We start from the raw sequence: 144,179 nt of genomic DNA, 5'->3' as shown, positions 1-144,179 counted from the left end.
CAAAGGAACAGTTGTTTTGAAGCTGTTTATCCTGTTTGCCGGACTTGCCTTACTCTTTTCCTGATTACAGGCATTGCAATTCAAATACTTATTACATGGCTTCAGTTTAATTCCCTCTACTAACTCAACTGTTTTACGTAGTGAGTTAAAGTTTACATGCCCTAATCGCCTATGCAATAAATGTATACATTCATCATGTGGCTTCTTGTTCTCACATATTGAGTTAGCTTTAACTGTACTAACCTGGTTACTTGTGAGAACGAATAAACCATTTTTCAAATTAGCAGTTACACAGGTTCCATTCCTCTCAATAGTGCATTGCTCCCCTCTGAATGTTACCACAAACCCAACCTTAACCAATTCCCTTACAGATAACAGGTTGAATCTTAGTTTAGGTATATATAACATAGGTAACTGTTCATCAATGCATGGACAATAGGAATTACCTTCACCAGAGGCCTTCATCTTCCAACCGTTGGCTAGTGAAACATATTGGTTGCTGTTTTTCATAGTAACAAACCTCTTTTTCTCTTTAGTAATGCATTGTGAAGCCCCACTATCAACAACCCACAATTCATTGTTTCTGGATGTTGATTCATCAGAAACAGCCAAACCAATGCCCTTCTTAGCTTTTCCACTGCTATTTACATTCTGTTTTCTACCCTTTCTACAGAATTTGGCTATATGCCCTCTAGCCCCACAAGAATAACATTTCTTGACGTTGTAAGCAGTGGTGAATGGCTGCTTCTCTCGTGGCTGTGTCTCTCTCAGCTGGTCTCTGTCACGCCTCCTTCTGGACTCTTCCAGCAGTCTCCCAGTAATGTTAGTCAATGTCAGTTCCTCTCTGGTCAGGACTTCCAAAGAAGAAACATACTCATCATAACTCTCATCCAAAGATGACAGAATAATGTAGACCTGATGCAACTCTGAAAAAATCAGCTCCTTTTCATGAAGCTCTTGAAAAACTGCCTTCATATAATTTAAATGGGTCAGCATATCTCCATTCTTCTGCAGACGAGCCCTAAACAGCTTACGTGTAAGGTGTATATGTGCACCCACACTGTCACGAACATAAAGCCTTCGCAAAACATCCCAACACCTAGCAGCAGACTCCTCACCACGAATATGGACAAGCTGCTGGTCATTCAGTGTTAGTCCAATAACGCAAAGAGCTTTCTCATTGCTTCGTTTAAAGTTGTCTAACTTCTTTGCATCCTCTTCATCATCTGGATCCCATGCAGTAGTATCTGGTGGGTTATTTACAACAGTCCATAGTCCTTCCTTGCGCAAAAGCAAGCAGCATTTCGTGGACCAGGAAACATAGTTTGTCCCATCCAACCGGGTTATCCAGGAGATGCCTGACAACAGTTCTTGTGCCATTTTACACCAAAAAGCTAACACAAACTCAGCTAGGAATATTGTGTGTACTAACTCTCAGTACAGGCCTGGGCCCATAACCAGTGTTAAGGAATTTTATTTGTGCAGAGGTCTCCTTGTGCTATCAAAGAGTTGCACAGACAAGGAATGGTACTGAGTAGAAAAAGTCACACAAGAATACACTGAGTTATAAAAACAAAAAGTAGTTTACTTTTGAGGTGGTGTAAGAACAAAAATGCACAGTCAAAAAATAAACAGTCCAGGTCATAAACAATAGCAACAGTCCAAGTAGCAATCCACAATACAAAGTCTTCTTACCGGTCCAGAGGTCAATACACAGTTTAGGTTACAACAGTAGTAAACCAACAGCAGAGCAAAAACAGTAACAGTAGAGATCAGTGAATTCAGAGAGAGAGAGAAGCTACGTTCCTAGCTTCCTCTTATGGCCATGAGAACACTTACACACCCATTGGCCAATTAACATCTTAAAGACATAGCATTATGGTTAATATATTTTCAACCCAACATTGTAGGCTAACACCATATGCCTAACACAGAGTTTCTATTTTTTTTAATAAGCCTTCACTACTACTATTACTTCTTTCGAATCTGCATGAATATATTACCAAAAGGAGTTAATGCTCTCGCTAACTAGATGCATTTTGTTTTTAATCCGGAGCAAAGTAATTTCAGTTTGGAATTTGGAGAAGAGATGTGTGCATCTGTGAACTAGAAAGCTGCACCATTGTTGCCTCAGATACCCAGGGTGTGCATGGATGACAGGCAATTAATATGTGTCACGAAAATTGAGTCATGCATAAAAAACAAAAGAATGATACTTAATGTGGAAACTGGTAATCAGGTCACAAAACCACATCCACTTCTTTGAGAGATACCACATGATTTTCCCATTTGCCCACTGGATGCAAAACAGACATGAAGGACTAATGGCCTTTGGGACAATAAATCTGATGAGTAGCTCACTGTAGAAGAAACTTACTACAATTAGTTCTTGACTTACAACAGTTCATATAGTGACCCTTCAAAGTTACAACGGCACTGAAAATAAAAACGACTTACCAGTTTTCATGCTTACAACCATTGCAGCATCCGAGGGTCACGTGATCAAAATTCAGACACTCATCATATTCATCACAGTTCCAGTGTCCCAGGGTCATGTGATCACCTTTTGCGACCTTCTGACAAGCAAAGTCAATGGGGAAACCAGATTCACTTAACAACAGTGTTTCTAACTTCACAACTGCAGTGATTCACTTAACAGCTGTGGCAAGAAAGGGCATAAAATGGGGCAAAATTCATTTAATAGCTGTCTTGCTTAGCAACAGAGCTTTTGGGCTCAATAATAGTTGTAAGTAGAGGACTACCTGTACAATTTTTTTTTACAAAACGTAGCTTCTCACTGATAACCAGAAGACCTGAAGAACCACCCATACAAATGGCAGGTCTTCCTCCACCAAGTCCAATTGCTATCCAGCTTTTCCCAACTTGGATTCTTCCTTCCAGATTTCTAGGACTCATCATCCAAGCTCATTTCTTATACTCTTATATTCTTCAACTAATTATAAACTTTTGTGCTCAGTTTCTAGTGATATATGTGGTTATTTGGAACTGATTATTGGTCCTGTAGAATTTCTATGTTTAATGGCAGAGTCATATATATGTGTGTGTGTGTGTGTGTGTATACACACACATACACACACACACAGGGCTTTTTTCTCATAGAACGCTGAGAACGGCTCCCTCTGAAGGCCTATTGCAGGGCTAGGCAATCTTGGCCCTTTTTATGACTCGTAGACTTCAACTCCCAGAAATCCTGAGCCAGCCATGCTGAGGGGAAAGGGAGAGGTTTCCAAGCTGAGCCATGCTGGCTCAGGAATTCTGGGAGTTGAAGTCCTTGAGTCATAAAAGAGCCTGCACTAGAGGAGTACATTAAAATTATTTACAGGGTTACGTCTTTAGGAACTAAACTTTTAGAATCTAAAACAGCTAATTCAAAAAAGCCAGCAGGAAAGAAACTCACATTTTTCATCTGCTTCTGTCTTTTGGAAGGTAAAATTAGATAACAAAATAATCTATTTCCTATGTTAACATCTCTGCAATAAAATCAATAAAGGTAACAGGAAAGAAATGAGAAACATTTTTCTCAATGTAATATGTCTAATTTAGCTGATGCTAGAAAAAAATAGTATCTTTTGTACATACTCTTAAAAACTGTTTTGAATCTAACCATCTATTATAACTAAACCACTTTAAATTAAACAATTCTTAAGAATGAAATATTCTTAATTTGGACTTTACTTTTACTATTTATGTTTTGAAAAATAGATTATTTAGAATCTAGTTATGTTGCACTTCAGTCTTTAAATAATTAACCTAGTATATACATAACAATATATGATGTTTTCCATGTTGAGCTTAACATCAATAACAACATTTATTATAAAGGCTAAAATATTTTGTTGGTATTATCTGTACATTAAAATTTTGTTTAGTCACAATCTTTCATTTTTCAAATTCTGGGAAAGCAGTGGTCATGTATCCTAGCAAAAGATATTACATATGTCATAAGCATAGTCAGTAGCATATGCCTTTTTAAAAATATCAAACATGCAAAGAAAGAAAAAATAAGTCCAAAATATCTGTATTACATCCAGAAATGCCAACTTTGCAACCAATATTTCTCATCCATAACTATGGCACCCTAAGGATACCTGCATACATGCAAACGCTTCTCTGGGATCAGTAATGCAGCAGGGATTGCTTTTTCCTTCCAGTAACAGATTGCTGGGAAATACCAAACATGGCCTTAAGAATTCCAATGTTTGTTACAAATTTTTCTGGATGTGGTTGGAAAGAGGCCTAGAAATGCCAGCACAAATACATCACACTTGCTGAACATGCACACGCAACTAATTACAATCTTCAATTATATGTGATATATCCAGGGCCTTTTTTTCCCATAGAACATTCAGAACGGCATTCCAGCACCTTTTTTTGCACCAAAAAAAAAAAAAAAAGCTGAAGGAAACCATTCCGGAGAGCCAAATTCTCCTCAGGCAGCCAGGTTGCAGAGCACCAGAATGCATCACAGCAATTGACCTTCAGATGGCTCAAATCAAAGGAAATGTGATCCGTACAGGCTAATTAAAAAGTGGGAAGGGCCGAGTGTGAACAAGTTGCTTAGCAACCTGCTTAAACATTCTCTGTAACTTTCAGCTCCCGGTGCCTTGCCTTTTTTAAGCTGGGAAGTTGAAAAAAAGGCTAAAAAGAAGGCAATAGGAAAATGTATAGATATAACCAGCAGACGTTTAGGGAACCTTTATTTTTCATACACTTTTTGAATTTTGTTTTAATGCCATGGTGATACAATCAAATGTAGTCAGTCGTTTTTTTTAATCCCAAAGCATCTGTTCATTAAATACAGTATAACAAAGTTTTGGATGATGGAATTATTTTTTATCTAAGGATAACTAATGATAACAGCTCTTAAATCTGTTATTTTATTTTATTTTTGCACAAAAAATGTATAATTTGCATTTGCATTCATTTACAAATAGAATATGTTGTTAAAATGTATTGGTGTTGAAATAATTAGTTCACACATATACCTAAAACCAGTTTACTGCATTTGGCAATTCTACTCTAGATAGTTGAATGCTCCAAAATAAATTCTAGACCAGACCTGTACATGCAGCCTACCAAGCACCCTTGGAGAGAGCACAAACTTTTTTAAAAAATCACCACCACTGCCCTGAAATTCATGTTGCCTAGTGCCTCCATGGCTTACCATGAGCACGAACTCCAACACTCTAGATGCTCCTCTAGTCACCAAATCATTGATTAGCCCACCAGCATTCCTTTGCAGACCACAAAGATTTTTAATTTCTCAGTGTGGGCGTTTTCCTTCTACAAGTTGCACAGACCTCTTCCAGATTTTCCTCTTGCCTTTCCGAGTTAACTCCTTGGTCTGTCATTGAGCAAGAATTGACTTTGTAGGGAAGCATATTATCATTTGATGCATATTTAACATATGTTCTACCTTTATTTACTGATTATATAATATTTGTATGCAATCCACATGGTAAGGTTTGGGGCAACTTACAATATTTTTAAAATCCTAAAATTAAAACATAAAAGAAGGGCTTTTTTCCTCATAGAACGCTCAGAATGGCGTTCTGGCACCCTTTCTTGCACAAAAAAAAAAAAAGCTTTTGCACAAGCTATACTACTCCCCCTACTGGCTTTCAAAAGCCTATTGGCTTTCAAAAGCCAATAAGAATTGCTGCTGAGCGTGCCAAAAGACCTGGCCAGCAAATGTTGCACCGGCAAGTTGTCTGCAGCAAAGGCGAGTAGGCAGGAACTTTGCATCCTGCCTGCTGCCCAACTACACCATCTCAACTAGGTAAGTAAGAGAGGACAAGGAGTGGGAGGTGGGTTCTGCAGAGTCCATGTGCACTCCTTCCTTGTGCTCACCCGTGTCAGCTAGGCTGGTGGCCTACCTGGTGCTGGACCTGTGCCACCGTCGCCTTGCCCTGCATGCCTAAGTGGCCACCCTTCATCACCTGGCCCGCCCTACCTCCCCCGCCCGCCCTGTGCAGCCCTGCCATATAGAGCGGGCCCCGCTGCTCCCACAGCACCAGCCACGCTGGCTCTGGCCCCAGGGGGCAGCCCACCACCAACACCCCTCACACCTGTGACCTCAGCAGCGCCGGCCCCCCTGCCCCCCCACCTCCTGTGCCTGCCAAGGTGAGAGTTCCGGCACCTTTTTTTTTTTTAGAAAAAAGCATTGTGACTCTGTGTATGTGTGTGTGTGTGTATGTGTGTGTGTGTGTGCATATATATATATATATATACACACACACACACATGTACATAATATGTACATAATATATACATACACACATACACACACATATGTTTACTTATACATACACCTATATACACCTATACATATACATGCATTCGTACTGGGTGTGTATGTGTGTGTGTGTATATATGAAAGGGAAAGGAAATGAAAGGAAAAGGAAATGAAAGGAAAAGAAGAAAAGAAAAGAAAAGAAAAGAAAAGAAAAGAAAAGAAAAGAAAAGAAAAGAAAAGAAAAGAAAAGAAAAGAAAAGAAAAGAAAAAAGAAAAGAAAATTTATCTGAGAAAAATATGATGAAAAAATTGCATGGTTTGTTTCATTAAAACAGTAAACAGTTGCAATTCTTTACATACTTATCTAATGCAAATAATATGCAATTAGGTATATATTTCTAATACATTTATATGGCTATAATGTTTATCATATTTTGTGTAAATGAATCCCATATTTTATTACAGTTCTCCATGCAGAGTCTAGATGTATAGGCAATCTTCTCATGAATGACAAATATTATCAGGTCTACAATCCATTGAATAAATGGGGTCATGAGTAGTATTTGTGATGCTCTTTACAATTTCAGGTAAAATAATACTTACTCGTTTCAATTGGTTTGTTTACTGATTAGTACATTCACTTAATGATCACAGCATTCATTGACTTAATGACTGTGGCATTTGCATAATAGCTGCTGTGAAAAAGGCTGGGAATTTACTACCAGTCACAAGAATGCCTTCACTTACAACCATAATGACTACCCTATTTCAAGGCTCAATCCACTGAAATTTTACACAGAGAAAGAATATTTTTTTAAAGATTGAATATTCAATATATATTTGTAAGTATTTCATCTTACCTTTCAAATTACAAATGAATGCTGGTAATCAAATAATGTGTTAATATTTTCAGTTTCTTCAGCTGACTTTATTGTGTCCTTAAGAAGTTCTACAGTTTTCCTTTTCATATTAAATCAAATGTTTCTGCTTTGCAAGGCTAGCACTTCAGATATTTATGGCTTGATGTCACAATCAGATAGAGTTGCAAAAATAAATAAAGCCATAAAGAAATTCTTTTAAATAATACAAGAAAGCAAGAGAAAGATGAAAGGGAGATTTACCTTTATATGGTAATAAGAATTACTTCTATGCACAGAAACAGTGATTCTAAGAACTTTCTTCAAAATGAAATTACTTTAAGAAGGAAATGAATCACATACTTCTGAAAATTAGAAGAATTATAGTCATAAAAATTTAGGAAAAGCTCTCTTTCTTCAGAGAGAGATTGGAATGCAGATTATATTGGGGAGCAGAGAGTGGTTAAAATTACAGCAATAATTTGCATTTTAAAGATGCTAAAGAATTTGAAACTCCATAGATCACAGGTGTCAAACTCACAACATAATGTGACGTGTCATGATGTATCACGACTTTTTCCCCATTGCCAGCAGAAGTTATTGTGAAAACTTTAATTACTGTTCTTCAGTGTCTTTCGATATTCCATTTGAAAAAGTAAAGACATAAGTTGATGTTGACTGCTTCTGACTCCATGGAGATCCATATTTTCCTCCTCAACACAGTATAGTGGAATTACCACAGAAAATATTTTACAAGCATGTAAGCTTCAGCCTTGTGCTTACCAGAAAGAAAAAACAATTAAAGAGGAAAAGAAAGAATAGAGCAGCTGTTCAACCCCATTTAAATTACATCACATATACCACCTAATTATATTTATATCAGCATTTACTTGTCCACTATAAGGCAGTTATGGAATATATCCTCCCCTTCAGCACAACTCACCTCAGCGGGCTGTTGTGCAAAACATAGGAGGAGAAAGGTGCATTATATATATTCTCTACCTTGAGCTACTTATAATGCAATAAAGGCATGATAAAAATGAAATAAATGAATAAAATCAGGAATGCCAGAGAAGCAGTTAGCTGCACTAATGGAGGATTTCCTCCATAAAGCTCTGAGAGTCACATATTTGTTCATGTTGTTAGATTTGTACTCTTTCTCCCTTCAAGACAGCATAGATAGCATTTTCTCCCTCCTGGCTCTTCCTGTAATGAGCCCTAAACCAGTCTCCTAATTATATTATTACGTGTTCATCTCCAAACACTTTGGTAGCCTTTCTCAGGATTTTTTCATTTCTTCCCATCCCAGGTGAGACACTGCCATTTTCTTGGATGGTCAATGTCCCTTTTTACCTGTCCTCTGGATTCCAGGAAAGAATTGCAAAAGGAGCCTTCTCTGGAGGCAATGCTTTTATAGTTTCCACAGTCTTGATAAGCACAGCTAAACTATGCAAATACCACATCTTCAGAAGAGGCTGGGGTGCATTTTTAAAATACTTTTGGCAATGGGCTCTTCCTCAGTGTAGTTTACTGGGTAGATCTTTTGTCAAAAATAAGAGTTCAAAAGCGTGGATAGAAATCCTTCGAGAATTCATTTCTTCCTTAAACTTGCCCAATAACGCATATAGACAAACATTCACTTTGGCTAATTGTAGTGTGTTATGTATTCACATATTATTCACATTGTTATGTATTCATTATTGCACATTGTTATGTATTCACATATAGAATAACAGGGCTGAGGGAAAAGCCGCGGCAGCTTTTGACAGCTGTCAAAAGCTGCCGGACAGAACTACGCAGGCGCAACCGACTGACAGTTCTGCACGCGCCACCACTGACAGCTCCGAGCTGTCAAAATCAGCCGGCTCCGATTGGAGGAGACGAACGGCGCGGGAACCAGCTCAGCCCTGATTGGCTAACCTGTTGACAGCTGCCAGTATAAATAAGAGTCATGTTCTTCTGTTGTTCGCCTGGTTCGGAATAAAAGTTAAATCGTTCAACTCGCTGTCTCGCCTGCTTCTTTTAAAGCACTGGCAACGAAGGTGGGATGCCTGCTTGCCTAAGCTGAAGTCACTACCTAAGGGGAGAAGAGATTTTTTCCCTTAGCCCGAGCTAGTCACTCGCTGAAGTCACTCGGAAGCCGAACTTCCGTACAACGCAAGCAGCTGCACCCACGGCTTACAGACAGCATGACGAACCATGGCCACATTCGAGAATTCAACACCCGCCACCCAGAAGGCTGGGAATCTCATCTGGGCCAGGTAGAAGGATACCTGGTGGTAAAGAAGATTACGAACGACCGGGCCAAGGCAGCCGCCCTCCTCTGGCTCAGCGGGCCCGCTGTCTATGATGCCGCTGTGGGAATCTTCACTCCTGAACCGATCGCCACTATCTCCTACGCTGATCTTACCGAGGGGCTGAGTAAATACTTCATGCCCATCAAGTCAGAACTCTTCTGGAGGGTAAATTTCGCCCGAAAACTACAGCTTCCTGACGAGCCAGCAAATGACTTCATAACCCGGGTCAGACACGCTGCACGGCGGTGTCGGTTCCCGGACTTAGAAGACCGAATCCGGGACCAAATCGTCATAGGGCTCAAAGACGAGCGGCTGAGGAAGAAGCTGATCGCCAAGCCAGAAATGACAATGACCGATGTGGCGAGGGAAGTCATTGCATACGAGGACAGCCACAGTGACAACTGACGTTCACCTGACAGCGGGCCCAGTGGGTCCGTGCACCAGGAGGACGGCGGGTTCAGCGGTCCCGAAGATGACAACGTCTCCATGGACATCGATGCGGTACAGCGGCGGTTCGAAAAGCTCAGGCTGCAACGCAACTACAGAGGGGGGCCTGCCAACAATCAGAGGGGCGCTAACTTCCAGCCAAACAGGGCCAAGTGTGCCAGCTGCAGCGGAAGCCACCCAAGAACAACGTGCCGGTTCCGCAGTGCCAAATGCCACGGGTGCGGGAAGACAGGTCACCTCAAAGCCGTGTGCCGCAGCCGGAGCCGAGAAAATCTGCATGAACTGGAGGTGACAACCGCAGGTATGAGCCAACACACACCCAGGGCCAGGCACAGTTCCAAACCCCTAGTGCTTAATGTGAGGGGAAGGGCGGGAAAATACACAGTCCACAGCACTCTTAAGCCCAAAGTCAAGGTGGACGTTCTGATTCATGGAATTCCCTGCGAGATGGAAGTGGACTCTGGGTCCTCCGTCTCACTCATTTCGTGGCAAACCTACAGGGACATTTGTAACCAAAGTAGAAAATGGCCCGCCCTTCGACCCACCAAACTCCGCCTAGCTGATTTTCAAAAAACGCCCATTAAACTCCGGGGAAAAGGCTCCGTCCCCGTGGAGTTCAAACAATTTAAAGGATCCCTCCCTATATTAGTGACCCAGGAAAACAGAATCAGCCTGCTAGGATTAGACTGGTTTGAGGCGCTAGGGATAGCGTTGACAGGCGTCAACGCCGTTCAGCTGTCAAACTTAGAAACCGTCTGCCTTCAATTCGCGGACGTCTTTGACAGCTCGCTGGGAAAGTACACAGGACCGCCTGTATCGCTAAAACTAAACCCTAATGTAATGCCTGTCAGAATCAAGGCAAGAAGAGTTCCCTTCGCCTTGAGAGAAAAAATAGAAACTGAGCTAGACCGATTAACTAACTTAGGAGTCCTAGAACCAGTAGAAGGGGCAGAGTGGGAGACACCCATAGTGACCCCAATTAAGCCAAATGGCCAAATAAGATTATGTGCCGATTATAAAGCGACCCTCAACCGCGCATTAAATGCCCATGCCTACCCGGTCACGGCTGTCAAAGACATCCTCGCGGCCATTAAGTCAGGCGCCATTTTTGCCAAGTTAGACTTGGCGCAGGCGTATTTACAGCTGCCTGTCACCCCTGACACCGCTTTAGCTCAGACAATCGTCACCCACAAAGGAGCATTTAAAAATAACCGCCTTCAATTCGGTATCTCTGCAGCCCCAGGGATCTTCCAAGAAATCATGGAAAAAACACTTAAAGGGATCCCCGGGGTCTGTCCATATTTCGATGACATCCTAATTGCAGGGGAATCAGAAAAAGACCTAGCTGACAAATTAACAAAGGTGCTCCTTAGATTCAGGGAGGCTGGCCTCAAATTAAAACGAGACAAATGCTCCATTGGGGTGCCTTCAACAGAGTTTTTAGGATTTAAAATTGATGCTAAGGGAATTCACCCCACTGAAACAAAAATAAAAGCCATTAAAACAGCACCAACCCCTAAAAATAAACAAGAACTTCAAGCCTTCCTGGGGTTAGTTAATTTTTATCATACCTTCCTGCCTCATAAGGCCTCCATTGCTGAACCCCTACACAGGCTATTAGATAAAGGCAAACCCTGGAATTGGTCATCTGAGCATGATAAAAGTTTTAATCTACTAAAAAACTTACTCACCAGCAATGCAACGGTAGCCCTGTTTAACGAACAACTGCCCTTATGTCTGGCTTGTGATGCCTCTCCCTACGGCATCGGAGCGGTCCTAAGCCACTTAACTAAGGAAGGAACGCAAACCCCTGTAGCGTTCTATTCCAGAACGCTGTCAAAACCTGAGCGTAATTACGCTCAGATTGATAAAGAGGCTTTAGCTATAGTGGCTAGCGTAAAAAAGTTTCATGACTACTTATACGGCCGACCCTTTACCATTTTTACGGACCATAAGCCCCTATTAGGACTTTTTACAGTAAACAAACTAACCCCACAAATATTATCTCCCCGCATCCTGAGATGGTCTACCTTTCTGTCAGCCTATTCATACAACTTAGAATACAAACCAGGGAAATCCATGGGCCATGCTGATGGACTTAGCAGACTGCCCCAACCAATAGTCGACCCAGACCCAGCACCAGCTGGAAAGATACTGGCTATCTCAGACCTGCCAGAATGCCCATTATCTGTTAAAGACATCTCTGCAGCCACAGCTGCAGACAAAATATTAGGCAGAGTCTTAGGCTATGTCACGTCTGGCTGGCAATGCACACCCCCAGACCCAGAATTCCAACCTTATATTTTAAAGCAAAAGGAATTATCCACCCATCAGGGGTGTCTATTATGGGGCAGCAGGGTAATCATACCTGACAAACACAGACTCAAAGTGTTAGAGACCCTCCACGAAGGTCACCCTGGGACCGTCAAAATGAAGGCTCTGGCCAGAAGCTATGTCTGGTGGCCAGGATTGGACAAGCAAATTGAAACACATGTAGCCGGCTGCTATTCCTGCCAACTTGTTAGAGCCGCCCAGCCACAGGCTCCCATACACAGATGGGAAACTACAAAGACACCCTGGTCTCGTATCCACATAGACTATGCAGGTCCATTACAGGGACAATCATTCCTAATAGTCATGGATAGCTATTCGAGATGGCTGGAGGTGGCACAACTAGCACAACTTCAGCAGCCACAATACAAGTTCTAAGGGGGTTGTTCGCAACACATGGGCTTCCAGATGTAATAGTCTCCGATAACGGCCCCCAATTTACTTCCTACGAATTCCAGAGTTTCACAACGGCGAACTCTATTAGGCACACCACCACGGCTCCGTTTCACCCATCCTCGAACGGCTTGGCAGAGGTGATGGTGAAATCAACCAAAGAGGCACTGCGGAAAATCATCTCCGGCAACTGGCACCGCAGACTGGCCCAATTTCTTTTATCACAACACACCACCCCATGCACAACTACGGGGAAGTCTCCAGCAGAGCTCCGCTGGGGCAAAAGACTAACTACCAGACTGGACCGTCTACATCCTGACAGATCCCCTCCAGACCCAGAACTGCCCCTCCAGCATAGAACTCTCAGCACAGGGCAAGCTGTCTGGGCAAGGAACTACGGGGGGGCAACAAATGGACACAGGGGGTTGTCATTGAACAAACGGGTCCCCTATCATACATCATAGACACGGGACACAATTCCCACATCCGCAGACACATCGACCAACTCCGGTGTCGCAGCCCGCAAAATATAGGGGAAAGGGGGAACGACGAAATGCAGGCAGAAGCCCCACCGCAAACACTTTCACGCCACAACCCCCCCGATCAGAATGTACCACTTCAAGACCCCACCCCAAACGACGCTGAAACAACGGAACCATGCCCCACGACCCCTGAACCAGTCTACGATATGCCTGGGGAAAAGGAACAACCAGCCGAGATGACCCCCCGGTGCTCCGAAAGGATAAAAAGACCCCCCCGCCTACTTACAAGACTTCGAATGGGGAAACCCAAAAAAGAAACAGTTGGGGAAAAATCAACTCAATCAGAGGGAGGGGTAAGGGGTGTTATGTATTCACATATTATTCACATTGTTATGTATTCATTATTGCACATTGTTATGTATTCACATATAGAATAACAGGGCTGAGGGAAAAGCCGTGGCAGCTTTTGACAGCTGTCAAAAGCTGCCGGACAGAACTACGCAGGCGCAACCGACTGACAGTTCTGCACGCGCCACCACTGACAGCTCCGAGCTGTCAAAATCAGCCGGCTCCGATTGGAGGAGACGAACGGCGCGGGAACCAGCTCAGCCCTGATTGGCTAACCTGTTGACAGCTTCCAGTATAAATAAGAGTCATGTTCTTCTGTTGTTCGTCTGGTTCGGAATAAAAGTTAAATCGTTCAACTCGCTGTCTCGCCTGCTTCTTTTAAAGCATAGTGACTCAAATTGCACAATAACAAACTCTTCTACTAAGGAAGTAGAAATACCTATTTTGCTAACAATGGTAAATCATGTCCCAAGGGCAGCTGGACAGAAACTGTGCCTTTGGTCTTTCATTTCATTTCATTACAAAGCTTTTCTCCCTATTGGGTAGCTGAAAAAATTGAGTTCAAGAGTTTGTAGGTTGATATCTCTGCCTTCTCCTAATAGACACAAAGTACTACATGTATCTGTGTGTGACACATTGAGGGCACAGCAGCAAACTCACATTTTACCGAGAATATTTTGTCTTCTTACATGAAGCCTTTTGGTCTTACCAACTACATTTTGCCCCTGTAGTCTTTTAAGTGGAAAAACCAGCTAGATATTCTGTTGTCAGTACACAAATCATACCAAGCTCTAGATCTCAACCCTGTGCAGATGAAGCTGTCAGTCTACTAACTCATTACCTTGGATCAAATTGTAGCCATCTCTCTCCTTTTCTCAGTCTCCATGGTTTACTGAGAAGTTGGGAAATCAAATTGGAGAAAAGCATCTAAAGTATTGCTGGTGTTCAATAAGAGATGAGCTCTCCTGAACATAGATGAGAGCCACTACTAAAGTCTACATTATGGCTTTAAGACAGAAAACGTTTGGTATTTCTCCATCCTTATTGCATCTGCCGAATCCATTTCTTGATATTGTAATAAGTCATCGCTATTATGCAAGCTGTGCTAACATTTTCCTGTGTAATCAGGAATGTTAATGGGTGTATGATGGCTTGGTTCTTGAAGGCACTGTTTTTCCCTATGATTGTTGAATATTGCTTTCTTCCAGTGATGAAAATCAAAGTAATGAATAGACAGATGATAAGGTTAGTATAGTAAATAGATATGTCTATACACTAGAATAAAGACAATAGTAAAAGCATTTTTATTATTTGAATTATCTAACATTTAGTCGGAATTAAACATGTTGAATATTATTTTCTGGCCAAAATGACATCATAGACATTTCCTTTCTTAAACTGAATATCATTAAAGCCAGCAGTTTGGAAGAGCATTCGATGCTCTGATTCTTTCCGTGCTTTTCCTTCTGTCAAAAGCAACATTATAATGCAGTACAAATGTCCAGGAAGTGACCCAGATATTTTTTCATCAATAATAGGGTCCATTGCTAAGACTCCACCACCTGTTGCAAAAGTAATTTGTGAAATCAGTAATACGTTGCCTACAAAAGAGGTAATGCCCTTGCATCTCATTTTCATTTTTAGGGTTGTGACGTTTATCCCATCACTTTCCCAGTCTTCTAAAAATATTGTTTTGGAAATTGTTCTCCTTCTCCCTAGACTAAGTTCATGCTCCAATTTAGTCTCCTGAGAGACCTAAAAGATATAAAAATGTTATGCCAACTTTGGATCCTTCATCACACCTAACTCATAACATATGCCACTTTAGCTCATTTACCACATGATTGCTTCCCATGCTCTCATAGTCACCTACGGAAGGAACTGGATTCCATAATATAGTAATGCTTCAGTGTTGGTTAGGAAGCACACAAAAAGCTGCTGTGGCCGAGGAAGCCTCAGTTCTGCTCCCTGCCTTCTTCTCTCCACCCCACTGAATTTGCTTCACAGAAGCAAATCATGATCACATCACACCAGGACACCACAACCATCATAAATATGAACCAGTTGCCAAGGATCTGAATTTTGATCCTGTGCCCATGGGGATGCTGCAATGGCCGTAAGCACGAAAAACCGTCATAAGTCGCTTTTTCCAGTGCTGTTGTAACAGTCACTAAATAAATAAGTCAAGGACCACCTGTATCACTTAATGACTGCAGTGACCTACAACCAAAATTCTGAGCCCCTTTTAGGTCATACGGTGAGCACTGTCTGTACATTATCGGGGTTGATACAAGTACATAAAAACACTATGGATGGATCTGGTTGTCTTCTCATTCAGAAATGGCAATTTTTCTCTTTCTAGCAATGCTTACCTGGCTTACAGGCTGTAAATACTTTTGTGAGCAGCTGGATGCACTTTTCATCACTCCAATTATACAAGACTCTTGATAAGATGTAAAGATCTGCTTCAGGAATTGGATCTTTAAAAAAATCCCCTGTAATAAGAATACATCTCTTTATAAGGTAGAAATTTGTTAATTCTATTAACTTGGAGAAACAATTTCTTCTCCTGTTTGTAAAGCTGGTTTCTACAATGATACTTTTTTTCAGCTACTGCTTTGAAATGGCAGAGGTATTGATTCAAAGCACATATTACCTTCATGGAAAGAGATCTGGGATTCATCTGAAAATGCATTATATTTTTTTGATATTTCCACAACTCCAGGAAGGTCAAGAAGTTTCACAGTACAATTTGGGTACACTGAAATCAATTCCTTAGCTAAGCCACTGCTACTTCCTTGAAAAAAAGAGCACAATGCAAAAAAAGGAACTATGTAAGGAAAATATTCTGCATTTTTAACAATTTACTAGAACATTTGTTATGATTTTAGCTTACCTCATTATTTTATTTTTCATATAGCTGTGCTAAACAGATATATAATATTGTGATTTAAAGAAGTATATTCATTAATGTGTGTTTGATTGTTTATTTATATATTAAACTTATTAACTGCCCATCTCCCTCACCAAGTGGCTCTGGGTGGTGTACAATTTAATCAGTCAATAAATAAAATATTTTACAACGCTGACTGACAGGTTGTGTAGCACACATACAACACACCGAAGAAGAGGTCTTTCTCCCCAAGCCCAGGTGTGATTGGCAGCTTACCAGCTCAGATGCAAATAAAAGTCCCCAAGCTTGAAATGGGGTGGGGTGTATGTGTGTGCATGCAGATGTTGAAGGAAAGGTCCTTCCCTCCAAGCTCAGGGTGCAATTGGCAGCTTGCCAGCATGGATGCTAATAAAAATCCCCAAGCTCAGAATGCTTGGTGTGTGTGTGTGTGTGTGTGTGTGTGTGTGTGTGTGTGTGTGTGTGTATTTCTCTCTGACTGTCTGTGTTTCTGTGTTTCTGTGTGTGTTCACTTCCCTCAACCAGGCCAACTTTGGAATCCAGAGTGGAAGGCCCAGGCTCATGGCAAGTTGTCCCTGTGATGTGTTGCCTTGGACGAGGTGTCCTGTGGCCAGGTGGTAGTGGTGAATTGTCCCATTCCAGCCAGGATAAGCCCTTGCAGGATAGTGTGATTTTTTGTTTTATTGTTGTTTTGTTTTGTTTTTTTGGCAAGGCTTCAGTATAGGTTTGCCATTGCCTTCTTCATAGGGCTGAAAAAAAATGACTGGCCCAAGGTCACTCAGCTGGACTAGAACTTCTGTTCTCTCAGTTTCTAGCCTGAATGCCTTAACCATCACACCAGCTGGCTCACCTTTCATTCAGCGCATCATGTCAATATCATACCAGGCAAGGAAGGGACTGAATGCCTTAACCACTACACCTGTTCTGCTGGTTTTCAGGTATGGCTTGAAAACCGGCAGAGTCCCAGTGTTTGCCTTGATAAGCTATACATGTTTATACAGCTGAATTAAGATGGGTTCCTCAGAACATATTGATACATTTTCTTGGATGTCACTTTGTCACACAGAGAAGCTGGCATTCAGTGGATAAGACAAAGGAGTACAGAAATAGTCAACCACCTCCCATGATGGCATTCCAAGGACATTGGGTGGTACCTCAGGGACATTGTGTGTTTCCTGGGAGAATTTCCATGACCCTAAAGGCCCCCTGAGGTAACTGGACTAACTATGTGTATGTTCTACCGAGGCTATCATTAGATTCCTAATCAACGCACCTGCTGGCTCTCTTTTAATTCAATCATCACGGCAATATCATAGCAGACAAGGGAGAGAAAAGGAAGGAAAAGAGTGCTTTCATCTTCAAAAATGCCCCCACCTCTTTCCAAACAGTCACAGGACTGTTGATACTTAGTGTAACCCAGTCAGTAATTCTGACAAGCTAAGCCATTTTAAAATTGGGTATTTACAAATAAGGTTCAAAACAAAGAAGATCACAGGATAGGATTCTATAAGTCTACTTTTACAATCAGGGAATTACATGACTTGACAGAGCCTGAAAGTCTTTCAATCCAGTCTCTCCAGAATATCACATAGTATCAAATTGGCATAATGAAGACTTTCAGTTACTTACCACCCAGATCATAAATGAGATGAAAATCAGAAAGGTCAAAGGCAGACACCACTTCTTTTCCATACAGACTCCAAGCCTCGCTCATGAATCTGAAAAAGCTTTCAGTGCTTTCCTTTGAACTAGAATTAAAATTTGCATTGGGAGATGATTAACAGAGACACAACTATATGGAAGTTGTGAAGACTAGAAGAAAAAAAACATCATAAGACGAAAAGGACATGGGAAAGTTTGTATATTATTCATGCTTCACTAAGATCCTATCATAGCTACTTTGCATACTATTCATTTTCGGGGTAATCAACTTTATGCAAAGACCAGGAAATAATAAATAAATGAGGTTTTTAAGTCAAAGGTAACAAGAAAAAGAATACAGACACATCCCAAGATTTTGAAAACAATATTCAGCACATCTCTCCATATCTACTCCTTGCAAAGCATCCAGGGAGCCTTGAACAGAAGATGATGCACATATTTTCTTTGCTATCACTTTGTCACTCAGGGAAGCTGGCACTCAGTACATAAGACAAAGGAGTACAGAAATAGTCAACCACCTCCCATGGTGGTATTCCTAGGACATTGGGTGGTAGCTCAGGGACTGAGTGTTTCCTGGGAGACTTTCCACCCAGATCATAAATGAGCTGAAAATCAGAAAGATCCATGCAGACTCCAAGCCTCACCTATGAACCTGAAAAAGCTTTCAACACCTTCCTTTGATCTAGAATTGAAATTTGTCTTGGCAGATGATTAACAACTGCATGAACTACTATATGATTAACATGTGATCATAAAGCTAGAATTATATTTTTTTCATTATGTGGCCATGGTTTCTGCAGGAGTTTGTGTTACTTTTCTGGTTTTAAAGAGAAGATTTGATGGCATTAGCACCTAGATAAATTACCCTGAGCAATTCCTGGCCAAAATTGCTAAATTGCTAAAAATGCCAATATTTGCCTTAGGATCATCTGTCCTGGAAGAATCTCAAAAGTCAACATTCTTGTAGGCTGGCATTTGAGCAACAGGAGATGCATGATAAGGATTTGGGAAAATCTCTGGATAATGAATGAAAGCATCTTTGTTCCTGTGCTTTGCTAGAATTGCTAGAATTGCACATTCTAGCAATTGAGATGTAGTTGACTTAGCTCTAGTTGTAGATTTCAGTTTTCCCTTTTGAAAATTAATTCTTGATAAGTGAGACAGGTTGAAGGGAATACCTCAGTTCCAGCAAAAAGAGACTGAAGACTGGAAGAACAAAACATCATAAGACAGAAAAGACATGGGAAAGTATGTATATTATTCATGCTTCACTAAGATCCAAACATAGCTACTGTTCTTTCAGGGTAAGCAACATTATGCAAAGCCCAGGAAATAATGAATTGGGATTTGGGAAGCAGAAGATAACAAGAAACTCCCCATCCCAAATTATGAAAACAATATTCAGTGAATCTCTCCATACCTTCTTCTTCTTGCAAACCATCCAGTGGGGATAAATTGGCTGATTCGCAACCCAGGCTCCAAATTTGTTATTGTAGGGTGGATGTAATAGTGTGATGATCATTACAGCAAAACTGGGCTTTGGCTCTGATTGTGGCAGATTGGCCAAAGTCAGTGTTGGTGGGTAGCACTGCTTGTCTAGTCTTTTTCTTTATTTAAAAAAAAAACTTCCATGAAAATATTTGCAGAGCTGCAAAGTGAGATTTGATATATAAAACCAAAACAGCTATTTACTGTCCAATCTTTACAAAAGGAAGTCATAAAATCCTATTTTACCTGTACTGAGGTCCATAAAATTCTTTTGAAGAAATGCCATATATTGATTGAATTGGAGGTTTCCCATCCCTGTAGCAGATTATATGGTTTTTTTTAATTGAAAACAACAAAAGTACCATTAGCGATTATATTCTTCTACTTCCCCAGGATCAAAATAGTGCTTCTGTTCAAATAGCACAATAATATAACTTGCAAAAGTTACTCCAAAAATATCACAGGCTCAAAACAATAATGGAAACCTATGAAGTGAATGAATCTGACAGAAACTGACTCTTTACGTCCATCTTGTTTCACTGTTTTTTATCATTAAATAGTTATTAAATTCCTTTAGCCAAACCTTTTGCGCAATATTTTTGGTCACTTTAATTATTAAACACCTGAATTCTGATATTTCATGAACTGAGTTTTGCTTGCAATCATCAAAGTGTCTTTCTAAATTAAAATGCTAGGACAATGTTTTTAATCAGATTAAAAATCTTAAACCTAATTTTTACAAGCTGGCTTTCTAAGTGTCTGTGGGTTGCAAAGGCATCTTTTCCAAAGACATTGAGCAACAATTAAATATTGATTAAATGAATAAATAACACAGCTGGAAAAGTCCAAAAGGAAATGGGTGTGTGGAATCGGTTCATCACCACTGCGTCTGTTGAAACTCCATGTCTTGTAAGCAGCAGAGAATTAAACAGATCTTGAGATGCAAAGGTCATTACTTCTTTGATCTCAGAAGAGACAACTGAGAAAATAGGCAGATTATATTGAGTGATGATGCTTTTACAGTAGTTGAGTGAATAATCATGCAAATGATACAGAATACAAATCTCTGTTGCTTGTGGGAAAGGAAGCCTACCAGTTCTGGTCTTTAATATTGTCTTTGAGAAACGATTTTTACTTTACCGATACTCCCTTCCTACCTCACAGCTTCAGGCAAGTATTGCATTGCAGGATAAATAGTTTCTGAATAGAACTTCATGGAATAATACTGAGACTTTGGGCTTGATTTAGCCAGAAAGAGGTTGGCAAACTCTGTGTTTCCATAAAGATCTGAAAATGAAAGCATAAGATAAAAGACAATTACTTCAAAACCCCTTTGCTGAATTCCTTATACATGTGATAAAAGCAAAGCATGAGGTTCATTGTAAATGATTACAGTTTGTTTGAAATCCTGAAATCCAAAAAAACATTTGATTTGGTATTCCAAAAAGAGTTCCTGAAATGAAGTGGCTGAGTTCTCTGAACATAAGATTCATAACATGAGAAATTAATAAGCAAAACTGAATAACAACAAACAAATAACAGAGTTGGAAGGGACCTTGGAGGTCTTCTAATTCAACTGCCTGCTCAAGCAGGAAACCCTATAAGATTTCAGACAAATGGTTCTTCAGACAAATGATTCTTAAAAAAAACTCCAGTGTTGGAATACCTAAACTTCTGGAGGCAAGTCATTCCACTGATTATTTGTTCTCACTGCCAGGATATTTCTCCTTAATGCTAGGTGGTTTCTCTCCTTGGTTAGTTTCTATTCATTGCTTCTTGTCCTCCCTTCAGGTGCCTTGGAGAATAGCTTGACTCTCCTTTCTTTGTGGCAACCCCTGAGATATTGGAACATTGCTATCATGTTACCTCTAGTCCTTCTTTTCATTAAACTAGACATGACCAATTCCTGCAACATTTCTTCATATGTTTTAGCCACCAGTCCCCTAATCATCTTTGTTGCTCTTCTCTCCACTCTTTCTAGAGTCTCAACATCTTATTCAGAGTGTGGTTCTTCCAAGGCATTATAAAGTGGTATTAACACTTCACGTGATCTTGATTCTATCTCTCTCTTAATGGAGCTTAGGGCTGCATTGGCTTTTTTTGTAGCTGCAGCACTCTGCTGGCTCATATTTAAGTGATTTTTCACTAGGACTCCAGGATCCCTCTTGCAGTTACTACTATTAAGCCAGATGCCACCTACTCTGTATCTGTACATTTGGTTTTTCTTGCCTAAATGTGGAACCTTTTTTTCTCATGATTGAATTTCATTTTGTTAGATAGGGCCCAATGTTCAAGTCTGTTGAGATCATTCTGTGCCTATCTTCTGGAGTGTTGGCTATTCCTGCCAGCTTGGTGTCATCTGCAAATTTTATGAGTTCCCATTCTATTCCTCATCTAAATCATTGATGATGATATTGAAAAGTACTGAGCCTAAGATAGAACCTTGGTGTACCCCACTGCATACCTCCCTCCATGTAGATGCCATTAAGGACTACATGTTGAGTGTGGTCAGCCAATTATGAATCCATCTGGTGCTGATGCTATCTAAGCCACATTTTTCTACCTCATCAAGTAGTAAGTTGTTCTTTACTTTGTCAAATGCCTTATTGAAATTTATGTAAATAATATCAACAGCATTTCTCTTGTCTACTATTTTGTGACATTGTCAAAGAATGCAATAGGTTTTCCCTGGCATAATCAATTTTTGACAAATTCTGGTTTGTTTGTTTGTTTGCCTATAGGTGTTCACAGATTTATTGCTTGATTATGTTTTCCAAAATCTTCCCAAGTATTGATGTCAGATTTATAGATCTGTAGTTTCCTGGATCCTTTTTTCCCCTTTTTTGAATGTAGGAACTACATCAGCCCTTTTTGAATCATCTGATAGTTCCCCAGTGCCCCAGGATCTTTGAAAGATACAGTTCAGTGGTTCTGAGATCACGTCTGCCAATTCCTTTCAGAACCTTGGGATGCAACCCATCTGGTCCTGGTGATTTGAAGTTGTCTAGAGTGGATCAGTGTTCTCTTACCATTTTCTTTCTTATTTTGATCTGCATTCCTATTGTGCATTTCACATTTTTTAAATAGGCCAGATTGGTTTTTTTCCCTTTTGTATAAAATCAGATGCAAAAAAATGAGTTAAGCAGTTCTGTTTTTTCCGTACTGCTCGTCACCTTGCCATTTTCTCACAGTAATGGGCCAATCATTTCATTGACTTTTTTCTCTTTTTCTACATGGTGAAAGAAGCTTTTTAAGATATTTTTTTACTTTTGTTGCAATTCTTTGTTCTGAGTCTGAGAGTTCTTTTGAGCGCTTATTTTTCTTCTTTATTGGAATTGTGGTAGACTGGGCTTTTATCTCACTGATCATTTTATATATAACGATTTTATAGTAAATAAATTAAAAGAAGAATGAGAAAAGAATGGCCAGATACTCCTCATGGAAAATAACGCTATGTGGTCATTTTAAAACAACCCTAACTGCTTCCTCCTGATAATTAGGATCACCTTTGCCATCCTTCCATTCCACTTTCAGGACCTTTAACTCCACACAGGCCCCCAGCAGCCTCTGCATCCCGGTAAGACTGGTCTTCAAGCGCTCAGCCACAGTTGCAGGGGAGATCAGTTCCCCTGACTCTCTCAGCAAATCGAAGACACCCAAGTGACTGGCAGTAAATATGATCTGCAAAGAAATAAAGAAGTCAGAGGAGGCACAAAAAAGAAGGATTGCAGATCCTACAGATTACAGATTTAAACTTTTTAGAGTTCCAGATCACACAAAGAATCATATTTGCTGTTCAGTGGTCAAAGATTGTGGGAGCATGTTTTTTATTTTTATTTACTGATTTTTAATGGATAAACAAAAAAGAGAGAAAGAAAAGGAGCAAAAGACAAAGATAATAATGATGGAGATATATACTTTTCCAAAAAAGAGGGGAAAAGAATCCTCTTTGTGAAATAAATACAACCAAAAATAGCATATTTCATTATAACCGTAAACAGTTATAATTCTATATATACTTATCTAATGCAAATATTATTTAATTATGCATTGATTTTTAAATGCATTTATATGACTAACATTTTTAACCTACCATATTTTATATAAATGAATCCCATATTTCATTATACTTGCCCATACAAAGCCAAAGTCTACATTCTCATAAGTGGTAAGTACTGTCAGGTCTTCAATTCATCGAATAAATAGGGCCATACATTTATCTTTCCAATGGTGCATATTAGTCTTATGGCTTAATAGGGGTACAGAGAATCCATTTACAGTAGCAATAGCAATAGCCCCCTCTAAGTGTTTTACAGAGTCAACATATTGCCCCCAGAAGCTGGGTCCTCATTTTATCAACCTCAGAAGTATGGAAGGCTGAGTCAACCTCCAGCCTGTTAAGCTGTGGGCAGAGTTAGCTTGCATTCTAACCCCTGCTCCACCATGGTTCCTGGTTCCTTTTGACAAATTCCATGTACTAGGTATGTCAGTCAAAATATCTCTGAAAATTTTAGGTTTTGTTATACAATCATATTTATATAATTCATTACCTTCTTCCAAAACCTGGTAAGTGTAGGACTGTAGAAACATGTTTTATAAAGAAGCATTATCTTTATTACATCTCCAACAAAGCACTATTTCTGACAGTTTTCTCCCAATTTTTTATAGCTGGATTTTCTAATAATTTCTAAAATTGCCAAGGGAAAAGGTTCAAATCTTTTTTATGGACATTACATTCCATAATTTTCAAACCAAAATAATTATTTCCAGAGATACTGGAGTTTTAATATATTTGGATCCTAAAACTGTCTATCCAACTGAAGGTGCTATATATGTATATTCTAAAGTTGCTTAAATCAGAAAATTAACACCATTTTTTGATTTCCAATATTTCATACAATAGTCAAGTATGGTGATATAGCTTCAGAGTCAGAAAACAGAATCCTTCCTCATTAATTGAAAATTGTGTTTTCTGTAAAGTAATTCTCAGAATCAAAGAATCTCACAGAACCTTTCTAAATAAAGATTTATTTTCTGAAGATATTTCAGATCTGCAAACTGGAATTCCCTTAGAATACAAATTAATCTGGGACTAATGTTCTTTTTTTTAGTGTCACCTTTCCCCAAATAGTAAGGTTTAATACATTCCCATTTATCATTATCTAAAGAAACCTCTCTCTAATTTTAGTTATATTAAAAGTTACCAATTGAGTTATATCTTTTGGTATATGCACATTGAACTATATAATCATTTGGTACAAATACAGAATTAATATTCCTTAAATGGATGGTTAACCAAATTTTCATGGATTTTCTTCACACATCCAATTTCAATTTGGAGCAGTTAATAGAGTATCATGCTATTTTGCTAAAGGAATCTATTTATTGCACAAACACTGAGCTAGTAGTGTGTAGTTTAGAAATAAACAAATAAAGCCAATTTGTGTTAGACTAAATTATGAACTAATCTGCAGATCTTTCAATGTTGCCTAATAGCAGAAGCCTAGTTTTTATAAACCCTGCTTGACTATTTTTTGTAAGAAACAATGTCACTTGCTGTGCCAACACTGCTGTTAAAATATTTGCATCAACATTACCAATGAGTTTGTACAATAATTAGCACACTGAGTGTGATCTTTACATGCTTTTGGCATGCTGTAAATGTAATATAAACCTGATTAAATGTTAGTGATAAACTTCTCTAACCAAAAATATCTTCATACAATTGACAAAGTTTTGGCAACAAAAGATCCATACACTTTTTTTATGCCACTCAAAAGGGAATACATCTTTTACCACTTTCAGTTTAAAAAAAATATTTGTTTAATTTGTACCTTAGATACAGGAGCGTTTTCCTGTATCATTTAAAGTTAGTAGATGAATTTTATTTTAAAATTTGAACTTTCACTTGCTACAGAATGGGTGCTTTGCAGCCTGTAAAGGAATGTCACGCATCATAAATGGTTGCACTGTCTCCCTGTGGTCGTGTGAATACATGTTGAGGGTGGGGTCAGACTTTTCTACCTCCTGCAGCATTATGAAGTCACATGATTGTGCTTCACGGTGCTTTTTGCCAATTTGCGGTAAAACGGCCCATTCAAATGAATGGATTTGCTTAATGAATTAATGTTCGGTTAACAATGGCAGTGTTGACCTAAGAACTATGCTATTTGCTTAACTGCCATAAAAAATCCAGAAATTTACTTACCAGCGTAATGACTTGCGACCATAATTCAGGGCTCAGTTACAGTAATAAAATGAGGATTAACTGCATATAATTCTGAATAAAGTTTGTAAAATTGATATTTTATATCCATTGAAATTTATACAGACGAAGAACAGAATGTTTCTTTAATACTTTTAATGCTTAATACATTATTTATATGTATTATGTACCTTACCTTTGAAACTATAAATGCATGGTGGTGATGAAATAACATTTTAATATTTTCAGTTTCTTCAGATGAACTCATTGTGTCCTTAGGAAGTTCTACAGCAGTCCTTTTCAGATTAAATCAAATATCTCCAGTTTGCAAGGCCAGCTGTCACCTTTCTCTTTTTCTAGATCCTACAGAATGTTTAATATAGCAAAGAAAAAAAAAACTACTGTAATGCAATTACTAACCAGGAATAAGTCAGCGCGACCTTGATCTTGACGCCCTCTGACCCCATGGACATCCATGTTTTCCTCTTGGACATAATATTGTGCAGTTATGATAAGCTTTAAAGAAGCCTTTATACAACACTGTGCTTCCTTCCATGATTTTCTAACTGCTTCAGCTTTTCTTTACTAGAAAAAAAATCTGATAAGGAGGAAAATAAAGAATAGAGTAATTGCTCTATCTCTATCCATTTATGCTCTCTAGAGTGTTTTTTGTACAGAGATTCTCCACCCACCCACATAGTATAGGAATGGCCAGCAGCAACATATTAGTGCTGGCAATCCCTCCCTCTCCCATCACCCCTTCCTGAGTGTGGGGGAAGGAAAGAGATGAGAAGGCGAAGGAAGGGAGGGCTTATTCCATGGGCAAACTGCTTGCCCTGAGAGATTCCCCCCTCTCCCAGGTGTGGCCTTCTAATCTATGCCGCCGGTTCCTTAATGACGGGTACTGGGACCCCGAGAGGTGGCATGGCACAAAAAGGAGGCTTAGGGATTTTCTTTTTAAACTTTTTAATGGGTTAGGGAGGGGGGAGGGACATAAGGCCCGGCAGAAAGATGGGGGAATTTTACCGGACCTTTCCCAGTCTAGGTTGGTAGACGGTCGCAGCGATGGGGGGGCCGGGGTGGGAGGTCTTGGGGCCCGAGGGGATGGGGTGGGGACAGTGATCCCCACGGTGATTGGGAATGGCGGCAGATGGATGAACAGAGGGCCATATCGAAATCTGGGATCGCGCCCCCGCTATCTTCGAGCGGTGGTGCGCTCCGACCCTCTGGCTTCATCCTGCTTTTCCGGGGGTGGGGGAGGACAGGTACCTGAGCTCAGGCTGGTCTATTTGAATGCCAGGTCTGTGGTGAATAAAGCTCCCCTCATCCGGAATTTGATCGAGGAGGAAGATGCAGACCTGGCATGCATTACGGAAACTTAGTTGGGCCTGGAGGGAGGAGTCCCTTTGATTGAATTATGCCCACCAGGTTTCCATGTGCTGCATCAGCCTCAGGCTCAGGGTGGGGGCGGAGGGGTGGCAGTTGTCATCAAGGAGGCCCTTTGTCCGCGGGAGGCCACAGCCCCGCAGATAGGCGGATGTGAGTCCCTCCTCCTGAGGTGGGGCCCTGGAGGTCAGTTGGGCCTGTTGCTCACATACCTTTCTCCCAGCTGCATGGCAACGGCCCTGCCGGGCTGCTCGATGCTCTCTCAGGGTTGGCGGTTGAGTTTCCCAGAGTTATGGTTCTGGGGGATTTCAACTTGCCTTCCTTGGGGGAGACGTCGGGAGTGGCCCGAGAGTTCATGGCTTCCATGATGGCCATGGACCTGACCCAGATTATTCAGGGTCCTACCCACGAGGGGGGAAACACGCCCGACCTTATTTATATCTCCAGGCAGTGGCTTAATGGTCTGGGTGGGGTTTCTCCATCTATTCAACCCCTCTCATGGACAGATCATTATCTCCTGCGGCTGGGCCTCCATCATGCCACCTCCCACTGCTGGGAGGCGGAACCAACCAGGTGGTTCCACCCCAGACGCCTGATGAACCCAGAAGGGTTTCAGACGGCGCTTGGACTGATTCCTGCCTCCCTTTCCCACAGCCTGGTCGATACCTTGGTTGACGCCTGGCAACAGGCTGCTTCTGAGGCTCTTGACCGCGTTGTGCCTTTGCGGCCTCTTACCCTGCACAGGTCCCCATTGGCCCCTTGGTTTTCCGTGGACCTACGGGAGATGAAACGCTGGAGGAGGGGCCTAGAGAGCATTTGGAGATCCAGTCGGTCCGAATCTGACCGAACACAGTTAAGATCTTTTACTAGATCTTACCTTGTGGCAATGGAGGTGGTGAAGCGTGCTTACTTCGCCACCCTCATTGGGTCTGCAGATAATCGCCTGGCCGCCCTGTTTAAGGTGACCCGTTCCCTTTTAAATCAGGGGACAGGGGAAGATCCCTTGTAGGAGTTTAGTCAGCATCTGCTGGACAAAGTCGTTCAGATTCAGAACGGTCTGGACTCTGACTGGGCAGGATCTGATGAGTGGGAAACAACTGGTCTGGCCGATATTATTTGGGAGGAGTTTGATCCTGTGACTCCAGATGAAGTGGACAGGATCATGGGTAGATTGAGTGCCGCCACGTGTTTGTTGGACCCATGTCCCTCCTGGCTGGTTTATGCGGCTCAGGAGGTTACACGAGGCTGGCTCCTGGCAGTTATTAATGCTTCCTTGAGTGAGGGGTGCTTCCCTGCCACCTTGAAAGAGGCGGTAGTAAGGCCCCTCCTCAAGAAACCTGCCCTGGACCCGGCCATTTTGAATAACTTTCATCCTGTCTCCAACCTTCGCTTTCTTGCGAAGGTTGTTGAGAGTGTGGTGGCACAGCAACTCCCATTGGTCCTGGAGGAAACTGAGTATCTGGATCCGTACCAATCGGGTTTCAGGCCTGGGTACAGCATGGAGACGCCATTGGTCATGCTGGTGGATGATCTCTGGCAAGCTCGGGATAGGGGTTATTCCTCTGTCCTAGTCCTATTAGATCTCTCAGCAGCTTTTGATCGACCATGGTATCCTGCTGCGACGTCTCCGGGGGTTGGGAGTGGGAGGCACTGTTTTATGGTGGTTCTCCTCCTACCTCTTGGGCCGTTTGCAGACAGTGTTGGCAGGAGGACAGAGGTCAACCCTGAGGCCCCTTGATTGTGGGGTGCCTCAGGGGTCGATCCTCTCTCCCCTCCTGTTCAACATCTATATGAAGCCACTGGGTGAGATCATCCATGGTTTCGGGGTGAGGTATCATCAATATGCGGATGATACCCAGCTTTTCATCTCCAACCCGAACCAACCCAGTGATGCCCTCGACGTGATGTCCCGGTGCCTGGAAGTGGTACGAATCTGGATGGGGAAGAACAGGCTCCAGCTCAATCCGGCCAAGACCAAGTGGCTTTACATATCGGCATCTCATGTAGTCCAAGATCTTCCATCTTTGGTTATGGGGGGAGAGGTGTTACCTCCCATTGATAGGGCGTGCAACTTAGGCATCCTCCTGGATGCACGACTCAGTTTAGAAGATCATGTTGGAGTCGTGGCCAGGGGGGCATTTGCACAGGTTCGCCTGGTGCGCCAGTTGCAACCCTATCTGGACCGAGATGCTTTACGTACAGTCACTCATGTGCTCGTCACCTCCCAGGTAGATTACTGCAATGCCCTCTACATGGGGCTGCCCTTGAAGACCACCTGGAGGCTTCAGCTGGTGCAGAATGCGGCTGCACGGGTTGTGATGGGAGCATCCCGATATTCCTTTATTACACCCCTCCTGCGTGAGCTGCATTGGCTACCGGTTGCCCTCCAGGTGAGATTCAAGGTGCTGGTTCTTACCTATAAAGGCCTACATGGCTTAGGCCCGGGATATTTGCAGGACCGTCTGCTGCCAGGAACATTTTCCCATCGCCCTGTGCGCTCACACAGAGAGGCCTCCTCAGGGTGCCATTGGCCAGACAATGTCGGCTGGTGACCCCCAGGGAGAGGGCCTTCTCTGTTGGGGCACCTGCTTGGTGGAATCAACTCCCCCAGGAGCTCCGGATGACCCCAGACCTTCGGTCTTTTCGCCATGACCTTAAGACATATCTTTTACAACAGGCCGACCTGGACTGATGATAATGGGATTTTTAATTATGTTTTTAAATGTTTTTATTGGTTTTAGTGAGACATTGACACAATTTAATTCTTTTTAATATTTGTATATATTTGTATTTTATTGTTGTTAGCTGCCCTGAGTCCTTCGGGAGATAGGGTGGCATACAAGTCTCATTATAAATAAATAAACATTATAAATAAAAAGGGAGGGAGGGACGAAGGAACAGGAAGGAAGGAATGGAGAGTGGGAGGGAAGAAGGAAGGAACAGAGGGAGAAAGGGAGGGAGGGTGGGAGGAACCCTCAGAACTGCCCCAGTCCTACCTAGGAACCCCTGAAGTAAGTGATGTTGAGCTGGCCATGCCCACCCATTAGGCCACGCCCATCCTAGCTACACCCAAGCCACACCCACCCAGCCCTCTGAGGGCAACCACAATGCTGATGTGGCCCTCAATGAAATTGAGTTTGATACCCCTGATTTAAGGGATCTCATAAATGAGTTACAGAACAAGCCCCAGTACTCTATGGAATTGGGTTGCCTTGTGGTTACCTGGGACAGACTAGTTGCAAAATTTGTCTCTAGGATGTCTAGTTCTGCTTGTTGGCATTAGGTCTTTTCAGTAATTGTTTCCAAAAGAGGGTAAGGAACTAAGTCCATTGACTTAGTGCCATTGTTCCTTATCTTTCTCTAAATAGGAGTTGATCATTTGTTGAAAAGATAGGCTTTTAGCAATAAATCAGTTTAATTGAATCTTCATGTTTTGACCTGGTCTTTCAAGCCTGACACTTACCTTATTACAATTTCACTGACATTTATAAAACAGTGAAGGATGGACCCCCTCTCCCTTTCTTTCTCCCTCCCTCATGAAATTGACTGAAATTGTATCTATGCCCAAGACACAGAAAATCTCTTCCTTCCTTCCTTCCTTCCTTCCTTCCTTCCTTCCTTCCTTCCTTCCTTCCTTCCTTCCTTCCTTCCTTCCCCCTCCTTCCAAAAATACAGACTTATGTTCCATTGTAAGGAGTTTACTAATCAAGTTAATAAAATAAAGAATTGAATTATTATGGTATTTATATAAAATGTTCCCATTTTTTTTAGTTTTGCCTTTTCAAATCTCTTACTTCCCAAACAATAGATAAAAATATAGATAAAAAGTAAGAGAAGAATTAATGATAGCTATTAATCAGAAGACTACAACCAGGGCTATTATCCATAGCCCTTCTTTTAGGTAGATGCATTCATCATTATACTTTTCAAGCTCTTTTATTGTGCAGTTTCAAAAGATGTAGACAGTTTCTTATTTCAAAGTTGAAATTACTATAAATTTCTCCAAAGCCCATGGGAGAACTGGCCTAATACTCTACAAAGAAAAAGCACAGAAAAAACGGATAGTAAATTAGTAGTTTCTTACAGGTAATGCAGGCAATTCTTCACATGTACTTCTTAATTTAGTAGATGAAGTCTTATCAGCATGATAGCCAAGAAGAGGAGGTTACAAGTCAGACTTACACTGAGTTTAATGAGATGCTCAGGCTAAACCTCAGTCATGCGCTGTTGGATTCAGAGACCAGTCATCGCAGGGTGTCCAAAATGTCTGTCTGCCTATGCAGAGTTTATTGTATTTATACAGTTTTAACAAGCAGGAAATAACACAGCAAACGCATTGTTTATTGGTGTACTCCCTAGTCAATCTTAGAGAACATTCGAACATCCCAGCCAGGGCAGAGTCTCTCTTATTTATTTATTTATTTATTTATTTATTAGTTTTTATAAACCGCCCTTCTCCCGAGGGACTCGGGGCGGTGTACAGAGGAAGGGAAGGTATACAGACCGAACAATAAAATAATAAGAAACACTAATGCACACAAACTGGGACCCCAATTAACGCTATCATGCCAGGCCAGCCTGCTGGAACAAAAAAGTTTTTAAGTCGCGACGGAAGGTACGGAGGTCAGGGGCCATCCGGATTTCGGTAGGTAAGGTGTTCCAGAGGGCTGGCGCACCCACTGAGAATGCCCTCCCCCTGGGGGCCACCAGCCGACATTCCTTGAGCGGTGGCACCCTGAGGAGGCCCTCTCTGTGGGAGCGCACAGGACGGTGGGGTGCTCTTATCTAGCTGGTTCTTGGCAGTCCTTGGCAGGGCTAATTGGAATGAGCTCATAGACATGCAGATAACAAGATACTAAGGCAGGCAGTTTTCTGCACATGGTCCCTTCATATCCTTCACCTCCATCTCTACATCTCACCCTTTTCTTTTTTTGTTAGCCAAGGACTTGTAAAAAGGGTTAATGGATGAGTCATAATCAGGAGACGAATATCCTTGCAATTGCTTATACAAGGCATATACCTGACCTTGAGGCAGTGTGGAAGGGGGTTTAGGGCAAAAAGCTGTGATACATATATTGCAAAAGGAAGGGAGACACTGAACAAAACAGCACCCACTAATCAAAATAGCACAAATAATGACTAAATAGTGTAGGACATTTCCCAATAAACTTGTGGGTAGCCAAGCAAAGGGTTTCCCACCAAGATCCTAAAGTATCAGTTTTCAAATCAGAAGCCAAATTGTGTAAAATATTGAGCTGGTGCTGGATGGTTCATGGTTCATCTGAAAGGTTGAAACAACACATTCCTTCAAAACTTTCACAACCCAAATGCTGACGCAGAAGCAAATAATCAATAGCAGCACGATTTTGTAATTGTAGGGCAGCCCATGAGTAAGAACAATATTCCAGGTTGTACAAAATTGCAAAAAGGCCGATGAAGAATAGGCCGGGCCGTTATCAGTTTTTAAAGAGGAGGGTTTGCCCAAGGCAGTAATGGCTGAAAAAAGATGAGAAATAACATGACTAGCCGTTTCCCCTCGTTGAGGTGTGGCCCAAAGTGCTCCTGAATAGGTATTAATAGATAAATGAATATACTTCCAGGGAGCCAAGGAGGGAACATGGGTGACATCCATTTGCCATAGTTGATTAGAGGCAAAACCACAGGGATTAACTCCCGTGTCCCCTGAGGGGGATGGCCCAGAACATTGGGGACAGGATGAAACAATTTGCTTGGCTTGGTCAATTGGAATATGGCAAGCTTGCGCCAGCCCCCTGGCATTTTGATGAAAAAAAGAGTGACTGAAGAAAGGATCTGAAAACAAAGTGGGTAAAACATGAACAGCAGTATCAGCACGACTGTTGCCTTCAGAAAGAGGTCCAGGAGTGTGGAGTGACTGCGTATGTGAGAAACAAAATATAAATGCTTTCTGTCTTGTAGTAGTTGCTGCAAAGTTAAAAACAGAGCCATGAGATTAGTCAATCCTGGGTGTAATGTAAGCACCTGGAAGATTAAAAATAAGTTGACACACATAATGAGAGTCAGAGATTAAATTAAAAGGCTGTTGAGAAAAGGTATAACAAGCTAAAATAGCAGCAGACAATTCTGAGCGTTGCAGGGATGACTGTATATGACTGTATTGTAGGACACCTTCCAAATGCTTGGTAAGCGTATTCAGAAGAAACCTGTAGAGCAATCTGAACATCAACTGGAGCAAAGAGACCAGACCCGTCAGCAATTGCTTCTACACTCCCCCCACTTTTGCTAATTGTTCCTCTAAAATTTGCCTCATGGGGGTATACAATGGCTGTGAAGAAGCAGAAGAATTAACCTCTTTATGTGGAGCTGAAGGTTCAATTAAAGATGATTTAGGGGGGAAATTTTTTATTTTATCATAATCAGGTGGATGTTTTGTGGTTAATTGTTGTCCTGCCAAAGCATCAGAACCAAATTTTTCCACTGCGTGACGGCATTGAAACCATAGATATAATATCTGAACTGGAGCCCGGGGTTCAAGATGTAAAGTATGCCCTATCTTTACCCAGTCCTGTAAACGGAGCGTCCCATACTCCAGATACCAAGGACAATGTTTCCCTATCTTTCCAACAAGCTTCCTTATCTCTGCCTCAGGTGCTTTAAGCCCTGACTTTTGTAGCAGGAAGTGAAGTTCCTCTACATGCTGCTGCTGTTGGTGAGATAGATTGCAACCCATACTTACCTCTGAGGGGTCCCGTAGGACGAAGGTGCACCTTGGGGTCTATTCCTTTACTCCTAAGATCAGTAATGTAAATGAAAGAAATTTAATTAGACTGGCATTAAGTTATATAGAGAAAGGCTACTTTATAAGCAACATAGCTTTGCATGCTAGATATAGTTTACATCCTAAGGCTGCTATTAAGTCATTGCAGGTGTATCCTCATTTTTACAGACACCTATGAAGATATACATTCATGAAAATATACAGCTCTGTCCACTCCCATAAACTTTTCCCTTTCTTTCAGGGAGGTAGTATCAGCTACCTTGCACTTTATTTGATTGGGAAAATGCAGGATAGCTTTGTTCTGTACCAGCCTACTACCGGCCCTGCAGATAAGGCAGGGACAACCCCTTTACAAGAAGGCAAGAGGCTGGAACTAAGCCTGCCAAATTTATGAACACAAAAGCAAAGAGAGCAAAAACAAGACACGAACCATGAAACAGGAGCTATTCAAACGGTTGCCTTCAGCAAACCAGCCCTCCCACGCATTCCCCTTTTAAACAGTTCAGGGCGTGGCTTCTCTCTGCCTCCTTCCGAGGTGCCCCATTACCTTCCTCTGTTTACTCCTGATTGACTGCCTCCTGCGTCGGGTGTCCTTGAACAGGGCCAGCTGTGGGTCATCTTCATCCACGCTGTCAGGCTCACACAGCTGGGTCTGCGTTGTAACCAGGTGGGAGGGGCCTGGCTGAGGGCTCTCATCAGCAAGCTCTCCAACACCCTCAGCAACCTCTCCAACACCCCCCTCCTCCTCCTCTGAATCGTCCGACCCAACTGCCGAACCCACAGGCTGACCCTGAATCACAACACTATCCCGCACCGCAGGGCCCTTCCTCCAGGTTTGCCGATCCAGATGCGGTCGGGATGGAAATTGTTCATGAAAAGCGGTCACCAAAGCAGGGGCATGAACAGCGGTCGCGTCTTCCCAGGTGAACTCCTCTGGTCCGTAGCCTTTCCATTCAATCAGGTACTGGAAACGACCTTTCAGCCAACGGGAGTCCCTGATGCTGGCGACCTCATACTCGGGGGTGCAGTCTCCATCACGAGGTCCTGATGGGGGAGGTTCTGCTCAGCGGAGTGGACAGGCCAGTTGCTCAGGGACCAACAGAGACCGATGAAAAACTGGGTGCACATGCAGGGAACGTGGCAGAGTTAAACGATAGGCAACCGGATTGATGACAGCCTCGACTGGGAACGGTCCTAAATATTGGTGATCTAACTTTCTCACCGGCCGTGTTGACGGTAGGTTCCTGGTGGACAACCAGTCCCGATCTCCCACCGATAGTGGAGGCGTATCCCGCCTTGACCGGTCAGCAAACCTTTTGTAATCGGCCTTGGCCTTCTCTAACTGACATCGCACCAATCGATGGATCGCCTGTAACTCTGCCATGAAGTCGTTCGCTGCCGGCTCTGGTGAGTCCACGGGAGAAAGGGGGAAAAACCGGGGGTGATATCCCACATTGGCCAAGAACAGTGTCATCTGTGTGAAGGTGTGCTGCGAATTGTTAAATGCAAACTCAGCTATGGCCAGATAGTCCACCCAATTGTTTTGCTGCAGATTGACGTAGCAGTGCAGATATTGTTCCAGGATACCGATGACCTTCTCGGTTCCCCCGTCAGTTTGAGGATGATGCACGGACGAGAGGCAAATCTTGATATCCAACGCATGCATCAACTCCTGCCAGAAGCGGGCTGTAAACTGGGCCCCCCTATCAGAGACGACTCTATCAGGGAGGCCATGCAGCCGAAACACCTGCTGAATGAACATACGACTAGTGGCGCGGGCTGACAGTAAGCCGCGACAGGGGATGAAGTGTGCCATCTTGGTCAGCATGTCCACCACCACATACACTGTTGTAAAACCAGAGGATGGGGGTAAATCCATCAAGAAGTCCATGGACACAGCCCCCCAGGGTCTTTTGGTGTCGGCAAGGGCTGCAGTAATCCAGGCGGGGCCCCTGTCACTGACTTGGCCTGCCTGCATGGGATGCAGGAGGTGACATAGGACTGGACATCGTGTCAGACTCGGGGCCACCAGAAGGTACGGGAGACCAGATTCAGGGTCTTGAAAAGGCCAAAATGCCCCACCGCCGGGTTATTGTGACACTGGCTGAGGATGAGTCCCCTGAGTGGCCCTCCCGGAACGTAGAGCCGGTCACGATAATACAAGAGTCCATCCGTGACCGTCCAAGGAGAATCTGGCCCCACCTCCTCCTTCCGCTGAGCCACCCACACCTCCTGCTGCTGTGCCTCCCGGATCCGAGCCCGTATATCAACCGGCTCCCGCACCGCAGCAAAACACTCGACGGGGATCACTGTCCTGGGCAGAAGCTTGTCTTCCACTCGGGAATATTTGGGCTTCCTGGACAGAGCATCCGCTCTTTGATTTTGCCCGCTAGGTATGTACCGAACTCGGAAGTTGAACATCGCAAAGAAAAGAGACCACGGGATCTGGCATTGGTTCAAATTCCGAGCGGTCTACAGGCTTTCCAAATTCTTTTTTTTTATTATTGAAAAGTTTTACAAAAACAAAGTTTTACCCCCAAATCCCCCCACCCCAAAACCACCCACTTCCCCCCCACTTCCCAGAGCTAAATACAGGATTATAGTTATAATAATCATATTCTAAATAAAAATTATGCAAGTATACAATTAACCAAATTCATAATGTGCTTTAACTCCCCTTTAACATAACTACAATCAAAGTACCAATAACAATATCCCACTAAAATCTACTCATAAGCTAAATGGAACTTTTTAGCCCCATATTTGTTCTAAATATAATCTATCCATCTCCTCCAAACTGAAATATATCTTTCCTGTGAATGATCCTTCAAATACACAAAAAATCTTAGACATCTCTGCAAGATTCGAAACTTTGGACACCCATTCTTCTATAATAAACAAACTATCCTTTTTATATTCAACATCAAATTAGTTTCTTTAACATCACAGTCTACAATAAAACCCCATTATCCAATGGATTCAAAATAAGACTAGCATCCCAAACCTTTTCTATCAAGGTACCTATGCATATTTGTAACAAAATTCTTTCATATGTTTTCTGTAAGAACAAGTCTATCTGTCATATTCCTTTCCCGCCATAATTCCAGATCTTCCTTCAAATCAAAAAAAGCTTTAGGCACTTTCGAATTAAAAAAGTTTTTAGAGGATCCCTTCTTGTCTTCAAACGGCATCAAAACTCCATTCCAGTCCCCCATCATAATAACAAATTTATAATCCAGTTCGATTAGTCTCTGATGTAAAAATTTAAAGAATTTTTGCTATTGTTGACTTGGAGCATCTTATATTCAACATCAAATTAGTTTCTTTAACATCACAATCTACAATAATACCCCATTATCCAATGGATTCAAAATAAGACTAGCATCCCAAACCTTTTCTATCAAGGTACCTATGCATATTTATAACAAAAGATTCTTTCATATATTTTCTGTAAGAACAAGTCTGTCTCTCATATTCCTTTCCCGCCATAATTCCAGATCTTCCTTCAAATCAAAAAAGCTTTAGGCAATTTCGAATTAGAAAAGTTTTTAGAGGATCCCTTCTTGTCTTCAAACGGCACCAAAACTCCATTCCAGTCCCCCATCATAATAACAACTTTATAATCCAGTTCGATTAGTCTCTGATGTAAAAATTTAAAGAATTTTTACTATTATTGACTTGGAGCATATAATCCAATAATACAATATGTGTCTCTTGTAAACAAACAACGTCATTTTTATGTTGTTTCAGACTTTCTTTCTTTTCTGTGGTGAATTTGTCAGGAACTTCACCATCTCTGATGACCATGAGCCTTTGAAACATGGCCTAAAGATCAGCTATTGCTCTCTTCGGACGTACTCCCCCCACAAGCTCTGAGACAGCCACATCTTGCGTAACTGGACCAGTTACAGGCTTTTGTTTTTGCTCTTTTTCCATACGCTTATATGCAGCTCTTGTCATCCTCTGTTCTTTTGGGTCTTTCTTTAATGCCAAACTCTGCTCCGTAGACTCCGCCTGCCGCATCTCCTCAAGAGGCAATGACATTGCCCCTTCACTCAGTTGTTTATCTTCTTGTCTTACTTCTGTTCTTTTGATTCGAGAAGACGGTGGTAAGCCTGCTTTCAGAACCTTAGTATAAAAATCTTTTGCTTTTAAAATTGTATCCAATCTGTATCTGGTCCCTGCATAATTTACCACAATTCCAATAGGTATTTCCCATCTGAACTGGATTTGTCGCTTCTTAAGCTCATCAGACAGAAAGGCAAAATCTTTCCGTTTTCTAAGAATTTTTGGAGGTATCTCCTTTAAAATCATAATATCTTGGCCTGCAATTTGAAATTTTTCCCGATAAAAAGCCTGGATAATAGACTTTCCAAATTCTTATGGTCCGTCCGGACCTCGATTTGATGCCGCACTCCCTCCAGATGATGCCTCCAGGCCTCGAATGCCACTTTGATGGCCAGCAGCTCCTTCTCCCAGATTGTATAATTGCGCTCCGAAGGGTTCAGTTTTCATGAATGGTACGCGCAAGGGAAGAGGGTACCGCTGGGCGTTGTTGCCTGGAGTAACACCGCCCCAATGGCAATGTCGGAGGCCGTTGCGGGTCAGGATGCTTCAAGATGGGCTCCTTCATGAAGGCTTCCTTCAAAGTCTGGAAAGCCCGTTGTTCTGGAGCGTTCCACTGAAACCGAGTCTTCTTCTGCAGGAGCCGGGTGAGGGGGGCTGTCAAAGCAGCAAACCCAGGGATGAAAGCTCGGTAATAGTTGGCGAACCCAAGAAGTCACTGAACATCCTTCACACGACGTGGGGGTTGCCAACTCTGCAAAGACTCAACCTTACTCGGCTCCATGGCGATGCCCTCAGGAGAAATGCGGTGATCCAGGAAATCAATGGTCACCCGGTAGAACTGGCACTTCTCCAACTTGGCAAACAGCCGATGTTCTCTGAGTCATTGCAGGACCTGATGGAGATACTGATGGTGCACCTCACGCGATGGGGAGTAGATCAGGATGTCGTCCAAGTAGATCACGACAAACTGATACAACAAATCCCGGAAAATGTCATTCATGAAATGCTGAAACATGGCGGGGGCGTTGGTCAGGCCAAATGGCATCACCGTGTACTCAAAATGTCCATAACGAGTACCAAACGCCGTCTTCCACTCATCACCCGGCCGAACCTTGATGAGGTTGTAAGCTCCATGCAGGTCCAGTTTCGTGACGATCTTAGCCTCCCGGAGTCAGTCCAAGAGTTCAGGGATGAGGGGCAGTGGGTAACGATTGCGCACCATGATGGCATTCAGTTTCCTATAATCTCAGCAAAGCCGCAATTCGCCGGACTTCTTTTTGACGAAGAGCACGGGTGCAGACACTGGTGAGGACGAGGGCTGGATGAAACCGTGAGCCAAATTCTTCTCCAGAAAGTCCCGCAATGCAGCCAACTCGGGGTCCGACATGGAGTACAAACGCCCCACTGTGAGAGGCGCATCAGGGACTAAATCAATGTGGCAGTCATAGGGCCTGTGCGGGGGTAATTGATCCGCCTCTGTCTCGCTGAACACATCAGCAAAGTCAGACAGTTCGGGAGGCAAAGAAACCCCTGGGGAACCCTCCACCTGGCCGGCACAGATATGGCAGGAGTGGTCCACACACTGCAAGCTTGGGAAGGTGACCAAGTTCTGTGACCAATAGATCTGTGGGTCATGCGCCCGGAGCCATGCCAGTCCCAAGACCACGGGGAAATGCAGATCTGAGGTGATATACAACTGGATGGCCTCCACATGGGAACTGATGGCCATACATAATGGTTGTGTGGCGGCCGTAATTGGCCCAGACAGGAGCACTTGACCATCGATAGTCTCCACTAACATGGGCGGTTCCACCGGGCACTGGGGAACATCCCATTTGGCCACAAATGCTGAGTCCATAAAATTTGTGGTGGCCCCAGAGTCAATTAAGGCATTGACTGGAATCCCCTCTGGCTTGCCAGGAAGGATCAGACGTGCCTCCAAAATCAGATGCCGTGGAGGTCCACAAGCAGCATCGGAAAGACGTCGCTCAGTGTTGTTGTGGAACGCCCGATCTATCACACCATCTAGATCGGGCTCGGGGTGTTTCCTGACAGAAAAGTAGGGGACTTTCTCGGGGCAGACTCGGTCACTGATGCCCACTGTCACTTCTTTGGGCAAAAAGCAGCCAAATGCCCAGGGTCCCCGCAGTAAAAACACACACACACCGATCGTCGTCTGTTCATTTCAGTCACCGATAGACGAGACCTGGCAGCACCCAGCTCCATTGGCTCCTCCCTTTGAACTGGGGTCTCATGCACAACAGGGGCTGCAGGGGTCTGTGGGGTGGCACAGCGACTCCTTCGCTGCTGCAACCGAGCATCGATCCACAGGCAGAGATGGATCAGCCCATTCAGGTCTGAGGGAATATCCACACGGGCCAGCTCATCCAACATCTCCTCCGACAATCCATCCTGGAAGGCATCCACAAGTGCAGCCTCATTCCAGGCGGAATCCTGGTTAAGCAGCCGAAAATCGCTGATATAGCCCTGTAGGGGGCATTGACCCTGCCTCAGAGCTTTCAGGCGTCGAGTAGCAGTCTGCGTCTTTATAGGGTCCTCATACATCAGACGCATATGATCACAAAACCCCACAAAGTTGTCCAACAATGGACTAGGTTGAGCCAGCAGAGGCGTGCCCCAATGAGCTGCATCACCTGAAAGAAGGCTTAACACAAACCCCACCTTATCCTGGTCAGTGGGGAAATCAGCTGCTCTCACGCTGATAAAGAGCTGGCATTGTCCCAGGAAAGCAGGAAACAGTTCTGGATTGCCAGTAAATTTATCCGGCATCGCAACTTGGCATTTTCTCCTGGGTGGGGGTGATGGTGGGGGTGCAGCATGGACCTGAGCTTGCAATTGAGCCACCTGAGCTGACAACAAAGTGAGTTGCTGGGCGAGCTGGGCATTCTCAGCATGTAGCTGCTCCATAATAATAGTAAGGGGTGGGTGGCTGAAGGCAAACTGTTCTGTACCAGCCTACTACTGGCCCTGCAGATAAGGCAGGGACAACCCCCTTACAAGAAGGCAAGAGGCTGGAACTAAGCCTGCCAAATTTATGGACACAAAAGCAAACAGAGCAAAAACAAGACACGAACCATGAAACAGGAGCTATTCAAATGGTTGCCTTCAGCAAACCAGCCCTCCCACGCATTCCCCTTTTAAACAATTCAGGGCGTGGCTTCTCTCTGCCTCCTTCCGAGGTGCCCCATTGCCTTCCTCTGTTTACTCCTGATTGACTGCCTCCTGCGTCGGGCGTCCTTGAACAGGGCCAGCTGTGGGTCATCTTCATCCACGCTGTCAGGCTCACACAGCTGGGTCTGCGTCGTAACCAGGTGGGAGGGGCCTGGCTGAGGGCTCTCATCAGCAAGCTCTCCAACACCCTCAGCAACCTCTCCAACACCCCCCTCCTCCTCCTCTGAATCGTACGACCCAACTGCCGAACCCACAGGCTGACCCTGAATCACAACAAGCTTTGCCTAGTCCAGTTGCCTTGTGCATTTCCTAGTCCAGTGGTCCCCAACCTTTTCAGCTTGGGGGCCTGGCTGGTAATTTAATTTCAATTTCAATTTAATAACATTTATATACCGCCATTCTCCCTGAGGACTCAGGGCGGTTCACAGGGCAGAATAAAATAACCAATACAAACATTAAAAACAGATTAAATAATTGCCCTAGTTAAAAACAATATAAATACAACGCTAAAAACCCCCAGAAAAATTAGAAAACAAAAGATAAAACAACCCCAACACTCCCCCTCAGGCTAGGCCGGCTTGTACAAACAAAAATGTCTTGAGATCGCGGCGAAAGGAGCGAAGATCGGGCGCCATTCGGAGCTCTACCGGTAGCTGATTCCACAGCTCCGGAGCGCCCACAGAGAAGGATCTCCCCCTGGGGGCCACCAATCGACATTCTCTGATCGGTGGCACCCTGAGGAGGCCCTCTCTGTGGGAACGCACAGGGCGCAGGGAGCTTGATGCCGGCAGCAGATGTTCCCTGAGGTACTCCGGCCCCATGCCATGGAGTGCTTTGAATACCGTTACCAGTACCTTGAATCTCACCCGGAAGACAACTGGCAACCAATGCAGCTCACGGAGCAGAGGTGTAACGTGGGAGTATCGGGAGACTCCCAACACCACTCTCGCGGCTGCATTCTGTACCAGTTGGAGCTTCCGAGTGGTCCTCAAGGGCAGCCCCATGTAGAGAGCGTTGCAGTAGTCCAGACGAGAGGACACGAGCGCATGAGTGACCGTGCACAGATCATCCCGGCTAAGATAGGGCCGCAACTGACGCACCAGGCGAACCTGTGCAAAGGCCCCCCTAGTCACGGCTCCTATATGATCTTCCAAGGTGAGCCGTGAATCTAGGAGGACCCCCAAGTTGCGAGCCCTATCTACGGGGGGTAATAATTCACCCCCCATAGTTAGAGGTGGAATGTCCGAATAAACCCGGGATGAAGATATGCAAAGCCACTCAGTCTTGTCGGGGTTGAGCTGGAGTCTGTTCCTCCCCATCCAGACCCGAACCGCCTCCAGGCAACGGGACATCACGTCGAGGGCATCACTGGGGTGGTTTGGGGTCGAAAAGAAAAGTTGGGTATCATCAGCGTACTGATGATACCCAACTCCAAAGCCACGAATGATCTCACCCAGCGGCTTCATGTAGATGTTGAACAGGAGAGGCGAGAGGACCGACCCCTGAGGAACTCCACAAATGAGAGACCTCGCGGTCGACCTCTGCCCCCCTGCCAACACCGACTGCGAACGTCCCAAGAGATAGGAGGAGAACCACCGTAAAACTGTGCCTCCCACTCCCAATCCCCTGAGACGCCGCAGCAAGATACCATGGTCGATGGTATCGAAAGCCGCCGAGAGGTCTAATAGGACTAGGACAGAGGAATGCCCCCTGTCCCGAGCCCTCCAGAGATCATTCACCAGCGCGACCAATGCCGTCTCCGTGCTGTGCCCGGGCCTGAAACCCGATTGGTACGGGTCTAGATAATCCGCTTCATCCAGGACCAGAGGGAGCTGATGCGCCACCACACTCTCAACAACCTTCGCAAGAAAGCGAAGGTTGGAGACAGGACGAAAGTTATTCAATACAGCCGGGTCCAGGGCAGGCTTCTTGAGGAGAGGCCTCACCACCGCCTCCTTCAAGACGGCGGGGAAGATACCCTCACTCAAAGAAGCCGATATAACTGCCTGGAACCAGCTGCGTGTCCTCTCCCGGGCTGCATAAACCAGCCAGGAAGGGCACGGGTCCAATAAACATGTGGTGGTGCTCAGCCTCCCCATGATCCTGTCCACTTCCTCCGGAGTCACAGAATCAAACTCCTCCCAGATGATATCGACAAGACCGCCCGTGTCCTGATCGTCAGACTCTGCCCAGTCAGAGTCCAAACCGGTCCGAATCCGAGCGATTTTGTCCGACAGATGTTGGTTAAACTCCTCGGCACGTCCCTGCAAGGGATCCTCCCTCACCTCCTGATTTAGGAGGGAGCGAGTCACCCTAAACAGGGCAGCCGGGCGATTATCTGCGGACGCAATAAGGGTGGCGAAGTGGTTGGACCTCGCCTCCCTAATTGCAGCGAGATAAGACCTAATATAGGCTCTTAGTCGCAATCGGTCGGGTTCGGATCGGCTGGACCTCCAACCGCTCTCTAGGCCCCGTCTCCGACGCTTCATCTCCCGGAGCTCCGCAGAAAACCATGGAGCCCGACGGGATCTGCACCGGGTCAGGGGCCGCAAGGGTACAACTCGGTCAAGGGCCTCAGTGGCCGTCCTTTCCCAGGCTTCCACTAAGGCCTCGGCCGAGCTGTGAGCGAGGGAGGCAGGTGGGGACCCCAGCGCCGCCTGGAACCTCTGGGGATCCATTAAGCGTCTGGGGCGGTACCATTTGAGTGGTTCCAAACACCCACGTCGGGGGGTGGCAAAACGGAAGACCAGCCGCAGGAGATGATGATCGGTCCATGACAGGGGCATAATAATTGGAGAGCCCCCACCAAGATCATCTAACCACCGTCCAGACAAGAAAACAAGGTCAAGGGTGTGGCCTCCTTCATGAGTCGGTCCCGTAATTACTTGCGTCAGGTCCATGGCCGTCATGGAAGCCATGAACTCCCGAGCCAACTCAGATGATCCTCCCAGCGATGGTAGGTTAAAGTCCCCCAAAACTATAAGTTTCGGGAACTCAACCACCAGCCCAGAGAGGACATCAAGCAGCTCAGGCAGGGCTGCTGCTGCGTGACTAGGCGAAAGGTACACCAGCAGCAAGCCCAACTGCGCACCAGGGCCGCATCTCAAAAAGAGAGACTCACAACCGACTGTCTGGGGAACGGTGGCCTCCCGCGGACACAAGGTCTCCCTCACAACGACAGCCACTCCCCCACCCCTACCCTGAGCCCGAGGCCAGTGCAGCACCCGGAAACCTGGTGGGCAAAGATCAACCAGAGGAACACCGCCCTCTGGGCCCAACCAGGTCTCCGTGATGCAAGCCAGGTCAGCCTGCTCACCCTCGACCAAGTCTCGAACGAGAGGAGCCTTATTAACGACCGACCTGGCATTCAAATACACCAGCCGGAGCTCAGGAGGCTGCACATCCTCACTCCCGGGACCTCGGGGCGGAACCAGAGGGTCGGAGTGCCTCACCGCTTGTAAGCAGCGGAGAGGCCTTCCCTGAGACCGATACGGCCCTCTGTTCCTACACCTGCTGCCATTCCCTATCGTCGTGGGAATGGACAATCCCACGACTGGCCCTGGAGCCCCAGAAGCAGCCGACCCCCGCTCCTCCCCTCCGCGATCAGCCTCAGCACTAGCCTGAACAAAGGTAGTTGGACTGCCCCCCTCGTCCAAACAACCAAAAAAAGAACCCTCCCTCCTCCCTAACCCCCAAAAAAATTTTGACAAAAAACAAATCAAGGACCTCCTGTTAGGTTTACGTCGGAGGCCCATAACCGTGCCCGGCCATCTCTCAGGATCCCAATAGATGGGACCTTCCTCGAGATTATATTCGGCTGGAAAGGCGGGCCGCCTCCAGGAAGGGGGAGCACCCCTGAGGGCGAGCAAGTCCGTAGAGGAGTACCTAAAACAAGGCATAAAGCAGTCCAGATATAGGCAGTCCATAATCAGTTGATTTAAGGAGGAACCAAACAGAGAGCAAATAGATGTCCCGAGCCTCCACCCAGCCACTGCCACTCAGCTGGGTGTCACCCCAGGACAGGCCAACCACCGCCCTCTCACGACAGTTGGAAAGCCTATACAAGAGGGGAATAGTCCGAAACATCCATCCTGGGTACAGCATGTCCCCTAGAGCTCTCACCTCTAGGGGCAGCAGATGTAAGTTCAGGCCACCCTCTCACTGTGGCCAGTACCCAGGGAACTCTGAATCCTTTGGGGCCGATATGTGAATGGCAATAGAGAACAGTCCGAAGGCAGGGATGAGATAGTGTATTAAATCATCGAAGTCTGCACTACTAGGTGGCCAAATCCTCCGCTGCTCTGTCCTTCGAAAAAGTTGATCATGGCCAATTCTGCAACCATTGGGGTCTTCCAAATTATCTAGTTCTTTTAGGTCCACAAATCCAATGGCACCAACCAGAGTCACAACTGGTGTCACGGGAAACATAGATCTTTCAAGGGACCACTGGGCTCCACTGGGATCCACCGGCATTAACCGGCTAGCCCAGGAACCCTCGAGGCCACCAACAGCAGTAAGAGTACCAGGCCATCCAGAAAGGGCAAAGCAAGCAGAGGAAACAATAAGTTGATTACAGCGTCGCCGCTGAGCCACCAGGGCCACCGCCACCACCGGAGCGTTGCTGCAGACGCCGTCGCCATTGCTGCCGCCGCCAGGACGCTGATGGAGCCGAGAATAAACAATCGATGGAAAGGGAGGCCTAAAGCAGCTCCGGCACAACGCCGCCGCCGCCGCCATCCCCGTCGCCATCCAAGCGAGCCAGGAACGCCGCCGCCGCCACAGCCGAGGGAGACCAGGCCGACCACAGAAGCGGCCCGAACGGCCCGAAACGCCTCCACCGAAACCGCCAGAAGCGAGGGACCATCCGAAGGCCGGCTCCGCAACCGCCGAGGACGCCCAGCGAACAGTCGATGGAAAGGCAGGCCCAGGACGGCCCCGGAGAACGCCGCTGCCGCCGCCGCCGTCCCCGTCATCCCCGGAACGTACCAACAACGCCGCCGTCGCCACAGCCGAGGGAGAGCCGCGAAAGACCAAGCCGGCCACAGAAGCGGCCCGGAACGGCCTGAAACGCCTCCGCCAAGGCCACCAGGGCCGCCAGCAGCTAGGGACCTCCCGTGAACGCCGGGTCCGCCACCGCCGAAGACGCCGCTGCCGAAGCCGCCGGCCGCCGCAACCACCAGGCCCGCGAAAATGACCCGAAAAACGCCCGAGGGAGCAGGTAAGGGGGACAGGGGAAGCAGGATGGCACATGTGTGTGCAGGTCCACTTGCATGAGTAGCAGGCCAATGTGCACATGCACATGCATACAGCTTAACCTCTGCAAGTTGAACTGTGTGCTGATATGCACACATGCCAGCTTGTCTCTTGCACAAGTCACTGGCCCACTGCTTGCTTGGCCTGGTTCCAAATAGGCTACAGCCAGGTAGTGGGCCATGGACTGAGGGTCAGGAACCCTTGCTATAGTCAAACATCTCCCTAGGAAAACATGCAAAGGACAAACATCTTTAAGATCTAAATTAAGTTTCTCAATAGATGAATATATTGGGATGCCCTTGTTAGTCCTGTGATTTCCTTCACTGGAAAAAGAAAAACTCAGTTTTTATATACCACTTTTAATCCAAAGAAATTCAAGGTAGAGAAAGTAAGACAAGATATTTTACATTTCATAAAAGGGAAAATACAGTGAGCAATCCTGGAATATATGGATGTTGTACAAATTATGTCATGAAGAAATTTACACAGATGCCAAATTGCTCCATGTAAAGCAAAGTGGAGAGAAAAGGCTTCCCACTTCATATGGTATACAACATTTTTCCATATATAAAAGACAGTATGAGTGACAACTCCCTGTCACTTTTTGAAGAAAGAAAAATAAATGATACATTGGCTTTTATATATCACCATTAATCAAAAGAAATGTTAAGGTCCATCAGCAGGCTTTATCCAAAGCAGAACTTTGGAATGAATTTCTAGTGGATTTTTAGAAAATAGCTGAAGATCTAATTGTTTACCTTGAACAGCCTTATTAAAGTTGATCTAAAATATTTTACTATTTATTTATAATAACAGTTTTTTAATATATTAAAGTCATTATAATGTTTGAAATTTTAATATCAGTTTAATTTTGATGTTATGGTTGGAAGCTGCCCTGAGTAACTTGAAATGGTAGGATTTAATGAAGCCCTAGAGTTAGTTGTTAGTAATAAACATGATTTGGTAAAATAAGTAAATATTGTGAAAAAATCGCTATTCACAAAAATGCTTTTGGAATCTCCTGGTGGAAAATTGACCAACAGCTCCAATACAGTCACACTAAAGAAACCTCTTGGCTGCATGGACTGGTGGTGGCTGCAGCGGGGGAGGGGGGAGAGGATGGATTCATGTGCTCAAACAATCCCACACTCACCTGCTGCTTGGGCAGCCCGGTTCCCAACAGGCCACAGTGCAGCTCTGTAAAAAATAGAAGTTCTGAAAAAGGAGAGACTGTTACAAAAATGGAATGATAGATCAAGAGATAAAATCTGTTCATAAATCCCAGAGATTATTTAAAACTATAATAATTAAGACTCAATTGGAGGCAGAACACAAGAAATGAAAGAGTTAGCATGATTCTGTAGTACTGTTCATGAATTTAAAAAATAAAGAATGCTTTCTGCAGGAAATGGAAGAACAATTCCAACAAGGAGTTGGGCAGGAACTGTTGAAAGGTAAAAGTCTCCATGATGCCTCTGCGTCAACTCACCTGTAAAGTCAAGACAAAGATACAATCCCAAAGTATTCAAATGATGAAAATTTCAAATGAATAATCAAGTAAAGTGACTAAGAATTTGTCATACTTACCCTCTATATCATAAATGAATTCAAACCCAGAAAGAACAAATGCAGCCATTACTTCTGTTCCTCCAATTCATATACCTGAAGAAGGCTTCTATGTTATCTTCTGATCTAGACTTTTAATTTACACAATAAACTTACTTTTTTTACAAAGGAAACAACATCTCCACCCCAATGTAATCCATAATAAAACCATCAAGAATTCCAAAATATGGAGCCTGGATGTTCTACCTCAACTTCCTTAGTATTTAATAAGGGAAAGCAGTTTTGTTTCACTGGATTACCAGGAACAAAAGCAGTCTCTATACTAGCTCTCCTTGCAAATTTCTGGTATTCAGTGTCATGAATATTGTTTCCATGCAGACTTCAGACTTGCTTATAATCCACATCCCTTTGAGTAAGAGATGTCTCTTTGTCATCTGCAGGGTCATATTACCCCAGTCTATTTCTTTTGATACAGAAAAAATGTCTTAATTAAAAAAGGAGTGGGGAGAGAAGGTGCTGGAAAAGGATATTTCCATCATTCCCAACAGCTTCTGAACTTTTTGGCAATATCCAGAAAGCTGGAAGTGTCCAAGCAACTGAAGCACAAGTGGTAATTGTCTTGTATCCCAATTTGCAAGCAAGATTTCAGGAATTATAGAGAGCCATGGAAAGGCCTTGAAGAGAATATTTAGAAGCTGTTATAGAAACACCAAGAGCAAAAGCATTCTTTAAGTGTGGGAAATAAGACTTGGTCTGACTTCTCTTTGATGAATTGGGGTATAGGAGAAAGAAGATAAAACACAAAAATACTTGCAGGATCCAATCTGGGTTGGTCACCAAGCTTCCAAGCTTTCAGACTTGTTCTGGAACCCATCTTCAGCGAACTTCTCTCTATAAATATTCGTGCAAGATTTTATTGTATGATGAAAAATAGTCCTCTTATTTCTAGGGAATCAGTTTTTTGGTTTGGTCAGGTCTATATTTTACGCCTGACAACATATAGGGCATATGTTATGAAATTCCCATCTCCCCCCCACTCCCCAAGTAATACATTTTTCTGTTTCATATAACATTAGACATTCTAACACAAACTGTTCATGTGCTCCACAGTATAGACACTGGTCTTGTGAGCCTTGTGAATAATGATATAATCTTTCTTGGGCAATTTCAAAATCTCAACCCTACTTTCCTCCCGTGTGGATATTATAGCCTACCCTTGCATCCCCACCATCCAGTCTCAATTGTCAGTATCTATCCTTCCATCCCCTGCCCCTCTGCTTGTCACAACCGATGAAGCTTCTTGGGGATGATTCTTTGCTGGATCTCTTCACTGATGGGAGAGGCTTTTATTTTGGATTTGGTGGTTTTTTCCAGGTAGGTGGTGGGGTCTGTGTTTAGAGGTTGGCTAGTTTGGCTTGGTAGTCAGATATGTTCAACACTACAGTGGCATTACCTCATCCCCAGAGAGAAATCATCCAGATGCCCCAAGCTCTATGGCCTCCCCAAGATACACAAAGAAGGAACACCACTCAGACCCATAGTCAACTCCATAGGCTCACCTCTACAAAATCTTGCCAAATTCCTTGCCAAACAACTTCATCCCTACACAAAATCCATCACCTCACACATACAAAACTCACTCCACTTCATAGAAACAATAAGAAACAAAACCTGCAACCCAGTGACCTACTCGTGAGCTTCGACGACAAAATTCTATTCAACAGGGATATGATTTAATTCATACCTGAGTGGCCTAGTGCTTTTCCCTACTTTCTTCAGTTTAAGCCTAAACTTTGCAATGAGAAGCTCATGGTCTGAGCCAACAGTCAGCTCCTGGTCTTGTTTTTATTGACTGTATAGAGCTTCTCCATCTTTGGCTCCAGAGCATATAGTCAATCTGATTTCTGTGTTGACCATCTGGTGATGTCCATGTGTAAAGCCGTCTCTTGGGTTGTTGGAAAAGAGTGTATGCTATGACCATCGTATTCTCTTGACAAAATTCTATCAGCCTGTGCCGTGCTTCATTTTGTACTCCAAGGCCAAACTTGCCTGTTATTCCGGTTATCTTTTGGCTTCCTACTTTAGCATTCCAATCCACCATAATGATAAGGACATCATTTTTTGGTGTTAGTTCTATAAGATGCTGTAGGGCTTCATAGAACCGGTCAATTTCATCCTCTTCAGCACCGGTGGTTGGGGCATGGACTACTGTGATATTGAATGGTTTGCCTTGGATTCAAACTGAGATCATTCTGTCATTTTGCGGATTGTATCCCAGTATTGCTTTTCCTAATCTTTTATTGACTATGAAGGCTACTCCATTTCTTCTGAGGGATTCTTGCCCACAGTAGTATACCTGATGGTCATCTGAATTAAATTCACCCATTCCTGTCCATTTTAGTTCGCCGATACCTAAGATGTCGATGTTCAGTCTTGTCATCTCTTGTTTGACCATGTCCAGCTTTCCTTGATTCATGGATCTTACATTCCAGGTTCCTATGGAGAAAAAATCTTTAACCTCTTCCCCAGTAGCATGTTGGACGCCTTCTGACCTGAGGGGCTCATCTTCCAGCATCATATCATTTTGCCTTTTGGTACTGTCCATAGGGTTTTCATGGCAAAGATACTGGAGTGGGTTGCCATTTCCTTCTCCAGTGGATCATGTTTTGTCCGAACTCACTGCTATGACCTTTCCGTCTTGGGTGGCCCTGTACGGCATAGCTCATAGCTTCATTGAATTACGCAAGCCCCTTCACCACGACAAGGCAGTAATCCATGAAGGGGGTGAACATAATATGTACATAATAAATACATACACACATACACACACATATGTATACTTATACATACACCTATATACACCTATACATATACATGCATTCATACTGTGTGTGTGTGTGTGTGTGTGTGTGTGTGTGTGTATGAAAAGGAAAAGGAAAAGGAAAAGGAAAAGAAAAGAAAAGAAAAGAAAAGAAAAGAAAAGAAAAGAAAAGAAAAGGAAAGAAAAAAAGAAAAGGAAAGAAAAGAAAAGAAAAGAAAAGAAAAAAATTATCTGAGAAAAATATGATGAAAAAAATTGTATGGTTTGTTTCATTAAAACAGTAAACAGTTGCAATTCTTTACATACTTATCTAATGCAAATAATATGCAATTAGGTATACATTTCTAATACACTTATATGGCTACTTATAATGCAATAAAGCAGGATAAAAATGAAATAAATTAATAAAATCAGGAATGCCAGAGAAGCAGTTAGCTGCACTAATGGAGGATTTCCTCCATAAAGCTCTGAGAGTCGCATATTTGTTCATGTTGTTAGATTTGTACTCTTTCTCCCTTCAAGACAGCATAGATAGCATTTTCTCCCTCCTGGCTCTTCCTGTAATGAGCCCTAAACCAGTCTCCTAATTATATTATTATGTGTTCATCTCCAAACACTTTGGTAGCCTTTCTCAGGATTTTTTTCATTTCTTCTCATCCCAGGTGAGACACTGCCATTTTCTTGGATGGTCAATGTCCCTTTTTACCTGTCCTCTGGATTCCAGGAAAGAATTGCAAAAGGAGCCTTCTCTGGAGGCAATGCTTTTATAGTTTCCACAGTCTTGACCAGCACAGCTAAACTATGCAAATGCCACATCTTCAGAAGAGGCTGGGGTGCATTTTTAAAACACTTTTGGCAATGGGCTCTTCCTCAGTGTAGTTTACTGGGTAGATCTTTTGTCAAAAATAAGAGTTCAAAAGCGCGGATAGAAATCTTTCCAGAATTCATTTCTTCCTTAAACTTGCCCAATAACGCATATAGACAAACATTCACTTTGGCTAATTGTGGTGACTCAAATTGCACACTAACAATAACTAAGGAAGTAGAAATACCTATTTTGCTAACAATGGTAAATCATGTCCCAAGGGCAGCTGGACAGAAACTGTGCCTTTGGTCTTTCATTTCATTTCATTACAAAGCTTTTCTCCCTATTGGGTAGCTGAAGAAATTGAGTTCAAGAGTTTGTAGGTTGATATCTCTGCCTTCTCCTAATAGACACAAATATTTAGAGTACTACATGTTGCTGTGTGTGACACATTGAGGGCACAGCAGCAAACTCACATTTTACCGAGAATATTTTGTCTTCTTACATGAAGCCTTTTGGTCTTATCAACTACATTTTGCCCCTTTAGTCTTTTAAGTGGAAAAACCAGCTAGATTTTCTGTTGTCAGTATGCAAATCATAACAAGCTCTAGATCTCAACCCTGTGCAGTTGAAGCTGTCAGTCTACTAACTCAATCAATCAATCTTTATTTATTGATTAGCCTTTGGGCCATATCAAGTTACCAGATTCCAAAAACAAAATATCACCAAAACCTGACAAAAACAATTCAAATGGAACTGGATAAAATACAATTTAAAATAAAACTGAAACAAAATACAATCTAAATGAAATCAGGATAAAATACAATGATTTAAGAAACAGGTTAAATATGATTAAAATTATATTACAATGTCACCCCTGCATCTGCCCCAAACAGTCTTAAAACTACTTTTAAAATTACATTGTTAAATCAAGTGATCTTTCCTACAATCTACCACACTCTGCTGCACCAACCTTGTTCTTATTTCCATCAACTTTACAGCAAATTTGGCAATCCATTTCACCAACTGTAAATTAGAACCTAACAAACAATGATGCAAGAAGCGCTCTTTTGACATAGGGGTACTGGTATAAAAGATCCTGCCCAACTGGTGTTTCCTCAAATCTGAATACAGGGGACAATCAAAAATTACATGGGACATTGTTTCAACTTCCCCCATCCCGCATAAACAGACTCTTTCACTTACAGGAATCCCCCTATACCTGCCCCAAAGCATGTTTGTTTGAAGTTGGTCCAATCTCAATTTGGTAAAAAATCTCCTTAAAATGGTAGATAAAGGCAAAGTTAAATATTTTTCTATTTTAAAAAATTGTTTATTAGCTGATAACCAGGGACAAACTTTTACTGCTGTCACCTGTGCAATGTCCGATTGTGCACTTATGTCCTTAAATCTCTGTGCAATCCAAGTTCGAATCTGCCTAAGATCGTACTGCTGCCAGTTTAACTGAATACCAAAGCTAGATACCTGCTTCAAAACTCTTGATAACCAATTATTTTTGTTACTTGAGATTATCTGATCCATTAGCACTAGCTTAGGTAACCTCCCTTCCTCCATCTCAAATATTCTGAGCCAATAATAAATGGCCTTCAGCATGGCCCTAGTGCCAATCGCATGGATTCCCATTTCTGCTCTTACTACGTAAGCTGGGGTTCCAGGGGATACTGCCAAAATTCTCCTCAGGAACTTATTTTGAGGAATTTCCTGCCCAGGCAGCTTAACTAATCCCCATATTTCTGCCCCAGAGGTAAGTACTGGTTCAATTTTTGTCTGGAAGACCTTTAGCACTGGGGTTAATGAAGATGGAGTTTTTTCTAAAATAAGTTTGTTTAATTGGGCCATCTGAGCCACAGTCTTCTGAGCTCCAGCTTTTACATGCTTGTTCCATTTACCATTTGTCTGGAATACTAGCCCTAAATAGGTAAATGACTGAACTTGTTCTATTCTTTTGCCATTTAAAACCCATCTCCTCATCTGTTGTTGCCTGCTAAATATCATTACCTTTGATTTTTCTACATTAATTGTCAAACGATTTTTATACAATATACTGCCAACCTCCCTAGTGACCTTCGTAGCCCCACCTGTGAGGCCAACAGCAAAATTATATCATTGGCATATAACAGGCAATTTACCTGTCTTGTTCCTATACTAGGCCCATGAAGTGATAAGTCTTCCAGACACTTTGGGAAATCATTTAACTATAAATTAAAAAGTGTTGGGGCTAAAATACAACCTTGTCTTACGCCCTTCTTAATTGGCATTGCATTTGTTACCAATCCTGTTTTGTTCACTCGAACTCTTACCTGGGTTTCCATATATAACAATCTAATGAAGTATAGCAGTTTCTTTTCTATTCCCATGGCCTCTAATTTATCCCATAAAATTAATCTATCAATTGTATCAAAGGCTGCCTTCAGGTCTATAAATGCCACATACAGTGGTTTTTTCCAAAACTTAAACTTTGTTATTAGATGATCCAACACAAAACAATTGTCCATTGTAGATCTTCCGCTCCTGAAACCAGACTGTTCTTCAGCTAGAATGTTGTTTCTCTTTATCCAGTCTTCTAATTTATGCAGCAAATACTTAGCAGATGTCCGGTTTCCTCAGCTTGTAAACTGCTGACTCTCCGGAACTGTATCATAACTTAATGGGGACAGAACTATCAGCACCAAAGGGGTGGCAGAGGAAATGGTCTGCTTCAGCAGATTCCTTGTCTGTTTTAGTTTTTTAAGTACTTCTTGCTGCTCCGTTAATGAAAGTAAAGAAAAAGTTTCTAAGCAGGCAGAATCAAATATCTCATCTTGCGTTACGCCAATTGAAGGAAGTTTCACAGTTGCTGGAACCAAAGTCTCAGCCAACATTTCCTTTGTGATGCTAGATCTCCTCCCTGTTTCAGTTAACTTACTTTCCCCATTTCATTTACTTTTCGAGTCAGCTGACCCATGCACTGCACCACTCTCCCTAGGGGCTCTCTGGATCAATGGGCTGATTTCACTACTAGAAAAAACTTGGGTTGGTAAAATTTGGTAAAAAGCCAGGAATCCTCTCATTTGCATGAGCAGACTTCGAAAGAGCTGTTGTTTGAATTTAAGAAGGATTCTGGAATAATTATCGCATTGTGGAAGATATTCATATGCTACCAGATCTATTGCCCCCTTGTCACAGTGTATAAGCTGTGACAAAGAGGTCACTATCTGTCTTTTTGAAGTCCATCTACCCGCATTTATCTCAGAATTATATATGTTCAATACAATCTGCTCCTTCAACAATCGCCTTTTTCCCCACACACACCTGTGCCGTGGGATTTCAGGCCCATCCAGCTCACCATCTTTTTCTCCGCTATTACAGCCAATATGTTGTCTGCTTACTCCTTCCCTCATTCGCACCATTGATGGTGTCTGACCAGGTTGTTCTGTCTGGCAACCAGCCGAAATTACCTGCGGCTTTTCCGTCTGTACCGCAGCAATAAGATTGATCATAGAGTCCAACTTTAAATGCACCTCTGCAAACTGGTCAAAAATGGCCCAAACTGTCTGAGAAGTGAGCATGCTGTGCCGGCTGATGAAATCCTTTATGCTATCACTTAGCTAGTTTTCAAGCCCTGAAGCTGATCCATTTTGATTGTCAAACTCCAACTCTAATCCCTTATCCTTATCCTGGCTTGGAACTGACTCACTTAAAACTGCTGAGTCACTTGTCATCCAATTACACGGAGGGATTAGCGAGCCTCTTAACTGACTTCTTAACTGGCTCTCTTCAGCCTGCGCCTGCAGATCCCACTCCAGGGAAGAATTTCCAAACAATGCCAAAGCCTCACATCTGTCTGGTGGGAGAAAGGGGGAGGATGCATGACTTACTGTAGATGGTATAGGGTGACAGAATCCATCAATTTTCTCTTGTTTTTGTGGGTTGTTTCTATCTTCCTTACTATTTGGTGAACACTGTGCCGTCTTTCTTTTCTTCCCCTTGGGAGAGGCCATTATTACCTGCAGGGTGACAAAGTACTGCTTATTCTGAAGAAGGATCAGTATCCCAGAGATTTTTCTGCTTTCTCGACTTTCTGCTGCCACGCCGGAATGCGAAGGCCGGCTGGTCTAGAAGACGCACCGGACTAACAGGAAGAGTCAGCAGCAGCCCTGTTCTGCTCCCTTGCCGCTGCAGCCGTCTCCGGGATACCACTTGGGAGGCAGAGGCATCCAGCCTGGGTGGGGTCGGATGGATTCCACCTTGCTGTGGCTGCGCACAAAGGTGAGAGGCAGTGCTCTCTACTAACTCATTACCTCAACACTGTTTGCATCTGGATGGAGAGGAAGTGACCAGTTTAATGCAAGATTGAGTGGGTTTGGTTGTTTGACCCCCGAGGTTTATAATATTTCCTCCATTGGTCTTGGCTGGGGGTGCAGTTCGCTATACAGAAATGGTACGCAACATGGGTGTTCTCTTGGACTTGCAGATTCTGCTTAATCAGAAGGTGGCACCTATAACCAGGAGGACCCTTGCCCAGTTTGATCTGGTGTACCAATTGCATCTCTTCCTTGACAGGAGGCCCTTCAGATGGTCATTCATGCTATGGTTACTTCCCAAGGGTGTTGGTAAAGACAGTGGGAGGGTCCTAGTCCTGGGAATTTAGGGGCACAAATATGGAGTTAATATTACTGTTTGGGGGGTGAAGGTGGGCTAATCAGGTATGTGCTGATGGGGGTCTAGCTATTGTTATCAGGCAATCCCTTGTGTCTTTCAGGGACCCTGCTCAACAGGTTTCCAATTGTGAGAACCTGTTCATTAATTTGGGGTCTAGGAATCAGTTGGGACTGTTGCTGTTTTACCTGCACTACAATCTTCTTGCCTGAACTCCTTGGAGAATAGAGTCTGAGGTGGCTCAGGAGTTCAGGACTTCCATGACAATCATCGAAGCATCTCCCAGGTCATCTGTAGCCTGACTTCTGATTTAGTGTTCCTGTCAGAGAAGTGGCAGTGTGATCTGAAATTGTAAGAGCTTACATTGTCTCCTTTGTCAGTCAGATTACGCCCTGATTTCCTAGGGATTCTCCAATGCCATGACCCACTATGGACACAATAGATTGGTCTGCTTCAACTGACTGATTGCTGAGCAGTTTCAAAGGAGCTGGGGACTAGCCATGTTGGTTTGCTGCATGGTCGATCCAAGGTCTTGGTTGCTGCTTGGAACAAGGGGCTGCTGAGGACTTGGATCAAATTGTAGCCATCTCTCTCCTTTTCTCAGTCTCCATGGTTTACTGAGAAGTTGGGAAATCAAATTGGAGAAAAGCATCTAAAGTATTGCTGGTGTTCAATAAGAGATGAGCTCTCCTGAACATAGATGAGAGCCACTACTAAAGTCTACATTGTGGCTTTAAGACGGAAAACATTTGGTATTTCTCCATCCTTATTGTATCTGCCGAATCCATTTCTTGATATTGTAATAAGTCATCACTCTTATGCAAGCTGTGCTAACATTTTCCTGTGTAATCAGAAATGTTAATGGGTGTATGATGGCTTGGTTCTTGAAGGCACTGTTTTTCCCTATGATTGTTGAATATTGCTTTCTTCCAGTGATGAAAATCAAAGTAATGAATAGACAGATGATAAGGTTAGTATAGTAAATAGATATGTCTATACACTAGAATAAAGACAATAGTAAAAGCATTTTTATTATTTGAATTATCTAACATTTAGTCGGAATTAAACATGTTGAATATTATTTTCTGGCCAAAATGACATCGTAGAGATTTTCTTTCTTAAACTGAATATCGTTAAAGCCAGCAGTTTGGAAGAGCATTCGATGCACTGATTCTTTCCGTGCTTTTCCTTCTGTCAAAAGCAACATTATAATGCAGTACAAATGTCCAGGAAGTAACCCAGATATTTCTTCATCAATAATAGGGTCCATTGCTAAGACTCCACCACCTGTTGCAAAAGTAATTTGTGAAATCAGTAATACGTTGCCTACAAAAGAGGTAATGCCCTTGCATCTCATTTTCATTTTTAGGGTTGTGACGTTTATCCCATCACTTTCCCAGTCTTCTAAAAATATTGTTTTGGGAAATTGTTCTCCTTCTCCCTAGACCAGGGGTCGGCAACCTCGGCTCTTTTATGACTCGTGGACTTCAACTCCCAGAATTCCTGAGCCAGCATAGCTGGCTCAGGAATTCTGGGAGTTGAAGTCCACGAGTCATAAAAGAGCCGAGGTTGCCGACCCCTGCCCTAGACTAAGTTCATGCTCCAATTTAGTCTCCTGAGAGACCTAAAAGATATAAAAATGTTATGCCAACTTTGGATCCTTCATCATACCTAACTCATAACATATGCCACTTTAGCTCATTTACCACATGATTGCTTCCCATGCTCTCATAGACACCTACGGAAGGAACTGGATTCCATAATATAGTAATGCTTCAATGTTGGTTAGGAAACACACAAAAAGCTGCTGTGGCCGAGGAAGCCTCAGTTCTGCTCCCTGCCTTCTTCTCTCCACCCCACTGAATTTGCTTCACAGAAGCAAATCATGATCACATCACACCAGGACACCACAACCATCATAAATATGAACCAGTTGCCAAGGATCTGAATTTTGATCCTGTGCCCATGGGGATGCTGCAATGGCCGTAAGCATGAAAAACCGTCATAAGTCGCTTTTTCCAGTGCTGTTGTAACAGTCACTAAATAAATAAGTCAAGGACCACCTGTATCACTTAATGACTGCAGTGACCTACAACCAAAATTCTGAGCCCCTTTTAGGTCATACATTGAGCACTATCTGTACATTATCAGGGGTTGTTGCAAGTACATAAAAACACTATGGATGGATCTGGTTGTCTTCTCATTCAGAAATGGCAATTTTTCTCTTTCTAGCAATGCTTACCTGGCTTACAGGCTGTAAATACTTTTGTGAGCAGCTGGATGCACTTTTCATCACTCCAATTATACAAGACTCTTGATAAGATGTAAAGATCTGCTTCAGGAATTGGATCTTTAAAAAAATCCCCTGTAATAAGAATACATCTCTTTATAAGGTAGAAATTTGTTAATTCTATTAACTTGGAGAAACAATTTCTTCTCCTGTTTGTAAAGCTGGTTTCTACAATGATACTTTTTTTCAGCTACTGCTTTGAAATGGCAGAGGTATTGATTCAAAGCACATATTACCTTCATGGAAAGAGATCTGGGATTCATCTGAAAATGCATTATATTTTTTTGATATTTCCACAACTCCAGGAAGGTCAAGAAGTTTCACAGTACAATTTGGGTACACTGAAACCAATTCCTTAGCTAAGCCACCGCTACTTCCTTGAAAAAAAGAGCACAATGCAAAAAAAGGAACTATGTAAGGAAGATATCCTGCATTTTTAACAATTTACTAGAACATTTGTTATGATTTTAGCTTACCTCATTATTTTATTTTTCATATACCTGTGCTAAACAGATATATAATATTGTGAATTAAAGAAGTATATTCATTAATGTGTGTTTGATTGTTTATTTATATATTAAACTTATTAACTGCCCATCTTCCTCACCAAGTGGCTCTGGGTGGTGTACAATTTAATCAGTCAATAAATAAAATATTTTACCATGCTGACTGACAGGTTGTGTAGCACACATACAACACACAGAAGAAGAGGTCCTTCTCCCCAAGCCCAGGTGTGATTGGCAGCTTACCAGCTCAGATGCAGATAAAAGTCCCCAAGCTTGAAATGGGGTGGGGTGTATGTGTGTGCATGCAGATGTTGAAGGAAAGGTCCTTCCCTCCAAGCTCAGGGTGCAATTGGCAGCTTGCCAGCAGGGATGCTAATAAAAATCCCCAAGCTCAGAATGGGGTGTCTGTGTGTATGTGCGCTTGCATGCATGTGTGTGTATGTGTATGTATTTCTCTCTGACTGTCTGTGTTTCTATGTCTCTGTGTGTGTTCACGTCCCTCAACCAGGCCAACTTTGGAATCCAGAGTGGAAGGCCCAGGCTCATGGCAAGTTGTCCCTGTGATGTGTTGCCTTGGACGAGGTGTCCTGCGGCCAGGTGGTAGTGGTGAATTGTCCCATTCCAGCCAGGATAAGCCCTTGCAGGATAGTGTGATTTTTTTGTTTTATTGTTGTTTTGTTTTGTTTTTTGGCAAGACTTCAGTACAGGTTTGTCATTGTCTTCTTCATAGGGCTGAAAAAAATGACTGGCCCAAGGACACTCAGCTGGACTAGAACTTCTGTTCTCTCAGTTTCTAGCCTGAATGCCTTAACCATCACACCAGCTGGCTCACCTTTCATTCAGCGCATCATGTCAATATCATACCAGGCAAGGAAGGGACTGAATGCCTTAACCACTACACCTGTTCTGCTGGTTTTCAGGTATGGCTTGAAAACCGGCAGAGTCCCAGTGTTTGCCTTGATAAGCTATACATGTTTATACAGCTGAATTAAGATGGGTTCCTCAGAACATATTGATACATTTTCTTGGATGTCACTTTGTCACACAGAGAAGCTGGCATTCAGTGGATAAGACAAAGGAGTACAGAAATAGTCAACCACCTCCCATGATGGCATTCCAAGGACATTGGGTGGTACCTCAGGGACATTGTGTGTTTCCTGGGAGAATTTCCATGACCCTAAAGGCCCCCTGAGGTAACTGGACTAACTATGTGTATGTTCTACCGAGGCTATCATTAGATTCCTGATCAACGCACCTGCTGGCTCTCTTTTAATTCAATCATCACGGCAATATCATAGCAGACAAGGGAGAGAAAAGGAAGGAAAAGAGTGCTTTCATCTTCAAAAATGCCCCCACCTCTTTCCAAACAGTCACAGGACTGTTGATACTTAGTGTAACCCAGTCAGTAATTCTGACAAGCTAAGCCATTTTAAAATTGGGTATTTACAAATAAGGTTCAAAACAAAGAAGATCACAGGATAGGATTCTATAAGTCTACTTTTACAATGAGGGAATTACATGTCTTGACAGAGCCTGAAAGTCTTTCAATCCAGTCTCTCCAGAATATCGCATAGTATCAAATTGGCATAATGAAGACTTTCAGTTACTTACCACCCAGATCATAAATGAGATGAAAATCAGAAAGGTCAAAGGCAGACACCACTTCTTTTCCATACAGACTCCAAGCCTCGCTCATGAATCTGAAAAAGCTTTCAGTGCTTTCCTTTGAACTAGAATTAAAATTTGCATTGGGAGATGATTAACAGAGACACAACTATATGGAAGTTGTGAAGACTAGAAGAAAAAAACATCATAAGACGGAAAGGACATGGGAATGTTTGTATATTATTCATGCTTCACTAAGATCCTATCATAGCTACTTTGCATACTATTCATTTTCAGGGTAATCAACTTTATGCAGACCAGGAAATAATTAAAAAATGAGTTATGAAGTCAAAGATAACAAAAAAAGAATACAGACACCCCCCCAAGATTTTGAAAACAATATTCAGCACATCTCTCCATATCTTCTTCTCCTTGCAAAGCATCCAGGGAGCCTTGAACAGAAGATGATGCACATATTTTCTTTGCTATCACTTTGTCACACAGGGAAGCTGGCACTCAGGACATAAGACAAAGGAGTACAGAAATAGTCAACCACCTCCCATGGTGGCATTCCTAGGACATTGGGTGGTAGCTCAGGGACTGAGTGTTTCCTGGGAGACTTTCCACCCAGATCATAAATGAGCTGAAAATCAGAAAGACCCATGCAGACTCCAATCAGTTGGCAGATGATTAACAACTGCATGAACTACTATATGATTAACATGTGATCATAAAGCTAGAATTATATTTTTTCATTATGTGGCCATGGTTTCTGCAGGAGTTTGTGTTACCTTTCTGGTTTTAAAGAGATAAATTACCCTGAGCAATTCCTGTCCAAAATTGCTAAATATGCCAATATTTGCCTTAGGATCATCTGTCCTGGAAGAATCTCAAATGTCAACATTCTTGTAGGCTGGCATTTGAGCAACAGGAGATGCATGATAAGGATTTGGGAAAATCTGTGGATAATGAATGAAAGCATCTTTGTTCCTGTGCTTTGCTAGAATTGCACATGTAGTTGACTTAGCTCTAGTTGTAGATTTCAGTTTTCCCTTTTGAAAATTAATTCTTGATAAGTGAGACAGGTTGAATACCCCAGTTCCAGCAAAAAGAGACTGAAGACTGGAAGAACAAAACATCATAAGACAGAAAAGACATGGGAAAGTATGTATATTATTCATGCTTCACTAAACATAGCTACTGTTCTTTCAAAGTAAGCAACGTTATGCAAAACCCAGGAAATAATGAATTCGGATTTGGGAAGCAGAAGATAACAAGAAACTCCCCATCCCCAAATTATGAAAACAATATTCAGTGAATCTCTCTGCAGTGTATGCCTCTCAGCATACACAAAGAACAGCACAGCAGGAGGCTGATGGTGCAGATCAGCAGGGGGGTTGGACAGCTCCGGGCGATAACCGCTAATGGCTAATGGGTTAAGCTGTTGACAGCCCCAGGCATGGTCAGCCTGGTGGGAAGCCAGGATTTAAACCCATTGGTCACCTGCACTGGCGGGAAGCCCAGGTTTGAACTAATTGGATGCCACCCACCTGGGCAGGTACAAATAGACGCCAGGTTTCCCCTGTTTCTCTAGTTCGTTCTGTTCCAAATAAACTCATTGTTACCCAGCTCTGTGTCCGCCTCTCTGTGAAGCACGCGACTTTACACTGGCGACGAGGATGGGATCCTGCTCCAGTAAACGCTAGCCGCGGACGAACTCCCATCGGCAGCTCAGGAACCGACGCAGGACGACCCCGACCGAGGTAATGGCGCAACTGGGACAATACCCCATCTTCAACAGCAACCGCCCTGAGGAGTGGGAGGCGTTCGTAGGTCAGCTCGAGTGCTACCTACAGGCGAATGGGGTCAAGGATGACCAACAGAGAGCGGCGGCGCTACTCTGCAGCTGTGGCATGGAGACGTACCAGCTGGCAGTCGGTCTTTGCGTGCCTGACGACATTCACACCGTCGGGTACAGTGAACTGATAACTAAACTAACGGAGCATTTTAAGCCTGAAACTTCAGAGATAGCTTGGCGGTACCGTTTCGAGAAACGGGACCAGCGTCCAGGCAAGACTGCGAAGCAATACATGGCTGCCCTGCGACAAGCGGCGAGACACTGCAACTTCGACAACCTCGAAGTCCGTCTGCGAGATCGGATTGTCTGCAGGCAAAGGGACCGGAAGCTGAGGGCAGAAGATGTTTGCCAAGCAGAAGCTGACCCTTCGGGACGTCCAGGAGGAGTTCTTAGCCTGGGACGTAGCGGAGGAGTCCGACGCAAGGGAGAATGGGGCCATCCATCAGCTGTCCGGCCACGGCGACGCAGAAGGGGGAGACTTCGAGGTAGACACCATCCACCGCCAGCAGCAATCGACCACCTACTCCTGGGACCGCGTGAAGGAGCAACGCCCAGCGGCAGCCAAGCAGCAGTATCAGGAGTGTGGATGTGGAACGAGCGGCCCCTGGTCTACCCAGTTTTCCGGCTGCAGCGCCCATCGCTCCCGGTCTACCCAGCAGTGCGGCAGCGGCCCCAGGTCTACCCAGCCCGGCTCTCTCAGACAACCCCGGTCTACCCCGTGCATCAGCTGCGGGTCAGGAACCGCCAACCGGTCTACCCGATGTGCCAGCTGCTGATTGGATGCCACCCACCTGGGCAGGTACAAATAGACGCCAGGTTTCCCCTGTTTCTCTAGTACGTTCTGTTCCGAATAAACTCATCGTTACCCAGCTCTGTGTCCGCCTCTCTGTGAAGCACACGACTTTACACTCTCCATACCTTCTTCTTGCAAACCATCCAGTGTGGATAAATTGGCTGATTCGCAACCCAGGCTCCAAATTTGTGATTGTAGGGTGGATGTAATAGTGTGATGATCATTACAGCAAAACTGGGCTTTGGCTCTGATTGTGACAGATTGGCCAAAATCAGTTTTGGTGGGTAGCACTGCTTGTCTGGTCTTTTTCTTTATTTAAAAAAAACTTCCATGAAAATATTTGCAGAGCTGCAAAGTGAGATTTGATATATAAAAGCAAAACAGCTATTTACTGTCCAATCTTTACAAAAGAACGTCATAAAATCCTATTTTACCTGTACTGAGGTCCATAAAATTCTTTTGAAGAAATGCCATATATTGATTGAATCGGAGGTTTCCCATCCCTCTAGCAGATTATATGGTTTTTTAAATTGAAAACAACAAAACTACCATTAGCGATTATATTCTTCTACCTCCCCAGGATCAAAATAGTGCTTCTGTTCAAATAGCACAATAATATAACTTGCAAAAGTTACTCCAAAAATATCACAGGCTCAAAACAATAATGGAAACCTATGAAGTGAATGAATCTGACAGAAACTGACTCTTTACGTCCACCTTGTTTCACTGTTTTTTATCATTAAATAGTTATTAAATTCCTTTAGCCAAATCTTTTGCACAATATTTTTGGTCACTTTAATTATTAAACACCTGAATTCTGATATTTTATGAACTGAGTTTTGGTTGCAATCATCAAAGTGTCTTTCTAAATTAAAATGCTAGGACAATGTTTTTAATCAGATTAAAAATCTTAAACCTAATTTTTACAAGCTGGCTTTCTAAGTGTCTGTGGGTTGCAAAGGCATCTTTTCCAAAGACATTGAGCAACAATTAAATATTGATTAAATGAATAAATAACACAACTGGAAAAGTCCAAAAGCAAATGGGTGTGTGGAATCGGTTCATCACCACTGCGTCTGTTGAAACTCCATGTCTTGTAAGCAACAGAGAATTAAACAGATCTTGAGGTGCAAAGGTCATTACTTCTTTGATCGCAGAAGAGACAACTGAGAAAATAGGCAGATTGTATTGAGTGATGATGCTTCTACAGTAGTTGTATCATGCAAATGATACAGAATACAAATCTCTGTTGCTTGTGGGAAAGGAAGCCTACCAGTTCTGGTCTTTAATATGGTCTTTGAGAAAAGATTTTTACTTTACCGATACTCCCTTCCTACCTCACAGCTTCAGACAAGTATTGCATTGCTGGATAAATAGTTTCTGAATAGAACTTCATGGAATAATACTGAGACTTTGGGCTTGATTTAGCCAGAAAGAGGTTGGCAAACTCTGTGTTTCCATAAAGATCTGAAAATGAAAGCATAAGATAAAAGACAATTACTTCAAAACCCCTTTGCTGAATTCCTTATACATGTGATAAAAGCAAAGCATGAGGTTCATTATAAATGATTACAGTTTGTTTGAAATCCTGAAATCCAAAAAACATTTGACTTGGTATTCCAAAAAGAGTTCCTGAAATGAAGTGGCTGAGTTCTCTGAACATAAGATTCATGAGAAATTAATAAGCAAAACTGAATAGCAACAAACAAATAACAGAGTTGGAAGGGACCTCGGAGGTCTTCTAATTCAACTGCCTGCTCAAGCAGGAAACCCTATAAGATTTCAGACAAATGGTTCTTCAGACAAATGATTCTTTAAAAAACCTCCAGTGTTGGAATACCTACAACTTCTGGAGGCAAGTCATTCCACTGATTATTTGTTCTCACTGCCAGGATATTTCTCCTTAATTCTAGGTGGTTTCTCTCCTTGGTTAGTTTCTATTCATTGCTTCTTGTCCTCCCTTCAGGTGCCTTGGAGAATAGCTTGACTCTCTTTTCTTTGTGGCAACCCCTGAGATATTGGAACATTGCTATCATGTTACCTCTAGTCCTTCTTTTCATTAAACTAGACATGACCAATTCCTGCAACATTTCTTCATATGTTTTAGCCTCCAGTCCCCAAATCATCTTTGTTGCTCTTCTCTCCACTTTTTCTAGAGTCTCAACATCTTTTTTTATACCATAGCAAAAAAATTGGATGCAATATTCTGAGTGTGATCCTTCCAAGGCATTATAAAGTGGTATTAACACTTCACGTGATCTTGATTCTATCTCTCTCTTAATGGAGCTTAGGGCTGCATTGGCTTTTTTTGTAGCTGCAGCACACTGCTGGCTCATATTTAAGTGATTTTTCACTAGGACTCCAGGATCCCTCTTGCAGTTACTACTATTAAGCCAGATGCCACCTACTCTGTATCTGTACATTTGGTTTTTCTTGCCTAAATGTGGAACCTTTTTTTCTCATGATTGAATTTCATTTTGTTAGATAGGGCCCAATGTTCAAGTCTGTTGAGATCATTCTGTGCCTATCTTCTGGAGTGTTGGCTATTCCTGCCAGCTTGGTATCATCTACAAATTTTATGAGTTCCCCTTCTATTCCTCATCTAAATCATTGATGATGATATTGAAAAGTACTGAGCCTAAGATAGAACCTTGGTGTACCCCATTGCATACCTCCCTCCATGTAGATGCCATTAAGGACTACATGTTGAGTGTGGTCAGCCAATTATGAATCCATCTAGTGCTGATGCTATCTAAGCCACATTTTTCTACCTCATCAAGTAGTAAGTTGTTGTTTACTTTGTCAAATGCCTTATTGAAATTTATGTAAATAATATCAACAGCATTTCTCTTGTCTACTATTTTGTGACATTGTCAAAGAATGCAATAGGTTTTCCTTGGCATAATCAATTTTTGACAAATTCTGGTTTGTTTGTTTGCCTATAGGTGTTCACAGATTTATTGCTTGATTATGTTTTCCAAAATCTTCCCAAGTATTGATGTCAGATTTATAGATCTGTAGTTTCCTGGATCCTTTTTTTTCCTTTTTTGAATGTAGGAACTACATCAGCCCTTTTTGAATCATCTGATAGTTCCCCAGTGCTCCAGTATCTTTGAAAGATACAGTTCAGTGGTTCTGAGATCACGTCTGCCAATTCCTTTCAGAACCTTGGGATGCAACCCATCTGGTCCTGGTGATTTGAAGTTGTCTAGACTGGATCAGTGTTCTCTTACCATTTTCTTTCTTATTTTGATTTGCATTGCTATAGGTCAGATTGTTTTTTTCCCTTTTGTATAAAATCAGATGCAAAAAATGAGTTAAGCAGTTCTGTTTTTTCCGTACTGCTCGTCACCTTGCCATTTTCTCACAGTTATTGACCAATCATTTCCTTGACTTTTTTCTCTTTTTCTACATGGTGAAAGAAGCTTTTTAAGATATTTTTTTACTTTTGTTGCAATTCTTTGTTCTGAGTCTGAGAGTTCTTTTGAGCACTTATTTTTCTTCTTTATTGGAATTGTGGTAGACTGGGCTTTTATAATCTCACTGATCATTTTATATACAATGATTTTATAGTAAATAAATTAAAAGAAGAATGAGAAAAGAATGGCCAAATACTCCTAACCTCATGGAAAATAACGCTATGTGGTCATTTTAAAACAACCCTAACTGCTTCCTCCTGATAATTAGGATCACCTTTGCCATCCTTCCATTCCACTTTCAGGACCTTTAACTCCACACAAGCCCCCAGCAGCATCTGCATCCCGGTAAGACTGGTCTTCAAGCGCTCAGCCACAGTTGCAGGGGAGATCAGTTTCCCTGACTCTCTCAGCAAATCGAAGACACCCAAGTGACTGGTAGTAAATATGATCTGCGAAGAAATAAAGAAGTCAGAGGAGGCACAAAAAAAGAGAAGGATTGCAGATCCTACAGATTACAGATTTAAACTTTTAAGAGTTCCAGATCACACAAAGAATCATATTTGCTGTTCAGTGGTCAAAGATTGTGGGAGCATGGTTTTTATTTTTATTTACTGATTTTTAATGGATAAACAAAAAAGAGAGAAAGAAAAGGAGCAAAAGACAAAGATAATAATGATGGAGATATATACTTTGCCAAAAAAGAGGGGAAAAGAATACTCTTTGTGAAATAAATACAACCAAAAATAGCATATTTCATTATAACCGTAAACAGTTATAATTCTATATATACTTATCTAATGCAAATATTATTTAATTATGCATTGATTTTTAAATGCATTTATATGACTAGCATTTTTAACCTACCATATTTTATATAAATGAATCCCATATTTCATTATACTTGCCCATACAAAGCCAAAGTCTACATTCTCATAAGTGGTAAGTACTGTCAGGTCTTCAATTCATTGAATAAATAAGGCCATACATTTATACAATCAGGAGGCCCTACCCAGACCTGAACCTAATCAGGGGGACCAAAGTGACACAGCAAACAGAGAAGCATTTTCCAATCCTTGGGTTTTGGAACTAGTCAGACCCCACCAACATTCAGACCAGAGTAACGGGGCCACAACATCTTGTACAAGCCCAGGGAGTCCTCATAACTCCAGGTCCAATGAGGACAGGGACATCTCCACACCTGAAATATCACCGCCTGCACCTGGGGCATACCACAACCCCAGGTCAAACAACTCAAATGGCAACACCAGGCCTGAAGGGGGGGAACCCCTGAGACATTCTGGCTGATCCCACAGGCCTCCTGCTTACCTCTCAGAGTATGTGTGAACTTGAGGGCGGCAGGGAAAGCCTTTGTGGGAATTAAGTATATATAGTTGTTGGGGAGGGGAGTTTGGAAATTGGAAAAGGGTATTGTCTTTGCTTATGGGGGAAGGGGTGTAGTGTATGCTGGCATAGCATACATGTGTGACAGCTGAATAAGGATGCGCGGAGCTGGACAGCTCCGTGCAGGAACAGCGTTCGGCAGGAAAGCCGGATTTAAAGGGATTGGCTGCCCAGCCGGCAGGAAACCTGAGTTTAAACCTATTGGCCAGGCATTCACCTGGTCAGGTATAAAATAAGGCAGGTAACCTTTGTTCCTCAGTTCTGGACCATCTTTCCTCCTAATAAAGTCACTGCACGCCTGAAGTCTGAGTCTCTCTGATTGCCAAACCGACACAACACGGGGGAACCTTTACCTTTTTACCTTCCCCAAATAGTAAGGCTTAATACATTCCCATTTATCATTAGCTAAAGAAACCTCTCTCTAATTTTAGTTATATTAAAAGTTACCAATTGAGTTATATCTTTTGGTATATGCACATTGAACTATATAATCATTTGGTACAAATACAGAATTAATATTCCTTAAATGGATGGTTAACCAAATTTTCATGGATTTTCACACATCCAATTTCAATTTGGAGCAGTTAATAGAGTATCATGCTATTTTGCTAAAGGAATCTATTTATTGCACAAACACTGAGCTATAGTGTGTAGTTTAGAAATAAACAAATAAAGCCAATTTGTGTTAGACTAAATTATGAGCTAATCTGCAGATCTTTGAATGTTGCCTAATAGCAGAAGCCTAGTTTTTATAAACCCTGCTTGACTATTCTTTGTAAGGAACAATGTCACTTGCTGTCAGGGCTTTTTTTCTCATAGAATGCTCAGAACGGTGTTCCGGAACCTTTTTTTGCAAAACAAACAAACAAACAAACAAACAACCCAGCTCCCTTATTGGTTTTCCTAAGCCTATTGCAGGGCTAGCAATCTTGGCTCCTTTTTATGACTCATGGACTTCGACTCCTAGAAATCCTGAGCCAGCCATGCTGAGGGGAAAGGGAGAGGTTTCCAAGCTGAGCCATGCTGGCTCAGGAATTCTGGGAGTTGAAATCCTTGAGTCATAAAAGAGCCTGCACTAGAGGAGGACATTAAAATTATTTACAGGATTACTTCTTTAGGAACTAAACTTTTAGAATCTAAAACAGCTAATTCAGAAAAACCAACAGGAAAGAACCTCACATTTTCCATCTGCTTCTGTCTTTTGGAAGGTAAAATTAGATAACAAAATAATCTATTTCTTATGTTAACATCTCTGCAATGAAATCAAAGGTAACAGCAAAGAAATGAGAAACATTTTTATCAATGTAATATGTCTAATTTAGCTGATTCTAGAAAAAAAATAGTATCTTTTGTACACTCTTGAAAACTGTTTTGAATGTAAACAATTCTTAAGAATGAAATATTCTTAATTTGGACTTTACTTTTACTGTTTGGACTGTTGTGTGTTTTGAAAAATAGATTATTTAGAATCTAGTTATGTTGCACTTCAGTCTTTAAATAATTAACCTAGTATATAAATAACAATATATGATGTTTTCTCTGGTGAGCTTAACATCAATAACAACATTTATTAAAAAGGCTAAAATAATTTCTGGGGGTATTATGTGTATAGTAAAATTTTGGACAAGCAGTGATCATGTTACATATGTGCATAAGCGTAGTCAGTAGCATACGCCTTTTTAAAAATATCAAACATGCAAAGAAACAAAAATAAGTCCAAAATATCTGTATTACATCCAGAAATGCCAACTTTGCAACCAATATTTCTCATCCATAACTATGGCACCCTAAGGATACCTGCATACATGCAAATGTTTCTCTGAGATCAGTAACGCAACAGGGATTGCTTTTTCCTTCCAGTAACATATACCTAAAACCAGTTTATTGCATTTGGCAATTATACTAAAAAAAATCTCATTCATTTAATTTGAAATCAAGTGAATACTTGATTTAAATTATTTTATTAAAACAAATTAATGGCAATTCTTTTATAAAAAGTTGGCTCAAACAAAATGAGTTTGACATGCCTGCTCTAGATAGTTGAATGCTCCAAAATAAATTCTAGACCAGGCCTGTACATGCAGCCTACCAAGCACCCTTGGACAGAGCACAGACTTTTTAAAAAAAAAAGTAATAAAATCACCACTACAGCCCTGAAAGTCATGTTGCCTAGTGCCTCCATGGCTTACCATGACCACAAGCTCCAACACTGTAGATGCTCCTCTAGTCACCAAATCATTGATTAGCCCACCAGCATTCCTTTGCAGACCACAAAGATTTTTAATTTATCAGTGTGGGCCTTTCCTTTCTACAAGAGCTATTCTTTGGAGAATAGCTTAACTCCCTCTTCTTTGTGGCAGCCCCTGAGATATTGGAACACTGCTATCATGTCACCCCTCACCCTTCTCTTCATTAAACTACACATACCCAATTACAGCAACCGTTCCCTATATGTTTTAGCCTCCAGTCCCCCAATCATCTTTGTTGCTCTTCTCTGTACTCTTTCTAGAGTCTCAACATCTTTTTTACATCGTGGTGACCAAAACTGGATCCAATATTCCAAATGTGGCCTTACCAAGGCATTGTAAAGTGCTATTAGTACTTCACGTGATCTTGATTATATACCTCTGTTAATGCAGCCTAGCACTGTGTTGGCTTTTTTGGCAGCTGCAGCACACTGCTGGCTCATATTTAAGTAATTGTCCACTAGGACTCCGAGATCTCTCTCACAGTTACTACTATTGAGCAAGGTACCACCTATACTATACCTGTGCATTTGATTTTTCAGGCCTAAATGTAAAACCTTACTTTTTTCACCATTGAATTTCATTTTGTTAGATAGTGCCCAGTGTTCGAGTCTGTCCAGATCCTCCTGTATCTTAAGCCTATCTTCTGGAGTATTGGATATTCCTGCCAGCTTGGTGTTGTCTGCAAATTTGATGAGTTCCCCATCTATCCCCTCATCCAAATTGTTGATGAAGATGTTGAAGAGCTGCACAGACCTCTTCTAGATTTTCCTCTTGCCTTTCCGAGTTAACTCCTTGGTCTGTCATTGAGCAAGAATTGACTTTGTAGGGAAGCATATTATTATTTGATGTATATTTAACATATGTTCTACCTTTATTTACCAATTATATAATATTTGTATGCAATCCACATGGCAAGGTTTGGGGAAACTTACAATAGAAAAAATATATTTTTAAAATCATAAGATTAAAACATTGCCTGGCCCGCACCACCTCTGCTGCCCACATTGCGCAGCCCAGCCATATAGAGTGGGCTCTGCTGCTCCCACAGCACCAGCCGCGCCGGCTCTGGCCCCAAGGAGGGGAGCCCGCCGCCAACACCCTTCGCACCTGTGACTTCAGCAGCACCGCACCCCCACCCCCCACCCCCGTCTCCTGCACCCACCAAGATGACAATTCTGGCACCTTTTTTTTTTTTAGAAAAAAAGCACTGCCTATCACTCTCTACCAAGAGTGGTTGTGGGACATTCTGATCATTGTATGATTCGCCTTGTACCTGTTTATAAACAAAGATTTAAAATCATAAAACCAATAGTTAAAACAGTGAAATCTTGGACCGAAGAGGCAAAGTTAAAGCTACAAGCTTGCTTCAACTGCACAAACTGGAATATTTTTGAAGCTGCCTCAGCAACTTGGATGAACTCACTGACACTGTGAAATAATACATTAGTTTTTGTGAGGACTTATGTGTGCTACCCCTTCATGGATTACTGCCTTGTTGTGGCGAAGGGGCTTGCATAATTCAATGAAGCTATGAGCTATGCCATGCAGGGCCACCCAAGACAGAAAGGTCATAGCAGAGAGTTCTGACAAAACGTGATTCACTGGAGAAGGAAATGGCAACCCACTCCAGTATCTTTGCCATGAAAACCCTATGGACAGTACCAAAAGGCAAAACGATATGATGCTGGAAGATGAGCCCCTCAGGTCGGAAAGTGTCCAATATGCTACTGGGGAAGAGCAGAGGGCTAGTACTAGTAGCGCCAGAAAGAATGAAGCGACTGGGCCAAAGCCAAAAGGATGCTCAGCTTTGGATGTATCTGATGGTGAAAGGAAAGTCCAATGCTGTAAAGATTTTTTCTCCATAGGAACCTGGAATGTAAGATCCACGAATCAAGGCAAGCTGGACATGGTCAAACAAGAGATGACAAGACTGAACATCGACATCTTAGGAATCAGCGAACTAAAATGGACAGGAATGGGTGAATTTAATTCAGATGACCATCAGGTATACTACTGCGGGCAAGAATCCCTCAGAAGAAATGGAGTAGCCTTCATAGTCAATAAAAGAGTAGGAAAAGCAATACTGGGATACAATCCGCAAAATGACAGAATGATCTCAGTTCGAATCCAAGGCAAACCATTCAATATCACAGTACTCCAAGTGTATGCCCCAACCACCAATGCTGAAGAGGATGAAATTGACCGGTTCTATGAAGCCCTACAGCACCTTATAGAACTAACACCAAAAAATGATGTCCTTATCATCATGGGGGATTGGAATGCTAAAGTAGGAAGCCAAAAGATAACTGGAATAACAGGCAAGTTTGGTCTTGGGGTACAAAATGAAGCAGGGCACAGGCTGATAGAATTTTGTCAAGAGAATATGATGGTCATAGCAAACACTCTTTTCCAACAACCCAAGAGACGGCTCTACACATGGACATCACCAGACGGTCAACACAGAAGTCAGATTGAGTATATGCTCTGGAGCCAAAGATGGAGAAGCTCTATACAGTCAGTAAAAACAAGACCAGGAGCTGACTGTGGCTCAGACCATGAGCTTCTCATTGCAAAGTTTAGGCTTAAACTGAAGAAAGTAGGGAAAAGCACTAGGCCACTCAGGTATGAATTAAATCATATCCCTATTGAATATACAGTAGAGGTGACAAATAGATTTAAGGAATTAGATCTGATAGACAGAGGTGCCTGAAGAACTATGGACAGAGGTTCGCAACATTGTACAACAGGTAGCAACCAAAACCATCCCCCCCAAAAAAAGAAATGCAAGAAAGCAAAATGGCTGTCTGAGGAAGCTTTGCAAATAGCTGAGGACAGAAGGGAAGCGAAAGGCAAGGGAGAAAGATACGCCCAATTGAATGCAGAATTCCAGAGAATAGCTAGAAGAGATAAGAATGCCTTCTTAAATGAACAGTGCAAAGAAATAGAAGAAAACAATAGAATAGGGAGGACTAGAGATCTTTTCAAGAAAATTGGAGAGATGAAGGGAACGTTTAATGCAAAAATGGGCATAATAAAGGACCAAAATAGAAGGGACCTAACAGAGACAGAAGAGATTAAGAAGAGGTGGCAAAATTACACAGAAGAACTATACAAGAATGAGCTTAACGTCCCTGATAATCACAAGGAGGTGGTCACTGACCTCGAGCCAGACATCCTAGAAGTAAAGTGAAGTGGGCCTTAGAAAAGCTGAGCAACAACAAAGCTAGTGGAGGTGACAGTATTCCAGCTGAGCTATTCAAAATCTTAAAAGACAATGCAGTAAAAGTGCTACACTCAATTTGCCAGCAAATTTGGAAAACTCAACAGTGGCCACAGGATTGGAAAAGATCAGTTTACATTCCAATTCCAAAGAAAGGCAGTGCCAAAGAATGTTCAAACTATCGCACCATTGCACTCATTTCTCATGCTAGTAAAGTTATGCTTAAAATCCTACAAGCTAGACTCCAGCAGTATGTGGATCGAGAACTACCAGAAGTACAGGCAGGATTTCGAAGAGGCAGAGGAACTAGAGATCAAATTGCTAACATATGCTGGATCATGAAGAAAGCTAGAGAGTTCCAGAAAAACATCTACTTCTGCTTCATTGACTATGCTAAAGCCTTTGATTGTGTGGATCATAAAAAAACTGTAGCAAGTTCTTAAAGAGATGGGCGTACCAGACCATCTTATTTGTCTCTTGAGAAACCTATATGTGGGCCAAGAAGCAACAGTGAGAACTGGACATGGAACCACTGATTGGTTCAAAATTGGGAAAGGAGTCCGGCAAGGCAGTATACTGTCTCCCTGCCTATTTAACTTGCCGGTATATGCAGAGCACATCATGAGAAAGGCAGGGCTAGATGAATCAAAAGTTGGAATTAAGATTGCCGGAAGAAATATCAACAACCTAAGATATGCAGATGATACCACTCTAATGGCAGAAAGTGAAGAGGAACTAAAGAGCCTCTTGTTGCGGGTGAAGAAGGAGAGTGCAAAAGTTGGGTTGAAACTTAACATTAAGAAAACCAAGATCATGGCATCCAGCCCCCTCAATTCCTGGCAAACAGATGGGGAAGAAATGGAGGTAGTGACAGATTTTATTTTCCTGGGCTCCAAGATCACTGCAGATGGGGACTGTAGCCAAGAAATTAAAAGACGCTTTCTCCTAGGGAGGAAAGCTATGGCAAATCTAGACAGCACACTAAAAAGCAGAGATATCACCCTGTCAACAAAAGTGCGTATAGTCAAGGCTATGGTCTTCACAGTTGCAATGTATGGCAGTGAAAGCTGGACCATAAAAAAGGCTGAGCGCAAAAGAATTGAGGCCTTTGAACTGTGGTGCTGGAGAAGACTCCTGCGAGTCCCTTGGACTGCAAGGCAATCAAACCGGTCAGTCCTAGAGGAGATCAACCCTGACTGCTCTTTAGAAGGCCAGATCCTAAAGCTAAAACTCAAATACTTTGGCCACCTAATGAGAAGGAAGGACTCACTGGAGAAGAGCCTAATGCTGGGAAAGATTGAGGGCAAGAGAAGAAGGGGATGACAGAGAATGAGGTGGCTGGATGGAGTCACTGAAGCAGTAGGTGTGAGCTTAAATGGACTCCAGAAGATGGTAGAGGACAGGAAGGCCTGTAGGAACGTTGTCCATAGGGTCGCGATGGGTCGGACATGACTTCGCAGCTAACAACAACAACAAAATTGTCATATAATTATTGTATTTATTGTTTAATTCTTTTTAAAATTTTCTATTTTATGTTTTTAATTTTTATTGTTGTGCGCCGCCCTCAGTCCTTAGGGAGAAAGGCAGCATATAAATTTAATAAAATAAATAAATAAATATCTCGATGACTGTGTGACTAATAATGATAATAAATAAGCCCTATAAGTCCAAATCAAGGAGGGGAAGGAAAAAGAAGAGGAAGAGGAAGAGGAAGAGGAGGAGGAGGAGGAGGAAGAAGAAGAAGAAGAAGAAGAAGAAGAAGAAGAAGAAGAAGAAGAAGAAGAAGAAGAAGAAGAAGAAGAAGAAGAAGAAGTAGTAGTAGTAGTAGTAGTAGTAGTAGTAGTAGTAGTCATCAAAGGGAACACTGCTTTTAACATCATTAATAACATCTTACAGAAATTCTCCCCAAAGAAATTCAATAAAAGATATCATGCTGGGAATTCATTAGATGAAAAAGTTTCAAACAGACTGAGCTGGAATAGAAACAGTGACACAGGTATCAGGCATCCTTGAAATCAGATTTAAAGCACATTAAAAAAAATAAAAACAATCTTAGTACATCATTAAATAATAGCCTATTTCTGATAAAATATTCATTCTTGAAACAAATTTACTTCCATCTCAATTTTCCAGATATTTTTTTTCCTATATTCTATCCACTCCATTCCAAAAAGACTCTGGGTCACTTACATTAATGTAACTTTAAAGAATTAAAAGGAAGAGCATGAAAAGCATTCTTGAGCTGCTCAACTAAATTGGGTTCAAGGGAGGAAGTTTTTCCTATAAGGCATTTCATAAAGTTCATACCAACTTTTAAAAACTCCTGCCCCTTTATCCATCCAATCAGAGCAGGGCCTTTGATGTTCATCAGTCAGTGGTAGAGCAATACAGATTAGGTAGGGAAAAATTATTTGGAGCATCTTATGGCACCCACAATTAAACATCTTTTCCTGGGATCACCCCTGGCAAGAGAAAGTACAGATTGTTCCAGAAGTTCCCACCTAAGACACACCTAAATGTCCACAGGTGATTTGAATAATCTTTTTCTCTTTGAATCTAGATTGCTGCTCAGCCTTATTAATTGCAGTGCAGTTTACAGATTGGAAACATGAAATGTGTTTGTCTTAGACTCTCTTCCTCAGATTGTCTTCTCTTGCCAAAGGTACCTGTGGTATTAACATTTTAACATGTTTCTACAGGATATCTCAGTGCAATTACACCATTAGGAACTCTTGCAAAGGTCCTGCAAAAAAAATCAAATGATGTTGTCATCACAGTCTTATATTGCACATGAATGACATGTTAGATAAGAGGATTTATTTATCATCCTATGTTAGAATATGGGATAATACTGTGCAATTTGGCTTCAGCTGAGTGTTTTGGTCAATAACTAAAATTAATCTCTGGCTTCATTCACACAGGCAGCTATATTTATCATTTTTTACATACATAGGGCAGGGGCTCCTAAATATTTTGCCATCACAGCTCCTTTAGTGTAATCTTAATGTACATTTCTCCCTTAAAAATCAAAACACCAAAGTGAACACGTGAACACTGAAACTTTAGGAAAGGTGCATTTATTGTAAGAATGTAATTATAAGTTTCCCTTGGTTAATGACTGGACCAGGAACCATCACTAAGTGACTTAAGGTAGCAAACCCAGCAATCTGGTCGTCATTGTTGGGTGACTCCCATGCAGTCATTACACGTGACATCATGTGTGTGCCATGTGCAACTCCATTGATATCGTTTGTAGGCAGCTAACAAAGAAGGTGCAAATGATGATTGTGTGGTCACTGAATGCTGTAACAGTCACAATTTTGAGGACCAGTCATAAGTTTCCTACTCAGAACTGTCACTGAACAAATGGTCATTAACCAAAGACTATCTATAGAAGGTTCTTTACATTGCCTTTGGACTCTGCACCACCACAAGAGAGGTACATCTCACAGTTTGGAAAACCCTGGCATAGAGGAACCTTCATGCTTCTCCTCAAAACAGAAGAGAGAGTCCAGATAAAATCTGATACTTGCACCAATTATGTGGTTAGTAATACTGGATGCTGTCTTGACTGCACATAATCAATTAAAAATACCTATATTAGGTACGTTCGTGGTAAACCTTTTTTAAAAGCATCAGATATCGATGTGCTGATAATATCAGGGGGGAAATATTACCGATTACTCCACAAGGCTCCTTAACCAAAGGATAACATTGAATCAAGGAAACGAAAATGCAGCGGAGGCAGGCAGACGAAAAAAAACCGTCGTCACGGCTCGGAGTTCCGCGAATACTGGCCACAGGGAGGCGCCGCTCCCACAGCCAAAACCTTCCGGCATCTTTGCACTCAATTGCCAAGCTCAGCGTGTAGCCTCAGAGACTTGGCCCAAAATGTCCGGGTCCCGCTCGGAGATCAAGCTGCGGAGAAGAGCTCTATGCGTCTCCTGGCTTTCCTGGGCCCTCTGGGGCAGCTTGGCCCCGACTCCGGCTTGCGGGTACGTGATCGTGAATTCGGTCTCCTGGTCTGTGCCCAACGAGGTGGAAGAAGAGCTGGACAGCTCCTCCAACGAAGAGGCTCTCCCCGCCCTCCTTGAAGACACCAGCAGCATTTGGAAACAGAGCTACCCGGCCTCGGTGTACAAAGAAGAAGAGGAGATGCGGACCAGGCCGGGAACGGGAAGATCGAAGCAAATCTCTTCACCGTCGCGGATGTTTTCTTACCGGAGGGAGAGCTCCAAAGGAGCAGACAGCCCAGCGCTTCCTCTGGAGCAAGCAGCCAGAACGGCCCGGTTAATGATGCATCGCCACGGCTGGGGCTTCTTGGCCACGATATCAAGCCAAGAAAAGGTACCACCACCTTAAGCCGCCTCTCTGGTAGCAGGCGGGAAAGGAGGCGTTTGCGTTTTTCTCCCTCCGAACGCTGCTCTGCAACAGCGCTACCGTCTTCCTCTTTTCGAGCCTTTGTTGCTGCCATTCAGCTCTGTCCAGCCACGCACTGGCTCTGCTGAACAACGCGGTTTTCATTTGGGGACAAATCCACAGTTGAGTAGTGGCTTGAATGAGATGGCTTAATGGGCTTCCTTCCCCCTTCGTGAAAACAGGAGGACGATTTTGCCTCTTTACTGACACCTGCAAAAAAATAAAAATAAAATAAGATCCAAACCAAATCAATTAGAGGAAGAATACGTCCAATTTCCAATAATTGTCCAATAATTATTCCAATTATAATAGATTCAGATTTGGTCTTTGTTTTTTTACTATTTAAATATGGGGACCAAAATATTAACAGTTACTACTACAACACTAAAATTGAAATGTATTTTCCTTTCATTACTTAAAGAACCTTGATATTTCTGGTCCACTAACAATGGTGCCAGAAGATGCTTGTAATATACTAATTTCAAATTGCCTGCGATAAAGGGGTAGGAGCCAAATCTGAAATAATTTAAAATGCATGTTTAAGAATTGCTGCTCCAACAATGAAATGTGTGTTTGCATATTTACTCTTCTTATAACTTGGAAGCTAGGCATATGTAAGAACTTTCCAGAACAGCCTTTTATATATTATTATTTTAACAAAGAGATTCAGTTTGGTGTAGTGCTTATAAGGCACCAGGTTAAAGACCTAAAGACATGTCCCACCTCTGGTGTAAAGGCATCTGAGTGACGCTGGACCAGACATTCTTTTTCTCTGCCCTAGAAGAAACCAATGGCAAACCACTCCTGAAATCTTGTTAAGAAACCTGTAGGAGTCAAAACTTGATTGGAACACACAAAATCCAATGATATAGATATAGGATTTCAATAAAGTTACACATTTAATTCTGAGATCAAATATCACATCTCTATGATGGTCAAGATACTTCCTGTAATGGAATTGTGAAAGAGGAGTCAATTGTGACTTCATTTCCCAATATATGTCATTTTTTAAAACATGCACTTTATTTTTACATAGATATTGGGCATACTTGAAAATAGAATAGAATAGAATAGAATAGAATAGAATAGAATAGAATAGAATAGAATAGAATAGAATAGAATAGTGGAAGGGACCTTGGAGGTCTTCTAGTCTAGCCCTCTGCTCGAGCAGGAGAACCTATACCATTTCAGACAAATTACTGTCTAGTCTCTTCTTAAAAATCTCCAGTGATGGAGCGCCCACAATTTCTAAAGGCAAGCTGTTCCACAGGTTAATTGTCCTTACTGTCAGGAAGTTTCTCTTTAATTCCAGGTTGCTTCTCTCTTTGATCAGCTTCCAACATTGTTTTTTGTCCTGCCCTCTGGTGCTTTGGAGAATAACACGACCCTCTTCTTTGTGGCAGCCCCTCAAATACTGGAATACTGCTATCATATCGTCTCTGTTTCTTCTTTTCTTTAGACTAGCCAAACCCAAGTCCTGCAGCAGTTCTTCATATGTTTTAGTCTCTAGGCCTTTGATCATTTTATTTGCTCTTCTCTGAACTTTTTCCAAGGTCTCAACATCTTTTTTGTAGTATGGTGACCAGAATTGGTTGCAGTATTCCAGGTGTGGACTTACTAGGGTTTTATAAAGCGATACTAATACTTTGTGTGATCTTAATTTTATCCCTCTGTTTATACAGGATTGTATTAGCTTTTTTGGCTGCTGCTGCACACTAATTGCTCATAGTCAAGTGATCGTCCAGTAGGTCTCCAAGGTCCTTCTCACAGTTGCTGTTTTTGAGCCAGGTCTTGCCTAATCTGTACTTAAACCTTTGATTTTTCCTGCCTAAATGTAAAACTTTGCTTTTCTCCATATTCAAACTCATTTTGTTGGATAGGGCCCATTGTTCAAATCTCCCCTTCAATTCCCTCATCTAAGTCATTAATGAAGATATTAAAGAGTACTGGGCCTAAGACAGAGCCTGGTGGTACCCTACTGCTTACTTCTCATCATGTGGATGTAGTACCATTGAGGACTATTCGCTGAGTATGGTTTGTCAGCCAGCTACAGATCCAGTTGATGGCATTGTTGTCTATTCCACCTTTTTCTAGCTTACTAAGCAGCAGGTTGTGGTCTACTTTGTCAAATACCTTAATGAAGTCTAAGTGTACTATGTCCACAGCATTTTGCTGGTCTACTAATTTAGTCACTTTATCAAAGAATGAAATAAAATTGGTTTGGCATGATCATTTTTTTATATAAATATTTTATTAATTTTCTAGTTTTACAATCAAATACTTAATAGACAACGTGTTGTCTAGGTCCATTGGTAATTCAGTGGGATATATTAACTTCTTCAATCTAGATCCAATATTACACCATCAAATGTTTCCTCTCTTCTTCCAGTAGTACCTGCTTTCCCACACTAGACAAATACAATTCTTATTGTTATTAATAAATATATAATTGCATATCAACATCTTTGTTATATTTTTCTCATAATATCAATAATGTCAGTTTTAGGTAACTTTTCTAACCAAAACATATCTAATTGCATTTGCGCCTAATATCCATATGTTCAATCAGTATCCTGTTTTCGCTTTTTTATTATTATTTTAATTTCCCGTCAGTGTTCAAAATATCTCTACTGTTTATAATTTCAAAGTAAGTTATATTTGGGTAACCAAAAGTTTTCCTTATTCAAACTTCTTAGCATTTTCCTGCTACCCTTCTCATACCAAAATCTAATATTCTAATTACAAATCTTATCTTTCTAGTTATGATAATACTTCTATTTCTAGCAATTATCTAGTCTCCACCATATTCAAACATCTAGTTAATAATAAAATATCCCATCTAATGGATCAAAACTTCTATTTTCTTCAGTCTTACTCTTTCTTCCTTTTGTGTATATTGTTTGGAATAAGAAAGACCATTTGGTGAAAGTATTTTTGGAAGAACAAACCCATTGATATTCATTACACAACCTCCCTCCTTCTCCAATTCCCACAGTTCTTCTAACAGCTCTATCTTCCATTCAATCAGTTCTTCCTTTTCCTCAAACGTGTCCTGAATTCTTGATTGGCAAGATGTCTTTTCCATTTCTAATATTATCACTCTGTCTTCTAGTTCTTCAGTTGTCTGAATCTGTTGGTTAATTCTTTCCTTTAGGATCTCCATCTTTGGATCTGCTTCCTCTAGTTTTCCTTCTATTTTCTGAGTAGCTAGTTCCTTCTTTGTAGTCATGTTCTGGGTTTGTAAATTTAGATTAGAAAATTGTTCTTTTATTTCCTTTGTGTTATTTCTAGTCTCATCACAAGCTAAAGCAATAGTCTCTTGTATTAATTTCAACATGGAGAGAATTTCTTTCTGATCTTCATCCATATTTTCTTGGTGGTATATCAAACTGAAGACTTTGGGACCAGGTGTTAGAGATGGTTTTTTACCATTTAAAGCTGAGTATGGGACATCCATTTCATTTTTTGTAGGTGGTCTTTATAATAAAAATTGTTCATCAATCAAAGATTTGTAATCCAAAATATTCCACCATCTCAAGCAATGAAGTGTGTTTCTCCTGCAGGGAAATAGTTCCACTACACAGCTCTGAAAGTCAGTTAATATTTATATTTGTAGTTCAGGCAGGCTAGTTTCAAAATAGTTCATCATGTCTGCCACACTGATAAGCAGCCCAAAAATTTTTTTCCTCCTTTTCCCAGCTGCAGTCTTCAAAAGCCAGTTTCCAAGGACAGACAACAAAAGTCTTATCTAAATCTGGGCTTCAAGCCAAGTTTCCTTTAGGCATAAGAAATTGTAGTGCCGTAATTCACCACTAGATGTCATTAGTGCTGTTTTCCAGCTTTTTAAATCCAAACTTATATTACAAGCTTTTCAAATCTTTTTTTAAAAAAGTCTCAAAAACACTTTTACTCCCCAAATTTTAAAGCCATATATGTTATTAATTCCAAATTAATCTTGTAATTTTCTCTGTTTCCCCCAAGTAATTAGTTCATCACTTTTCTTTTCCTGAGGGAATGGGGTGGAAATTCCCCTTCCCTCTCTCTTCAGGGAGGGTGCTTTGGGCAGTTCTTTCCAGAAAGAAGTCTTAGAGTCATAAAGAGAGGATAGAGTCTCACCCAGATTCATCCTAGTTGCTGAAAGGTTGCTTGTTAGTGCTTATTCTCTTCTGTTGTCAGCAGCTTACATTCATGTAGCCAGTCTTTCCCCCACCGGTTTGGAAGGCTTCCTTGGATCAAACAGAAGGGCCACCACCCTCCCATGATCAACGAGGGTCCCCTCCTTGCTTGTCACCTCTATAGGGTCCCCAAGAGGGCGAAATCGAATATTCCACCACGACATCAAAACCGGAAGCCAGCATGATCTATTTTTGACAACCCCGTGCTGGCTACTGGTTATAACTTTGCTTCTAATGTAGTTAGAATAGAATTCTTTCTTGGCCAAGTGTGATTGTACACACAAGGAATTTGTCTCTGGTGCATATAATTCTGATCTTTATCTTATCCTACTTTTAAATGTATGAAGTATATGAAAATGCTTTCGTATACTGGTTTTCCAAGGCAAATATCATGGCTACTTAGATCACTTAGAATCTTCCCCATCTCTTCCAAAGTATTAAAACCCTACACTTAGTTTTTATTATTATTATTATTATTATTATTATTATTATTATTATTATTATTATTATTATTATTATTTGTATTTGTATACCGCCCTTCTCCCGAAGGACTCAGGGCGGTGAACAGGGCAATACATGTTAAAAAGACAAAATACAAAAATTAAAAAGATTAAACAAAATGCCCACAACTCTTACAATAGGTTAAAACACATTTAAAAGTAATAAAAACCCAACCCCATCCCATCAGGCCAGGCCAGCTTGTTCAAAGAGATACGTCTTTAGATCGCGCCGGAAGGAGCGAAGGTCAGGCGCCATCCGGAGCTCAACCAGAAGACGGTTCCATAAATCCGGCGTGCCCACAGAGAACACCCTCCCCCTGGGGGCCACCAGTTGGCATTCTTTGACCATTGGCACCCTGAGGAGGCCCTCTCTGTGGGAGCGTATTGGGCGGAGGGAAGTTGATGCCGGCCGCAGGTGCTCCCCAAGGTATTCCGGACCCATGCCATGTAGGGCTTTGTAGGTCAATACCAGCACCTTGAACCTCACCTGGAAGACAACTGGGAGCCAATGCAGCTCACGGAGCAGAGGTGTAACATGGGAGTATCGGGAGACTCCCAACACAACTCTTGTGGCTGCATTCTGTACCAGTTGGAGCCTCCGAGTGGTCTTCAAGGGCAGCCCCATGTAGAGAGTGTTGCAGTAGTCTAAACGAGAGGTCACGAGCGCATGAGTGACTGTACGCAGGGCATCCCGGTCTAGATAGGGCCGCAACTGGCGCACCAGGCGAACCTGAGCGAAGGCCCCCCTAGTCATAGCCACTATGTGATCTTCCAAAGTAAGCTGTGAATCTAGGACTCCCAAGTTGCGAGCCCTATCTATGGGGGGTAATAGCTCACCCCCCATAGAAAGAGATGGGATATTCTGAATATCCCGGGATGCCGGGATGCAAAGCCACTCAGTCTTGTCAGGGTTGAGTTGAAGTCTGTTCCTCCCCATCCAGACCCGAACCGCTTCCAGGCAATGGGACATCACGTCGAGGGCATCACTGGGGTGGTTTGGGGTCAAAATAAAAAGCTGGGTATCATCAGCGTACTGATGATACTCAACTTCAAAACCACGAATGATCTCACCAAGCGGTTTCATATAGATCTTGAACAGGAGAGGCGAGAGGACTGACCCCTGAGGAACTCCACAAACGAGAGGCCTCGAGGTCGACCTCTGCCCCCCTGCCAACACTGACTGCGAACGTCCCAGGAGATAGAAGGAGAACCACTGAAAGACTGTGCCTCCCACTCCCAATCCCCTGAGACGCCGCAGCAGGATACCATGGTCGATGGTATCGAACGCCGCTGAGAGGTCTAATAGGACTAGGACTGAGGAATGTCCCCTGTTCCGGTCCCTCCAGAGATCATTCACCAGAGCGACCAATGCTGTCTCCGTGCTGTACCCGGGCCTGAAACCCGATTGGTACGGGTCTAGATAATCCGCTTCATCCAGGACCAGAGGGAGCTGATGCGCCACCACACTCTCAACAACCTTCTCAAGAAAGCGAAGGTTGGACACCGGACGAAAGTTATTTAACACAGCTGGGTCCAAGGCAGGCTTCTTGAGGAGAGGTCTCACCACCGCCTCCTTCAAGACGGCGGGGAAACTGCCCTCACTCAAAGAGGCAGATATAACCGCCTGGAACCAGCCTCGTGTCCCCTCCCGAACCGCATAAACCAGCCAGGAAGGGCACGGGTCCAATAAACATGTGGTGGAGCTCAACCTCCCCATAATCCTGTCCACTTCCTCCGGAGTCACAGAATCAAACTCCTCCCAGATAATATTGACAAGACCGCCCGTGTCCTGATCGTCAGACTCTGCCCAGTCAGAGTCCAGACCGGTCCGAATCCGAGCGATTTTGTCCGGGCATCTACATATCAGATAATTGTCCCCTCAATTCTTCACCCAGATTATTAATTAAAATGTTGAATAGCATAAGGCCCTTTATTTGATACTGTTTTGCAAGTTGACACAGAATCATTTATGAGTATTCTCTGGATAGGATCAATCAGCCAATTATGAAGTCATTTACCAGTTCTGCCATCTCGCTCATTTTTAACTATTTTAATAATGCAGCAAAAAGTATATGATTCATAAGTTGCCTCACAGAAATTAATGCTAAGAAAGAGATGACCTGGATAAATTTTAACTTAAGAAGAAAGTAAGAGATTACACGAAGTTTGAGGATCTAAAGAAATTAAGCAAAGTATAATATGCTACAGAGATTTAAGGGACAACAGCTACAACAACCTATAATTTATCTAATTCCATGAAGGTATCTGAGCAGGTGTCACCAACCAGCTCACCTGAGCTGATCATGAAAAGCTAGGCAGGATAGTACTTGGACTTTATTGATCCCAGGAAATCCAGGCTAATAGGGTACATTGAGAAACTGAAAAATCTCCAAGAAGAAGGCAGTGGCAGCTCACTTCATTACTGCCTTAAAAACTATATGGATGGGCCCACAAAGTTCTCAGTAGTCAGACTGACTCAACAGCAATTTTGCTTTAATGTATTTATAATCTTTTCATTTAGAAATGTAAAAATAATGGGAATATTAATGTTTTTTGTTCCCAACTAACCTCAAGTATTAATAACATAAAAGTGATTAGATTCAGGTAGTCCTAGAATTACAACAGTTCATTTAGTGACTGTTTGAAGTTACAATGGCACTAAAAGTGACATGACTGTTTTTCATACTTATGACCATTGTAATATCCCCATGGTCACATGATTAACATTTAGACACTTGGCAACTGATTCCTATTTATGATAGTTGCAGTGTTCCAGAGTCATGTAGTCACCTTTTGCTTCTGGCAAGCAAAGTCAATGGGAAAGCCAGATTCACTTAAAGACCATGTTACTAACTTAACAACTGCAATATTCACTTAACATCTGTATCAAGAAAGGTCATGAAATGAAGCAAAAATAAGTTAAAATAATTATTAAAAAAATAATTAGCAATGGAAATTTTGGGCTCAGTTGTGGTTGAAAGTTGAGGACTACCTGTCATCATTTTTTAAAGTAGGGATGGGATCCTTAGGTCTCCAAATATTGTTCAGGTTGAACTACAACTTCCATCAATTCTTATTTTGGTTGAAGCCTATTGAGAGTTGTAATTCAAACATATATAACATTGAAGACCAGTTTCTCCAGTTCTCTATTAAAACTATAAAGAGCAAGTTAGGACAAAATTAAGAGAACTGTAGCAGCATTTTTGGATACAGCCTGGGGAAAAATAGGGATTATACTTGACAGGAGAAAAGGAAAAGTTAGGATTTCTCCTGGGCACACCTCAAGTCAGCATTTTGTTTGTGCAATTCATAAGCAATTTACTTTGTCCTCAAATTTAAATTCATTAGTTACCATTACATTGCAATGTGCAATCTGGAGAAAAATAACATGTATTACCTCCCTATTCTCTGAAGCACCTTTTAAAATTTAAACTGAAGTGGTGCACTACCCCAATTAACATCTTTGTTATATACAACAATATTGTTAAAATTCATGCAGAACTGGAGGACATTGCAGCTGACTCTAACATTCTTACAGCACAACTTTATACATGCCAAAATAAATCCTAATTTGATTGTCTTTCTAGCAGATTGAAGTCACAGCAGATTTATTTATTTATTTTATTTATTAATGGGATTTATATCCCGCCCTATCTCCCAAAGGACTCAGGGCGGCTAACAACAAAACATATAATAAGTACAGAAATTAAGATAAAAATAAAATTAAAATCATCTGTGCAATAAATTAAAATTAAAAATTAAAAATAAATTAAAAATTGTAAATATAATTAAAATGCCTGTCAGTCCAGGTCAGCCAGGTGGAAAAGGAGTGTTTTGAGGCCGCGGCGAAAGGACTGGAGATTTTGGGCCATTCGAAGCTCAGGGGGGAGCTGATTCCATAGGACTGGCGCTCCCACAGAGAAGGCCCTCCCCCTGGGGATCGCCAGCCGACAGTGCCTAGCTGATGGTACCCTGAGGAGGCCTTCTCTGTGTGAGCGTACTGGGCGATGGGAATTCGTTCCTGGCAGCAGATGGTCCTGCAAGTATCCCAGGCCTAAGCCATTTAGGGCTTTAAAGGTAAGTACCAGCACCTTAAATCTCACCCGGAGGGCAACCGGTAGCCAATGCAGCTCACGTAGGAGGGGTGTAATATGGGAGTATCGGGGTGCTCCCATCACTACCCGTGCAGCTGCACTCTGCACCAGCTGAAGCCTCCGGGTGGTCTTCAAGGGCAGCCCCATGTAGAGGGCATTACAGTAGTCTATACGGGAGGTAACGAGTGCGTGGGTGACTGTACGTAGGGCATCTCGGTCCAGAAAGGGGCGCAATTGGTATATTAGGCGAATCTGGGCAAATGCCCCCCTGGCCACGACTCCAATATGATCTTCAAAACTGAGTCGTGAATCTAGGAGGACGCCCAGATTGCGTGCTCTATCAATGGGAGGTAACATCTCTCCTCCTATAGTCAAAGATGGAACCTCTTGGACTAAACGAGATGACGGTAGGTAGAGCCACTCAGTCTTGGCCGGGTTGGGTCGAAGCCTGTTCTTTCCCATCCAAATCTGTACCGCTTCCAGGCAACGGGACATCACATCGAGGGCATCACTGGGTTGGTTCGGGGTGGAGATGAATAGTTGGGTATCATCAGCATATTGATGATATTTCACCCCAAAGCCACGGATGATCTCTCCCAGCGGCTTCATATAGATGTTGAACAGGAAGGGCGAGAGCACCGATCCCTGAGGCACTCCACAACTAAGGGGCCTAGGGCTTGACCTCTGCCTCCCTGCTAACACCGTCTGCGAACGGTCCGAGAGGTAGGAGGAGAACCACCGCAGAACGGTGCCTCCCACTCCCAACCCCTCAAGACGACGCAGTAAGATACCATGGTCGATGGTATCAAAAGCCGCTGAGAGATCTAATAGCACCAGGACAGAGGAATAACCTCTATCTCGGGCCCGCCAGAAATCATTCACCAGTGCGACCAATGCCGTCTCCGTGCTATATCCGGGTCTGAAACCCGATTGGTACGGATCCAGATACTCAGCTTCCTCCAGGATGGCTAACTCAGAAGGTGAAATAAGACTGCAACTATAGTAATTAGTATTTGGTTGGTAGATCACCAAGAAATCTTATCTGGAAGTCCAAAAAATAATATAAAAAGAGATAATAGCAATCCATTATTCCAGGGGTTCCCAACCCCCAGTCCGTGGACCAGCACCGGGCCACAGCATGCTAGAAACTGGGCCACACAAACAAGTGAAGTCCTATCCATGGGATGCAAGCAGTATCTGAAACCATGCCCTTTCCAATCCATGGAAAAACCTCTCTCTACGGAACCAGTCCCTGGTGCCCCAAAGGTTGGGGGCCACTGCACTGCATTATTGTTAGCACAACCACCAAGGAGGGGAAAAACTGTACTTAGAGATATGCATACATACACCAAAGATCGAGCTCAATTTAAGGGAACGTTTCATCTTGAAAAGTAACATTTAAAAAATCTTGCATTAAATATTTTGCCATCCATGCTTAAAGATCAAGGTAAACTATCACTTTCAGATCTTGTTATAAGTAGCTCTTCATATATGACACACATAAGGCATTTGTATCTGCAGTTGCCTTTATATTCTTGTTTAAAACATTTGATTTTAATTACTTTTATGCAGTGCTTTTTTTGTTAAAAAAAAAAAAGGTGCCGGAACTCACACACGTCATACAATCTGCCTTGCCTACCCTACAAAGTTCCATCCAAAAAAGGTGCCGGAACTCCATTCTGGGCGTTCTATGACAAAAAAAGCCCTGCTTTTATGGCATTCTGCTTTATTCAACTTGCAGTGAATAAATGGGGTATAACACTGATAAACAAAAGTAGGTGAATAAACAAAAATGCAGTTTCACTAAATTGCTTAAAATTCTGTTAGAAATATTTAGCTCTCTGCATAGAATTATTGTTCCCCAAACAATATAACTTTATAAAATTATCACAAATACTAGAAAGGTATGCAGTAATATATTTTATGAAGGAAGTCTTTATTATTTCTGCACTACAACTATTCCTTTTTATTAGTTTCTAAATGGTGTGTGATAAAAATACTAAATTTGATCTGAAATACTGAACAAAAAAATACCAAAAAAAGTATCTATGAGTACGAGAATAAAACTCCCTTTCTCTTCAATAGATACCTTTTCTATTTCTTTCTTACTGTTTCAGATTAAATGTGATCAATTGCAAATCTCTTCTGATATCCAACAGAGTTCAAAGTAAGAAATTCCAATATCTAGATTTTAAACTTGCTTCAAAAATATTTGCAACAAAGGTGCTTTATAAGAGCTAATCATTTGGAATTTTTCAGATCCAAGGGACACCATTTGGGACTTGTTTATCTATCAGTGATGGCCCCACAGACAACAGCACTGGGATTCCTTACTTTTACATGACTCCAAAGGATAAAACTGTAGGTGACCTGGTGAAAAACTCAGCTGCTTCACTGACATTACCTGAGGCAGAAGGAGATTTTTGCAGGTACAATAATTTTGGAAACTTTTACTGCATAATTATTTATTTATTTGTATCCCACCTTTATTATTTTTACAAATAACTTCAGGAGGTGAATATCTCCAAATACTCCTTCCTCCCCTTAATTTCTCCACAACAACCCTGTGAAGTGGGTTGGGTTGAGACAGTGACCAGCCCAAGCTGGCTCTCATGGCTAAGATGGGACTAGAACTCACAGACTCCTGCTTGCTAACTGGGTGCCTTAATGCAGGGGTCCTCAACCTGTGGTCTGTGGACCGGTACCGGGCAGCGGCATGCTAGAAACCGGTCTGCGCAAACAAGCAAAACTCCATCCGCGGGATGCAGGCAGTACATGAAACCATGTCACCTCCAGTCTGCAGAAAAACCTCTCTCCAAGGAACCAGTCCCTGGTGCTCAAAAGGTTGGGGACCTCTGCCTTAATCACTAGACAAAAGTGGCTCATTTTTAGAACAAAAACCTTTTAGGGTCTTTCCAAATAGCAATTGCAGCACAAAAATGTGTTGTTACTCCTTATTTCCTTTGAGAGACGTATGCATAGTCTTTCAGCACTGTTGAAAGTGGTTGTTCTGGAAAGCCATCAAGTCCAAAATATAATCCAAAGACAGGAAAGAAACAAAATCAGAAAATTCCTTTTTAGTTATATATCTAGGATAGCAAGTCATAGTTATATTTTCCAAAACAGAAGCAAATGACAATATAAGTTTTCCAATTCAGTCGCTTTAGAAATAATTATCTACAGTCCACTTATTCATTTATGCAGTTTCACAGATTCTTAAACATTCATTAACACAGAAAACTATACCTTTGCCAAGTACAAAGCTGACTTCTTAAATGAAGAACACATATACTTTTTCCTGAGTGTGTGATATAACAGATAAATTTGAAAATTTTAAACAAATTCTAGTCAGACAAACAGGCAGGCAATGACCAAGCAGGGTGCAAGAACTGTGATCCAGGCAAAATGATGGTAGTCTAATTTATAGGACTAATGGGCTCCATTTTGATCCATTTAAACAACTGACAGTAGCTGAGCTTGAAGTTCAAAATACTACCTTAGATTGACTTTTACTACCAATAATGTACAGCTAATATAATAGCATAAGGAATAAATAAAGCTAGAAAAACAATTTGCCATCTCAGATGGTTTATGTTTGGGGTTATGACAGAATGCTGAGCAGTTTAATATTGCATTTGTACTCTAAAGTGGGGGGGTCCCCAACTCCTTGTCCACGGCCCAGTACCCATTGGGAACTGGGCTGAGCAAGCAGCGGGCAAGTCAGCAAGCACACAAAGCTCCATTTATCCAAGCAGTGGGCGTGAACTCATCCCCTCTCCCCCCTACAACCACTGCTGTCAGTTTGCAGAGACAGAAAGGTTGGGGACTGCTGCTCTGAGGAACAGGAAAGGCCTATAGGATTTTTTATTTTAACAAAAACCTGTCTTAGGTATGTACATCTTGATGGGGAGTGGAAATGTAATAGGAGAACAGTTTGCAGTTCTATTAACATATTCACCTCAGCAGGGGACAGTGCTTCCAAGAAGTGTTCGAAACTAAGCAACATCACATCTGGTTAATAGTTGGATAAGGGAGCACAGAGGAATTTCAGGACAGAAAGCAAAACTGAGAAGTCAAAAAAATATTTTCTGGAAGAAGGCAGAGTCAAACCTGTTTTACTTTATAAAATTGGCAAACAACTCTGCATGGATGCAATCAGCAGGAGATGGAACTCAAACTTGAGTCTCTTAAAGGTAAAGGTAAGGGTTCCCCCGCACATGTGTGCTAGTCATTTCCAACTCTAGGGGCCGGTGCTCATTTCCGTTTCAAAGCTGAAGAGCCAGCACTTGTCTGAGGACATCTCCATGGTCATGTGGCCAGCATGACTAGACGCCAAAGGCACACGGAACGCTGTTACCTTCCCACTGTAGTGGTCCCTATTTTTCTACTTGCATTTTTACGTGCTTTCGAACTGCTAGGTTGGCAGAAGCTGGGACGAGTAACAGGCGCTCACTCTGTTACGCGGCTCTAATCCTATAACATTGTTTAAAATATATTCCCTTTTTTAATAGCCAAATTATTTACTGAAAGAACAACACCATCATATTTTATTTTATTTTTTCATTATGGGACTACCAATCTTTGTCACTGACCATAATTCTGCTTGCTTTGTTTAATCCTAAGCATCAATATCTAATGTCTACTTGGTAGAAATATTTAAATTTAGCTGTTATGACTTCTAGCAAATAAACATGAGATATACTTTCATTGTGCATTAAGAAGGTTGTGCTCAGAATTCAACTCCACAGAGTTGAATTTGTGTTTGCTTCTGTATGTATTTATTATATTTTTATCAGCCACAGCTGAGAGTCCAAGTGGTTCATTGTCTGAAACATATATGTGTTTTGTTTTTGTTTTTTAAAAAAGCTGTACACTAGGTGAAGCTTATCATGAAACAACTTGTTGGATGAGCATCACTCTTGAAGTTTGAAGTTTGCCGTAGTGCATCAGTATAATTCTTTATTTTTCTTGACACTGCGAATGATTAGATACAGAGCAGATAAAATGGTTACTCCCATAGATGTGATGCTGGCAGCATTGTTAGAGACATATATTTTAATAAGCAGGTTGCTTGTCTCTCAGCCATTTTTAACTGGGAATTTCTGTTGAGTGAAAAAACAAACAAAAAGTAGGTGGGATGAAAAAATTATCAGCATATGATTCACTTGGAATTACATAAGACTTTGTGTCCTTATAATCTACAATCCATTTATTGTATACATATATTTTGTTTTGAGATGATTGAGTATATTGTGCTTATAGTAAATAAAAATATTTTCAAATATCAGCCTAAAAGTTTAATAATAATAATAATAATAATTTAAAAAAAAAGTTGGAAGGGACCTTGGAGGTCATCTAGTCCAACCCCCTGCTCAGGCAGGAAACCCTATACCATTTTGGACAAATGGCTGTCCAGTCTCTTCTTAAAAACATCCAGTGTTGGAGCATTCACAGCTTCTGGAGGCAGGTTGTTCCACTGGTTAATTATATTAGTCTATTTCTATTAATTTACATTATGTAGAATATAGATTATTTCTATCAATAACGTTATGTAGTGACAGTTCAGTTTTTATTGAGCCAAATCTCCCTGCATGATAAGCACATTAAAAAAAATATTAGAATAACCCTGTTCTTCAGAACTATATTTTTCCTTCCTTACCATTGTAACCTGTCCTCAGCCCTTACCAAAAATATTGTGATATTAATTATGAAAACATTGGAGTTTTTTCTGTATTCATTTCCTGCTTATCTGTAAATCTATCTGCTATTTTTTACCAAATTGTTCTGTTGAAGTATATACCGTATATACTTGAGTATAAGCCGAATTTTTCAGCCCACTTTTTGGGCTGAAAAATTCCACTTCGGCTTATACTCCAGTCAACAAAAAAACTTACCCAGGACTTGTGCGCGGCCGAGGCTTTGGTGCTTCCGGGATCGCACGCACCTCTCCCAAGCCACCGCCGTCCGAGACCTGCCGAAGTTTGGGGAGGTTTGGGGAGGTGCGCGCGCATCTCCCCAAACCTCCCCAAACGTCGGCAGGTCTCCGTTCCTCCTGCCGACGTTTGGGGAGGTTTGGGCGCCTCCCCAAACCTCCCCAGGTCTCCGTTCCTCCGCGCAGACCTGCCGACGTTTGGGGAGGTTTGGGCACCTCCCCAAACCTCCCCAGGTCTCCGTTCCTCCTGCCGACGTTTGGGGAGGTTTGGGCACCTCCCCAAACCTCCCCAGGTCTCCGTTCCTCCGCGCAGACCTGCCGACGTTTGGGGAGGTTTGGGCGCCTCCCCAGGTCTCCGTTCCTCCGCGCAGACCTGCCGACGTTTGGGGAGGTTTGGGCGCCTCCCCAAACCTCCCCAGGTCTCCGTTCCTCCTGCCGACGTTTGGGGAGGTTTGGGCGCCTCCCCAGGTCTCCGTTCCTCCGCGCAGACCTGCCGACGTTTGGGGAGGTTTGGGCACCTCCCCAAACCTCCCCAAACGTCGGCAGGTCTCCGTTCCTCCTGCCGACGTTTGGGGAGGTTTGGGCACCTCCCCAAACCTCCCCAGGTCTCCGTTCCTCCGCGCAGACCTGCCGACGTTTGGGGAGGTTTGGGCGCCTCCCCAAACCTCCCCAGGTCTCCGTTCCACCGTGCAGACCTGCCGGCGTTTGGGGAGGTTTGGGCACCTCCCCAAAACTCCCCAGGTCTCCGTTCCTCCTGCCGACGTTTGGGGAGGTTTGGGTGCCTCCCCAAACCTCCCCAGGTCTCCGTTCCTCCGCGCAGACCTGCTGACGTTTGGGGAGGTTTGGGCGCCTCCCCAAACCTCCCCAGGTCTCCGTTCCTCCTGCCGACGTTTGGGGAGGTTTGGGCGCCTCCCCAAACCTCCCCAGGTCTCCGTTCCTCCGCACAGACCTGCCGACGTTTGGGGAGGTTTGGGCGCCTCCCCAAACCTCGGCAGGTCTCCGTTCCTCCGCACAGACCTGCCGACGTTTGGGGAGGTTTGGGCGCCTCCCCAAACCTCCCCAAACATCGCGCAGACCTGCCGACGTTTGGGGAGGCGCCCAAACCTCCCCAAACATCGGCAGGAGGAACGGAGACCTGCCGACGTTTGGGGAGGTTTGGGGAGGCGCCCAAACCTCCCCAAACGTCGGCAGGTCTGCGCGGAGGAACGGAGACCTGCCGACGTTTGGGGAGGCGCCCAAACCTCCCCAAACGTCGGCAGGAGGAACGGAGACCGCGCGCAAGTCCTCGGTAAGCTCCGGGCGGTCACTTGCTTCGCGTCTCCTGAGGGAAGGGGGGGCGACTGGAACAGGCGTGTTTCCTCACCTGCTGGGCGCCGCGATTTGCCCGGGGAATGCGCGGGCCCCGAATGGCAGCGTGGAGTGAGGAAGCGGACAGCCAGGGCTTCCCCGAGAGCCGCGGCCACACAGGGTATTCCTGTGTATTCAGGCTTGCAAAATGGCGGATCCAGCCTCCGCCGGCGGCGGAGGCTTGCAGAACGGTGGATCGGCTTATACTCGAGTCAACAACTTTTCCCAGTTTTTGGGGGTGAAATTGGGGGTCTCGGCTTATACTCGAGTCGGCTTATACTCAAGTATATACGTAGAAAGGAACTGGGAAGAAAGGAAAAATCTATAAGCTTTCACCTGGAAGAGAGCTTCACAAATGCATCTTTCCTCTAGGAACCATTTCATAGGATTTCCATCTCTTCCAATAAGGAGAATGTCTGGAATTTTTACTAGCTAAGAAGAATATGGTCCCAGACAGGTACCCATTTGTTGAATGCCTACTATAGTGAACATGGCTGGTCATAAAGCATCCATTTCACAAACTAGTAAATTGGTGGCAAAAATAGAAGCACCTTGCCTAGAAATGGAACATATGACAAAGTACACATTAAGAATGCTCTACAAACACAATTTCCTTTTTCACTCCATCCCTGGAGAACATATTATTTGCATATAGATCTTACCTAGTTATACAAGACAGCGCTTCACTTTGAAGGATTTCAGACTATTTGGTATTCACAAGCAAAGTAAAAGTTTATGTCAAGGGGAAACCTCCCCAGGTCTCCGTTCCTCCTGCCGAAGTTTGGGGAGGTTTGGGCGCCTCCCCAAACCTCCCCAAACGTCACGCAGACCTGCCGACGTTTGGGGAGGCGCCCAAACCTCCCCAAACGTCGGCAGGTCTGCGCGGAGGAACGGAGACCTGGGGAGGTTTGGGGAGGCGCCCAAACCTCCCCAAACTTCGGCAGGAGGAACGGAGACCTGGGGAGGTTTGGGGAGGCGCCCAAACCTCCCCAAACGTCGACAGGTCTGCGCGGAGGAACGGAGACCTGGGGAGGTTTGGGGAGGCGCCCAAACCTCCCCAAACTTCGGCAGGAGGAACGGAGAACTGTCTGCAAGCAAGCAGTAATGTCTCAAAAAAAATTAAAGAAAATCCTGGAAACTTTCCAATTCATCAGACACAGTTGAGTCAAAGATAAAACTTTGGGAGCAGCATCCATTTCTGCCTGGAAATGTCTAGTTTCTGGTTGCAACAGGACTCACCAAAGGACTCTGAAACAACAATACTTGAAAAATAAAATTGAGTTTGAGCTGATCCTTTGAAACTATCTTCATACATAAATGTTACTGTTACATAGATTGGGACAAAAAGAAGTCCTAATATTATACAAAATTCAAAATAAAATACAGTGGGACAAAAAAGTATTTAGTCAGCCACCAATTGTGCCAGTTCTCCCACTTAAAAAGATGAGAGAGGCCTGTAATTTTCATCATACAGTAGGTATACCTCAACTATGAGAGACAAAATGGGGGGAAAGAATCCAGGAAATCACATTGTAGGATTTCTAATGAATTTATTTGCAAATTATGGTGGAAAATAAATATTTGGTCAGTAAGAAAAGTTCATCTCAATACTTTGTTATATACCCTTTGTTGGCAATGACAGAGGTCAAACGTTTTCTGTAAGTCTTCACAAGTTTTGCACACACTGTTGCTGGTATTTTGGCCCATTCCTCCATGCAGATCTCCTCTAGAGCAGTGATGTTTTGGGGCTGTCGCTGAGCAACACAGACTTTCAACTCCCTCCAAAGGTTTTCTATGGGGTTGAGATCTGGAGACTGGCTAGGCCACTCCAGGACCTTGAAATGCTTCTTATGAAGCCACTCCTTCGTTGCCCGGGCGGTGTGTTTGGGATCATTGTCATGCTGAAAGACCCAGCCACGTTTCATCTTCAATGCCTTTGCTGATGGAAGGAGGTTTTCACTCAAAATCTCACAATACATGGCCCCATTCATTCTTTCCTTTACACGGATCAGTCGTCCTGGTCCCTTTGCACAAAAATAGCCCCAAAGCATGATGTTTCCACCCCAATGCTTCACAGTAGGTATGGTGTTCTTTGGATGCAACTCAGCATTCTTTCTCCTCCAAAAACAAGTTGAGTTTTTACCAAAAAGTTCTACTTTGGTTTCATCTGACCATATGACATTCTCCCAATCCTGTTTTGATCATCCAAATGCTCTCTAGCAAACTTCAGACAGGCCCGGACATGTACTGGCTTAAGCAAGGGGACACGTCTGGCACTGCAGGATTTGAGTCCCTGGCGGCGTAGTGTGTTACTGATGGTAGCTTTTGTTACTTTGGTCCCAGCTCTCTGCAGGTCATTCACTAGGTCCCCCCGTGTGGTTCTGGGATTTTTGCTCACCGTTCTTGTGATCATTTTGACCCCACAGGGTGAGATCTTGCGTGGAGCCCCAGAACGAGGGAGATTATCAGTGGTCTTGTATGTCTTTCATTTTCTAATAATTGCTCCCACAGTTGATTTCTTCACACCAAGCTGCTTGCCTATTGCAAATTCAGTCTTCCCAGCATGGTGCAGGTCTACAATTTTGTTTCTGGTGTCCTTCGACAGCTCTTTGGTCTTGGCCATAGTGGAGTTTGGAGTGTGACTGTTTGAGGTTGTGGACTGGTGTCTTTTATACTGATAACAAGTTCAACCAGGTGCCATTCATACAGGTAACGAGTGGAGGACAGAGGAGCCTCTTAAAGAAGTAGTTACAGGTCTGTGAGAGCCAGAAATCTTGCTTGTTTGTAGGTGACCAAATACTTATTTTACCGAGGAATGTACAAATTAATTAATTAGAAATCCTACAATGTGATTTCCTGGATTCTTTCCCCCCATTTTGTCTCTCATAGTTGAGGTATACCTATGATGAAAATTACAGGCCTCTCTCATCTTTTTAAGTGGGAGAACTGGCACAATTGGTGGCTGACTAAATACTTTTTTGTCCCACTGTATTTATAATGTGAGCACCTAGAATTAAGCAAATAAATGCATTTGTAAGCAAACATGTCTTTCTTATGAAAAGGTCTTTATTAACTAAATAATGATTCTGTTTTGGGTTTATTTGGATATTAATTATTATACATGTCTATGCTTATAGAAAAACAATTGTTGATCCCAATGATCCAAGGTGTACCAGGCTAACTTTTATTGGAAAGATGGTTACAGTGCCTCCAGAAGAACTGGAATCTGTCAAGCAAGCTCTGTTTTCTAGGTCTGTATGAATCTACTATTATCCTCTGAAGTGTGTCTGGTGGGAAGAGGTGGAGAGAATATAAAATGAGTATTTGAAGTATTATTGGGAAATGTAAGCACTGTTTTCCTGAATACCAGAAAGTCTTTGGAAGAAATTACTTACTAATCAGATTGTACAGGTAGTCCTTAACTTATGACCATAACTGAGACCATAACAATTGCTAAGCAAGGCAATTGTTAATTGGGTTGCACCCAATTTTATGAGCTTTTTGCCACAGTTGTTAAGCAAATCATTGTGGGTTTTTAAAATGAATCACCCAATTATTAAGTGAATCTGGCTTCTCTCATTGACTTTGCTTGTGGGAAGTGCTCTGGGAAGGTCTCAAATGGCAAACATGTGGCCCTCAATGCTATAACCGTTGTAAACACATGCCAATTGTCAAGTGCCTGAATTTTAATCATGTGACCACGGAGATGCTGCAAAGGTCATAAGTGTGAGGACCACATGATTCAGCATCACTGTAATTTTGAACAGTCACTAAACAAATGGTTGCAAGTGAAAGATTACCTGTAATTGAAGGCAAACATTCATTCCAGCCATTATTAAGTTCTTTTAAATTCCTTTTGGTCAAAGGCTCAATTCTAATGATATCACTGTTAACTGAGTAATATCCAAGTTCAGCATGAAGAAATAATAGATAACAAAGTAACTGATCAAATTAAATGGATTTTTCTTACTCTGGAATAGCTCAGTTTTAAGATTATGAAAATTAAAAAATCCAAAGATTGAATTTCCCTGTGACATACATTACTTCTGGTTTGTTTTTTTTTTTTGCTTTGCATGCATCCCATATTATAATAGAACTAGAATAATTGTTTTGAGTTCCTTCTCTCCATTCTTTCCAAGTCATGACATAATTTATGGATATATATGTATGGATATATGAATAAAATGAAAAGCAAAAAGGATACATTTTCAAGAGGCATTTTGCAATGATTAGCCAATAACATTTGACAAATCTTGCAGTTCAAACAATCACTGTTTAAATGTTAATTGCTATATTTTCTAAATATAATACTGAACTGATCTTAAAAATATTAATTTCATAGACAAATCTATAAAATAATGTAACCCAATCATTTCTGGCTCTTTGGTTCTTTTTCCAGGCACCCAATAATGAGAAAATGGCCTCGCAATTATGAATGGTTCTTTATGAAAATGAATATTGAACATATATGGCTACAGGACTGGTATGGAAGAGTTACAACTATTACTTTGGAGGAATATTTCAAAGCAGTTCCTAGTAAAACGTAATTGAATTTTTAAGTATGAATTCAGCTTTTTCATATTTAATTCAAAACAAAGAGTGTTATATACCATGTTATCATGTATTTATTTAATAATATTTTTGTGTAAAGTTTTGAATGTGGTTTCATCTTAACTGGAGCAGACTTACTTTTGAATATTAGAAAAAAAGCTGCAGATGTTAAAAAAGTCTGGAGACATATCATACTAATTTATTGCTTAAGATGTTTTGAATACTTTTGGATTTTTATAAATATGAATCTCACAAGATCTATTGTAATAATAAATTCTAAAACTGGATATAAATTGCAAACCTAGATGTAATGAGTGGTATAATGATTGGTATATTAATATCTCTAACTGCTATTAATCAAACATCCAATAACATATTTTACATATGTTGCATTTTATTTAAATTTATATTACAGATTTAGTTTTTCCATAGCTACAGATTTATCTTTTAAACAATTTAGAAATAAGCTTTATGAAAAAAAATAGAAAAAAGCTAAGATCTGTAACTTTCCAGCAATCATTAGATAATTTACTTCATTTCATTATCTCAGACCAACATACAACATAGTAAGAATACTGCTGGCAATTATGGTTCTGCACGTAAATATTAATGTAAGGAACTGCCTCAGTTAAGCCTCTCAAAAAAGCACAACTCTTGAAACTTGCATTATCCCAACAGGAACGTTTATTGGAAAGTACTGATAGCAGGATAGTAAGGCAGGATCTGAGGATTTCCTGCACAAAAAATTACATGAAAAGAGCCCTTTCAAACCCCACCCCCAATGTCCAGCAGGCTGGTTTGAAATGAACCAATACATAGGTGTTAAATTGTTGCGGGAAAGAACCAATAAGATGCCGTTCTCAGGGCTATCAGGTTTCTCTGTGGCTTCTTCCCATCCAACTGGAGTTAAGGCAGATCGCTGGAGGTACATTCCTTTCACACCCCAAGTGAGATACTTCAAAGAGGATAGAACAAAGCAATGGAAGTACATTGCAGAAGACTCCTAAGTTATTCCTACCCCCCTTTCCCAGCACTAGCATCCCCTCCCCAATAGAATGGCAGAACCCGAAAATAAAAGCATAAGAAAGAAATACATTGAGGGTCTGACAATTAAACTACTGCATGAGACCCTTGCTTCTTTTCAGAACTTCTTTGCTTCAGGAAGAAGAGATCTAAGTTTTTCCTTCATATCCAATATTATATTTTTGCTATTATTTAAGTCTGAACAAGCCACAGAGAATATTAACAATACTGTGAATTTTAAACGGTAGTTTATATTTATTTGGTCGATTGATTGATCAATCGACTGATTGACTTATATCCCTCCATTCTACATTGGTGAGTTCTCATGGTGACCAACAAAAGTTAAAAATGATAGCATTAGCTAGCTGATAATTTAAAACCAACATGTCTTCATAATTTGTAAAAAATGTCCTGGTATCTCACACAAATATGGCTTTCATAGTGCCAAGATAAAAGCAACACACATACCTTAAATTACCTGTTGCGGGTATATGCCATTTGCATATGGGCAACGCAGGATTTATGTAGCTTGTTGACTGCAAAGTGAGTTGTGCCCAGAAGTATTTTGGGAGGCATTTCAATAGTTTTGAAAAGAGAAATAGGGGCTTTAAACATCTGTAATGTGTGAAGAATCTATTTTGCTTCCTCACCTTCCCATATGCAAAGTTTGAGTCCTTTCTACTTTGCAAGCTTTGGACAGTAAAGGTAGGAGTCTACTGACTCTGCTAGTCATTGCCAGCTATAGGGGTGATGCTCATTTCCATTTCAAGGTCATTGAACCAGGGCTGTCCACAGACATTTCTGCAGTCATGTGGTCATAGAGCACTGTTACCTTCCCATTGAAGTGGTACCTATTTATCTACTTGCATTTGTATGCATTTGAACAGCTAGGTTGGCAGGAGCTGGGGTGAAGGCGGGAGCTTACCCCATCACATGGAGCTTGGGTCTCAAACCCGGGCTGCTGCTTTTCCAGCCAACAAACTCAGCATCTTAACTCTGAGCCACCACACCACCTAGTGAATTGTATATTTATTTAAGTACTCATTTCCTTACTTATTTTTTATTCTATCAAACTTAGAGACTGCCCATCTCTCAGAGCCATTATTTTTTGGATCAGTGTTGGCTTGAGGCATTTCCCGCACTTAATGGAGGGATCCTCATATAGCTTTCCACCTTAAAGAGGCCCATTTTTCCTTATAGTCTCTATTAAAATACAAAAGTCAGAATAAGCGTATGCTAAACTCCTCAATGAAGTTTTCTTCACCTAACATTTCCCTAGTTGTGTTATAGTGATGCCATAAGATGAAATGTGTAAAATTTACTATGGAGATCTTAATTTGTTGATTTTGACTGGCAAAGTAAAATCATTATGTATTCAATCATAAAAAGGAGTATTCAGGATCGGAATTTGTGACTTAACATGGACAGTATTTTAATATAGTTATATATCTGTAATATTAATGTTTGAAGACTAGCAGGCATTAAGCTTTCTAACAAAACAGCTCCATGACAATTATCATATTTTATATCAGCTATATTTCTGGTGAAAAATGATTTAAAATTATAATTGTAACTGGGTACAATTACACAGCAAGTAATATAGTGCTTGTGGAAGAAATAAGCATTATTTTATCTACTGCTAGTTAACCAAAGAATGTATTTCAAAAATGGATAAAAATGTTTTCCTTATTTTGCCCTACTTGTTCATTTCCACTTATGAATGACATGATCATTGTAACACACTAATCAAACATTAAATGTTAATACAATCAAATATTAATAAAGTATTAATGGAAATTAGAATTATTTTATTAATGAAGTACATTATTGCCTGGTGTAAGGTATGAACTCAGCCATTTATCCTTTTAAGTCTAAACATTGTTTCCAGTAGTAGTATAACCACATTAGTTTGGAAATCTGAAAATTGTAATCACAATTCAAGATCATTGAAAAATAAAACAGTTCAAGATGATTAAATGCCAGAAGCAGACATACATATAAAAACAAGAAAATAACAATAAATGAGGATGATAGAAATAAATGAAAGGTCTCCAAATTTTAATATTGAAAGAGAAATTTAAAACTGAATATGCTCCAGTGGAAATTTACTAGGTGGATGGATTTGCATATATTGGGTGGAGAGGCAGCAAAGGCTGTAAAGAGCTCCTCCAAAAGTAAAAGTTTTATTTTATTTTACTTTATTTTTATTTTAACTTTTTAACCTCTTTTAATATTGTATTTTAACCTACCTCTTTTAAACTTTTTAAACCCATTTTTAACCCATTTCAACCTTTTAAACCATAGTTTTAAACTTATTTTTAAACCTGTTTTAACAAACCTGAATGGGGAAAAGAAGGAAGAGACAGCACTCTGCAGCAGAAAGTATATCCAAGCCTTTGAAGCAGCAGAAAATGGAGGATTATATTGCAAACAGTCTGCTCCAGTAAGTAACTCATTCGCAGGCACCTTATCAGATAAATTTAATTTATGTGACTCATTGGAATGGGACTTATAAACCGAACTGGAGAGCAGACAGCGTGTGGAGTTGTCCTCCTCCCTCTTGGAGAATGGCTCCCCTCCTTGGAATCTGGCAACAGCCTCTTTTACACAGGAGGGAGATGTAACAAATTTGAAGGGGGAAAATGTGACAGACTTCCTCTCTAGACAATGTTTGCTTACAGCTCAAACTGTAGACTCAATATATAATCTCTTGTCAATTGTCATGGATAAGGTTGATTGTCTGAAAGAGTCTTTTGCAGAGTTTGTTAGGAGCCACCCAAATACTGTGGAAGGACTTGGGAGGATAACCATGGACAGACATGGGATGGCTAACTCAGAAGGTGAAACTAGAGAAGGACCCTGTTCTCCTCCCAAAAATGTGAACACCTACAGAGAAAACACTCAATCAGGCAAAGGTCTAAGAGATGACCAATATAACTACAGTCTGCAAACTAACCAGGTTACTTTGCAAATTTATGACAAGAGAGTAAATAGAAGGTGTTGGAGCAATAGAAAAGCTATTAGGCTGTCCCTGAGCCAGCTGCTCCGCTGTGAATTCACTCTGATAGATCTACTACATGCAGAGTGGCTGCCAGCAAGAACACAATGTATGAGAATTCTCCTATCATTCAAGCAGGCCACAATTCCCTCCATGCTCTTCAGAATGAAGCCCTTTCTGAGCTTTTTCTCAATATTTCCAATAAGGGTCTTTTGCTCAGAAAAAGTGTGCCCACTCCTGAAACAGCGTCACCAAGAGGGAACTGTCGCTTTAAATCTAGGCTGCAACAGCCCTCACACTACTAAGCCTGAGGCTGCTGCAACTGAACTGAACCTGAGAAAGCAAAGAAGCAATATACGAGGATGTGCCAGAGGAAATGTTGATTGACCTATTCAGTGCATTGCCAGAACCTGAGCAAGTTAACATCATTCAAAGATTGGACGACCTAAAAGAGGCACTGACAACAACCCAATCTACAGCAAAGCCTCTATTTAATTTGGCTCCACTAAACACGCAACCTTGTGACAAGATATTTAATCAACAATCTGCCTTTATCTCAACAGTAAAAAAGGTGTTGTCACACAGGCTGAGAGTGGAGTAACTGCACTGACTGACCCAGCCTCTGAGAAACAACTGAAAGACAAAGGGCTTCATCACACAGTGCCCCCTAAGCTGACAAACACTAAGGACATAATCCAGCTTCCATCCTCATTTGATTTAGAAGTTCCCACAACATCTTTCCACAAGATGAACCCTCAGCCATGCCCCTCCAAAAATGGACATAAATCTACATTTATAGACTTAAGCCAGAGTACCTGCTCTTTGGAAAAAAAATCATTCTTGGAGCAAGAGCAGAGGCACACTGGCAACCGAGATATCGAGGAGCAACAACAAGATCAGGAAAAGGATGGTTGATAGTGGACTAATGAGCTTTCTCTCTAGATTTGACGTAATAGCCTTTCAAGAAACCTGGCTAACCGAAGTGGATGAACCAGTACAATTGCCAGGCTTTCAGGGATGGGCCTCCCCAGCCCTAAAAACAAAGAACAAAGGGAGACCCTCTGGTGGGCTATGCATTCTTATAAAGGAAGAGTTGCAATGGCAGGGAGAGAAATTATATAACGAAGATAAGTATCCTTACTTTCTAGCTGTCAAATTTGAATATGACCAGTTTGAGTTAATATTGGTAAATGTGTACATCCCTCCAAGCACATCCCAGCACTATAATTTTGAATATTGGATGGGCTTGGAAGTTATCTTAGAAGATATATCTATATTGTACCCTCAGTCCATAGTGGTATTATTAGGAGATCTGAACGCTAGACTGGGTCCCTCTCTGTATGAGCTTGCCCAGAAGAAGGGAATCTCAGGGGAGTTCTTTGATAACCATCCTCAGTGGCTCTCGAGAGACTGTAAAAGTAATGCCGCTGGCCTGCTCCTAGTCTCCTTAATTTTTAAGGGTAATCTCCAAATTTTGGGAGGTAAGGACAAGAATTATACATACCCTTATACATACCACTCAGCCAATTCAAGTAGTGTATCTCTTTTGTATCTCTTTTGTGTGTCTAGAGATAAGGCTGACCTCTTCTCAGAGGTCACAGTACACCTTAGCGACAATAGCGACCATCAGCCTGTAAGTGTGACATTGCGAGGACGCTCAGATTTAAGACCATATAACATGGCTGACAGATGGCTCACCAAAAAGGTAGAGGTGACCCAAAATAAAAGGTTAATTTGGGCCAAAGTTGATACTAAGGCAATATTAGAATGCCTTAAAACAGAGAATGCTACTAAGTGGGCTAGAACAATACAGTCATCTACTACTGACTGGATGTCAGCCTTCAATGCATTCTCCAATCTTTGTAACATACTGAAGAAACACCTAACAGCTAAACCTACTACAAAAAGAGCCCAAGTGGGTAGACCTCGCTGGTTTGATCCTGATTGCCAGTGACAGAAAAAGAAATTGAAGGCAGCCATGAGGCTTGCCCAGAGGAATCCCACTGCCTATATACAAGCTAAGATGCTGCACACAAGAAAGGAATATAAAAAAACTATAACATTAAAGAAAAAATGTTTTGCCATTTCAATCTGGTCAGAACTTGAGTTGGCTGCCAGAAGTCATAATTCAGTATTATTTTGGCACTCTATAGCAGGTATTCTGAAGGAATGGAGATTTGCATTTGACATACCAATCTCTGCTGCGGACTGGGAGAATTATTATCAGTGCTTGTTTGCCCCCACCGAACCGGTAAAGAAATTATTTTTAAACAGTGATTTGGTAAATCCTAGAACTCTCCCCCCTTTGGCCACCAGTCTCAGAAAAGGAGATACAGTCCATCATTAAAAGCTTAAAGAGCAATAAAGCCCCAGGCGAGGACTTTTTATCAGCAGAATTATTTAAGAAATTTCCCAACTGGTGGGGCCCTGTATTAGCAGGTCTTTTTACACACATAAATAACATCTGCCATATACCAGACAGGTGGAAGATGGCAATAGTTGTCCCCATATATAAAAAAGGGAATAAAAAGGATCCTAGTAATTATAGGCCCATCAGCCTGATTGACATTGTAGCAAAAATATATGCTAGGTACCTTTTGAACAGAATTGAAATCTGGGTAGAGGAAAACAACATCCTCACAGAAGAACAAGCAGGTTTTAGACAGAACAGATCTACTATTGATAACTGCTTTGTTTTGAACCATCTAATTGCCAAATATGCCTATAAGAGGAGACCCCTGTTTGCTGCTTTTATAGACCTTACAGCAGCATTTGATATGGTAAATAGAGACGTACTATGGAGTAAATTGACATCTCTTAAAATAGAACCCAGACTTCTGGCTTTGATTAAAGCCCTTTACACAAGCACCTGTTTGAGGGTGGGGTATGGGGTTAATGGGGCCCTGACTAACAGGATTCACACAAATAAAGGGATAAGGCAAGGGTGTATCCTGGCCCCATTATTATTTAATTTATACATGAATGACTTGCCAGGGTTAATGAAGGATACCATGGTACACATGCCGATGATCCTAAATACTTACTGTAACAGCTTGCTTTATGCTGATGATATGATTTTATTATCATACTCACAAGTAGGATTACGTAGGCTATTAAGAAGATTCAGCTCTTATTGCCAGGATAACTCCCTAATTATTAGCAAATCCAAATCGAAAATAATGGTGTTTGGAAGAAACCATCAGAGACATAAGTGGCAATTAGATGGTGAACCAATTGAGCAGGTTAATACCTTTGTATATTTGGGAGTAACTTTTTCCAAGACTGGATCTTGGGCCTGCCATCATCAACGAAGTACATTTAGAGCAAAAGCCCGTTTGAATTTATTGCTCAAACTAAAGAACCATAGTTACCCAGGGTCCCTAGCTCCACTACTCAAAGTTTATAAGGCTAAGGTTACGACAATGCTCTTGTATGGAGCAGAAATTTGGGGTCTTTATTCAACCACAGCTTTAGAACAAACACAGTCCCAGCATCTGAGATGAATTTTGGGTGTAGATCCAAGAACATCTGCTGCAGCAGTTAGAGCTGAATTGGGAATTCATACAATTCAGGCATTATCTAAAATTAGAGCTTATAACTACTGGTGCAAAGTCAATGAAATGGAGACTGATAGACTCCCCAAATTATACCTACTAGAGCAAATAAAACTGCAATCACAAATCTTCTGGATCACCAAACTAACAAATTTTGTAAGAAGCTGTGGCCTTCCTGTTTTTTGCGTAACAGGAGAACAATCTAAAAAAAGAGTTGCCCAAAGAATTAAGGATATAGAAGCACAAACTGATATAGCTATCCTTAGTAAGGCGGGTAACTTGAAATGGCTGAGTAAATACAAATGTACTTTTCAAGTGGACAGTTATTTGAAGTTACAACTCCCAAAACATCTTAGGGAGATATTTACGAGAGCGAGATTTGAACAGCTTGATACAATGGTCAGATATGGGAGATTTCATGCTATACCGTATAATGAGCGTCTCTGCATTTGCGGAGCGGCAGAGGTAGAGGACCTGGCTCACATCCTATTTGACTGTTGTTTGTATAAGAGGGTGAGAGACAGGTATCTTGGTCTATATACCAAATGAATGACCCATTGGGATCCCCATATCAAAATAAATTACCTTATGTCCGGCCAGAACTTGAAAATAACATTCAACGTAGCACAGTATTTAAACAAAATGATCCAGTTAAGATCTGCATATGTGGGACTGATTGGGGTAGATTGTAAGGGCGACTCCGAAATATAATGTTACCATATTTTATCTATATCTTAAATTTGTATTTTATTACTATTTTAACTTAAATTGTATTTTAATTCCATTTTAAATTGTATTTTATCAAATTCCATTTCGGATTGCTTTTATCTAGTTTTGGTGACGGTTTGTTGCTGGAACTTTGTACTTTGATATGGCCCAAGGGCTAATCAATAAAGTTGTATTGTACTAGGTGGATGGAGAAGATGAGAACCAGGACAGCACAAAGAAAGGATGCTAAGTGAAACACGTAGGCAAAAATTAGCTGGGTCTTAAGAGTGGGAAAGGAAGAAGCTATCAATACATCTGTAAGAAAAGATAAGTAGCAAAACAGGAAAGAACCTATTTTTTTCTAAAAGGTCACAAAAAGGGGGCTAGAACTCAAGCAACTGCACATGTGCAATTAGTTGATTAATATTAACTGACAAACCTTGCATAAATCATCTCTTAATTTTAATGTACATGGGATGTATGATTTAGCATGTAGCAGGAAATATGTAGGAGGCAGTCGGAAAGAGTGTAACCTCATAGTACCTCAGCCAATGGGGAAAGAGGAGGGATATGCAGCCAGGGCCAGGGATCTATAAAAATGGGAATATTTTGGGTTGAAACTTTGGAGAGAACCAAGTTTTGATAGCTTCTCTCCCCGCTTGTTGCAATAAATGAAACAAAAGGCCTTCACTGTGTCTTGGCTGGTTATTGGTCAGGCGAGCTTGTCTTCTGGTCATGAAAGAAAGTGGCCAGGAGCACATAACAAGGATGTTATGAAAGAGGCGGTAGTAAGGCCCCTCCTTAAGAAACTTGCATTGGATCCAGCTATTTTAAACAACTTTCGTCCTGTCTCCAACCTTCGCTTTCTTGCGAAAGTCATTGAGAGCGTGGTGGCACGGCAGCTCCCTTTGGTCCTGGAGGAAACTGAGTATCTGGATCCGTACCAATCGGGTTTCAGGCCCGGGTATAGCACGGAGACGGCATTGGTCGCGCTGGTGAATGATCTCTGGCGGGCCCGAAATAGGGGTTACTCCTCTGTCCTGGTCCTATTATATCTCTCAGCGGCTTTTGATACCATTGACCACGGTATCTTGCTGCATCGTCTTGAGGGGCTGGGAGTGGGAGGCACCGTTCTACGATGGTTCTCCTCCTACCTCTCGGGCTGTTCGCAGACGGTGTTGGCAGGGAGGCAGAGGTCAACCCCTAGGCCCCTTAGTTGTGGGGTGCCTCAGGGATCGGTGCTCTCGCCCCTCCTGTTCAACATCTATATGAAGCCGCTGAGAGAGATCATCCGTGGCTTCGGGGTGAAGTATAATCAGTATGCTGATGATACCCAGCTTTTCATCTCCACCCCGAACCAACCAAGTGATGCCCTCGATGTGATGTCCCGTTACCTGGAAGCGGTACAGATTTGGATGGGAAAGAACAGGCTCCGGCTCAACCCGGCCAAGACTGAGTGGCTTTACATACCAACATCTCGTTTAGTCCAAGAGGTTCGATCTTTGATTATAGGAGGAGAGATGTTACCTCCAGTTGATAGAGCACGCAACCTGGGCATCCTCCTGGATTCACGACTCAGTTTTGAAGATCATATTGGAGTCGTGGCTAGGGGGGCATTTGCCCAGATTTGCCTGGTACACCAGTTGCGCCCCTTTCTGGACTGAGATGCCCTACGTACAGTCACCCACGCACTCGTTACCTCCTGTATAGACTACTGCAATGCTCTCTACATGGGGCTGCCCTTGAAGACCATCTGGAAGCTTCAACTAGTGCAGAGTGCAGCTGCACGGTTAGTGATGGGAGCACCCCGATGCTCCCATATTACACCCCTCCTGCGTGAGCTGCATTGGCTACCGGTTGCCCTCCGGGTGAGATTTAAGGTGCTGGTACTTACCTTTAAAGCCCTACATGGCTTAGGTCCGGGATACTTGCAGGACCATCTGCTGCCGGGAACAAATTCCCATCGCCCAGTACACTCACACAGAGAAGGCCTCCTCAGGGTACCGTTGGCTAGATAATGTCAGCTTGCAACCCCCAGGGGAAGAGCCTTCTCTGTGGGAGCGCCAGCCCTGTGGAACCAGCTCCCCCATGAGCTTCGGATGGCCCAAGATCTCCAGTCCTTTTGCCGCGGCCTCAAAACACTCCTTTTCCACCTGGCTGACCTGGACTGACAGGGATTTTAATTATGTTTACAATTTTAACTCTAATCTTTAATTTATTTCAATTTTAAATTTTAATTTACTGTACAGAGACCTTTAATTTTTGTTGTTGTTAGCCGCCGTGAGTCCCTCAGGAGATAGGGCGGGATATAAGTCCCATTAATAAATAAATAAATAAATGTGGGAAGTCAGCCCCCCAGATAAGGAAATATTAAAAGGGCAGAAAAATATATTTCCTCAGAGGATTTTAAAGAGTCAGAAAAACATGCCCAGTTTTTCTTAATAGCCCCAAGTCTCCCTCCCCCAAGCAGAAACCAGCTCTGTACAAATGCAAATGTAAACCATTCAGGAAGATTGGATGCCCCTAGTTAGAAGATTAAGAAGACAAAGACACCTAAAATCTACATACCCCAGCCAAACTCTAAGACAGGACATAATAGGATTAACCCACAGATGCCAAAGGGCACACCCAGACTCAGGTCAGAATACATGACACAAGAAATAGCTTCAAACAGCAACAGGAAACAACTCCAAACAAAAGGCTTAAGAGGGTATAAAAACCCACTCCCTACATGTGTTCATCCTTTTCCCATTTTCTTCCAGAGCCATCTTCCTGTCTGGCTCTCCTCTTCAATAAACTGCAACCTTCTTTCTAAGCAGTTGCCATGTTGTTTATCCCCGGCTTGGACTGAACCATGATGAAGAGTTTTCTTTTGACAAGGGTATAATCTTAATGTCCCAATGTTTTTTCATAAAAGCAAAAAAAAAGCATACATGTGTAGTATTTTATTTCTTTACATATGTAATCATTTATGCTAATTTCCTTTTAATGTAGATCGACTACCGTATAAACTTTTAATGTGACAAGAGCAAGGATGAAGTCAGTTTCAATACAGAAAGTGTAAAGCTTGTTCTCAGTTTAAAAAAAAGTACAATTGCTTTAAGGAAAATGTGAAGATTCAATAAGCATTGTTGGGGGGACAATATATGCTTGATGACAAAAGCCATCACGTGTGTACCAGGTTTTTCAACTGATTTAATTCTTATGTCTGCAGTTAAGCCCCAGATCAACTTTTCTACAACAAAACATAGCTTTCAATAAAAAGGTGAAAGGGTGGAGGGAATAGGGATTTTAGTGTAAGTTTATGATGGGCGGACTTCAACTCCTAGTATTCGCCAGTCAGCTACATTTAAATTTGCCAAGGTCCAAATCAAATCCATAGCGTAATTCCTCATACTGCTGCCGAAATGCTAAACAAAGCCCTGCTAATGAATAAAAAAGTTTTCACGACGAGCTGACCTTCTTAGCGGCTCGGTTTAATACGGCCTATTTCCCGCGCCGAAATGTAACCAGAGTCCACAGAGCAAGAACAAAGTCTCTCACCCAAGCTTCACCCCACGCTATTTCTCCTGAACCAGGCCCTTTTTTTCTACTGGCTTGCTCTACGGCAGGGGTGGGACCTATGGCCTTTTTACCATCTGTGAACTTCAACTGGCTGGCTCAGGAATTCTGGGAGTTGAAGTTCACAAATCGTAAAAGAACCATAGTTCCCTATCTCTGCTCTACGGGGAAAGACTTCAGCGGCTGAATCGCACGCCGAGATGGGAAGCGCAAGCAGAGGAGTCTCAAGCTCCAAGCTAGACGTAATAAGTGTTTGGTCGGAGTGCTGAGCCCCGCGACTCGGCTCGGCTGCAGTCGAAGAATCCCAAGTCTTCTGGTCCTCTTTGGAAGCCTGGCTAAAAATGCTCGCGCGTAAAGGTGCGCGGCCGAAGCGCTCGGAAACCTGGCGCGGAGGAGGAGAAAAAGGAGAACCTGAGGGAGCTTAGTCACCGCCTCTTTCTCCCAGGCTCAGGCGCCAGTCTGCCCGCCAGGTGGGCCGCCTCTTGGGCAAGGCGGCAATCCAGAAGCGCTTGCTTACGCCGCGGAAACCCGTATCCCAAGTGAGCGGGCGAGACCACTCTGCCTCAGACGCCGGCTTGCCCGCTCGCCTTGTACATCCGGAAACAATGGGGCTGTCGCACCGCGTGACGCTACTTTTCCTGGCGGTGGGGGGATGCCCGCGGGTCTCCTGGTCGCTGGTCTGGTACACAGCCTGGGTGAGCACGGTGTACACTGAGCCGGGCACCAACCGCACAGTGCGGGACAGTGCGGAAAGCGGCCGCTACGGGCACAGCTCGCCCAAGGAGAGCGCGCAGGGCCTAGTGGGCATCCCTTGCGGCGGAACAGCCCACCACATGGCGGGCTGTGACCCGAAGGTGGAATACGAGATACCCATGCAGCCCGGAAGCTCCTCGGGAGAAAAAAAGGCGGGAGCGCCCTTCTCGTCGCCTCAGTCCTGGATAGCCTTAGTGGCCCTCGGAGGTTGTCCTTTGAAGGACAAAGTTGCCAACGCAGCAAGAAGGAAAGCGGCCGCCGTGGTCATCTACAACGAGCCTCAGTTCGGCAACTCCACTCTTACCTCTATGCCGTACCTCGGTCAGTGTAGTGAGGGGAGAAATAAGGAAAGTAATTTGAAAACTATTTTTGTTGCGAACGGGGTTGGGTGGGTGCCGGCAGCGATGGTAAGAGAGTGGGAAGGTAAAAACAGGATCTTTCCCTCTGAAGTGGCGAAACTCGGTATGATCAACCTGTTGCCATTTGGTCAAGGGAAAGGAGAAGCCTGCTTTAACTTGAAATAGGATATTGTGAAATAAAAGTGGGGTTTAGCTACAATCTTCTTTAAAATGAAGCAAACTCTTCAGACTGTCACCCAGAAGTATGTTGGAAACTACAGGTAGATGTAATTACAGGTTTTTTTCTGTGATGCGATAACAAGGAGATATTGGTTGAGTCAAGAAACTCATGGGAGGTAACAAAATTTTCCTGCTCCTTTTATGGAAAAAAGTGATGCTATTTCAAATATCACAAAGAAAATTAGGCTAATTAGACTCATGCTATTTAATGAATTTCTATATGAAGAATTTATATTATATATATTATATATATGAAGAATTTACCATTATATTCAGTTTTGATGATTATGTGCCTTTCAGTTTTAGGGAAACTAAGCATCGTTTATTGCTTCAGATGTCTAATAATTGTAAAAATTCTGACAGATATTGTGTGTAAATTCTAGGATGGCATATTATCTATATGATGTGCAGGAAATCAACTTTGGATAGTCTTGCTGAGAAAGAAACCGAAGTTGTTGCTTTATAGAAGAAAGTGGATTTTGGCCTTGCAGATGGGCTGAACTCTTAGTGTCTAGATTGTCTGGACTGCTGGGAGTTATAATTCAGTAACATCTGGTGGGCCTTTTCTGTCTTAGGTCATTTTTCTTGAAATTTATTATTTTTTTTAATTTTTGGTTAGTCAAATTAGTTTATGAGAGGATTGTCTTGATTGTTTCCAATGGCCTCATTGCTAAAGCAATTACCATATGTGATTCCTCTAAGTCTTGCAAAGGCTTTATGTTTTTGTGTTTTTTTTTCTATAACTTTTCTTTTTGTTTAGTTTTGTTTGTTTTTATTATTGAGATTCCTAATCTGTCTCAGAGTGGCTACATATATTCTGGAGGGGTATGCTGGAGGCAGAGGAATTCAAAATACCACTGGGCTACAGTGAAAGTTTTGAAACACCAGGTAGCTTTACTGTGGATTTTTCAGTATTTGCTATATATATAAAATGTTAAGGACATAATAGAAAAATTGCATGTTGCTGATGTCTAAGCAACGAATGATAAACATAATATCTGTTCCATCAGGAAAGCAAAATATATGAACTTCCAGTTGTTAGTTCTAAAGCCCACAGAAGCTGTAATACATGTGGAAATTGGGGGGAGGCAGAGATCATGGGAAAAACTGGGCTGGAAAAAATAGGGTTCAATCATAGCCCACTTCCCCTTCTCATAGCACATTTGGAATGCATTCTTGATAAAATTCTGTTAAATAGTAAAATCTAAAACTAGATTTTCTCATTAAAATGCCTTTATGTTTATAGTTCTATTTTTTAAAAAAAACTACAGACCTACGTATTTAAATACAATTATTTTATTCCATTAGTGTGAAGCCTAAATAAACTGAGCTGTAAAAACTCCCAATGTCCATCCAGTAGAAATCATCACTGTCCTGTTCCTTTCAGATCTCAAGAATTTTTTTCTTTAAATATGAACCATCCTTGCCTTTAATCATGGGCCAGTAGCTTAAATATTTGGAACATATGTGGCAGAAAAAATGCTGCCAACATTTCATTTAATTTTAACATGAATCTTAACTACTGTCTAAATTCTATTTTAATTATTTTGCATACTCATGCTTTATCTGTTTGTTGTAGCAATCTGTGTGTTTTCCAAAGCAACTGGAGAATACACAAGGAAAAAGTCTTGCTTAAAAAAGATGAGCAGATTTAATTTTTATACTTTAGGGCAAGAGGTGATCATTCTAGGAGATATCCTTACCTACTCCCCCTTTAGTTCCTAGTCATCTTCTTGGGACCAAGAGACCTTGGAAATAAAACTATGGCAGGAACAGTTTTAATTTACTTATAACTATCAGCAAGATAGCTTGAGTTTCTTTCAGCAAATAAGAGATGTAGAAGAGTGCATCTGATTCCTGTTTTTCTTCTTTTCAATAGGTACTGCTAATACAGTAGTAATTATGGTTGGGTATCCAAAAGGAATGGAGATCCTGGAGCCAGTCCTAAGAGGAATTCCAGTAAAAATGACTATTAGTGTTGGTAAACAACATATACAAGAATATATCAATGGACAGTCAGTTGTGTTTGTAGCAATTGCGTTTATCACAATGATGATTATATCTTTAGCATGGCTTATATTTTTTTACGTACAACGTTTTCTCTATACTGGATCACACTTTAGAAGCCAGGTAATTATTGGTGGTGATTATCTTTTTACCTTGTGTAATGTTAGTGCATCTTCCTGCCTAATCTTTGAATGCTGTTTAACCTGAAATTTGCCTGTTACTATCTGTTATAACTTGTTTCCAGGACTAGATATACCTGAAAAATAGTTCAGATTAGTACTTTAAGCGAGAATTAGGTAGCAGTTATTTTCAGTTGATGAAACAAATTGTTATGCTTATTCTTATTTTTCTATTATCTGTGGAGGTGTAACCAAGTTGAACTGCCTCTTTAATTAATTTAACAATATACTACAAGCTGAGGCTGTACAGAACTGTCAAAAGAAGTTTTTCAACAATCAGGTGTTGTACAAATACTTAACAGTATTTGAATTGTTGAAACAGCTGCTCCTGAGCTACTTTTAGCACAGGGGTGTCAAACTTGCAACGTCATGTGACATGTCACGACATACCACAATTTTTTTTCCATTGCCAGCAATCGGGTGGGCACGGTATCAGCATGATGCATCCGGCCTGCGGGCCAGCAGTTTGACACCCCTGTTCTAGCATAACTGCTTTAACAATTTTTTTAAAAAATGCTTTGTCCTTGTTCCTATATATTACATTTCAAACATTTTTCATGGCTCTGCTGAGCAAACACAGTGAAATAAGCTCATCGTTTTAGTCCTTGCAACTTCAGTTTCTCTAGTACAGATTTACATAAATTAGGCATAAAGCAGATATGATGGAAAACAATGTGATTTTTTTCTCATGTTTCTCTTTTGCTGCTTGCTCTTCTCTTCAACCTATTTGTCTATCTTTACTATTATAAATCAAAGGATCACAGAGTATCAGGGCCCTTCAAAGTCATCTTATTCAGCCCACATCTAGATAGAATCCACAGAGCATGAGTGTGCAAATTTTTGGCTTACCAGGGCCACATTGAGTGAGGAAATGTTTTCTTGAGATGTGTGCAAACCTGGTGACCAACTACAAGACCTCTCTGATTGTCACCAAGTATTATGTCATGTTTTGCAAAAGGGTCAAATACTTATTTCACTCATTAAAATGCAAGTCAATTTATAACTTTTTTGAAATGCATTTTTCTGGATTTTTTTGTTGTTATTCTGTCTCCCACTGTTAAAATAAACCTACCAATACAATTATAGACTGATCATTTCTTTGTCAGTGGGAAAACTTATAAAATCAACAGGGTATCAAATAATATTTTCCCTCACTGTACAATTGCCTCTTTCATCCTACATTTTTCTTCACTAGTTGAAAAACTTACTTATTCCCCTGTTGAATTATATCTTATTGTTTAAACCCTTTGCTTGAATATTAACCAGTGGAAATATTTTGCTATGGTTCTTAACTAATGGATCAAGCCATTTGAGCAAATATTCTTGGAAGTCTTAATTTTTTAACATAAAGCCATTGTAACTGTTTGGCTCAGAAAAAGGGAATATTAGCAAAATGGTTATCATATCTAAATTTTACTATTGTGTTCATTTTGGTTCTTATATTCTGTGGATTTTCATTTTATCTTCATCTTATAATACTGCCCTAATCAAGGAATTACCAACACAAACAAGCATACTAATAGTAAACCACAGCCTAATCTAGGAACTACCAAGAATCCAGCAACACTGACAGGGCAAACCACCAGTATATAAAAAGAAGAGCAAAGCCCACTCCCTTGAAGCACTGATGGTGTTACCTATTTTGGTAATGAAACATTTGCAAGAAAACTACGAGCTCAGAAAGCACCAAGGAAGTCTCATGGTACAGAGTTACTTGTGCTATGACAGATCTTAGATCAGTGTTTATTACCCAGGAAGATGTTTCTGTGTAACACACACATTGATGTGTCTTTTTTTTTAAGGGTCAGAGAGAAGAAACAATTGGCGCAATTGCTCAGCTGCCACTCTATACTCTAAAAGATGAAGATAAGGTAATTACCTAAATTTAGCATTGGGAATAATAAACTTCATTTTTAATAATGATTTTTTAAAAAAATATTTGCAATTCCTTTCAAGATGAATGCATTTTTACTCCATATAAATTATCAGTGGAAATTTAGTAGGATCAATAGATGTCTTTGTTACTTGCTATATTTTCTTTCAATTTGCAATTAATCAGCTAGCTAACTAACTATACTGACAGTCGTATCTCATGTATTGACACATTCCTTCATATCTTTGTATGAAATTGAGTTTATATGCTGTGTTTCAATAAACTATAAATCTAAGTAAGTTTCTCATGATTTGCATTGCTAAAATCATGAAATGTATCTAAATCACAAACTAATAAATAATCCTAGTTTAATAAAAAAAAACAGTAAATACAGTTCATGTAGTAGCAGCATCCTTGTATCTAAATACCTTTCAGAATAATCAAGTTTTAATTAGTTTTTGGAACTCCTAAAATAATGGTGTTTCCAGATAAAAGTGTCCCTTATTTGGGACAATGCTGTTCCAAAGTATAGGTGCCACTAATGAAAAATTTTATTTACAGGCCAATGTCCCTTTCACCTTAAGCAAATAGCAGAAAATTTGGATGGAGTATACATACCAGTCAATACAGACTAGTTACTTCTGTGCAAAAGAGGTGGTCCTATTTGTATAAACAACCTGTATAGGGATTACGGACGCAGTGGCTCAGTGGGTTAGGACACTGAGCTTGTCGATCAGAAGGTCGGCAGTTTGGCGGGTCGAATCCCAAGTGCCGCATAACAGAGTGAGCGCCTGTTACTCGTCCCAGCTTCTGCCAACCTAGCAGTTCGAAAGCACGTAAAAATGCAAGTAGAAAAATAGGGACCACTATGGTGGGAAGGTAACAGCGTTCCGTGCGCCTTTGGCGTCTAATCATGCCGGCCACATGACCACAGAGACGTCCTCAGACAAGCGCTGGCTCTTCGGCTTTGAAACAGAGATGAGCACCTGCCCCTAGAATCGGAAACGACTAGCAGGCATGTGCGGGGGAACCTTTACCTTTACCTATAGGGATTTATAGATTAAAATTAATTTTTAAATTGTTACAGATAACTATTGGCAACCAGTGCAGTAATTACTGATAGTCTTCAACTTTTGACTGTAATTGAGCATTTGTCTGAAATGGTATAGGCTGTCTTGCTTGAGCAGGGGATTGGACTAGAAGATCTCTGAGATCCCTTTCAACTTTTTTTTGCTTTAATTCATTAAGCGGGTCAGCATATGACCAGACCTGATTTTATAATCTTTTTTACAACTTTTTTGCTGTGGTCATTAAGCAATTCAGTTTACCCAAGGGGCCTTTTTTTGTCATAAACCAGAAATAAACACAAGAAACCAGCAAAGATAAAAAAATCATGGTCACATGACTATGTGAGGCTGCAAACAGCCATAAAAGTAAGCCAGTTGCCAAGCTCCCCAAATCTGATCACATGACCGTGAGTGGGAGTGCAGCTGTTACAACTTTGAACTTGGGTCGTAAGTATGTTCTGGTAGGTCAGGCATAATTTTTTGCAGTTGTGAGTTGACAACTACCGTGTTTCCCCGAAAATAAAACCCAGTATTATAAAATTTTTGCCTCCATTAGGTCTTATTTTCGGGGGATGTCTTATTTTTTTTCTGACACCTGTCTCACCTCACGGCAGTGGTACCAACAGCCGCATGGCCGCTGGCCCACTTTTGCATTGTCCCAGTGCTGCTGCCATGAGGCAACACAGGTGGGGAAGGGGAGAAGCTGCCCCACATGCCCTGCAACCGCTGACTGTGTAGCAGGGGGAAAATCCTGATCTCATGTACAGGGAATCTGCACCACCTGCCTCCTACTGTGCCTCTGCCTGCACGCTCGGCCTGCTACTGTAAACTTCTAGCCGGTTGATCGATTTAACAAAGTGAAGGCACAGGGGGAGGCAGGCAGTGAAGATTCCCCCTACGTGAAGCAATTAACAACTATTTGTTTCCAGGTCTTAGACTTATTTAATTTTCAAATCCTATTTCCTTTGTACAAAGTTCCAACTAATGGAATTCAGGGTTTCAATAAAAACAATAGAAGACAGCAACACTGCTCACAATTATCCTCGTCTTTCATTTTTCAAAAAATTCTGGTTCTATTACCTGACTGAATATATTGATTACTTCTTAGAATTGGCCCCGAGTGTAGATATTTCAAGCTGTTTCTGTATTACCAATGTACTTAAATGTGGCTTTATTTTTTTTTAAGTGTTGGGCTATTGATACAGAGAATTGTGCTATATGCATCGAAAACTATAAAGCAAAAGATACTGTTCGACTTCTGCCTTGCAAGTAAGATTATTAAACATTTTAACTTTGTTTCAATGGGTCTTGATTAGAAATATTTAAGAAAAAAAGTCCACAGGATGTTTAAAAGGGGGTACACACATTGAAGCTATTAGCCAATATGTAGTTCATTCAAGTATAAAGATTGGAGTCACTAAATCTATCTCACAATATGACTGTTACAGGAAAAAGGAGTACATTGTATGCCATTCTGAAAAAAACTGGGATATACACTAAATCTAATAAATTTAAGAGAACTTGTTTTGATTGATGTTATTATGATTGATGTTAAGGCAAGTTTTCCTTTTTAATTTTTTACAACTTAAAGTATTGTAAGAATTACTATTTTTTGTGGAATAGAAATATCAGATCTAAAGGCAAACATAAAATTTCATTACCAAACCTATTTCTGCTAGAATATATTTAGAAGAGATGGTTCATTTTCCTTATTGATCTCACACTGGATAATCTATTCTCCTTAAATGAGTGATCATTAACTATGTCTTCAGGTTATAAAATATTTCAACAATAATTCATATTACAAGAGATATCAGTCTTTTTATTGCTTGTTTAGGAAATTTATCAGGAGATCAGGGCTTACTTTCACATACGTAACTTTTATTTTTTATTTATTTAACATATTTATATGGTAACCTATTTACCCAGACCAATAAAAACAATCATAGCCATATCTGTTAAAAATGGCTTAAAATAGCAATAGTCCCACACAAAAAATGCAGAATGTACCCTCATAAGAGCTCCAGGTCCCAGTAGAAGAGAATATTGAATTAAACTGTGGGTTCTTTGGTGGACTCTGAGCTTGGTTGTTTTCTTGCAGACATTTCATTATCCTACTAAGTAACATTAGTGGTAACAATCAAGCTCAGACACCATAAAGGGCCCCACAATATAGCCAGGTCTTTATGGATTTGCAGAAAGCAGCAAGGTTGGCTGTGTATGTCAGGGAGGAGGTTAATCCTGTAAGATGGGCACCATGATAGAAAAGAGACACTTCTGAAGACCCACTAACCAATATAGCTTCAGTGATGGAGCGTGTCATTTTTGCTTGATCTTGTGAGATAGGCAATTTCATGGTAATTGATATCTTCTAAATAAATGAAACAGAAATTAAACACCTGTAAATTTTGCTTTGCACAAACCAGGAAGCATAATTGATACCTGTTCTGCAACAGTTCTCTGAATGCCACCTATAGCTTTCATTGCATATTACATTTTTGTGTTAGTTTATAATTGTGCTGTTATTGTACATAGCATCTTGTAAAGATATGAATTATGAGCCTAAATAATATATTGGCAAGTGAGGCATTTCTTTATTCAGAGTTTGTCAAACTCAAGATGAAAATAAACTTCCTATATTAAGCTTTTATTATCATTTTTGACCAGCTGATTTTATTCTATAAATATAAAATTTGGTTTTAGAATGTCCTTTTACTTGATTTTGATGGTAGTGTTTCTGTCTTTAGACATATCTTCCATAAGCTGTGCATTGATCCCTGGTTGCTGGAACAGAGAACATGTCCAATGTGTAAATTAGATATCTTGAAAGCACTAGGATATTGGGTATGTTGCAAACATATGTAATAAAATATATTTATTTTTGGTAATGCAGATATTTTATACAATTTGTGTTATTTGCCCATCAAAATGAGTAAGAGATCTCAGATTTTCAAAAGTTTGCCATTGAGGTTTGGAAAGCACACTGGGTGGGGGGTATAGAAAAACAATCCGGTAACTGCATATAAGCTAAAGTTCAAAGGTTGTTCTTCCCTGGTATGTGTTGCAGTGTAATACTATATGTGCTTCTGTGAACCATGCTTGTTGCTAAAATACTTGATTTTCTTCAGAAATGTTCTTAAGCAGTGGATAAGCTGTCATTTTGCTGACTTCAAATACTATAAAGTCTGATTCCATCAAATTTAATAATTTTATTCTTGGAATTTATCAATTAAACTTCTTTTCAGGTTCTACCCCTTCCATAGTAATTAATGATTTTTTCTCTTAACTTTAAAGGGAGAATCTAAAAAAGTTGCAGTGCCTGAATCAATGAGTAGTAACATACCAACTGAGAACTGGAATATTTCTATAGAGGAAGATCGTAACGAAACAAGTGGCTTATCAGCATCCTCTATTAGCTCAGTTGCATTAAATAATGTTTTAAAAGAAAATCTGTGTGAAACGAGAATTTTACTTGGTAGGTAATTTTGGAGATTTTTTTTCTAGGAACAAAGTATTACTTTGTAAATGTAGACTTAGCGACAAATATGTTTTATCTTTATTTTTATATCATTTAAGTATCTGAGAAACCACATAAGCACTCACATGGTTGTTGTTTGCATAGAGCATTGATCTCAAAATTACACAATTAGAGTCTTTTCTAGATTAGAAAATATATAACATACTTATCATTAGAATTCAGTATAGTAGTACGGATTTTGTTCTTTCAGTCAGAACAATAATTACAAATAATTCCATAAGAAATAAATATGATACATGGAAGGTAAAATAAAAATGAGCTAGGGAAAAGAATGGAAAAAGCAGGGATACAAATTTATTTTTTCTAGTTTTAACTGTTTTGGAAATTCAAAGTTAATGCATTTAGAGATTTATTTCATTTGTCTTTAATACTGATTGTAGGCCAAGTTGGGATATTTTTATTGTTCAAAGTATGCTTAGCTTAATATTTTTATTAAGTTCTGATGCAACACATATTATAAGCATATTACTTGTTATAATTTAGAGTGTAGTTCATCATGAATTTCATATTTCTTTTTATAGAACTGGAGAGTGGAGATAATCAACATGATCATTTGCCTTCTGGATCACTACAAATTTAATGAGAATTTGAGAAACTTGAACTGATAGTAAAAAAAATGTTTTTTAAAAAATGTTATGGACTTGAATCTAGCTTAAGAAATATATGCGTTCTGTTAGTCTTGGTTACAAAGCTTTTCTCTATACAAGATAAATACACTAGTTCTGATTTTGATCCATGAGGAGGAAGAGAAAGAAACTGCTTTTTAAAAAAAAAAATCTGAAATTGTCAGGTTGTTACTCTTATTCTGGGGGAAAATGGTTCCTTTCATAGTATGCCATTCCTACTTCTTTCTATCTCTTTGTCCTTTTGTTTAAAACAAAATAAAATCTTATCAGGAAAAAACAAATTATAACTTTCAAAAATACATTTGGAACACTAATACAAGTATGAACAGCACAAATAAATTATATGGGATATATTACACTATGCATAATTAAGGATTATTTTCTTGTAAAATATGGCTTAGCTTAAACATGTAAAATATAAGTGGTTCTAAAAGTCTTGATATACATCTGAGAGAAAGAAAAAAATATATGTAGTGCTAGACAATTGTAGCACAATTCAGATGTTTTATTTTTGTCACAATTCTATACTGGGTACTTGCAGAATTACATTTCTACTTCAATATTTCAAATTGGAATATTGCTCCATTCATTTAATGTACTAGATAGCAGCAATGTACCTTTATATAGAAACTGAAAAGCACATGGCCTTAGGCGTATACCAACCATATATATATCAAATTTAGACCATTGCATTAGTTATTTATTAAATCAAAGAAAAGTGATGAAGTATCTATTTATAGTTATGTATATTCAAACAACTTTCTAGAATACCTGAAAAAATATATAATTTAAAATTAGACTGTTATTGTCTGAAACAAGGTGTTTGGTGGTTGTTGTTTTTTTTTGCTAAAACCAGAGCTTCAGATAAGGAGAGAAAAATATTTTATTTGATTTCTGAAAAAATATATGTTCTGAAGACTTCACCCTGGGTAAAAACGAGCCAGTTATATGCCACCTTATCAATGTTAATATCTGTAAGCTTGCAGCTACCAAGAAATGTTGTTGCGAGGTTAAAACAACTGATGTCTTCAGTGTGTGTAATCTGAGTTTGCCCATTCCACAAAATGGTATATTACTTGTCAGTTATTTTAATGACAAGGAGCTGAAACAAGACATAACTTAAGCCAATCTATTTTAAAATGGAGCATTTGCAATGTCTTAAGTACTAGCCATTTTATTCTGTAACAACTATTTTGCATATTTATCCCTTTAAGAATTTTGAAAACAGCATATGAAAACGTGCTGAAATTGTGAACTATTTTTTTCCCAGGACTTATGAAACCTTAAGCCTGTGTTCTTACTTGTGAATTACTTAGGTAGAATTTTAGAGTTGTTTTTTTTTTACAGTTTATTCAATTACAAGTTGGAACTAACTGAAATTTATGTTAGATAAAACTGCAAATTTACTAAATGTCTATAGAAAAATTACACCCTATGTGCTGCTGAGGAGTGATGACAATGAAAGGCCGAATTGCAGTGCCTCTTAACAGTTTACTCTCCAGGCATGATGGCAAAGTTCCCGAAGCGACCTTTTTATCTGACCTTGGCAGCACCATAAAAAAACAAGTCTATGCTTTCTGCAGCTAGTCCTTTTCTACAGTGAGGGAAAAAATTACTTGATCCTCTGCTGACTTTGTATGTTTGCCCAATGCTAAAGAAATGATCAGTCTATAACTGTATTAGTAGGTTTATTTTAACAGTGAGAGACAGAATAATAACAAATCCAGAAAAACACATTTCAAAAAAGTTATAAATTGATTTGCACTTTAATGAGTGAAATAAGTATTTGACCCCTTCGCAAAAAATGACAGTGGCAAAATCCTTGTTGGCAATCAGAGAGGTCAGATGTTTCTTGTAGTTGGCCGCCATGTTTGCACACATCTCAGGATGGATTTTGTCCCACTCCTCTTTGCAGATCCTCTCCAAGTCATTAAGGCAGGGGTGTCAAACTCAATTTCACTGAGGGCCGCATCAGCACTGCGGTTGCCCTCAGGGGGCCGGGTGGGTATGGCCAGGGTGGGCGTGGCCTACTGGGTGGGCGTGGCCTGAGTGTGTGTGGCCTACTGGGTGGGCGTGGCCAGCTCTACATCGTTCACATCAAGGGTGCCTATGGGGGCCTGGGCAGGGTGGGACAGATCTGAGGGTCAAGGCAGTGGGGGCCATTCCCTCACTGTTTCCAGGATGGCTTCGCGGGCCACATGAAACCACTTTGCGGGCCGGATCCGGCCCCCGGGCCTTATGTTTGACATGTCTGCATTAAGGTTTTGAGGCTAATGTTTGGCAACTTGAACCTTCACTCCCTCCACAGATTTTCTATAGGATTAAGGTCCAGGACCTTAATGTGCTTCTTCTTGAGCCACTCTGTTGCCTTGGCGGTGGGTCATTATCATGCTGGAATACCCATCTACAACCCATTTTCAATACCCTGGCTGAGGGAAGGAGGTTCTCACCCAAGATTTGATGGTACATGGCCCCGTCCATCGTCCCTTTGATGCAGTGAAGTTGTCCTGTCCCCTTAGCAGAAAAACATCCCCAAAGCATACTGTTTCCACCTCCATGTTTGATGGTGTGGATGATGTTCTTGGCAGCATTCCTCCCCCAAACATGGCGAATTGAGTTGATGCCAAAGAGCTCGATTTTGGTCTTACCTGACAACAACACTCACCCAGTTCTCTTAATCATTCAGATGTCCATTGGCAAACATCAGACAGGCCTCTACATGTGCTTTCTTGAGCAGGAGGACCTTGCAGGCACTGCAGATTTCAGTCCTCATGGCATAGTGTTTTGCCAATTGTTTTCTTGGTGACTATGGTCCCAGCTGCCTTGATATCATTGACAAAATCTTCCTGTGTAATTCTCAGCTGATTCCTCACTGTTCTCATGATCATGCAACTCCACGAGGTGAGACCTTGCATGGAGCCCTAGACCGAGGGAGATTGAGTTATTTTGTGTTTCTTCCATTTGCAAGTAATCGCACCAACTGTTGTTACCTTGCCACCAAGCTGCTTGGCGATAGTCTTGTACCCCCATTCCAAGGTCTGCAATCTTTTTTTTAAATATATTTTATTGATTTTTTAACATAAACACCTTGATATTTGGTAAACAGCTTGTTGTCTGGGTTTATGTTTACAAAGTAATCCCAGTCAGTTTCTGTGTTCCAAAGTCCATGTAATAGCTTTGTTTGATTTTCTCTTTTTTCAATAATCTCTTTGCAACCTTAAATTAATACAATTATTAATTTGATAGGTAACAATTAAATATAAAGATTTTTCTAAAATTTCTATCAATAATCACATCAATATCATGCTTCTTTTCTATCTGGTCATCTTGGTTGCTTCGTTATGAGTCCTGTTTACAATTCTTATTTAAATTTATTTTCCCTACAATGTTCAAAACATTCTTATTGGTTAAAATTTTCCCAGAGTTAATTACCTTAAAGTATTTAAATCTGTTTTCATGTCATAAAAAGTAAATAAGAAAAAGACACAAAAGAAAAACAGAAAAGATGAGAGAGAAAAAGGGAGAGAAAAATAAAATAATATACTACTTAAAATACATATCCCTCTTGAACTAATACACTTATTTCCATTTTTTCTGTTCTTTTTACCCATAATTAAACCTATGTTTAAATGTTCCATTTAATAAATCCAATCATCTATTTAACTCTATTCAAAACATTTTTTTAGTTATCCATTGGAATTTTCTTACAATTACATTTAAATATCTAAAACATTTCCTTTACATTGATCATCCCAAACATTTTTGTATTTCTCATATCAAAAACCAAGAGAAAAAAATACTGTCTTGGAGGGTTCATCCCTCTTAAACTAAATTTTTTCTATTTCTTCAACCATATTCAAACAAGTGTTTAATTTTTAAATATTCCCTCTGATACACCCCATCAATTCCTCAATTCTCATTTTAGCACTCTTGCCAAGCATCTTTCCCAAGCAATATATTCTGTTGAATCAAAGAGTCTTTCCATAATCTTGTAAATGTTGTGGATATAGTAGGCAAATCAAACATGTTCTTTGTAAAAAGATTTTGCCCCTTCATATTAATTGAAGATTTCTCTCATCATCCCTTGTCTCCTCATTTCTTGTGGTACTCCTGACAGCTCAGCAATCCATTTTATCAAATCTTTTTCCTTATCCTCACATTTACTTTGTGGTCTTAGGAGTACAAGTTATCTTTTCCATGTTCAGTGTTTCTTGTAAGTTCTTCTCCACTTGAGTCAGTTTATATTCAGTTGTCTCCTTTACATGATCTCTTTTTTTTGTTTTCTGATCATTTAATTGCTGTGATGTTAAATTGAGAATGCATTCATTTAAATTTCAAAATTCATTTTTAATTTCTTCATGGTTTGAAATTAATATCATTTGCATTTGTTGTAACAGAACATGCATTTCCTCCTGGTATTTTTTCTTGATATGTTCTTTCTGCAGATCTCTGATGTTCCATAATGACCACTTTAAAGTCACAATTTAAAAAATATTTATAATCCAGGAGGGTCATTTTTTTTCTAAGTTTTATAGTTTTAGTTCTAAGTTTTATAGATAGACCACAATGTTTTCTTTTCTTTTGGTACAGCTGCTCTTTGTTTAATCAAAGCCCTGAAGGTCACAACAGGCTTTTCTTTCTGGGCTGTATATTTAGGGCAGTATTTTCATCCAACATTAGATGTCAGCACCAGTCCATCTTCCAATTTTCTGTAACACCCCCCCCCCCAAATTAATTTGTGGCTTCCGTTTAGAGGGTGGAGCAAGGACCCCTCCCCCTCACTTTTGGAAGATTTTTACTTCTACTTTTTCTTTTTTTTTCAGGAAATCAGGTAGAAGAGAGAATCAATATTCTTACCTACTTCACTCAGAGTTTACAATCACACTTAATTTTGTGCTTTTTGGCTTTGGCTGCATGTAGCTTGGGCTAGCCTTTCTTCTGTTGGTTTTTGGAGAGCTTTCCCCAGATGTCCAGATCGATCACTGTCTCCCCAGGATCAGCGGGGTTTTCGTCTTTCCTTGCCACCTCTGGGGTGGCTTTGGGCCCATTTAGGGTCTCCAAACAGAAATCAGCCGTAGGGGGCAGATCTTCGCCATTTCTCAGCTGTCACACTAGCTGTGCAGAACCAGAAGCCCCAAGGTCTGCAATCTTGTTTCTGACATCCTTGGACAACTCTTTGGTCTTGGCCATGGTGGAGAGTTTGGAATCTGATTGATTGCTTCTGTGGACAGATGTCTTTTATGCAGGTAACAAGCTGAGATTAGGAGCATTCTCTTAAAGGGAGTGATCCTAATCTCTGCTTGTTCCTTGTATAAAAGACACCTGGGAGCCAGAAATCTTGATAGGGGATCATACACGAATTTCACTCATTAAAATGCAAATCAATTTATAACTTATGTTTTTCTGGATATCTTTTTTGTTCTTATTCTGCCTCCCACTGTTAAAATAAACCTACAATTACAATTATAGACTTATTTGTCAGTGGGGAAACGTACAAAATCAGCAGGGGACCAAAAAAAATTTCCCCTCACTAAATGAATACGAAGTAAACAGTTGTTGCATTAGGCACAAGATAAACCATGCAGCCTTGTACTTGATTCTCCCCCTACCCAAAATAGACACCTCAATAGAATCAGTTAATAAATGGACCAATACTATAAGTCAAATAAGTCCCTTTACCTATATTATTGTGTTTTTGTCTACCCACTAGTTTTAAATAAATTCCTGAAAAGCAGGTCCCTTTATTTGCAAATTTGTTGGATTTTTTGCTATATTTATCAGTAGGCTATCTACGTTCTGTAAAGCAGGGGTCCCCAATCACTGGTCCGTGGAATGCAGGGAACACACAAAACCAAACCCCCTCAGGTCTGCAAAAAAAACCCCTCTACTGGTGCCCAAAAGGTTGGGGGCCACTTAATCAGGTTTTTAAGGTGGTTTTGTGCAAGGAATTTAATTTTTAACTATATTATGTTTTTTCAGGGTATTTCCTTGTTTCCCAGCCTTTAGGTTTTCAGAGATCGAGAGAAAATATTGGTGGAAATTTCTGCCTTTGTATAAAAATGAAATTTTTCAAAACTAAGTTTAGTGACCATAGGATACTTTTATAAATAAGCAATTGTTTATTGCAAAATAAATGTTTCTGCTACATTTTTATATTATATGAATGGGATGGGGTTCGCATTAAGATATTTCTTAATCTGTTATAGAACACTATACAGTAAGTATATCACTAATTTAGGCACCCTTGACCTATGCATACCCAGCATTGATCAATAAGACACAGGCCCCAGGAACTAATTAAGTCAAAATGATTGCCATTTAATGATGCCTTGAAAGTGTCTTCTGGAAATAGAATGTTTTTGAACATTTTCAGAAGACAATTAGCTACAAAAATTCCTGGCAGATGAAATAGAAGTATCCTGAATCACATTAGCTTTTTCTGATAAGACTTGAAAGTATCAAAATATATTGAACTGAATATTTATTAAGATATCAAAACATCTATTTTTGTTGTACAAAACCGATTATTAAATCTTTATAGTATCCTGTTCTAATTTATGAGGTGTGAGGCTTAAATATTAGTTATTATTATACAATTAGAACTTTATTACTGCTTGTGTATCTTTAAAACAATCTTTTATTCTAAGTTATTGAAGGAGTGCCTTAAAATAAATATTTTTGCCCCAAAAGCATGAATTTCTCCAATTATATTTATAAATATCCTCTTATTTTTTGTGAAGTTTTAGTATGGACTATAGTAATTCAGTAGGAGACTCCTGAAAAACTATAAAACTATTATAGGTTTAACCAACCATTTTGCACAGTAAAATGATAGACTAAGAAATAGCTTTCAAAATGCTGCTTCTCGATTATAAGAGGCAAATACAGTATTTCACATTAGCAAAATCACTGCCATGATCTATTATTTTTTTTTAATCCCATTTATATCCCGCCCTTCTCCGAAGACTCAGGGTCGCTTACAATCTAAAGCACAAATCAATGTGCTTAGCAATAGCCTTCGTTCTATGTATATGCCTGCTTATTAGGGCTTTCGGGGGGCCCTAAGCGGCATTATTACAAAGTCAGCTGTTTCCCGATGCATAAAGTTAAATTCCCAGTATTCTCAGCAATTTTATATTGACTGGGAAATCCGAGGAGTTTAATGTGCCATTGATCTTAAACTTGTTCCAAACAATCCTAGTTAAGCACTTGATTGAATTGAACGTATACTTCAACAAAGTTAAAATGAGCAGTCTGCTCATAGCTTTTAGTAGCACTTTGAAAAAGAAGCATCTTTTAAAAGTTGTTCTAAAGCAGGGGTGTCAAATTGCTGGCTCACAGGCCAGATGCATTATAGTGAAACCATGCCCACCCCACTGCCAGCAATGGGGGGGAAAGTCGCAACATGTCACATGACATTGTGAGTTTGACACCCCTGTTCTAAAGCTCCATAGCAGCCTGTTACCTTTGTAAGAATGATTCTTGGGTCCGTAGTTTTATCATTTTTAGTGGGTGATCCGATAATTGGCAATATGTATCTAATTTATTTTTTAAAAACTGATTAAAAATAAAAATTAGCTGTGACACAGATGACAACAACAGTATTTTGCTAGGTGGGCTGGCACGCATCTACGGTTTCAGGTTTAACATCAGGTTAATTTACTTGAAAGTTCAAATAATTTCAGGTTGTTCTATCATCAACAAAAGCTTCAATAGAAAGGCATTATTTAATAAAGCACAAACATTTTAATTGCAAGCAACAGAAACTATACAGAATTTTTTGCACAATAATCAAATTAAAAAAAAATCTTCCAAATCAGTCTTATTTTGACATCTTTGTTTCTGAAGGATTTTCACCAGTGTCAAGTGTCTTCAGCAATCGAAAAAGTCCAGCTGCTTCTCTTATCCGGCTGAATTCAATACAAAAGGCTTGTACCTCTATAAATAAGTCCTGTACATTAATTATTTTGTTTCGAATCAAGGATTGCAGGAATACACATACAAGACGTACCAGCCGATTCTAAAGCAAACAGAAACAATGGGGTTTTTTAAAGAAACTGGTTTGAATAATCTTGATATGGCAAAAAATCTTTGAAGAAGCCAAGTCAACTCATAATTTATCCAAGTTTGCAAGATTTTAGAATTCTGCAATTAACTGATATTCCTAGTAGCACATAAGTATTTGCTGAAATGTTGCCATTATTTCAAATTAACTCCAAATTACAGGTATTCTCAATTTGCAACCTTTCATTTAGTGGCCCTTTAAAGTTATGATACTGAAAAGTGACAGCCAGTCTTCATATTTACAACCATTGTGGCATCCCCACAGTTACATGATCAAAATTTAGGTACTTGATAACTAGCATGTATTTTAGGACAGTTGCATTTTTGAGTCATGTGATCACCACTTGCAATCTTTCCAGCTTGCTTCCAACAAGCCAGGTCAATGGGGAAAGCCAGATTTGCTTAATGATGTCATGATTCACTTAACTGCAATGATTCACTTAACAACCATGGCAAAAAAGGTCATAAAACCAGATGGAAATGAACAACCTTGCCTAAGAACAATTCTGGTCTCAATTGTGGTTGTAAATTGGGGACTACCTGTTTCAAAGGAATTAAGGTAAAGTGAAATAGGATTTTTTCTGTTCTAACGTTCTAAAAATAAGCCTTTTTTGTTTTCCTTTTTATATTTACTACTTACAACCACAAAAGATTATAATGAAAAATATGCAAATATTACAAATAGGTTTCTCACAATTTAATGGCAGATTATTCTTTCTAGTGAATGTAATAATCTAGGCTATGGTAAACCAGCTTATAAATCTGTTTTTGTAAAAGAAAACTGAAGTTATGCACCTGTCTAAATACCAACAGCAAAGCATTACATCTCCCACTTTGTTTCTTCTTCTCTTCCCTCAAAAGTGACAAAAAAGAAACTGATGACTAAAAGCAGTTTATAATGGCCTTTTCCCAAATTTGCCTTATGTTTTGTTAAGAGTTTACTAATCAAAGAAGTCATTCCAGAGGATTTGTGCAAGAATATGTGATGGTTGACTTTATGCAGAAATGTTATCTCTGGAGCAGGGAATTAACGTAAAACAGTAATGATCAAATGTGAGTTTCTTCCATGATAAGCAGAGTAGCTAACAGAAGTCTCTTAATAGTTCTAGTAGTTTCTTAAGTGAAACTTCAAAAAGCTATTATCCTCATAGTGATGCCTCCTGTAAGGATGGTGAAATCAGCAAATGACTCATTTATCCTCACAATAACATGCACTATTATCTGAAGTTTTAAGATTGGGGAAAAAGCAGGAATGGATTAAGTTGTTCTTTCATTCAATTTCCAATCTAAATTCACCTTGAGAGTACTGTCATTGTACATCATCAAATGGTTGGTCACCTGATGTCAGCCCCATTAATTAAAAATCAACTCCATAGGTAGGGCATTTTTACTGAGATAGATCATAATAAAATCTTGGAACAAATTCTGAATTGGGGAGGTATCTGCCTGAGCTGCTTCTGGGTGTTATCTCATTGTGGACTTAATTTGCGTAGGCAATGGATCTTGCATGTCTCCATCAAAGTCATCTTCCTTTCTCCTTACAGTTCAGTTAAGGAATGTCTGCATTCATCAAGGTCAGGAAAATGGCACACTAATAAAATCTGACATGCAAGTGGAACATAGGCTCAACATCTCACCCCTTAAAGGGGGAAAAATCTGGAGAACACATCTTTGTTCAAATGGGAAGAGATAATTATCAATACAAATATAAATATTTCAAAAGGTTAAAATCCTCCTTCAAATGTAGAACCAATAGGGTTACGGACCCTTGAATTGTGAAAAATATCCAGAAACCAGAGGGCTACATTTATCCATCAAAGCAACATTCCTCATCCAACCAGAAAGTTATTTGCAGCAATGACTGTTTTTCTATTGTGGCTGTCAACAAATAACATATTCAAGCATATGAATAAGCAAATTTATACAGAGGCACTGAAGTACTCTGCTCTATTCATTGTAGGCAAATATTTATAGAGATGAACAGAATTTTGCCATTATGTTTATATTTTGAAGAAACTTCAATGACTATTTATGTGATTTTTGTTTCTGCCCCTTGGTCTTCTATGCATGCAACATCATAATACACTATGTGAAATATTGTGCTAAAAACATAAGGAACTAACATCTATTTTTTTAGTCAAGAGGGCTTTGCAGTTCTTAAACTCTGCTACAATATGTCTTGCTTTCCTGAATTCTTTCTGTGTCAAATGCTGCATTTTCAATCATTTTATTCAAAAAGACTATATATCTTTTTGGACACTTACCTGCATATACTTATCCTTAATTTGTTCACAAGTAGAAATACAATTGGATATATAAAGATGAATAAATTCTGGAGGAAGATCAACTGCTGTAGTGAGCCTGTTAAATATTTAAAAGTTAATTATTTTCAAATTGGCCATCTTTGCTGATAATCCATCTGTCACTACAGCTGTATCATAACAGAGAGCCAGTTTGCCTAGTGGCTAAGGCATCAGCTTAGAAATCATAACACTGTGAGTTTTAGTCCTTCACGAAAAGCCACCTGGATGACCTTGGGCCAAAATCTAACCCACCTCATACGATTGTTATGGGTAAAATAGGACAAAGAAGGAATATTAGATATCTTCATCATCTTGAGTTATTTATAGAAATAATAAAGGCATGATACAAAAATATTTTCTAAAAAACTTTGTTTTGCTGTTTTTAATTAATATATACATTGTATTCTTGTTCTATTATATTCTGTGCTTCTAAACATTCTGTTCCTTTAGGTCAGAGGTTCCCAACTGGGGGTGCGAAACAATGTTCCAGGGGGTGTGAAAACTTGGGTTTTCAAAATTACAGTGTATATGCATAATTCATTGCCATTAGTTTGAACTTTTGTAAGGGGTGCGAGAATATATCAGAAGCGTTCTAGGGGTATGGGGTATAGAAAAGGGAGCCACTGCTTTAGGCCATTTTGGACTGCTTATTTTTGTCCACTAACTCATCTTTCACCAATTATCTTGCCCAATTCATACAAAATACATAAAAGGTTTATAGGCCCTAACGAGTTAATCATTCATTGTACTTCATTCAGCTATACCTAAATTATAAATAATTGCAATTATATCTGCAATTTATACTGCAAGTTTATACCTGGGATAGAATACACTAAGATATTCTGACAGAAGGGGTAACATTTATCCTAATTTTAAAAAGATGATGGATTAGTACGCTAAACACCATCCACATGAAGCTTTTAAATTTTTCAACTAGAAGGGGAACAGTAATTCTGAGTGATTATATACGACTGTTGCCATATTTCATTCAAAATACTTGTTATATCTCTTGTGTTAAACTAAAGCATCTAGCATGACTAATAATACTATCATTAAATGTTACAATACATAAAATATTTAAATGGACCAAAATAACATGCTGTGGTAGAGGACAAAGAGTGAATGTAATATCTATCTTTTCTCAGAATGCAACTAATAATTTTTCGTTAGATTATGGATATACTAATATGTTTTTCTGGTTGACTCTCAAAAGCTGCTACTCACTAGTTCACATTAAAATATTCCATTTAGAATGTTATCTTTCCCATCATTAAGTGAAAGGAAACTTTGCAGTCTTCAAAAGAATGAACAATTGTTTTCAGTCACATAAGATGACATTATGTATCACTACAGCATGTTTGAGTATTGGCTTTTTATAAACTGAATGTAGTCAAATATTACATTTGAACAGCTACTGTGATAATCATGGTACCAAAAAAGAATAAATATCGCTGAAATTTATCTCAAAGAATCACCAATACAAATTGTCCTGATATAAAAATTACAGAGTAACTAAGTCTAATTAAATAATGCAAGTGTCTCTCATTAGGACATCACTTCCATGCAAGAGTCTTATAATTCTCTTTCCCCAATATTCTTTCTCCCATTCATATGGACAAGATCTGTTCTATCCTAATATAGTATCTGAAACTGCAATCCAAACACTAATGAAAGGATAATTATAAAGTACCTCCCATAATTGCAATTAGTCATTTATACAGGGAAACAAGGATGTTACTAGAGTGGATAGTAAACTAACCTATAGTGATCATTGTCCTAATATCTCAAAGGGTCGGGCTTAGAGGTTTAGATTATACTCCAAACTACAACTTACTTTCCACAGAATGTGTGAAGCACAAATTATAGATAGTCCTTGACTCACAACCATTCGTTTAGTGATCATTTGAAGTTACAATGGTACTGAAAAAAGTGACTTATGACTGGTCCTCACATTTATGCACCAACCCCCTCGTTATGTGATCAAAATTCAGATGCTTGGCAACCATCATGTGTTTATGATGGTGGCATGTCTCAAGGTCATATCACCATTTGTGACTTTTCCAGCCAGCTTCCAACAAGCAATAGATTTACTTAACAACCATGTGATTCACTTAACAACTCGATCAAAAAAATCATAAAATTGGGTGCAATATATTTAACAACTGACTTGCTTAGCAACTGAAATTCTGGTTCCAGTGATAAATTGAGGACTACATGTACTCCACTAATACAATCATTCAAAGTATAATTTCTTCATGGGAGAAAACTGATGGAATTTTGCAAACTAGCTTTATATAGATGTTGAAAAATCAAACTAATTATATATAGTAATAAAAGCATTTTACTTACCGATTTACAACTTCCATTGAATGAAGAGACATGTCCATGTTGACTAATACTGAAAAGTACTCTGTTATCTGACTTGATTGCATTAATTTAAGCAGCATTTCTATAGCTACTAAAGGATTGTTTTCCACCAGATCAGGCAATTTGGCAGGAGTGAGGCCAATATGGTAAACAAGCTTAGGATCTTTCTCCAATTCTCCAAGAAGCTGCATTTTAAAAATGAAAAACAGTTTAACAATTAAGAGATTACCTTTCAACTTAGTTTATTTATCTAAATTAAAGTTAAAATAAAATTATAGAAAAATCACAGTAATTATTGACAGCCAATATGGCATGATTTGCAAAAATGAGAGGGATTGCCAATAAAGGTTTTAAATTCTATTGCTAGTAAAAGTGATTTCTGTTGAGCTAATAGTTTAAGCATTCATGTTCTATTTGATAAAATTAACACAGGGTCCAAACATTAAACAAGTACAAAAATCTACAAGTCAGCAATTTAAATAGAGTCCCTCAGGACTCTATTCTATCCCCTATCTGAAGCCAATAAAAGTCATATGGAGCTTTAGGGACATGTACCATATACCTAACTTGAATTTAAACTCAGTCAATATGGAATTAAATAAAAAGCAAAAAAATAAATTTAAATTTAATAAAAAAAAATCTATTGCTTTGAATGGTTGTGCTCATCATAGACAGGGTATATCCTAGATTTGTAGGTTGTAGATATTGCAAAAAGCATCCTGAAAAGTTTTAAGAAACTGCAGTTGTTTCACAAAGTGGCAGCTAGACTAGAAATTAGTGTAAGATAGTACTGCTCTGGAATCATGATCTCAACTATTAATTTCTTTTTTGGCACATTTAATGTTGACATTAAGCCATAAACAGTGCAACCTGATTACCTGAGATACAACCTCTCAATTATCTAGTTACCTGAGAAACAACTTCTTAATTATAAACCTGTCTGGATATTAAGAACTGCAGAACAAGCTGTTCTTGAAGTTCCCCATGTTCAGAGACTGTTTACAGAATATAAAGGAAATGGCCTTCTATGCAATTGTTTATTCATTCATTCATCAAATTTAGTCAAATGTATATTGCACTACAGTAATCCAACTGGATCACGGGTTGGCAACCCGCGGTTCTGGAGCCGCATGCGGCTCTTTAAGCCGTCTCCTGCGGCTCCCAGTCCTCCTCCGCCATGTGCAGTTCTGAAAAAAAAGTGGGAGTAAAAAAGTCCCATTGAGAGAATGGGGCGGCGGAGGTTTGGAGAGCTGCTGCCTTCGTCCACGTTTCTTTTGGGGCCGAAAGAAACACGGATGAAGGCAGCAGCTCTCCAAACCTCCGCCGCCCCATTCCCATTGAGAGAATGGGGCGCCGGAGGTTTGGAGGCCCCGGGGGGAGAGGCAGGGTGCTCGGGTGGCATGCGCGTGCACATTTTGCGGCTCCCACTTTTTGTGTGTGACGGAACCAGTTCTGAGTGGCTCTTTTGCTGTTTCAGGTTGCTGACCCCTGAACTGGATGGTAACTAGGGCGTGAGTGACTGACTAGAGCCTCTCAACCTACCACCACAAGGTAGGCCTTAACAGCAGTTCTAATTCATGTGAAGTTCTTCTCCCTATAGAATGCCAGTGATGCTCTATTTGTCTCTTCTCTTGTTTCATCTGCCTTAAGTCCTCTGTAAACCATCGGGAATGACAAGATCCATCAGATGGTAGAGGTTGTACAGGCACAATCCAATCTAAAGCTGTTTTCTCATTCAAAGTGGCAACCAAGGTTTCAGATGGACCATGCAGTAGACTAGCAGGAATAGCCTCCAGCTCCCTCTAACAACCATTCAGAGTCCATCTGTTACCAGAGTGAACTCATATTACACAGATTGCAGCTCTTTTGTAGTTGGTTGGCCACTTCTTTCTTGTGTCTTTATAAGAAGATTCTTTTTTACCCCAATCTTTAAAGCCAATCTTTAATTATGTTTTAATAACTTAAACATTAAGAAAATTAGGGAACACTGAAAAGTGCTTTGAATTCTCAATTTCAATAGCAAGGCAACATATAACTCAAGTCAAGACAATAATCTTAAAGCAGCAACACATAGAAAGGTTATAGGGAATGTTAATTTTTACTTTTTGATGTGATTACTGAACTGTTAATCTTATATCACAATCTTGGGGTTCTAGTAAACTTGAGCTAGCTTTAATTTTGTTAAAATTAAGATATTATTTTAATAATAGAATTAAACAAGTCAACAATTGACAACATACCTGCGTTTGTTGCTGTGATGACAAAGGACTTTTGAATGCTTTGGCCATGATTCGTTTGATTTCCACTCCAGCACTATTTTTAACACACATTGACTTATCCCACTGAATTGTATGATCTGGCTCTATTGGATTTAACCAAGCTAACTCATCTTCACAAATATGGAGTGGAGGTGGTGGGCGGATAAATTCTGGTCGAAAATGACCTGGAAAAATATATTACATTCTTCTTTTAAAATATCTTTTTTAAAATATTTACCCAACAATCAAAATGTACCCAAGTGTATGATGTATGCTTCTATGATCTATGCTTTATATATAATACATTATATTATTCTTTGTACTTTACTTTGCAACATGTAATACAGTGTATTATCTATTCTAGAAACTGACAATCTCAAGCATCTAAACCAGCATATTTCTATGCTCATCTTTCTTAGCACTTATTGACCCTAATTTTATATAAAGCGGCATATTTTTGCAGATATCCTTTACAAAACTCTCCAATGCCAACTGAGTAATAAAATAGTAATATGTCACCATACCATTCTGCCCAACAAAATTATATTCTGGAAAAGCCTTAACAGCAGTTCTAATTCATGTGAAGTTCTTCTCCCTATAGAATGCCAGTGATGCTCTATTTGTCTCTTCTCTTGTTTCATCTGCCTTAAGTCCTCTGTAAACCATGGAGAATGACAAGATCCATCAGATGGTAGAGGTTGTACAGGCACAATCCAATCTAAAGCTGTTTTCTCATTCAAAGTGGCAACCAAGGTTTCAGATGGACCATGCAGTAGACTAGCAGGAATAGAATAACCACTATTTCTATGCTCATCTTTCTTAGCACTTATTGACCCTAATTTTATATAAAGCGGCATATTTTTTGCAGATATCCTTTACAAAACTCTCCAATGCCAACTGAGTAATAAAATAGTAATATGTCACCATACCATTCTGCCCAACAAAATTATATTCTGGAAAAGCAAAGCATAAGAGCCTTGGTGGAGCAGTGGGCTAATGCCTCCTTAAGTAACACCAGCTGCCTGCAATTAGTGCAGGTTCGCATCCCACCAGGCTCAAGGTTGACTCAGCCTTCCATCCTTCCGAGGTAGGTAAAATGAGGACCCAGATTGTTGGGGGCAATTAAGCTGACTTTGTAATAATGCCGCTTGGGGTGTGTGTGAAAGCCCTAATAAGCAGGCATATACATAGAATGAAGGCTACTGCTAAGCTTGTAAGCCGCCCTGAGTCTTCGGAGAAGGGCGGGATATAAATGGAATTAAAATAAATAAATAAATAAAATAAGGAACAGAATTTAAGGCCCTACAAAAAACAACTGTGATTCTAAATAAAATATAATACAATATAAAATATCAATATAAACAGTAGAATAAAGTACAGGTTCATGCAAAGTCAATATAGTAGCTAAGGCACTGCTCCATGTTCAACCTTAAAAGCCATAATGGAAAATATGCAACTATCTTTTCCTTACCATCTGCTTTTCAAACTGAAGGACTACGTTCATATGAACCCACAGTAGCTATATGAATGAATGAACCTTTATTGTCGAAGTACAACCATGTATACATTGAGATTGGCTGAGCCTCCTTTCATGCCCACAACTCAGTGACAACAAACCCACCATCGTTACACCATGTGAGCTAATTGCACAACACACCAGTCTCGCAAGTCAATCATACATAAAATTATAAAATTATTTCCCGTTCAAGAGCCTGACAGCCCATGGATAGCTATTCTTCAGCCTGTTGGTATGGCTGGCTATACTCCTGTATCTCCTACCTGATGGTAGGAGAGTAAAGAGGTACTGACCAGGGTGTGAGTCGTCCCTGAGAATAACCACTATTTTCAAATATAAACATGAACAGAAATAAGGAATGAAAAATAAATGAGTAATTATTATGTTGTAACTCTATAATAAATATTCCAAAATGATGCATACTTTCAATAGGTGGTTTTGGCCCACTCACTAAGGCTTCAGTAATCTGGGATGCAACAGAACTGTCAAACCCTGAATTTGAAGAATCTGGATCAGGATCACTGAGGATACTAGGAAAGCTAGCTTTACTTTGTGTTGGCAGCTCAGACTGACGTTCTGAAAGAAAAATTAATTAATTCAATTTCAGTATCCAAAATCTTGAATCACAAGAACAAGAATAAACTTGTGACAAATCCGTGCTATTTCTGTTAATGAGAAATTAGGATTAGCTGTAAAAATTAGGCACCAGGCTAGAAAGCAGGAGACCATGAATTCTAATCCCACCTTAGTCATGAAAGCCAACTGGGTGACCTTGGGCCAATCACTCTCTCTCAGCTCAAATCACCTCATAGGATTGTTTTGTGAGGAAAATAGGAGGAGGAAGGTCTGTTTGCTGCCTTGAGACACTTATAAAATAACTAGAAATACAAATAAATAAATCATTTCTTCTTTAAATTCCAAAACTTTAATCTCTAACAGCTCTTTGACCATGCTACTTTATTTTTAGAGATACAGCTGAGTTTCCAACAAGTGACTATTGGTGGACAAAATAGTTTACATAAATTATTCCGTAAATAAATACTCAGTTATTCAAATTAACAAGATTATTCATTATCACAAAGTCAGTATTACTATTTTGAGCTCTACAACACTTCCTGCATGTTTGCAGAATTTTATGGTTCTCTTGTTTACACCTCTTAAGAGACAAAAACCATGTGGTTTCTATTAAGCAACAATGTTATTCTTAGCCTTTATGCAGCATTCTTCATAGCTGAAAAGGAAACATTTTGTCTCTACATATTACATTTATAAAACATCAAATCATTCCACTATAATTTTTAAACTCTAAACTTGGCACCTGTCCCAGAGCCAAAGTTTCTAAATATAGTGGCACCTTGGTACCCAACTGATTTGAAACTCATTGAATTTGGTACTCAAAGCATTTTGATTGAAAAAGTTTGTCTCAGTACACATCATTTGTTTGATACTCAACAGACAAGCTAGAACTTGTCAATGTAAGTTGTCTTGTGATTCACTACATTATTCCTTATGGGAAACATTTGTTTGTTACTCATCATTTTTGGTACTCATCGCACCTTTAAGAACCAATTAATGAAGAGTACTGAGGTACCCCTGGCAGTTTAATGGTAACCAATTTGCTGACAGCTAGATATAGAAAAAAATAATATTTTTATTGTCTGGAGACAAACTTATATACCACTACTGTTTATAACAAAATTATCTTTACTTTAAAAAGGACAGACTTAGATATAAAACAAAATAAAATGCAAGCATGTGTAGTGTCGATGTTCAAGGTTAATTTTTAAGAAAGAGTTTGATCATATCAGTTTCATTCAATATATTATTTTGAAATGTGTTTCAATAATCCCACAGAATTAACGTCTACAGTGAGAGAAAAAATTATTTAATTCCCTGCTGTTTTTGTACATTTGACCACTGACAAAGAAATGATCAGTCTATAATTGTAATGGTAGATTTATTTTAACAGTGAGACAGAATAGTAACAAAAAAATCCACTGTAAATATTAAGCTTAGATCACTCTTCCCAAGATGCAGTGAGCAGTTACTTTTTTAAATCTCAAAAGAAAGAGAATTTAGCTATCACTCTATAATGTATATTCCAAATAGCTGCTTATAGAAGGGTCCACCAAAATTAATTTACTACTATAATGTGTGAGCTATGTTTACTGATATAAATGGCATGAAGCTACTATCCATGCCTTTCTCACACTTCTGATAAAGATTAGAAAAAATAAGCTCATGTGTTACTTACACTATATTTTCTTTAGGTGAAAAGCATAGGTAGCCATGTTAGCCTTCAGAAAATTTTTTTTAAAAAAATACATATATAACTGAACCACACAAAAGGCAATTTTAGAAGTTCTATCACAGCTTTTATACAAGCACATTGCACTTCAGAGTATCTGTCATTTCAATAATAGATATTAACATAACAAGGTCTTAGATTAGAACTTGAAACCGGATTTGCTATTCTCACGATGCACAAATGACCCATCACATATAAATTCAATATTTCTATAAAAGTAAGTTTCTAAAAGGGAAATTTTTAAGTATAGGGGTGTTGGTTTTCAAATAATGACAATATATTGCTTGTGTGCTTTGTTGATTTATGAACAAAAACAGTGACACCATAGCAAATTGGAAACCATCATTTTACCTTCTAATATGTCAAAACTTATTTCTCCAAAACCATACATAATTAATATTGCAGAAACCCATATGACTTCAGGCGAAACTAAAAATATGCTATGGAGTTATGAGGAAAAAGAAAAATACAGGGAGTCCTCGACTTATGACCACAATTGAGCCCAAAATTTCTGTTGCTAAATGAGACATTAGTTAACTGAGTTTTGCCTCATTTTACGACTTTTCTTGCCACCATTGTTAAGTGAATCACTGCAACTGTTAACAACATGGTCATTAAATGAATCTGGCTTCCCCGTTGACTTTGCTTGTCAGAAGGTGGCAAAAGGGGATCATATGACCCTGGGATACTGCAACCATCATAAATGAGTCAGTTGCCAAGCATCCAAATTTTGAACACATGACCACGGGGATGCTGCAATGGTCTTAAGTGTGAAAAATGTCAAAAGTTACATTGTTCAGTGCCGTGTAACTTCAAAAAGTCCCCAAATGAACTGTTGTAAGTTGAGGACTGCCTATATTCACATGCAAGTTTAATCACATTTTATATTTCATTAAAACAGATATCTGTAGGAATGATTTGTTACCTGCTAATGCTAACTGAAGACCGCTTATATCTACAGATTGGCCCATATTTCCTACATCCATTGACACAATCTGTCTTGGAGACTTTTTGAAGAGTTCTCTAGGAGGGGCCAACATCAGCTGGGAAAGGAAGAACCTTTCTGGTGGAGTAATAGGGGGCAAAAAGCCTAAAAACAAAAGAAGTTATTTTATAGTACTAGCATATTTCAAAGAAGTTATATTATTTCTATTGTTGTGAGATTAATCCAGAAAAGTATGAATTCAGTGAAATTCTTGGGGCAAAAGCAGGGAAAGGGGATTCTCACCATCCATCCATCCATCCATCCATCTAGAGCTATGATGGCAGTGCTGACTGCCGACTACCAGCAGTTCAAATCTCAAAGGCTCAAGATTGACTCAGCCTTCCATCCTTCCTAGGTAAAATGAGGATCCAGATTGTTGGGGACAACATGCTGACTCTGTAAACTGCTTAGAGAGGGCTGTATAAGTCTTATTGCTATTGCTATCTGGTAGTCCAGGTTCCCTGGACCAGGGGCCCCCAACCTCCGGTCCATGGACCGGTACCAGGCTGCAGCATGCCAGCAACTAGTCCGTACAAACAAGCAAAGTCCCATCTATGGGATGCAGGCAGCACACAAATCCACGCACTCTCCGGTCCACGGAACCAGTCCCTGGTGCCCAAAAGGTTGGGGACCTCTGCCCTAGGATGTCCAAAATCCATTCAGAAAAATTTGGAAAGAGACACTGGCAGTGCTAAAAGTAAGGTTCTGGATTGAGCGAATGGTGAAAATACGTTTTTCCTTCTGTCTTCAAGACCATCAAGTAAGCAGAATAGAAGTGTCCATTAAGAAAATACTGAGTTAGGTTTTCACAAGCGATATCTCATTTTTTGTATAGTAAATTATACAATAACATGAAATACGAAGCTTCTGTTCAGCTGTAAATTAAGCTAAGAGAATCAGAACCATAGAAAAGAGGTAGAAATAATGGATGGTAAAATGTAAATAAGGCAAGAAAGAGTCCACCATTATGTTTCCCAACCTGAAGGGAATACTGCTCTCATGACCATAAAAATGCATATATCATTGGCTCCACAAATAAGTGTTCCTTGATATCAACAAATACAAAACATTACCTGTAGCTTCATTTATTGCCACAATTCACTGATCTTACCCATAGATAAAGTCAAACTGGCAATTTATCTTAACCAGGGGTGTCAAACTGCCAGCCCGCAGGCCGGTTTCATCATACCGAAGCTGTGCCCACCCCATTGCTGGCAATGCAAAAAGAGTCGCAATACATCGTGACACATCAAGTGATGAGTTTGACACCCGTGATCTAAACAAATCATTAGCTGTTATTAATCACTTTCTAGTCAACAATTATATACAAAAGACAAGAGGAAATACTTCCAGTATGAGACCTAATTTCCAAATGTATGTGTATTTATGTTGCTGCACAAATACTTCTATTAACAAAAAGCATGCTGATTACCACAGAATACATGCTAGACAATTCATCAATTGTCTACTTTCATTTTGTGCAGATATTTTTATACCAAAACCTGTAGGTTATATAACACAGACATGGTTAAATTAGAACAGAATAGGAATGTTTTCCAATCTTTCATCAGGTCATATTTAGCATTAAACTGGGGATCCCAGTTTCAGCAACAATCAAAGTTGGAAACTGAGATATTTGAAAAGAATAGATTACAGGAGAAACAGTTATTGCAATTACATTTAAAATTATGTCACGTATCAAGAGGCAAGAGGGATATATTGAACCCTTGATAACAGAGAAATTGTTCCTCTCAATCTGGTTGAGTCTACTGAACTAGGGCTGACCCCTCAGTTTAAAAGAGGGAGAAGTTGCAAAATGCTCAGACATTACAACCCAGCCTTCAAAGAATTCATGTTTCCTCCTCCCCCATTTCAAAACAAGTGTCATCTTTTTAAGTACCATAGTAGGTCTAGGCCAGGGGTCGGCAACCTCGGCTCTTTTATGACTCGTGGACTTCAACTCCCAGAATTCCTGAGCCAGCATAGCTGGCTCAGGAATTCTGGGAGTTGAAGTCTACGAGTCATAAAAAAGCCGAGGTTGCCGACCCCTGGTCTAGGCTTTTACCGAAATGGCAAAAGGGGCCGACCTCCATGGCTATTCGCCCTGGCTCAATCAGAGGCCAGGTGAGGGAACTACCTGAGAGCGGCGGCCTTTCGTTTTCGTCCCCGCCGCCGCTCCCTGCAGTTCCGGGCCCCGAGCCGGCGGGGACGCGCTCTGGGGGCGCCGGATTCAAGAGGTGGGCGAAGATGGCGGCGAAGGGGTTTGCAGCGAGAGGCTCGGTGCGGTACATCTCCCAGAGTAGGTAGAGGGCAGTCAGGCGCTGCGGTGGCGTGGGCAGCAGATCCGGCTGCTGCAGCAGCAGCACCAGGACTGAGCCTACGCGGAAATGCTCGGCCTTTCCAAAGTAGTGGTGGAAGGCGGTAGAGAGGCCCTCAAAAGTGCTGCCTCCGGCCTCCTCAGACACGATGCTCAGCAGGCTCGTCAGCTCCTTCGGAGAAAGGCTCATCTTTCCTGGCAGCGACGGGACGGTTTCACTGCTACTGCTGCTGCCGCTGCTGTTGCTACTATAACCGGCGACGGAAGCAGCGCCGGCCCTACCACCGGGAACTGAACCTGCCGCCGCTTCCACAACACGGCCAGGCTCGGGACTGAGACGGACCCCACTCGCTAGCATCCAGCTCCACCCTTCCCGCTCTCGGCGGCCGTCGGCGCGCGCCCGCGCACTCGACCTACCTAGCTACTCTCCCCTCATTATTTTGTTTTCCCTTCCCCGCGCGCGCGCCTCAACATGCCGCCACTCAGCCCCCCCATTCTTTTCCCCTCCCGCGTCCCCCGTTTCCCCCCCCCTTCGCTGCTGCCGTAAAGCGATTTGTAGCATTTGAAATGGCTACTCTTTTTCAGTACTGCCGTAAAGCCAAGGAAATAGTAGGAAGAGCATATCGCTAGAACAGTGTTTCTCAACCTTGCCAAATACAAGATGTATGGACTTCAACTCCCAGAAATCCGTAGCAAACTATGCTAACGGATATCCGGAATTTGAAGTCCACAGATCTTACAAAGTTCCCAAAGTGAAGAAACACTGCCATATAAGAAAGAATGGTAAATAGGAGCTATTTCATTAGCTGTTTAAAGACGCCATTTCAGGAAAACAAAAGGAAGAAATTATTTTCGTTGCATGTTGATTTTGGAAATCTGGAACGAAGATGTTGCTGTGTTAATAGATTGGTAGTTGAATTTCCAAATGGACTTTAAATAAAAAGTAGGGAGCTCAGTCAATTTCATCTTAATATTTAGGGGTAAGACTAAAGAATATTTTTACAACTAGGTTTAGAATGTAAAATCTGTGGGTTTAGGTACTTCCCTATTTTG

At 41.0% G+C, this 144,179-nt stretch overlaps 5 protein-coding genes across 6 annotated transcripts; 2 read left to right on the top strand and 3 right to left on the bottom strand.

Moving 5' to 3' along the window:
- Positions 1 to 14,747: 14,747 nt before the first annotated feature.
- Positions 14,748 to 26,144, bottom strand: LOC310640351 (acetylserotonin O-methyltransferase-like; the record flags this gene model as incomplete). Its single annotated transcript, XM_083362566.1, has 9 exons — positions 14,748 to 14,973; positions 15,784 to 15,906; positions 16,068 to 16,204; positions 17,948 to 18,070; positions 19,719 to 19,787; positions 20,630 to 20,759; positions 22,979 to 23,153; positions 25,874 to 25,973; positions 26,098 to 26,144. The coding sequence occupies 9 exons, from the start codon at positions 26,142 to 26,144 to the stop codon at positions 14,765 to 14,767; spliced, it is 1,113 nt and encodes a 370-aa protein (XP_083218692.1). The 3' UTR covers positions 14,748 to 14,764.
- Positions 26,145 to 57,197: 31,053 nt separating this feature from the next.
- On the bottom strand, positions 57,198 to 67,150 carry LOC310640350 (acetylserotonin O-methyltransferase-like). Its single transcript, XM_083362565.1, has 7 exons — positions 66,930 to 67,150; positions 64,574 to 64,703; positions 63,671 to 63,741; positions 62,289 to 62,394; positions 60,592 to 60,710; positions 58,427 to 58,642; positions 57,198 to 57,471 (listed from the first exon to the last, which is right to left on the bottom strand). Exons 1-7 carry the CDS (start codon positions 66,994 to 66,996, stop codon positions 57,263 to 57,265), a joined length of 918 nt encoding a protein of 305 aa, XP_083218691.1. The 5' UTR covers positions 66,997 to 67,150; the 3' UTR covers positions 57,198 to 57,262.
- A 10,072-nt stretch (positions 67,151 to 77,222) lies between these two features.
- CREG2 (cellular repressor of E1A stimulated genes 2) lies at positions 77,223 to 98,539 on the top strand (the record flags this gene model as incomplete). Its single annotated transcript, XM_083363026.1, has 4 exons — positions 77,223 to 77,872; positions 88,973 to 89,142; positions 97,130 to 97,243; positions 98,392 to 98,539. Exons 1-4 carry the CDS (start codon positions 77,417 to 77,419, stop codon positions 98,537 to 98,539), a joined length of 888 nt encoding a protein of 295 aa, XP_083219152.1. The 5' UTR covers positions 77,223 to 77,416.
- Positions 98,540 to 110,575: 12,036 nt separating this feature from the next.
- RNF149 (ring finger protein 149) lies at positions 110,576 to 121,820 on the top strand. Its single transcript, XM_083363010.1, has 7 exons — positions 110,576 to 111,461; positions 113,598 to 113,848; positions 115,707 to 115,775; positions 118,031 to 118,113; positions 119,592 to 119,688; positions 120,139 to 120,319; positions 120,904 to 121,820. The coding sequence occupies exons 1-7, from the start codon at positions 110,993 to 110,995 to the stop codon at positions 120,960 to 120,962; spliced, it is 1,209 nt and encodes a 402-aa protein (XP_083219136.1). The 5' UTR covers positions 110,576 to 110,992; the 3' UTR covers positions 120,963 to 121,820.
- Positions 121,821 to 123,758: 1,938 nt separating this feature from the next.
- Positions 123,759 to 143,626, bottom strand: CNOT11 (CCR4-NOT transcription complex subunit 11). 2 transcript variants are annotated; one of them, XM_083362999.1, is made up of 7 exons: positions 142,947 to 143,586; positions 140,750 to 140,914; positions 137,940 to 138,092; positions 135,983 to 136,185; positions 133,725 to 133,927; positions 131,337 to 131,433; positions 123,759 to 123,929 (listed from the first exon to the last, which is right to left on the bottom strand). In XM_083362999.1, exons 1-7 carry the CDS (start codon positions 143,482 to 143,484, stop codon positions 123,771 to 123,773), a joined length of 1,518 nt encoding a protein of 505 aa, XP_083219125.1. In that variant the 5' UTR covers positions 143,485 to 143,586; the 3' UTR covers positions 123,759 to 123,770. The 2 variants fall into 2 exon arrangements, with proteins under 2 accessions (XP_083219125.1, XP_083219124.1); XM_083362998.1 differs by lacking the exon at positions 123,759 to 123,929 and adding an exon at positions 125,279 to 129,028 and having other exon boundaries at positions 142,947 to 143,626.
- Between the last annotated feature and the right edge of the window lie 553 nt (positions 143,627 to 144,179).

The sequence above is a fragment of the Vipera ursinii genome, assembly GCF_947247035.1.
Source record: "Vipera ursinii genome assembly, chromosome: 4".
NCBI classification, from domain to species: Eukaryota; Metazoa; Chordata; class Lepidosauria; order Squamata; family Viperidae; genus Vipera; species Vipera ursinii.
This window is presented reverse-complemented; position numbering and strand designations above follow the sequence as displayed.

Coding starts and splice junctions, on each gene's coding strand:
- CNOT11 (XM_083362998.1), bottom strand. CDS start 143,484: ATGCTAGCGAGTGGGGTCCGTCTCAGTCCCGAGCCTGGCCGTGTTGTG. Junction 140,915..142,946: donor CGAAAGGCCGCCGCTCTCAG/GTAGTTCCCTCA, acceptor TTTTGTTTTTAG/GCTTTTTGCCCCCTATTACT. Junction 131,434..133,724: donor TCAATGGAAGTTGTAAATCG/GTAAGTAAAATG, acceptor AATATTTAACAG/GCTCACTACAGCAGTTGATC.
- RNF149 (XM_083363010.1), top strand. CDS start 110,993: ATGGGGCTGTCGCACCGCGTGACGCTACTTTTCCTGGCGGTGGGGGGA. Junction 111,462..113,597: donor TACCTCTATGCCGTACCTCG/GTCAGTGTAGTG, acceptor TCTTTTCAATAG/GTACTGCTAATACAGTAGTA. Junction 113,849..115,706: donor GATCACACTTTAGAAGCCAG/GTAATTATTGGT, acceptor TTTTTTTTTAAG/GGTCAGAGAGAAGAAACAAT.
- LOC310640350 (XM_083362565.1), bottom strand. CDS start 66,996: ATGCAGATGCTGCTGGGGGCTTGTGTGGAGTTAAAGGTCCTGAAAGTG. Junction 63,742..64,573: donor TACTTGTCTGAAGCTGTGAG/GTAGGAAGGGAG, acceptor ATAATCTGCTAG/AGGGATGGGAAACCTCCGAT. Junction 60,711..62,288: donor TGGGAGTTCGTCCGCGGCTA/GCGTTTACTGGA, acceptor TTTTAATTCTAG/TTCAAAGGAAAGCACTGAAA.